We start from the raw sequence: 144179 nt of genomic DNA, 5'->3' as shown, positions 1-144179 counted from the left end.
ACAGAAGTAGTTTCTACTGATGTAAATGTCTTCACATTGGAAATTTGACAAATTGCCTCATGGAAAAAATTTAGTCAGTAAACAGATTTTTTAAAAAATTATGTTATGGGTAAGAAGTCAATATTTTCATTAACTAGCATTTTCCTCTATGGAATGGATTTACCCATTCTCCATGGATTTCTCCATGCCTTCCCATTTATAGGCTAAATCCTTAATCTACCTCTGAGTTTATATTCAGATATATGAGATAATCTGTTGACTCAAATTGATCTTCCAATACCCTTGATCATTGGCAGGCAAACTGACCCTCTCAACCTAATCTCAAAAGTACATGGCTAGTTTCTGTTGCTTGAAAAATTGTATTGAGTGGGTAGAAAACCTGAACAGGCATTTCTCCAAAGAAGATATACAGATGGTCAAAGGCATATGAAAAGATGCTCAACGTCACTAATGATTAAAGAATGCAAATCAAAACTCTAATGAGGTATCACCTCACATCGGTCAGAGTAGCTATCATCAAAGAATCTACATAAAATAAACACTGGAGAGGGCATGGAGAAAAAAGAATGCTCCTACACTGTTTGTGGGAATATAACTTGGTGCAACCACTATGGAAAGTGGAGGTTCCTTAAAAAACTAAAAATAGGGCTACCGATGATCCAGCAATTCAACTCCTGGGAATATATCTGGAAAAGATGAAAACTCTGATTCAAATAGATACATGCACTCCAATATTCATAGTACCACTATTTACAAGAGCCAAGATGTGGAAGCAACCTAAGAGTCCATCAACAAATGGATAAAGGTGTGGATAGCTATATACATTTCATTACATATGTACTCATATGCAATAAAATATGTATGTGTTTACTCAGTCATAAAAAGATGAAATAATGTCATTTGCAACAACAGGAATGGACCCAGAGATGATCATACTAAGTGAAGTAAGTCAGACAGGCAAACACTGCATGATATTACTTACATATGAAGTCTAAAAAAAATAATACAGATGAAGTTTTTACAAAACAGAAACAGACCTACAGACACAGAAAATAAACTTATGGTTACTGAAGGGAAAAGGTGAGGGAGGGACAAATTAGGAGTATGAGATTAACACATACACACTACTATATATAAAATAAACAAGGATTTACTGCACAGCACTGCTGCTGCTGCTAAGTCGCTTCAGTCGTGTCCGACTCTGTGTGACCCCATAGACGGCAGCCCACCAGGCTCCCCCGTCCCTGGGATTCTCCAGGCAAGCATACTGGAATGGGCTGCCATTTCCTTCTCCCATGCATGAAAGTGAAAAATGAAAATGAAGTCGGTCAGTCGTGTCCGACTCTTAGCGACCCCATGGACTACAGCCCACCATGCTCCTCCGTCTACGGGAGTTTCCAGGCAAGAGGACTGGAGTGGGGTGCCATTGCCTTCTCTGACTGCACAGCACAAGGAACTATATTCAGTATCTTGTAATAACCTATAAGGGAAAAGAATCTGAGAAAGACTACCTACATATATAGTATGAATATATGTGTGTGTATTAATATATTATATATATTATTTTTATTTCATATTTTATAATATATTATATAAATTATATTAAATGACATAATTATAAATGTTATTTTATGTATTTATTTATATTTATATAAATTTATATAAAATAAATTTGTATGTATATAAATTTTATATGTATAAATAAATAGTTATATGTATAAATAAATTTATATAGCCACATAATATTAAATATTATATTTATATTAAATTAAATATATTTTATATATCATATATAATATATACATATACACACACATATATATTTACACATATATACATATATATATATCCCAGGTGGATAGATATATAGATACATATATATCTCACAGGTGGCTCAGTGGTAAAGAATCTGCCTGCCAATGCAGGAGACACAGGAAATGAAGGTTTGATCCTTGGATCGGGAAGATTCCCTGCAGGAAGAAAAGGCAACCCACTCCAGCACTCATCCCTGAAAAATCCCATGGACAGAGGAGTCTGGCAGGCTACAATCCACGGAGTCGCAAAGAGTCAGGCACAGTCAAATAACTGAGCAGTATAGGTATGTTGTTTAGTCACTCAGTCATGTCCAACTCTTATGACCCATCAGGCTCCTCTCTCCAAGGGACTTCCCAGGCAAGAATACTGGAGTGGGTTGCCACTTCCTTCTCCAGAGGTCCTTACCAACCAAGGAATCAAATCCATGTCTCCTCCACTGGCAGGCAGATTCTTTACCACTGAGCCACGAGGGAAGACAACATGTGTGTGCATATACACGTATGTACATATACACATATACACCGATCAGCTTGCTGTACAGCCAAAACTAACACAATATTGTAAATCAACTATACTTCAATTTTTTTAGTTGTATTACAAAAATGACAGGATGACCGTTACCTTCAACAGTGAAACCCAAGGTTCCTATTTTTCCTCAAAGTTGCAAGCAACATCCACACATTTAAGACTGAGTAGATCATTATCATATTAGTCGAACACCATGGTAAATGGAGATTACTTCGGCAATAATGAAATTTCCACCACCATGTAAGTCCATAATGCCTTCTCTTTCACATAGAATAAAAAAGGATTAATTTGATAAAAGCTTGTCTAAGACATTAAATGGAGTAAGGCATTAAACAGGAACACCATAGAATCAAAAACCTTGGAACTGCTTTTGACTTTAGTCTAGGAAGACTTTCTCAGATAGTAACTTCTATGGTTGCTTAGCCTCTAAAGAGAGCAAACAAAGAATTCCTCTCCAAATAGAATCAACTTTCTTGGATAATTTCAATTTCATTGAGGTTAATATTAATCTGGAAATTTTTGGCTATCACTTTAATTAACATTAAAGTATTAATTTTTTAAAGTTAATTAAAATTAATTAAATATGTTAAATAATGTATTAACATATCTCAAGTGACTGGTTTTGTTTCTTTTTTTGCCAATAAAACTTTGTTAGCTCTTTGTTAATGTCATGACTCAGCATTTACTACAGGTTTTTACCTGGAAGAAGAGAACATGTTTAAAAACAGCTATAGAATTCAAACACAATAAATAAATGTCCAAGTAAAAAGGCTTTGGTCTGGCCACACATCACAGAGCATGGGGGATCTTAGTTCCCTGACCAGGGATTGAACCTCAGGCCCCCCAGTTTTACAGCATATATATTTAAAATTCTTTTTAAAGGGAGAGCACAGGTCTAAAGTTAAAATGCATACAGCTTATGGGGTTGACATCCAAAATCTTTTCCATGCATTATGAAAGTATATTCTTTGGAATTTAATCCAAGTTCATTTAATTTAGTGTTCAAAAAAGAAGAGAGTGACTGACAGCTGCATTTCCTCACTAACAAGTCAACTTTAGATCAGTCATCACAAAAACGCCATTATTTACAGCACCACTTGTGTTACGCTTTTACATGACACGCTGGTTTAGAAGGGGTGGATATTTGATGAATATTTTTCATCTTTGGACTATCGTGAATAATGCTTCTGTGAATGTTAACATACAAATATTTGTTTAACTGTTTTTACTTCTTTTAGATACATAACCAGTAGTAGAGTTGTTGGGTCATACAGTTATTTTCTGTTGAACCTTTTTAGCAACGGCCAAACTATTTCCCATGGCAGTGGAACCACGTTGCATTCTCACCAGCAAAAGTTAAGAGGGTTTCAACTTTCCCACATCCTCGCCAACACTTGTTATTTTTCATCTTGCTTTTGGTTTCCATTTTTAATTATAGCTATACAAGTGGATGCAAAGCAATATCTCGTTGTGGACTCGCCATTGTTTTGGTATAAAGCTTGTGTGTGTATTTTATTCGCTCAGTCGTGTCCAACTATTTGCAACCCTGTAGAATGTAGCCTGCCAGGCTCCTAAGTCCATGGGACTTCCCGGGCAAGAATACTGAAGTGGGCCGTCATCGCCCTCTCCAGGGAATCTTCCCAACCCAGGGATTGAAACTGCATCTCCTACATCTACAATGCAAGCAGATTCCTTACCACTGAGTCACCCCGGAAGTGACGCTGTCTGAAACATGAAGACTGAATGCTACTTTATTCTGTGTATATATCACACTTTAACACTTACCCGTTTCTTTATCTGGCTTGCTGGGTCTTCGCCGCTGCGCAAGCTTTTCTCCAGTTGCAGCAAGCGGGGCTATTCGCCAGTCGCAGTCTGCAGGCTTCTCACCGCGGTGGCTCTCCTTGTTGCGGGGCACAACTCCATGAGGTAGGTACTACTATTTGCTCCAGTTTACAGCTGAGGCAACTGGGGCACTAAGATCTCAAGTGACTTGTCCAAGCTCTATGACCAGTAAATCCTGAAGCTGTGACTCAAACCCAGCCGGTCTGACTGTAGAGTTTATTTTATTCTTATGTTGCCAGCTGTGCCCCAAAGTAGTTGAAGCCCAGAGGCCTTATAGATAGATATAAAGCTGGTGAAGGTAACTTAATGACAATATAGAATTCAAATTCAGGCACTCATGCTGTCTTTAAAATATAAATGTGTGATTAGGCTTTTAGGTCTTTGTTTTTAAAGGACTGTTGTTAAGTGAATTTATTTACAAAACAGAAAGAGACTCACAGACTTAGAAATAACTTGTGGCTACAGGGTGTGGGGAGGAAGACTGGGGGGGAGGGATAGTTCGTAAGTTTGGGATCAACATGTATACACTGATATATTTAAAATGGATTACCAACAAGGACCTACTGAATAGCACAAGGAACTCAGCTCAATGTTACATGGCAGCCTGGATGGGAGGGAGTTTGGCGGAGAATGGATACATGTGTATGCATGGCTGAGTCCCTTTGCTGTCCACTTGAAACTATCATGACACTGTTCATTGGCTCTACTCCAATATAAAATTAAAAGTTTTGTGGTTATTTTTTTTAATGACTGTCATTATATGTGACCTCAAATGCATTTCCACTTTTAGTAAGGGTCAAACACCCTTCATTCCTGCTGGGTGGGTAATGCATGCTCAGTCGTGTCCAGTTCTTTGCGACCCCATGGACTGTAGCCCACCAAACTCCTCTGTCCATAGGATTTCCCAAGCAAAGAATACTGGAGTGGGTTGCCATTTCCTTCTCCAGGAGATCTTGGCCCAGGAATCGAACCTGTGTCTCTGCATTGGCAGGCAGACTCTTTACCGCTGAGCCACCGGGGCAGCCCCAGATGGGTCATGAGAGAGCCTGATGGTCAGGCCCTAAGTAGCCCAAGTGGCCTTCTGCTACCTTAATGCTGCTACCACCTACCTGTAGGAGGCAGCATTCCACTCCACCACCCAGCAAGGACTCAGCTCTGACACTCCGAATGTCTCCACCAACCTCGCCTCCCCTGCCCCACGAACAGAGGCAAAATCTGAGCAGGGCAGTAAGAAACTATAACCTTTAGCTTTCCTAGTTAGACTTTCTCCATCTTGCCCCAGGCCTCTGAACACTGTGCAGGGGGGAAAGGAGTCCACTTCTGCTCTGTCTTTGGAACTTGACACTCTTACCTCACCGACAGTTCCCAATTCAGCTCCAAACTGAGAGAAAGAACCTCATCTCCCTGACCTCATAGCACATGCAGAATTTCAGGTAAAAAGAACATCCTTTTCAAACACCTCCTCATTCTACCCAAACCACAGCAACCAGTCTTCAATTGCTTAAGAAAAACTAGTTTAAAAAAAAAAAGTAAGAGTTACTTAGAAAAAATCATGAACTGCTGCTAAGGATGTGATCAAGAAATACCACGATATGACAAAGAGTGACTCAGAAAGTTATATAATGTTCTGGAATCCCCCAGAGGGTCCAGAGAGCTCTGCAACCTTTGCTCTCCTCATGCTTATCATTCCAGTCCACATGACCAGTGTCCGGGCGGTGTTCGTGGTGTGTGGCCATCCCACCAGACAAGAGAGAGCAGGCTTAGAGAGTAGCACTGACATGTATACACACTGCTGCGTGTGAAACAGAGAGGAGTGGGAAGCCGCCGTAGAGCACACGGAGCTCTGCTGGGTGCCCTGTGATGACCTAGAGGGCGGGATGTGGGAGGTGGGAGGGAGGCTCACGAGGGAGAGATATGTGTGTGCACACAGCCGACTCCCTACATTGTACAGCAGAAGCTAACACAGCACTGTAAAGCAATCATATTCCAATAAAATTAAAAACAAAAAGAGCAGCCTGGCCCTTCCAGCCCATCACCACGCAGAAATCAAGGACCATCCGGGGAGCATCTATGCGCCAGGTGCTTTATCAGGCATTTTACAGACACAGCAGCAGCAACTGCATTTGAGGATGGCAGGAGAGTCAGGGAGACCAAGGCATCACACTCAACTTCAACTCCCATCACCTGAGCAACTTCAGGCAAGGTACTCAACTACTCTGCATCTCACTCTGTATGCTAATCACTCAGTCATGTGGAGAAGGAAATGGCAACCCACTCCAGTGTTCTTGCTTGGAGAATCCTGTGGACAGAGGAGCCTGGAGGGCTGCTGTCCATGGGGTTGCAAAGAGTCGGACACGACAGAAGCGACTTAGCATGTATGCATGCATTGGAGAAGGAAATGACAACCCACTCCAGGACTCTTGCCTGGAGAATCCCAGGGACAGGGGAGCCTGGTGGGCTGCCGTCTATGCGGTCGCACAGAGTCAGACACGACTGAAGCGACTTAGCATCTGCAGCAGAAGCAGCACTCAGTCATGTCCAGTTCTTTGCAACCCCATGGACTGTAGCTCTCCAGGCTCCTCTGTCCCTGGGATTTTCCAGGCGAGAATACTGGAGTGGATTGCCATGTCCTCTTTCAGGGGATCTTCCCAACCCAGGAGTCAAACCCAGGCCTCCCACCTTGCAGGCAGATTCTTCACCATCTGAGCCACCAGGGAAGCTGCATCTCACTTGGCATATCTATAAAATGTAATGGCTCACGTCTCCTAAAGGCCGTGATGAGGACTGCAGTACATATCATTGTCCAGAGCTCTGCGCATAGCCTGGAACGGTGGGATGGCTCAGTGAGCACTCGCTATGAATAGCAGCACTGCCATCATTATTGTTCCATTAGTTCACATTCTCTTCCTAAGCAAAGTCCGAGAAAGCTCAGAATGGGAAGAACTCTAAGATCTAAGTTAGCGCTTCCCAGTTAGTCCCAAGAGACACCCTGGAATGTAAAGTGTTCCTCTCTCTTGGATGTCCCTGCCACTAGGAAGCATCAAAGCGGGCACCAGGACTCAGTGCATTGCTCTCAACCTTAATAACATCTGTCCCATTGCTGCCAAAAGCGTGAGTCCTTACAGTTCTTTCTAAACGGACTTATGAAGACAGGGTTCTACCCCAAATGTGAACTTATGCCCCTCACAGCCACAAAAAATGCCATTCCAATTGTAGTCACAGGTCAGGGGTAGAACTAAAATGAAAGACCAGCACCTCACTGAGAGGAAAACCGACTCCTGCCTGTTAAGGGTTTCCATTGCTGGTGAATGGATGAAAAGTCTTCTTTAAAATGTCTCATGCAAGATGGGTCTGTTGAAAACTTTTGCCCATTTTTAGAACAAAATTGGAATTGGCCTTTTATGGTGATTCAAAAGCAGGCCGATAGTATCTGCAATTATTTGCTTCTTTGCATTTATGGAATTGCTCTTCCCCCCAAAGCAGGTGGCCTGAAGCAAACTGTGCCAGGTGCTTCCAGAATAATCCATGTTTGTACATTCACTCCCCACACACACACTCGAAAAAAACCCGACAGGAACTAAACAGAAACAGGCCCATGGGAAAAACAGGTCGCTGACGCATGCACCTCCTCGGCCCACGGTCGGCCAGACTTCTGTCCTCCCTTTTCCCTCTTGGATGCTTTTTATCTCCAGTCTTACTTGACTCTTTGAATCCTTTCTGAAGCGCTTACACTGCTGTGTAGTGGAAACTTTACAGCTTTCTGGCAAGTGCCTCATCCCAGTCCTAGTGACATCCCGCTCCCCAGGCTCTCCTAGCACCTTTCTGCCCCTCTGTCTCCTCCTCTCTGGGGGCATCTTCCTGGCTGCCCCACTCATACTGTTGTGTCTCCCGAGATGCCCACCTCTGTGCCCCCTCTTCTCAGTCTGTATGAGCTGTGTTGTATGTATGTGTGCATGCACACACACTCAGTCATGTCCAGCTCTTTGCGACGCCATAGACTGTAGTCCACCAGAGTCCACCAGTCCTCCTCTGTCCAGGAGACAAGAATACTGGAGTGGGCTGCCATTTCCTGCTCCAGGGGACCTTCCCGAACCTGGGACCAAACTTATGTCTCCTGCATCTCCGGCCATGTGGATTCTTTACCACTGCGCCACCTGGGAAGCCTTGTGGTACATATAATCGCAGGGCACATATAGCCTACTACCAGGAGGAATGGCCTCTGAAATCTAAAACTATAGTCTTCCTTTTTTTAAAATAAAGTAGGAGCTCATGTATTTTTCAGAGGTACTTATATGCCTCCAACAAAGCAGCTTAAGGTAAAGCCTCTAGATCATGTGCTGTTTACAAGAAGGCTGGGACACAGGCATGCTAGACACAGCTAGCAGGAAAATTAAATTGCTATAACCATCCTGAAAGCAATTTAGCAATAAATATCAAAAAACCACTACAGGGACTTCCCTGGCGGACAAGTGGTTGGGACTTCACCTTCCAACGTGGGGAGTGCAGGCTGGATCCCTGGTCCAGGAGTTGGGATCCTATGTGGCTTGGGGCCAAAAGGCTAAAGCATAAAACAGAGGCAGTGTTGTAACACCTGTTGTAACAGGTTTAATAAAGGCTTTAAAAAAATGGTCCACTTCAAAAATAAATCTTAAAAAGAAGTGCTGTTACAATGTCTATACACTCTGATGCAACAATTCTATTTCCACATAATAATTAGGAATATATACTAATATTCATCTTAAACAAAGCTTGATTTGAAATTGCTTCAAATGTGAAAGTAATCTAAATAGTTCGATAAACTATGGCACATCCATATAATGACACTATAAAATCTCCCAAATACTGGGAATTCCCTGGCAGTCCAGTGGTTAGAATTCTGCGCTTCCATTGCAGGGCACCCGATTTAATCCCCAATGGAGGAATTAAGATCCTGAAAGCAGTGGCAAGTACAAATAAATAAATAAAATCTCCAAAATACATTCTTACACAAAAAAGTTAAAAATAACAAGTAGAGTAAGACCCCAATTCTTAATATATGTATATATATCTGAACTGACATATAGAAAACAAGAGAGGGAATATGGTAAGAGGTCACACCCAATACTGATAAAGAGTCTTTCTTGGTACAAGAAAAATGGATGACTTTTATTTTACTCTTAGGGCTTTTCTATATTTTTGAAATACACTGAAACACCATGGATTACTATTATAGTAAGAGGAAATGAACTTTTTAGGAAAAAGTTTAAAAATTTCTGAGAAAGAGAGAGGTCATATAAATAAAATGAGGAAATAAAACTTTTTACGAAAAGGTTTAAAAATTTCTGAGAAAGAGAGAGGTCATATAAATATAATGAGGAAATAAACTTCTTAGGAAAAAGTTTAAAAAACTTCTGAGAAAAGAGAGAAGTCATATAAATAAAGATAATACAGTAACTATTCTCCTAGAACTTGTAACTCCGGTAAGCTACATGTTACATGTAAGAAAATTATAAAGGAACTTCCCAAGTGGCTCGGCAGTAAAGAATCCACCCGCCAGTACAGGGTACACACGTTCAATCCCTGAGTCGGGAAGATCCCCTGGAGAAGAAGAGGGCAACCCACTCCAGGATTCCTGCCTGGAGAACTCCACGGACAGAGGAGTCTGGTGAGCTACAGTCCGTGGGGTCATAAAAGTGTCAGACACGACTCAGCGACTAGAACAACAGCAAAGAACGTTATAAGAAGTTACAGATGAGAAAAGTTCATGCACTGAGACTATTTGAAATAGAATACATATTTCAGAAGAGATGTATTTGATTTAACAGACTTTAAATCCTGCTTGAGGTTGGTCTAGGGATAAACATCTAAGGGGAGATGTCTCACCACAACTCTCAGTAGGGAAGAGAACAGCACCTGTCTGACTTCAGAATTTGTCTAGAATTAGCTCAGCTTTCTCCAGTGAAGTGAGATACAAAGCGTAAAGATGCAAACACTGCCTTTGGAATTAGAGTAACACTGTTCACTGTCTACCCACCCCACTGACTAGCTGGCTAGGTTTATAGAAATGACTCAGCAACCTTAAACCTCAGAGATTTTTTAAATTAGTGAAATAAAGATAACTCCTGCTTCACACAATCTAAATGAAGAAATCAATCGATTCTTATTGTCCACAATTCCCTATTTGTGAATTCCCTGCCAGCTAAAATTTATTTGGAACCTCAAAACAATACCCACGTGACTTTCCTGATCATTTGTGAATATGCCCTAAGCAGGAAACATTTTGAGGTACAACCCACACATTCAGGCTAAGGTGGAATAAGTAACTAAGACTGTGAACAAATGTCATTTCCATGGTCTATTAAAGGCCATGTTTTTCACATTTTTGTGCTCTTTGTTAGTAATTTCACCATTTAAACTGGCCACCTAGAATGGAAATCGAAGAACAGCCACTATGGAGAACAATACAGAGGTTCCTTCAAAGACTAAAAATACAGTTGCAAAGGATCCAGCTGCTGAGTTTATATCCCAAAAAGATGAACACACTAATTCAAAATGATACATTTGGAACATATAAGTGGAAAAATGGTGACCCAGTGTTCACAGCAACACTATTAACAATAACCAAGACATCAAAACCACCAAAGTGTCCATCAACAGATGAATGGATAAGATTCCATACACAGTGGAGCAATGCTCAGCCACAAAAAAGAACAAAATATTGCCATTTGCAGCCACAGGGATGGACCTAGAGATTATTATACTACGCACAGTCGATTGAGAAACACAAATATCATATATTATTTACCTGTGGAATCTAAAAAAAAAAAAAACAAATCAACTTATTTACAAAACAGAAACAGAGTCGCAGATACAGAAAACAAACTTATGCCTACCAAACGGGAAAAGGGGAGGAATAAATTAGGAGCACGAAAGGAACAGACACAAACTACTATTTATAATATAAATAAGCATTCACTGTACGGCACAGGAACTGTATTCAATACCTTGTAATCACCTGGAAAAGATCTAAAGCGGCACACCCAAACCTAACACAATATTGTACACCAGCTATAGTTAAATAAAAATAATGCATTAATTTAATTAAATTAAATGGCCAGCTAGTGTAGCGCTGAAGTGTCACCTAATGTCCCTAAGTGCAAGAAGGCTGTGATATTCCCTAAGGGAAAAATACATGGGTTAGATAAGTTTCATGGAGACACGCGTTACAGTGCTGCGGGCTGTGAATGCTAATACCTCAACAATATATGTTAAATGGGGTGCTTTTGAACAGAAACACACGTAAAACAAGATGGCATGTATTGATTAACTGACCAAAAATTGCATGAGCAGAGGCTTCCAGGAACCTAGCCTTGTATCTCCGCTAGAAGCAGGCTGTTGTGAATGTGTTAGTCACTCACTCCCCTTTGCAACTCCATGGGCTGTGGCCTGCCAGGCTCCTCTGTCCACTGAGTCTTCCAGGCAGGGGTAGTGGAGTGGCTTGCCATTTCCTTCTCCAGGGGATCGTCCTAACCCAGGGATCAAACCCACATCTCCTGCCTTACAGGCAGATTCTTTACTGTCTGAGCCACTCCACATGTGTCAATGAGGTTGACAAAAAATGTATGACCAGAGGTTCCTAGGAACCTAACCTTGTAGTTCCCCTTGGGAGCAACACTGTGGTGTTTGCAAATTTACTGTTCATAGCAACCTGATGAAGACCATAACTACCACAAAAAATGAGAACCAACTGAAGACAGGATTCACTCATGCTTTCTACAAATATCGTATTAAATGCATCATGAGCTAGACGTAACACAGTATCTAGGTGAAGAAAAATGGGTAATAAATATCTGTAGAATAAACTCCATGTTGCCTTAAATAGAAATAACAGATATCATAATACACCTGTTTTTAATCAAACATTTACATACACTTTCTGAAAAATCTCAAGCATAATAACTTTATAAACTTCCTTTTTCTGGGCTATCTTTGTTTGCAATGGCAATTAAACCTCCACTTCTTACAAGCCAACCCAACACTTTGATAACCAAATATTCTCACAGAAGAGAACATCCAAAACAGCTTCACAATTACATCCTGGCCTAAAGGTAACTACTGATTCTCCTTAAGGAGAGCTTTCTATTCATTTAAGTTATTTTTTCAAAGGGCATTTAGTTTTTCTTCAGCCCAATCTATTCTCCTCCTGCAGGGGGATACAATTACAACGTACTTTTCTTTCACTGATGGAGGTACAATGATTCTATATCAACATTCAATATCAGAATTTCTGGGGAAAAAAAAAGGAAAGAAGGAAAGAAACTGTTTAAAGAGAAAAGGAAATATCGATAATCTTAGTCTAACCATGAAGAAACATCGGAAAAATTCAAACTGAGACACATTCTACAAAATACCAGTACCCTTGAAAAGTTTCAAGGTGACAAAAGACGGAGGCGTTGCCACAGCCTTGAGGCAGGAAGAATTAAGGAGGAAGGACATGTAAATATAATGTATGATCCTGGGTTGGGTCTGAAAACAGAAAAAGACACCAGTGGAAAACTGAAGAAATATGAAAAAGTCCTTAGCTTAGTTAAGAATATTGTATCAACGTCATTTCTTAGCTTTGCCTGTTGTATCTCAGTTATGTTTAGTCTTAACAAAACGGGAAAGCAGGTGAAAACTAAGAAATCTCTGTAATCACTTTGCAATTCATCCCTGAGTCTAAAATTACATTTGAAGAAACGTTTTGAAAGAGAGAGAGAGGAGAGAGTAAGAGAAGAAAGAGATGGCTCATCCTATAGTCCAAGTATAAATGTTGAGTTGAAGCCAGGATGGGGAGGAGGGAGGGGCCGACTAATAGTTACTTTGATTAATTGGGCAAATTTCCTGCAGCCCATAGGGGCCCATCATTTTCTGAAAGAACTGACCAGAAGTAATTCCTTACTAATACGACATGGGAAGGCATTTTCTCCAGAGCCCTTAACTTCCTGTCCCCCAGAAGATTTCTCCAGGCACCCTGAGTGCTAAGACTCGTTCTGGACTGGAATGATCCAGACAGAGGAGAGACCTGGAAAGCTGGAACTCTGCAAATTCAGGGCACCTTTGGGAACCTGTATGTCCCCTGAAATTGTAACATACAAGGCTCCTCGTGGCCTGGCAGTGTTTCCTCTGGGCATTAACTCTATGTCAGAGGGACACGTGTCTTCAGATGTCCTGGGAAAACAGAGGCCCGAGAGGCCCAATATCATGCCATCACAGGACCTTGATGATTCTGGTTCTTATCATCACGGGCTACAATTTCCCCCAAGTTCTTTTGAAAGTCTGTTGCTGTTTAAACCCTTGCCTTGGTGTGGTTACTAAAAATCACAATGGGCATGATCCAAAGAGAGGGTAGGGAACTACACAGTCCCTTCCTGAAAATGTATCAAAGCTGGAATGTGTTCATCTGCAATACTGAGAAATTTCTTAATTTTCATGAGTTATATGAGCCCTGATGCTGAAAAAGATTTGAAGGCAGGAGGAAAAGGGGACTACAGAGGATGAGATGGTTGGATGGCATCATGGACTCAATGGAGATGAGTTTGGATAAACTCCAGGAGTTGGTGATGGACAGGGAGGCCTGGCATGCTGCAGTCCATGAGGTCGCAAAGAGTCGGACACGACTGAGCGACTGAACGGAACTGAACTAATATAAGCCAGTCTTTCCTGACAGTCAGCTGGTGACTATAAGGCACTGATCCCTGAGACTAGAGAAATGACTGTCCATGGGGCTTCTTTCCAATTTTGGAACTGTCTTCATGACCATAACCTACATCTAGCCAGGAAACAGGAGAGCTCAGAGCTATACACCAAGGTCAGTCTATCAGATGCCAGAAAGTGTCTAAGAGTGTCCATGAGATTCTCCAGGCAAGAATCCTGGAGTATGCTGCCATGCCCTCCTCGAGGGGATCTTCCCAGCCCAGGGATCAAACCCAGGCCTCCCACACTGCAGGTAGTCATCACTATCTGAGCTACCAGGGAAGACCAGGAAACAGCAGAGCTCAGAGCTACACCAAGGTCAGTCTATCAGATGCAAACAAAAAACACTCACCTAAGAGTGTCACACTTCCTTGCCTCAGAAAAATTCAAGGCCATAAACTTTGAGTCTGCTTGGAAGAAATGCTTAAATTCTGGAATATATCAAAGCATAGATGACCCCAATGTGGCAGCAATGATGACAGGGTAGAACTGTAACAGAGTAGCAGTAATAACAATGATGGGGACTTCTCTGGTTGCCCAGTGGTTAGGAACCCACCTTTCAGTGTAAAGGACACAGGTTTGATTCCTGCCCAGTGAACAATGATCCCACCTGCCACAGAGGAACTAAGCCCCTGCTCCACAACTACTCAGCACACATGCTCCAGAGCCCACGCACCACAACTAGAGTTCATGCGTCAGAACTAGAGAGTTGGTGCATGACAATAAAAGATCCTACACGATGAGACAGAAATGGTATGGACCTAACAGAAGCAGAAGATAATATTAAGAGGTGGCAAGAATACACAGAAGAACTGTACAAAAAAGATCTTCACGACCCAGATAATCGCGATGGTGTGATCACTCACCTAGAGTCAGACATCCTGGAATGTGAAGTCAAGTGGGCCTTAGGAAGCATCACTACAAACAAAGCTAGACGAGGTGATGGAATTCCAGTTGAGCTATTTCAAATCCTGAAAGATGATGCTATGAAAGTGCTGCACTCAATATGCCAGCAAATTTGGAAGACTCAGCAGTGGCCACAGGACTGGAAAAGGTTATTTTTTATTCCAATCCCTAGGAAAGGCAATCCCAAAGAATGCTCAAACTACTGCACAATTGCACTCATCTCACGTGCTAGTAAAGTAATGCTCAAAATTCTCCAAGCCAGGCTTCAGCAATACACGAACCATGAACTTCCAGTTCAGGTGGTTTTAGAAAAAGCAGAGGAACCAGAGATCAAATTGCCAACATCCGTTGGATCATCAAAAAAGCAAGAGAGCTCCAGAAAAACATCTATTTCTGCTTTATTGACTATACCAAAGCCTTTGACTGTGTAGATCACAAATAAACTGTGGAAAATTCTGAAAGAGATGGGCATACCAGACCACCTGACCTGCCTCTTGAGAAACCTGTATGCAGGTCAGGAAGCAACAGTTAGAACTGGACATGGAACAACAGAGTGGTTCCAAATAGGAAAAGAAGTACGTCAAGGCTGTATATTGTCACCCTGCTTATTTAACTTATATGCAGAGTACATCATGAGAAACGCTGGGCTGGAAGAAGCACAAGCTGGAATCAAGATTGCTGGGAGAAATATCAATAACCTCAGATATGCAGATGATACCACCCTTATGGCAGAAAGTGAAGAGGAACTAAAAAGCCTCTTGATGAAAGTAAAAGAGAGTGAAAAAGTTGGCTTAAAGCTCAACATTCAGAAAACTAAGATCATGGCATCTGGTCCCATCACTTCATGGGAAATAGATGGGGAGACAGTGGATACAGTGTCAGACTTTATTTTTGGGGGCTCCAAAATCACTGCAGATGGTGATTGCAGTCATGAAATGAAAAGACGCTTACTCCCTGGAAGGAAAGCTATGACCAACCTAGACAGCATATTAAAAAGCAGAGACATTACTTTGTCAACAAAGGTCTGTCCAGTCAAGGCTGTGTTTTTCCCAGTGGTCATGTATGGATGTGAGAGTTGGACTGTGAAGAACACTGAGCGCTGAAGAATTGATGCTTTTGAACTATGGTGTTGGAGAAGACTCTTGAGAGTCCCTTGGACTGCAAGGAGATCCAACCAGTCCATCCTAAAGGAGATCAGTCCTGGGTGTTCACTGGAAGGACGGATGCTGAAGCTGAAACTCCAATACTCTGGCCACCTCATGCGAAGAGTTGACTCACTGGAAAAGACCCTGATGCTGGGAGGGATTAGGGGCAGGAGGAGAAGGGGACAACAGAAGATGAGATGGTTGGATGGCATCACTGACTCGATGGACATGAGTTTGAGTAAACTCCGGGAGCTGGTGATGGACAGGGAGGCCTGGTGTGCTGCGATTCATGGGGTCGCAAAGAGTCAGACTCGACTGAGCAACTGGACTGAACTGAACTGAACACAATGTGATAAAGATCCCACGTGCCACTAGTACCCAAAGCAGCCAAATAAATTTTTAAAAAAGAATGATGGTAACAAAAATGCCAACATTTACTGAGCATCTACTATGTTCCAGGCACTGTATTACACACTTAATGTGTGTTATCTCATATAATCCTTTCCATAACCTTCTGAGGTCAACTTGATTATTGTCTGCCATTTGAATGGAAAGGAACTAAGGCTTTATGAGATTAGTCAATGATTGCAGAGCTAGTAAATGTAGCAAATGAACAAAACTGCCATGACCCAAAGCCTACCAGCTTAACACAGCACTGAACACTGTGTCCGTGATAAGCTCCAGGGTATCCTGTCAACCTAGCTTCTGCACCAACATGGCCTCTATGACATGCTTCTGGAAAGAGTGAAATGCTGAGAAACCAGCTCGGTCCCTTCCCACTCCCTCCTGCCTCCCTACAGACACGCCTTGCTCAGACGCGAGTCTTCCCTCCTGAAGCAGTCTGTACAGTCCCCGAGGCTTTGACTCACGAGGGAGTTTCCTACCCCGTGTTTGAACGCTCCCTGGTCCTCAGGAAAAGCTCTGCTCTAACTGACAGGGGAAAGAGCCAGGAATAAGGCCTGCTTTCTGATCCTACCTCTGTCCCTAACCACCTCCTTGGTCTTCGTTAAATCTCTATTTCTGTGGGCTTACCTCTGTGTGCATGTTCACATTTACGTCACGGAGATGTTTCAAGACCAAAGAAATTATCTGCCCAAGAGGGAGGGGATATGTGTATACATATGGCTGATTCACTTTGCCGTACTGCAGAAACTAACACAATATTGCAAAGCAATCACACTCTAATTTTAAAAAAATGTATCTGGGCACGAAAATACTTATTACTAAACCAAACTGATTTAATACTGAAAACTCCTGAGAGTTTAGAGTCACTTTTGGGGATGTAAAAGTCATCTCACTGCTATATTACTGATCTACATCACAGCCTCACATTACAGACGAGGCTCACCATCTATATTACAGATACTATCCAGTCTCTTCTTTAGCGGAATCACTGTCACAGCTGCAGACAGGCTGGCAGTGTGGCATGGTTTTCTTTTGGTAAATTTCCTCTGGCTCTCCAAGTGAGTCTGTTAAGCACATCCATCAAAAAGTTCTGCATCCCCTGCCATAAATGGTAGACGTATCACCCAAGATGACCAATCCAAAAAATGTATCTTCCTCACTCCTGAACAGCCCATGAAGAGTTCACCCAAGTCCTTTCTGACAGATTGACATGAATGTCTCTGCTGCACTTTGATCCCAAGCTGTAAGAATGCACATGGCGACTGGGGATGTGTTACCATAGAGAGAGCCTAGGAATAAAACAGACTACTGAAAAGTAATACTTTTCACTGAGAGACACGCGAGACAGACAGAGACTGACAGAAACAGCAACAGAGAGCTGATGAGTTGGTTTGAACCCCCGGATTCAGCTATGTCTAAAACCAGACCTAGCACTTGAAGTTCCCAGGTAAATGAACCAAAAATGCCCCCTTGTATATTTGGCTTGTACAGAATTGTCTCTCACTTGCAATGTATTAATTCAATCCTAACATACATTACAATGTCATTGATACCAAAGTCTCCTTTTAAGTCCTTTTCATTTGTTTTTAACTGTTGAGAAATAGAAAAGTATAAAATAGTGACTCTTCTCTTACAAAATAGAGAATCATTATTTTTCATGGACTAGCAGTTCTAAAGTGGAACAGAAAAATTACAGTAGCATGTTTGGGAAGTTAAAATAATAAGCTAAAAATGCCCAGATGTTGTTAGCTTCAGAAATAGTGAATAATATTACACATAAATTAAATGTGCATATTAAAACCACATTTAATCTAGAAAACTCTGTGTGTGTGTGTATGTGTGAACGTGCTAAGTTACTCCAGTCATATCTGATTCTTTGTAAATCTATGGACTGTAAACTGTCAGGCTCCACTCTCCATGGGATTCTCCAGGCAAGGATACTGGAGTGGGTTGCCATGCCCTCCTCCAGGGGATCTTCCCGACCCAGGGATCAAACCCAGGTCTCTTACGTCTCCTACATGGCAGGTGTGCTCTTTACCAGTAGCACCACGTGGGAAGCCCATGTACGTGTATATGTACCTATAAATGACTTCCAGCACCTCGCCCCTAAATGCAAGACTCATTTGTCCATTTGTCAACTAAACAAATATCTCCTCTATGATGTCACTAGGCATCCAATGTCAAAAAAACAATTCTGGATCCCTCTGCAAAACCCAATCCTCTTCAGAGCTTTCTTTTTCAATAAAAATCTTTAATTAACCTAAAGGCTAAGATACAATCTTCAAGTTACTCTTGATTCCATTCCTTCTTTCACCTCACATCTAGTCAACCAACAAATTCTGTTGTTTCTGCTTGAAAACATATCCTGAATCCAACTACTTCTATCTCCACCACCATGAGCCTGGCCCAACCCACACCACAGTCTCTTAACTGGGATTTCTGCCTTCACTCACAACCCCTTCAAGCTGCTTGCTCATACAGTAGCCAGAGGTATAATTTTTAAAATAGAAATCTTATCATGTCACACCTGTTTAGAACCCCCCCTCCATGGCTTCCCACTACACTCAGAAGAAAAGCCCAAGTGTTTATCATCATCTACATGATGGTTTGGCCCCGGGTAACCTATGATACATCTCTACTGCTGCTTACTCCTTCACTCTGCTCGAGCAGCCATCGCTACAACACAGCCAGCAGGCACTCACTGCAGCGCCTCTGCACTTCCTATTCCTTCTGTCTAGAATGCTCTATCCCTCAGCGATCCTCACGGCGCGCTTCCTCTCTTCATTCAGGCCTTTACTCAAATGCCACCTCAACCAAGAAAACTTCTTGGCAGCCTGAGCAAATGCACCTCTCCTTTCAGAGGTGGCATTAAAGTCCCCAACCTCCACCATAAGAGTGGGCTGAATGAGTGACTTGTTCCTGAAGAATAGAGTATGCAAAGTGAAAAAATAATAATTTCACTGCGGAAAAACCTGGTAATCTCCACCAGAACACAAAGATCAAGGTTAACATCCCAGCGCTAAGTCATGCTGACAGGCATATGCCTCCTGATAGGATGTGATGAAAAAGGCATTTGGCCTCCGTGGTATTCTTCCCAAACACCCATCTTCCCAATCGAATCATGAGAAAACATCAGACAAACCCAAAGTGGGAGATATTCCACAAAATATCTGACCAGTACTCTTGAAAATGTCATGGTCATGAAAAAAATAAGACTGAAAAACTGCTACATCTTACAGGCAACTAAAGATACATGAAGATTAAATGCAATGTGATACCCTGGACTGGATCCTAGAACAGAAAGAGGACATTTGTGGAAAAACTAGTGAAATCTAAATAAAGTCTGAAGTTTAGTTGACAGTGATGTACTAATGTTAGTTTCTTAGTTGCTACACATGGACTACAATGAGGCAAAACGTTATCTGGGAGACACAGGAACTTTCTGTACCACCTTTGCAACTTTTCTGTAAATGCAAAATTGTTCCAAAATAAACATTTATTTCCCTTTAAGTGGACAAGGAGAATGAATAGGCAAATCATTAAAGAAATACATATGATCAAAAATCTATGGGGACTTCCCTGGTAGTCCAGGGGTTAAGACTTCTTCCAGTGTAGGTAGTACTGGGTTCAATCCCTGGTCAGGGAGTTAAGAGCTTGCGTGGCTCCTAGCCAAAAAACCAAAACATGAAGCAGAAGCAATACTGTAACAAATTCAATAAAGACTTTTAAAATGGTCCACATTAAAAAAATCTTTTTTAAAAAACTATGAAAATTATGTACAAAAAAATAGCTAATCAAAGACATTTCAATGATAATAATGAGTTTTCACCCATCAGAATGATTATGATTTTCAAAAAGGATAATACCTAAAGTTCCTTAAAAGTGAGTGGATTATGAGTGACTTATATTTCCCTCTACACAGTTTTTGCATTTTCTGATTTTCTGCAATGAAAATGTGTAATTCTGATTATGGGAAGCATACAAATCTTTTTAAAGAAAACATTCAATACCAAAACTATGTAATTTGCCAATAGGACCTAACATCTTTATCAAAGAAATACCTCAATTCATTCCCCAAGGAAAAAAGCAAGTACTCAATATAATAAATAATATTTATTGAACACTTACAATGTGCCAGACACTGTGAAAAACAGTACATACGCATGGGATCGTTTGATTCTGATGATAGTTCTATAAAGTAGATACTCATGATCATCTACATGTCAAGGAAAAGGAGCCTAGCGTAACCTTGCTAGATTATTAATTACAACAATGGCTGTTCCACTAACCATGCCTCCCTGTGTCTATGCCCTGGCATGCTCCCTCCCAGAGTGACTCTGGATTTGGCCAGCTCACCTGTTTGGGCCAACAAGATATAAAGCATACACAGCAAAGAGAGGATTTCCCTCTCTCTTTCTGCTTTTGAAATCTTGCCTCAATGATAAAAAAACTCTCAGCCACTGAAGGTTCAAGGTCAGACAACAGCTACCACCAACCACCAGATATAGGAGAGAAGCCAGTCGAGACCATCCAGCTTCTGGTGAGCGCTCACGTGATTTTAGCCACACTAAGGGACCCCTGGTGAGAGAAGCCGAAGATCCACCAGGCTGAGGCCAGAACACACATGTTCATGAGCAAATGAAATGCTTGTTTCAAACTACCAAGTTTGGGGATAGTTTGTTCTGCAGAAATAGATAACTAGTCACCTTATGAGAAGGTGTTCTTTCTAGTTTATACCTGAAGAATCTAAGACTTAGTAATTTATCTAGTATGGCAGAGCCAGGCTTCACAGAGACACAGTAATTCATTTTGTTTGTTTGTTTTTGGCCACACCATGCAGCACCCAAGATCTTAGTACCTCAACCAGGTATCAAATCCACATCCCCTGCACTGGAAAGGCAGAATCTAACCACTGCACTGCCAGGGAAGTCAGGGACATAGTAATTTTAATTTTAAAAGTCAGCATTCTTTCACTCTGTACTGATCCTGTCATCACTCACTTCAGTAAAGTTTAACCCAGGGAGGATTCATGTCAATGTATGGCAAAACCAATACAATTTTGTAAAGTAAAATAAATAAATAAATAAAACTGAAAAAAATAAAAATAAAGAGGGACAGATAGCTGGGGGAAAAAAAGTAAAGCTTAAAAATGAGAAATTATAACTGAAGTACTGCAAAAGGGGGTTGTTTCAGTAATCTATGATACAGATACAGCAGATAAAACAAGAAAGTATCACTAATGATAGAATGGAAGGTAGTTATGCTCCTAGCCATATAAATCTGTTGTTGAGATGAGAAGATAATGAAAGCTCACTTTTGCTGGGTGTTACTATGTGTCAGGCATTATTCTTAGAGTTTTTTACATTCTCTATTTCATTTGCTGTTCGTGACAACTCTGTGGATAGATTGCAAATTATTCTCATTGATTATTATTCTCAATTATTTCAGGTCCCCGTTTCCTTAAAAACACGGAAATAGATTCAGAGTAATGAAACAACTTGCTGGAGGTGACAGAGCTAACAAGTGGCAAAGCTGAGATGCAAGCCCAGGGACCCCAACGTCCGAGGCCAGGTTCCGAACCACATTATGCTGTTTCTTTCCTCAGTGTATTTTTCTGTGAGAGAGATCAGATTACAAAAACAGTAGGTGCTTCCACTTTGGTAACAGAAAAGAAAGGGCGGGTGGCCGTGGCGTGGATTTACACAGGCACATAAAAGGACACGAAGGAACTCCTAAACAGCAGCGTCAACGGCAGTGACTCTTGAGTGGCAGATAATTCTTTTTAAACAAAAAATGCAATACTGCAATATTTAAAAATAAGAGATTTACAAATTCACAGAATAACTATCAAGTCCCACATGACCATGTAAAGAAATACAAACTGTTTTGTACCTATGTCTGGTGACAGATGATAACCAGATTTACTTTGTTGAACTCTTTGCAATATATGCAAATATGAAATCATTATTCTATATACTTGAAACTAATATAATGTTATATATCAACTATACTTCATTTAAAAAAAGAAAATATGGTACAAACTAAAACAATCAATTAAAGTAATTCATCATTTATAATAATTAACTAATCTTTTTTCACCAAATGAGCATCTTTTAAATGTCAATTCTAAGTGCCTGCTAGGGTTGTGGGATGCTATCTTCAGCTGCTATCACTGGGAACATTATTGACAGAACCTTTATGGAATTAAATTTAGCAATATGTACCAAGAAATAATTTGTATCACATGAAACAGTAGCAATGAAGTACTACTTATAAGGCAACAAATTGGGAAAAAAAAAACAAAAAACCTAAGTCTGAAGATAAGAATGTCTCAAAAGGTAATGAAACATCCATGTAATAGGAAAAAATATAGCCATTAAAAATCTTGTTTTCAGAAAATATTTGACAACATTCATTATCCCATATTGCTTTACTTATCATATTAAAGAGTAGAATATTGGTAAATATCAATATAATTCACATGGAAGTGAATATGTGTATACGCATGTGTGAATGCCCTCCCCAAGAGACCTTTGAAATTAAATACACAAAATTTAAAGCATTCTCTCTGATGGATAACTTCAATTTTCTGCTGCAGCGCTGCCAAGCACCCACGATAGGCCATGTTGAAGTCAGTGGACACTCAGAGGCACAGAGGTCACTCACATTCAAGGCCAGGCCCCCTGGGCCAGCTCTGGGTCTGGGCAGGCACTGCACATGTGAACCCTGGCAAGGCTGGGAGAAATGCTGTGTGCATGAGGAGAGCCACGATACAGTTAAGAGAACCTACATCACCGAAATCCTCAGGAGAGGGAACTCACAGAGCTGCAGGTGTTTCAGGGGAGTCAGATCACCCTGGATCCCCAGTCAGAGCATAGAAGGGTCTTCTCAAGCTGCTTTGGCTTGTAAGTCGTTTTGGAATTGCACCTGTTAAAGAACAGCACCCACAGCAACTGCCACTGATATGTGGACCAGATCACCCCAAATCATAACATCACACCTTGAATATAACCACAGTAATCAGAATCTTCCACTGTGAGTACTTCCAACCCGCCAAGCCAACTCGCAGGAGGGGCAGAGGAGACCTCAGATCCTTTCTGAAAGATGGAGAGCAACCTCTGAGTTAGTGTTGTCATCTCATCCATACAAATAATTGAACAAACCAGGATTCAAATTGTCAGACTGCAAAGCCCAGGATAAATTTTAAGCTGGGCTTTCGATTTTCTCCCCATCTGCTCCCTATTAAGACCATGGAAGGAAAGCACTGTGCTAATACTTGCACACAGTGTGTGCTTAACCTAATGGAGTGGATGAACTCATGGGTCTGATGGCAATTCCTAAGTTTGATCCAAATTGACTAAATCTTGACTTGTAGTCCAAACTATTATTTGTTAATTTTCAGCCCCACTTCATTACCAAAACGCAGCTTACAAAAATGCATACAGTGTAGCACAATAAAATGAATTAGAAGTAGATGAGAAAGAAAAGTGAACATGGATAGGGGCACAAAAAGGTGCCAAGATTGATGCTAAGACAAAATCACAGAACACAATGTCCTTCTATGTACTTGAGCGTTCATTCTTTTGTAAACTTACATGGCATTTTAGAGTTCTGCCAGTAAAACTCAGTCACATGATTTACCGCCTAGTACCTAGTTACGTCCTAAAAAGACAGGTCAGCTTTGGTATAAGCTGCTTTACGTGAACACTCATCACAGGTCAGAAAAGTTTAGTAGTTCAGAATTGCTTTTAGAAACTAAGACATTACCATGGATTGTGGATCAAAAGACAGTGAGGGACTCATAACACCAGTGTTCTGACTTCTCTATCATACAGGTGTGGTTACCACTGCCTACAGGGGAGAAATATTTAATTTAAAATCAGGTAAATGTTAAATTCACCACCTACAGCCTCTATTACATGCTACAATGCCCATTCCCCAAAATAATGATAGAACTGTGCTATCTAGAACAATGATAGAACAGTATACAGCCGTCATAAACATATAGCATTCAACATTTATGGTATTTAATGCTATTAAGATGTCAATAATATCTTGAAAAGTGACTCAGTTGATAGAAAACAAATGCAGATGTTTATCTGTACTTTGAAGAGTTATCAATGAACTACACGGCATATCACAGAGCACAAGTAGGTACTTACTTGGAAGCAATTTCACTTTAAGACAAAGTTCTAAGGTTCAAACACGGTACCCTCTTACTCCAAGAGAGCAAGAAAAAAGGTTTAGAGCAGAGGTGTTGCTGTTGTTGTTCAGTCGCTCAGCTGTGTCAGACTCTTTGTGAGCCCATGGACTATGTATAGCCCACCAGGCTCCTCTGTCCCTGGGCTTTCCCACACAAGAATACTGGACTGGACTGCCTTTCTCTCCTCCAGGGGATCTTCCCAACCTGGGGATCAAATGTGCACCTCCTGCATTGGCAGGTGGATCCTTTACCACTCAGCCACCTAGGAAGCCCAAAGGGATGTGTAAAGAGCTAGAAAAACATTACTCTAGGGGGTGTCTGTGAGAATTTTTTCCAGAAGAGATTATCATCTGAATCAGTAAAACTGACAATCACCTCTCACCCCTGCAGGTGGCCACTGCCCAATCTGTTGAGCACCTGGATAGAAGAGAAAGGTGGAGGAGGGACAGACTTGCTCTGCTTATGCCAAGACATTCATCTTCTCCTGCCCTCAAACATCAGTCTCCAGATTCCTCAGGCTTTGGTCTCAGACTGGATTCCAACGTTGGCTTTCCTTCATCTCCATCTTGCAGACAGCAGATCATGAGACAGCCTCTATAACTGCATGAGCCAATTCCTACAAGAATCTTCTCTTATCTGTCTCCAGCTCTATCTCTTATCTGTATTTCTCTCTCTTATTTCTATCTCAAGCTCTTAACTCCATCTCTATCTCTCTTCTCTCTCTCTCTGTTTATCTCCATCTCTTATCTCTACTTCTTCTTCTTGTTTGGTTGCTAAGTCTTGGTCAGCTCTTTGTGACCCCATGGACTGCAGCACGCCAGGCTTCCCTGTCCTTCACCATTTCCCAGAGCTTGCTCAAACTCATGTCCATTGAGTCAGTGATGTCATCTGACCATCTCATTCTTTGTTGCCCCTTTCTCCTCCTGCCCTCAATCTTTCCCAGCATCAGGGTCTTTTCCAATGAATCAGCTCTTTGCATCAGGTGACCAAAGTATTGGAGCTTCAGCATCAGTCCTTCCAATGAACACCCAGGACTGATCTTTAGGATGGACTGGTTAGATCTCCTTGTAGTCCAAGGGACTCTCAAGAGTCTTCTCCAACACAACAGTTCAAAAGCATCAATTCTTCGGCGCTCAGCTTTCTCTATAGTCCAACTCTCACATCTGTACATGACTACTGGAAAAACTAAAGCTTTGACTATCTCTACCTCTATCTCTCTCTACCTCTGTGCGTCTCTACCTCTACTTCTACCTCCGTCTGTATATCTATATCTCCTATTGGTTCTATTTCTCTGGAGAACCCTAACTAAAACACTTGAGTAAAAACAAACTGGATCTTGTATGCATAACTGGCTCACTTTTTGTACAGCAGAAACACATTATAAATCAACTATACTGCAATAAAAAATTTAAGTAAAAAAAAAACTTGATTTCACAGATTTCTCAGATGCTGTTCCCCAGTTATAAATTTGTCTCACATAAAAATTTCCAATTTCTACTCAAAAAAAAAAAAAAAAAACCATACTAGAAATTGATGTTTGGAAACAGTTGGATCTGTACTATGCAATATGGTAAATTCTAGTCTTGGGTGGCTATTTCATTTTAAGTGTAAATGACTTTAGATTAAATAAAATTTAAAATGTAGTTCCTCAGCCATGTTAGCCACATGTTTAAGTGCTTAACAGGCACCTGTGTCTACTGGCTACCATATTGGACAGCGTGGAAGGACATTTCCATTACCGCAGGAAGTTCTATGGAGCCGTGAGATGGTTCAGTTACCAAGCATGAATTCAAAGAATAAACTATCAAGTTTATTCCACTTTAAAACAAACCAAAAAGTGAAATCTTACACTGTCATCTGTAAAATTCCAGCCACCTTTGCTCACGGGAAGAAAAACAAGCATGGCTCAGGACAACATGAAACCCATTAATAAAAACAGCTTACATTCCTTCTTCCCAGCAAAGAGCGGTACAGCTCAGCCTCAAATGGAACGTGACATTAATGGGCTAAAAGGGAGAGATGGGTAACAGGGAGCAACTGAAGCTAAACAGAACATGCCCCAGACTCTGCATGCTTCATTCCAAAGTCATTCTTAACTGCTATCAGTCTATCTCGTGACCTGATGAGGGAACTAATGCCAGTGAGAAAGTGTCTAGGTAATGCGGAGCACCATTCTATGTCCGGCTCTCTCTGGAACACTCAATTCTTCTACAAGCACAACGGCCAAAAGAAGAAAAAAGAACATATTAGTCAGGGTTCTCCAGAAAAACAGAACCCATAGGAGACAGATAGGCAGGCAGATATAAAAAGACAGATGTAGATAGAATTATATGTAATTGTAATTTTATCCTATAGTTTATTGTTAGAGGGGATTTCTTTTATGGAGCAGCGGCATGGTACTGTGAGGACTGGCACATCTGATTCCACAAGGCAGGCCCACAGACTGGATCCCCGGGGAAAGCTGATACTGTACTTGTGAGTTTGCAGACAGTCTGAAGGCCAAATTCCTCCTTCTTTGTCAGGCCTCAGGCTTCTCATGTAAGACCTTCAACTTATTGGATGGGGCCTGCCCACATGGAGGAGACATCTCCCTGACTCAAAGGCTACTGATTTAAATGTCACCTCTAAAAATACCTTCACAGAAAGATCTAGACTGGTGTTTGACCCAACAGCTAGGCCTCACAGCCTAGCTAAGTTAACAAAGAAAATCAACCATTACAGGAGCACAGAGGTGATAAAATCTTTGGCTCCAGGTGCCTAGTATTTGAAGGCTACCTACCCAGAGGCCCCTGGTGGCTCAGCTGGTAAAGAATCTGCCTGCAGTGCGGGAGACCTGGGTGGGGAAGATCCCCTGGAGAAGGGAATAGCTACCCACTCCAGTTTTCTGGCCTGGAGAATTCCATGGAATGTGCATAGTCCACGGGGTTGCAAAGAGTGTGACATGACTGAGCGACTTTCACTTCACTTTCTACCCAGATCCCTTCCTTTTTTCTTTCCTCCAACGCAGCAGCCACATCAGTGGAAATGATGATACGGATGTTGTAATAAAGGCAGACTGAGCTGTGGGGACCACCTGTCACCAGTCCCACTTAAGTTTGCTGACAAAGTCACCATGAGCTTTCAGAATGGGACACCTGATGTCAACCCTGAAATTGTTCCAGGACAAGGGAAGAATGGAAAGCGTTGGCATTTTTCTTTTCCCCAAACTCTCCCTTGCCAAGGCCCACCTAAGATACTGAAAATTGAAATTGCACGTCACTTATTATACGATCACTTGGGAAATCTGGAAAATAAATGAGATGTTTGTCAACTATGCTGAGTATTTAAAAAACCAAGCATGACTCAAAGGGGAAAAGGGCTCTCATTAAAAGAGCCTTTCTAACCTGCTAAACACAACTTGAATTTTTCCCTGGATTTGGTAGGTGGAAAAGGTAATTTGCTCATCTTCTAGGAAAAGAAAAAAACAATTCTTTCAGACCATGGACTTCATGGTCTATGAAAGATTATCAGTTTATACTCCCACTAGAAAGTTCCTTCTGCCTTTCATTATTCCTAATTTTATATTCAGAACGGATGAATATATAGCCTGCAGTAGTGTTATCTGAGTGAGGAGGAATTAAGTTATAAATCTATAGAAAGCCTTCCTCCTCACAATGATATTAAATATTGAGGGAGCAGGTTTATGGATTGATTTCTTTTAGCACTTATTTCAAAGTCTAACCATAAACTTTGTCAATCACAGGTACTAATATCCAACTATCCAACTTGGAATCCAACTGCAGCTCTCTGCCATTGCCTTGGTATAATCCTTGGGGTATTTTTTTCCTAAGCATTTTGGTCAGAGACAGACCACCTTGGAATATCACAAGCCACATTATCTGCAGCTGCTTATTCCACAAAACACCACTAAAATCCATGATTACCAGTTTCGCTCAGTTGTTGGTGAGAAAAGATTAGCAAAAACACAATTATTTAAATCCATAAAAGAATCGATTTATTTCCACTCCATGCAGACTTTGAAAGATTCCATGGACCAAATGCCACCATAATTGGGTTTCATAGGAAGTATTCTATATGATTAAAGGGACTTAGTTTCCACAGTCAGTGTAAATTCAAGGAACTAGCAAATTCATTCATATGGGATGAAAAATCAGAGTGAGAATATGTCCCTTCTACAACTTGGCCTTCTACCCACCGTTCCACACTCTAGACTTAGCTCTTGCTACCCATACCTACCCTGTCTTAAATCCCACCTTCTCAAATTCATCCTTCCCTTTGAAATTAGACTCATCAAAAGTCTCATTTGAAGAACCTAGAAAAACAGCATAGATGATCTTATTTGCAAGGCAGAAAGAGAAACAAAGATGTAGAGAACAGATGAATGTATGGATACCAAGGGGAGAAGTGGGGGGAGGAACTGGGAGGTTAGGATTGACACATAAACACTACTGACACTATGTATAAAATACACAGGGGCTTCCCTAATGTCTCAGCCGTACAGAATCCACCTGCAATGCAGGAAACACAGGAGATGTAAGTTTGATCCCTGGGTTGGGAAGATCACCTAGAAGAGGAAATGGCAACCTGCTCCAGGATTCTTGCCTGAAAAACCTCATGGACAGAGGAGTCTGGCAGGTTAGAGTCCAAAGAGTTGCAAAGAGTCAGATACAACTGAGCAACTAAACACACACATAAAACAGATAACTAATGAGAACCTAAGATATAGCACAAGGAACTTGGCTGAATGCTCTGTGGTGACCTGAATGAGGAGGAGGTCCAAACGGGAGGGGATATATGTGTGGCTGGTTCATTTTGCTGTACAGTAGAATCTAACACAACATCGTAAAGCAAAGTTAGTTTTGAAAAGTTAGTTAGAACAGACTTTTGGACTCTGTGGGAGAAGGCAAGGGTGGGATGTTTCGAGAGAACAGCATGTATATTATCTATAGTAAAACAGATCACCAGCTCAGGTGGGATGCATGAGACAAGTGCTCGGGCCTGGTGCACTGGGAAGACCCAGAGGAATCGGGTGGAGAGGGAGGTGGGAGGGGGGGATCAGGATGGGGAATACATGTAACTCCATGGCTGATTCATGTCAATGTATGACAAAACCCACTGCAATGTTGTGAAGTAATTAGCCTCCAACTAGTAAAAATAAATGAAAAAAAAATCCCATCTGCTAGGTACTTACCATTCAAATCTCACATCTTTCATAAGCCTTCTAGTTCACTTCTCTAAGCACTGAGAATTTAGCCTCTCTACCTCCGTACTCTCAGAATGCACTGCCTTCACCCGAATTAAAGCCTTTAAACATTTCAGATTGGGGTTCCTCGCATATCTTTCTCATCATTTGTGAGCTCTGATTCAAAAAATTTACTGTGTATCATTTTTCTAGCATTTAACACAACCATATGCCCAAATAAATGGTGTGTTTATTTAGACAGAGTGGGAGAGAAAGGAATGGAAGCAGTTCTAAGGGATAGCTTTGCAGGACCAGGTTAAGTTGCCAAAACAGCTTTTCTGAAGGTCCAGGAATTCTGTAATGTAATACAATGTCTTTAGGCCCTGGGACCCTAAAAACAGGGGAAAAAACGTCCTTAGAGAAACTGACATAGAGAAGCAGAAAAAGACAGAATCCAGTAAAGCCCATACTTCAGCAAAAAGCAAGGTATACTCACTCTTCAGAACTCCCTTAAACTCCTTATTCTTGCAAGAAGAATCTCCCACCTCTGCCACTGAATCCTCCCCCATCAAGGTGAACTATGACTCCCTGCCACCACCCCAACACCACAGACCACAATAACAGGGTAAGAGCATTTAAAGCTCCTCCGTACACACGTCCACGTTCCATTCTCTTGTACCTTGTGCGGGCAGTTTTCCTCATTTTATAGATGAAGAAAAGAGAATCACAGAGATTCATTTTCCTGAGGTCCCACAAGCAGTTTATGGCAGAGCTGGGACTGTCAGCCAGGTCTTTTTTATCCCTGTTTGAGAGCTGAACTTGCTGTCTACCCTCCACTTTGTAGGAGTAAGATTTCCAAGCCTTGACTACAGTTGAACCTTTGGGGGTTGCAGAGGGGAGAGTAGCAAGCAGGTCCAGCTGTGGAAGCAGGGGCCTCAGGCAAGGCAAGGTGGGGAGGGAGGAAGGTGAGCCCTGAGGCTGCAGTTTATTGTATCCCAGACGTTCAGAAGCAGAATCTTTCTCTAGCAGCATAAACTTTGTTCTATTTGGTTAAGAAAAACCCTTCAAAGAGAAGCAGTAATTCAAGTCTAGTTCAAGGAAAGGACTCTATTCCTGCTGGCAGGGTAGGACAAGAGAACGCTTGTGACCCACTCAGGAGTCGTCTGTCCAGTTAGGGTGGAAAAGGGACTATCGGTTTCTCAATGAGAAAGGAAAAGTCAGGACCCTTTGAGCTCTGAAAATATGCAAACTTGAGACATCTGATCTTCAGAGACAGTGCAAATATCTCCCTGACTAAAGTCCATGACATTCAGCCACAGGCTGAAGTAGCCACTTCTCATGGACAAGAGTTGCTGACAAGGATGCCGAATTCAATGTTGTGACATTTTATGGCAATTAACCCAACACCCATGGTTATATGTTAATGATAGGCTGGATAGAAAAGACGGTCCACAATTCAGGGCAAGTTTCTTCAAGAAAACTTTTTGACTCTTTGACATTTGGTACGAAGCCAACATTAACATTAAGTCAACACTGAACTAATGCAAAAAATACATCTAGTAATAAGAGAGGAAAAAAGCAAACCAAGATGATGGAAAGAGATAACTGAAAATGGAGACAGAAAATCAGCAAATCTCTGTAAATATGAACATCTGCTCATCATAAAAAGATTTTACTGTTTAACATAGGTTGTATGAGTACTACTTTATAAATTTATTTTAAATATTATTCCATCTTGCTTCAGTGGGTTTAAGATATGCAAAAAGAATTTGAAATTATAAAAGTGTATGTGTATATACACATACACACATATATATACATACACACATATATATACCTAAACACATATATATACATACATATATACTTATATACACATACATATATACATATACATACATGTATATATACACACACATGCACATGCTACATGGCTTCCCTTGTAGCTCAGTTGGTAAAGAATCTGCCTGCAGTGCAGGAGACCCGGGTTCAATCCCTGGCTTGGGAAGATCCCCTGAAGAAGGAAATGGCAACCCACTCCAGTACCCTTGCCTGAAAAATCTCATGGACAGAGGAGCCTGGGGGGATGCAGTCTACAGGGTCACAAAGAGCTGGGCACAACTGAGCGACTAGCACGTACTTACTTACATGCATATATACTTTCCTTTAAGATACTGGCAAAGACTCATAAATCTTAAGCAGGTTGTGAACTCCAGGTTCACTAGGCTAAACAGAATAATAAATTTAGCTAAAGAAACAAATTTTAAACGTCCATTGACAAAGGAATGGATCAAGATGATGTGGTACATATATACAACAGAAGATTACTCAGCCATAAAAAGGAACGAAGCTGGGCCATTTGTAGAGATGTGGGTGGATCCAGAGCCTGTCATACAGAGTGAAGTAAGTCATAAAAAGAGAAATATTGTACATTAACTCATATATTTGGAATCTAGAAAAACAGTATAGATGATCTTACTTGCAAAGCAGAATAGAGACACATATGTAGAGAACAAACATATGGGAAAAAAAAGGGGGGTGGGTTGGGATTGGGATTGACATGTACAGACTACTTACACTATGTATAAAATAGAAACTTACACAACACTGTGCAAGCAACTATACTCCAATAAAATGACTGTGCTGATACGGGAATTTTCTCCTGGCTGGTCCAAAAAGCTATAGGGAAAGACTGAAAGTGGGAGCTGTCCTCACTCCCTCCCACACTCACAGCTCGCAGATGTCAGCCACCAGGAAGTGCAGCGGGAAAGAAAAAGACTCAGTAGAGCAGTCTCTGGAGAGCTGGAGGCCATGAGTAATCCAAAGAACCAAACAGAAAAACCACTTCCTCCTTTCCTGATCTAGAGGAAGAAATTTAAGACTTGGTTACAGCATTGCTATAGAGTGTGTGCACATGTATGTTCTAACGCAAACTTAAATCAAGTTCTAAATGACTGTCAGATAAGCAGAACTTATTTTTACTCTGAGGAAAATCCAAAAGAACTGTATTTTATCTGAAGAAGTAAATCCATTATTATTTATGTATTATGATTTCTTGCCAAATTAAAGAGGGTAGGGGGATTTGATACAGCTTTTTACTAAAGTCAGGCATAAATACTGTTTGAGTAGAAATTAAAACCAGAAAAGGAGTAAGAAACAAATATCCTAACCACAAAGGATAATACAGTTACTGTGACTGAGCCCCACGCCTGGCCCCAAGCTTCTTGGCAGTCCAGACCAAAAGGAAAACACAGTGAGTTATACAGTGCCAATGAAGGAAAGCATACAAATGCTGCAAGGGAGAAAACCTTTGTTTCTGGTAATAAATTTTCCAAAAAGCATTCATCACTAGATTAAACAATAATTGATAACAGTTGAGGTCTTGCGGAAGGAGCTTGCATTTGTATTTCTGAAAGAGAGCTATTTTTTATTGTGGCATAAATGTATAATTCATCTCTTACTTATGAGAGGTTATTATGTCTGTGACTAATGCTACAATTAATTGTATAACTATACAAAAATGTCTAATATCATGGACAATATATTAAAAGTCTCTCTCTTAAGTTTTTTTAATAAGCAAACTTAACCATTTCAGTCAAAGCCAAATGCCAGTCCATGGTGGCACCCAGTAGACTTTGTTTTAATCTTCAAATCTACTAAGACATACAAGGCACCATCTCTAGCTTCATAAGTCAGTGAGCATTCTAGTCCCAATGGGATTTTAAAATAGCTTGGATATTTTACTATAGTCCAAAGTTTTTTTGAGTACAGTGGGTTTGTTCTCAGTTTGATATCAGAAGTGACGAATGGTTTTCTGCTTCTGCTTTGGAATGATGAAGACAAGGGTCTGTCTCAAAGCATAACACTGACACATGGGAAGAGGTTATAGAAAAGATTAAGAAGTGAAAAGCAAAGTTTTAAAACAAGAGGCAAGACAGGAAGTTCAAATATCAAGGGAAAGCATGTCAGCTATGAAGGACACAAGAAACATTTGCAGGTGGATTTTCAAGGAATAGGTAAATTTTAGAAAGGATTGAAAGTCGCTGAAAATCTGCTTTAAAAGCAGAACTCATGAACTAATAGGAAGAAAAACTTACAAAGACTATAGACGTTTTGGAGATCCAAGGGGTTACTTAAGAGTTCAAGGGGCCTTATTCTAGAATACATATCAAGTGTAAGAACAGATGTAATCACGTCCACGTGGGGATTTAAAGCCTGTGACTATTGCTAGCAGAGTTGAACAAAGTGAAAAGAAGAGGGTAGACAGAATAGGAGATTCGGTACAGAAGTAAAAAGAGAGAGAGACAATCTGCAGGGCAGCAGCACAGAAGGGCTGGTAGAAGGAGGCTGGACTGGGAGCTGGACGCACGTGGACGTGACCTCTCTCTGACCGCTCACTGTCCTGTCATGTGAGTCAAGTTACAAAACTTCTCCAAGCGTCTCATTCTTCATTCAGAAAAATAAGGGTAAGAACAGAGTTATCAGGCAAGGTAAGCGGCATCATACAAAAAATACCAAGCACAGTGCCCTCCACAAAGACTGCTGAGGCATTTACAGGGACTAGGGGTGGGGGAGAGAGAAAGAGTGAGAGGTAAAAAAGGAAGGCTGGGGGAGAGAGAAGGGGAGGATGAGAGAGGGAGTAGGGAGGGAGGGAGGCGGGAAAGGAAGGAGACCCAGAGGAAGAAACGAAGGATGGCAGGGAGGGAGGGAAGGAGGAAAGAGAAAGAGGGAGGGAGAAAGAGAGAGAGGAAAAGGCAAGGGAAGAGGAAGAAGGAAGCAAAGAAAGAGAAGAATCTCTACTTCGGGAGCCTGGAAAGAAATGCAGACAGCCAAGTAAATCAGCGAAGAAAGCCCATGCTGTTGCACACTATTGGACTGAGTATGTTGGAGTAGCCATGCCTCAGCAACCGTGGTCCATGGGGTCACACAGACTCTGTGTGACCCCGTGGACTATACATGGAATTCTCCAGCCAGAATACCGGAATGGGTAACCATTCCCTTCACCAGGGAATCTTCCCAATCCAGGGATCAAACTCAGGTCTCCCACATGGCAAAAAGATTCTTTACCAGCTGAGCTACCATGAAAGCCCACAGATAGTTAAACGGATGCCCAAAGTAGTTCTATCTCAAGATCTCACTGTGAGTTTGCAATAGATCTCTTCTCCAGGGGGGAAAAATCTATTATACTCATTTTAGAAAATTAATGTCAGGCAAGGTTGGGTGATTATTTACAATCATAAACAGGGGATGAGCATAACCCTGGCTGACCTACATTTCCAAAATTTATGGCCTGAAATTTTTACTTGCTTTTGGCCTAGTCACTTGAAGACATTCTCCTAAATTTAATGAATAGTGTTTCAGATTCTATTTAAGTATAAGTCTAAAAAACCTATTGAACATTTTATTCATTATAAGACTGCCAAGACTGAGCATGTTGCTCTTTGGAGTAAATAATTATTACCTCTTTGTTACTGTAACCACTGTCTCTGAAGACAATTTAGCCCAGACATGCCAATTAATGCCAGAATCATTAGTTCTTGGCAGCCAGTGCCCCTTGATACCTTCTCCCTTATGCTAGCCAAATCCCAGCAGCTATAACAACAGAGATCCTTTTCAGTGCCCTGTACCCTTGGTTGTTATTTTTAAATTGTAGCTAGAAAGTGTATTTCTAAAAGAAAAAAAAGCCTTTTGTTTTGAAAAAAAAAATATATATTCCAGCCAATGAAGCCTATTGTTGAATACTTGTAGGGAATATACATGTATTATGTATAAATAAACACATTTCAGTTCTTTCATTGTTTCCAAGTCCAAACTAAAAAGTCACTAAAAAATACTAATTGGAACGGGGTTTTGGTTTATTTTTGACATCAGCATATGCCCCAAGATCTACTCAGGTTGAGTTCGTCTTAGGAAAATGTCAGAGGGACTTGGTTCTACCTTTTAATCAGATTTCACTTGGTGACCACTTCACTCTCCTTTCAGTGATTAGACATTAGCTACATTTTTAGACTCTTACATCTTTACAGAAAAGTATCAGATAGATCCCCTCATTTCCTGAAGAAGTTTAGCATCTAAAAGAGGAGATAACACTTAAAAAGTTTAAAAGATGACCCCACAAGATGGTAAACATATTAAAATTTTTATTGAATTCTAAAAACAAAGGTAATTACCAACACAAGGAAAGACACCGTTCTGTCAGTTACTAAACGTGTCTGTGCTTGCTCAGTCACCTCAGTCATGTCTGACTCTGTGACCCCGTGGACTGAAGCCACAAGCCCTCTCTGTCCACAGGAGTTCCCAGGCAAGAATTCTGGAACAGGTTGCCATTTCCTCCTCCAGGGGATCTTCCCAACCCAGGGATGGAACCCTGCAGCTCCTGCATTGGCAGATGGATTATTTACCATTGAGCCACTTGGGAAGCCCAATTAATACATGAGCAATTATTAAATGCATAATTTAGTCAATAAATGCTGAGTTGAGAGGGGTAAGATGCTCAAAGAAGCCCTACTTTCTCATCATGTCATTATCATCATTATCAAAATCACCATCATCACCATGTATCTAACATGAAAATTGTTTTATCATGTGCCGCTGGCTAGTTTAAGTACTTTATCCACACTACCTCATTTAATTTTTACAACAACTTATGAGATCGCTGATATTATCTTCATGTACAGATGAGGAAACTGAAGCTCAGAAAGGTTAAGTGACTTATCCAAGATCACACAATTAGTTAAGTACCAGAGCTGAGACTCGAATCCACACATTCTGGCTTCACAGTGTAAACCCAAAGGAAGTAAGGTTTGATCTTGGTCTTGAAGACCTGATAAGATTTCACTAAATGAGAAGACTGAGGGGGGAAAGTATGTGCAAAATCAAAAAGGTGAGAAAACACAGTCTGCCAAAGTGGAGAAATATGACTGGAGGGTTGTTGTTAACAACAATGAAACCTCTGAGACTTCTGAGCAAGAAACTGAAAAATCAAAATGACACTTTAGGAAGATGACTCTGACAATAATGTGCTAGATGGATTCAAACAGCTAAAGGACTAGCTGACAGACCTTCATTATAAGTCAGGTTTGCAGGCATAAAGACTTGGACAAGCAGTAATGAGAAGAAAGAAATGAATGAGGAACATTACAACAAGACGTGTCCGATCTCGGTCACTGAACGAGCCGGACGGGTCAGAGAAAATGGAGGCCCAAAGACGGCGCTGAATTCAACCTGGACAAACAGGAATACGGTGTCATACTGACAAATTGGAAAGGTGATTTTACAAAGACAAGGATGAACTAAACTGGTAATTTCCCTGAAGTCTCTGGTTTTCCCACACAACTTATTTCTTCATTGCATTACTTCTGTCTCTGACACGTCGCGTTTCTATTTCCCAAGGCTTAATCTTTGATCCTCTTGTTGTCTTCACATTCTCATGATCCTTTACCCTACATTCTCACGATCACTCTGATAGAAGTGTGAGAAAAGATCACCATTCTCATGATCACTCTGAAGGTTTGGATAGGTTTTCATAGGGACAGTTGTGATAATATGGACTGCCTAAAATATTTTGCTCCCCCTTTGTGTGCAGATGGTCTGAAAGTCTGGCATACCCTGTAGCCTGTACACTTCAGGATCGCACCCTTGCTGAGATCTCTAATTGTATCCAGCTTTGAATTCAGAGGATTTGGGCTGGCTGAATGATGCCTCTAGAATATTGTCATGTTTGCCTTAATGATATTTCCAAACAAGCTATGATCAGAATGCCTAAAAGTGGATAAAGATTTGAGATCTGTGTACCCTTCTGTGCCTGCTTGCCAGTTAATGTTGCATGTGTGTTCAGACGTGTTCTGAAACTTGCTTTCACTGTAACCTGGCAGTGAGGTGATGAAGGAACAGCAAAGCCTTCTGGCCTCTCTTGATGGCTGTACCCAAAGGAACAGAATAATCATGCATAGCCAATTAGTCTGGGCTAGTTCATATTCTGTGGATTTAAGAGAGAACAAGGGAAAATAGAAATTGGAGACAGTAAGTACAGACAATTCTTTCAAGACATTTTGTAAATGAAGCAGAGATTTAGGACCATGATGTGGTCAGGCTGGTGGAGGGGGGCGGCAGGCAGGGTGGTGAAGTCAAGAAGGATTATTGTATTCTTTCTGAATCATCAATAAAGTAATCCTCCTTTTTAACTTCCTAAAAAAATATTTTCCCAATACACTAAAAGTATCACAAAGAAAAATAACTGAGAGCTTGTGATGCTCAAAGGTGTTCTAAGTTAATTCACATCTTAATAATTATTGTCTATATTTGAATGTGCACATATGTGATCTATTTATTATCTCAAAGAGTTTGGCAAATTAAACAGTTTATTTAGACCAATAAAATCAGTTTTCAAGCTTTAAACATTTTAACCACTGAGAAAGAGGACAGTCTTGGGCTTTCCAGAAGGCATCTGTTATTCTGTTCCATTTCTGTGGAATGCCATTCCCCTTCAACCACCACAAACAAACTTTCAACAGTATTTGTTCTTTGGAGCATTTTGTTTCCATAACTTCAGGTCACAGGAAGGTTGGACAGAAGAGAGGGACTTCTTGTTAACGAATCCTTCTCTTTTTCCAAAGGCTTAACCCTGATCCATTAGAATGTTTCATCTTCTTCTACAATAAATATACCCCAAGGTTATTTTCCTTGGTGAATTAGCTGGGCACAAATGAATCCTGAGTTGTCATGGCTTGACTTCAATTTTTTTTTTTCTTTTACAATTCTCTGCCTGGCAGAATTCTCAGATTGAAGACTAACTTACACAGATGGCCAGATTCGGTGTTCTGATTAAAAGAAGGAGTCTCTTCAGCTGATGCTAGTTATTGTAAGGAACTAACCAAGGAAAGGTGAGTCCTAAATATCTGTTCTAGAGAAAAGACTTAGCCAGCCAAAATAAATTAAGTACATTTAGACAAGGCACATTCTAAACATTTCTAACCCACTATCCAGATGTTTCTATGAAAACATCTCCAAATTGGTTCCTTTTGGGAAGCATAATTTTGAAACACTGATGAAAACAAATGCCCATTTTTCAACAGATCTAATGAACTGTTCAACTTTATTAAACAGAGAACTTACTATTCTGCATTTTTCTCCCTATACAAAAGGTCTCATTTTCATAATTAAAAAATAACAAATACTTGAGTTCAAGTTGTTCTCCTCTTGAAGGAAGCCATGAATTCTATCGATCTTAAAAATCCGTCTGAAGAGATATCATTGGTAAGGTATGAGGACATTAATAGCTGACACATTCATTTAGCTTTGATTTCTTAAAGGAACTACACATTCATTCTCTCACAACCTATGCAATAGAGATAGGCAGGCATTATCATTACCATTTTGCAAATGGGTAAACTGAGGCTCAGAAATTTAAAGGGCTTACTCAAGGTCCCAAAGCCTGGAATGCTAAAGGCAAAACACAATTATATTACTTCAAACTCCAACCCACAGCTTTTCATGACATCACTCATGTCTTGTTTGAGTATCTGAGAAGACAGTGCATCTACCAGTACAGTCCCTATTTCCAACAGGTTTCATAACAACCATACCTCAGCTGATTTAGTGACTGAATTCCATATGAGCCTTTCTGAATAGATTACTATAAAGATCATAGCATCTATAATTTTAAAAAATTTCAACCACAAAACTTGTAATGCTCAAATAAGTTGATGGGTCAAACATAATAAGGAATCTAAAGATTCAGAAGTGATTAAGATAACTATTTCTAGTTAATTCTGCATTCATGCCATAATGTCAAATTATTTTTAAAAAACTCTAACATTAACTCAACAGTTAGAGAGGGGGGAGGAAAAAATATATGTTTGCTTAAAAAGAGACTGAACAAGGCCTAATAAAGTCATAAACAATTGCTAGACAGAGCTCACAAAGTTTTCAGTTCAAGGTAGCAGAAGAAACATATATGTTTACTTTTTATTCCTTCCCAAAACCCATTTGACAATAAGAAGTTTTTTTTTTTAAAGAATAAACCCCTAACAGCAATGGAAACAAGAAATAATACAATCAGTAGACCAGCAACTTTGAGGAAATAAAAAGCAGATGAGATCAGACTGATGGAAAATCCAAACCAGAGAAAACTGCAACACACAGTAGGTGTGGGAAAGACAGCCATGAAAGAGACATTCATCTCGAAGGATTTGTCTCAGAGAAACTGCAAGTTCTGAATCCACAAAGAGAGGGGCAGAGAGGATGATGAGATTATCAAGATAAGCAACTGAAGAAACACAGATAGAACAGGTGACCCAGGGGTGGCCCTGAATCTCCCTATCTGTGGAAATTTTCTGGCTGGGTAATTGCTTCCAGAGGATCTGACTGAGAAGGGCTCCTAGCATAGGGCATTAAAGGGAAGCATAGCCAAGGCTGGGTTGCCATTCCCTTCTCCAGGGGACCTTCCTGATCCAGGGGTCGAACCTGGGTCCCTGCATTGCAGGCAGATTCTTTATAGCCCAAGCCACCGGGAAAGCCCAGAGGTAACTCCAGACACCCACAATGGACACACACACACACACACACACACACACACACACACAAAAAGGAAGCAACTTCCACACCCAGAAATATCTTGCACTGGAAATCCTGGGGTCTCAGCCTGGACAGCTGCTCCTAGTATGAAGCCCAGAAGAAAGCATGTCTGCTTACACAGAAATTTTAAAATTCACAATGAAATGCTATATTCCTAGAAAACATAAATATACACAGTTCCAGAAGAAACTGTCAACCCAAACTAGATAATAATTTGGGGGCAAGTTAAGTACATATGTGTGATCCCAAAAGGGTACTGGATCCAGACCATTTGATGGGTGAATTTGTCATACACAAAAAAACCCCAATAAATTCTATTTTATTTAAATTGTCCCTTAACATTGAAAAAGAGAATAGCCTCCCAACTCATTCTGTGAGGCTGGCACAAATACATACACAAATATACTAAATGCTACTAGCTGGGTTCTCTGAGCCATACCTATCTTGCCAGTGATCATACTTAGCATTTTTCAATGCTGAAGATACATGTTATAGGAGAAGGAAACGGCAACCCACTCCAGTACTCTTGCCTAGAAAATCCCATGGACAGAGGAGCCTGGTAGGTTACAGTCCATGGCATCGCAGAGTCAGAAATGACTGAACGACTGAGCATACATATTAAGAGATCCAACATCCATTCTCCCATTACCACACTCTCCACTTCTCTTTGTGAGCCTCATCTGCTCTACTCAGAGCTTTTTAGACAAATTAGACCCTCTAGGCATCTGAGTTTATAGTTCTTACCATAAACTAATTTCACATCAGTCAGTTCAGCCAGTTCAGTCACTTAGTCGTGTCCGACTCTTTGAGACCCCACGAATCACAGCACGCCAGGCCTCCCTGTCCATCAACAACTCCCAGAGTCCACCCAAACCCATGTCCATTGAGTCAGTGATGCCATCTAGCCATCTCATCCTCTGTCGTCCCCTTCTCCTCCTGCCCCCAACCCTTCCCAGCATCAGGGTCTTTTCCAATGGGTCAACTCTTCACATGAGGTGGCCGAAGTACTAGAGCTTCAGCTTCAACATCAGTTCTTCCAGTGAACACCCAGGGCTGATCTCCTCTAGGATGGACTGGTTGGATCTCCTTGCAGTCCAAGGGACTCTCAAGAGTCTTCTCCAACACCACAATTCAAAAGCATCAATTCTTCGGCGCTCAGATTTCTTCACAGTCCAACTCTCACATCCATACATGACCACTGGAAAAACCACAGCCTTGACTAGACAGACCTTTGTAGGCAAAGTAATGTCTCTGCTTTTTAATATGCTGTCTAGGTTGGTCATCACTTTCCCTCCAAGGAGTAAATGTCTTTTACTTTCATGGCTGCAATCACCATCTGCAGTGATTTTGGAGCCCAGAAAAATAAAGTCTGATGCTGTTTCCACTGTTTCCCCATCTATTTCCCATGAGGTGATGGGACCAGATGCCATGATCTTTGTTTTCTGAATGTTGAGCTTTAAGCCAACTTTTTCACTCTCCTCTTTCATTTTCATCAAGAGGCATTTTAGTTCCTCTTCACTTTCTGCCATAAGGGTGGTATCGTCTACATATCTGAGGTTATTGATATTTCTCCCAGCAATCTTGATTTCACATGTGAATGTATAATTTTAAATTCTTTCTAAAATATTAGCAAATTAAGACTATCTTAATTCTTTTACTAGAGTAAAAAGCATAGAGCATTATAACTAAATATAGCTTTACAAGGCCTCACTTCTCATTGGAAACTTAATTCACAGAACTATGTTAACATAATAAAGAACCATTTGATGGATGGATACACACACACACAAACTTGAACACTTTATATCCATTCCTGACTCTTTCATAATTCTTAGTAAGTTAAGAATAGAAGGAAACTGTTTGAAAACCATTAAATTGATAAAAAGAATGTATCTGAAACATGGAGCAAACAACATTCTTAAGGGTAAAAGATAAGAAAGAATTAAGAAAAAGACAAATCATCACTATTACTCAAACTTACCTTGAAGTTACTAGACAAGAAAGGAAATTGATTATCTTGAACTATAACCAATTGAAAATTATTGGAACTAATAGAGAGTTTACTGAGGGATCAAGATATAAGATACATCAAATAATTACACTACCATAAAGCAACAAAGCCATTAAATGAAATTTAAAAATCATATTTATAATAATTTAAATACTCATATATTTAAGAAAAACCAAAAGGTGTAAGAAAATGTTTAAATATTTCTGAGAAACTTTTTCAAAAGTCTGAATAAATATCAAAATGCATAAATAACTATATATTATTCTTTTATACATAGGACTATCCTATTGGTAAATGTATCGATTTTTGCCAAATCAGTAACTACAAATTCCATGTGACTCTGATAAAAATCCAAACTATTTTTAATGGAACTTGAAGAGCTGATTTTAAAGTTTATTTGTAAATGTGACCAGAAAAAGAGCTTAACAGTGAAAAGAATAATTGAGACATTTTTCCCTAGCAAATAATAAAATGAACTATAAAATCATATTAATTAAAACAGAATTCGTAATAAAAATATGTGGAGATGATACAGTAGTGAAGAAGCCTGCCAATGCAGCATATGCAGGTTCGATCCCTGGGTCGGGAAGATCCCCTGGAGAAGGGAATGGCAACCCACTACAGGATTCTTGTCTGGAGAATCCCATGGACAGAGGAGCCTGGAGGGCTACATCCACAAGCTTGCAGTGTCTGATGCAACTGAGCAACTGAGCACACGCATATACAAAGATACACACACACACACACACACACACACACCACACATGAATCTCCAGAATATATCCGGTATCCACAGCAGTGAAGAAAACACACGAAACAAGGAAATAATAGAATCCTCCTAAGCTCTGCCATCTCAGTGCAGCAGGATCAGTCAGAGAAAAGTCTATGAGACTGTGCAGTTGATAAACACTTTAAATGCAGTATGGAATAGTTGTCAAGGCAAAATGCCAGTAACCTGTCAGTGATGTTACATGTAAATGTAACAGTGAAAATTTGGTTAAGGGTGAGCATTTTAGTGATTTTTAATCATGGGTCACAGGTGGCTTTTTCTTCAGAAATACACGAATTATGACCCAGTAGCAAAAGCAAACACTTGTACTTGGAAACATGTGGACCAAGGTTTCTCAGCTGACATTATGGAAATCTGTGGCATCTAATTCTCAGTTGTGGGCATGTCCCTGTGCATTTTAGGATGTTTAGCAGCATCCCAGACTTCTACCCAGGCCAGAAAAACATTTTTTATAAATAAATCAGAGCACCTTTCTCCCTTATTCAAAATTCTCCAATGACTTCCCAGTCAGTTCAGTTGCTCAGTTGTGTCTGACTCTTTGAGACCCCATGAACTGCAGCACGCCAGGCCTCCCTGTCCATCACCAGCTCCCGGACTCCACCCAAATTCATGTCCATTGAGTCGGTGATGCCATCCAACCATCTCATCCTCTGTCAGCCCCTTCTCCTCCTGCCCCCAATCCCTCCCAGCATCAGGGTATTTTCAAATGAGTCAGTTCTTCGCATCAGGTGGCCAAAGTATTGGAGTTTCAGCTTCAGCATCAGTCCTTCCAATGAACACCCAGGACTGATCTCCTTCAGGATGGACTGGTTGGATCTCCTTGCAGTCCAAGGGACTCTCAAGAGTCTTCTCTAACACCACAGTTCAAAAGCATCAATTCTTCGGCCCTCAGCTTTCTTTATACTCCAACTCTCACATCTATACATGACCACTGGAAAAACCACAGCCTTGACCAGACGGACCTTTGTTGGCAAAGTAATGTCTCTGCTTTTTAATATGCTATCTAGGTTGGTCATCACTTTCCTTCCAAGGAGTAAGTGTCTTTTAATTTCATGGCTGCAATCACCATCTGCAGTGATTTTGGAGCCCAAAAAATAAAATCAGCCACTGTTTCCACTGTTTCTCCATCTATTTGCCATGAAGTGATGGGACTGGATGCCATGATCTTAGTTTTCTGAATGTTAAGCTTTAAGCCAACTTTTTCACTCTCCTCTTTCACTTTCATCAAGAGGCTCTTTAGTTCTTCTTCACTTTCTAACATAAGGGTGGCGTCATCTGCATATCTGAGGTTATTGATATTTCTCCCAACAATCTTGATTCCAGCCTGTGCTTCCTCCAGCCCAGCGTTTCTCATGATGTACTCTGCATATAAGTCAAATAACCAGGGTGACAATATACAGCCTTGACATACTCCTTTTCATTTGGAACCAGTCTGTTGTTCCATGTCCAGTTCTAAGTTGCTTCCTGACTTGCATACAGGTTTCTCAAGAAGCAGGTCAGGTGGTCTGGTATTCCCATCTCTTTCAGAATTGTCCACAGTTTATTGTGATCCACACAGTCAAAGGCTTTGGCGTAGTCAATAAAGCAGAAATAGATGTTTTTCTGGAGCTCTCTTGCTTTTTCAATGACTTCCTATTACTTTACAGTAAATTCCAAGTTCTCCTCTGCTCCGTAGCTGCCGAAAGAATACACCACACAGGTCTCCAACCCTAGATGCCCACAGAATCCTTCTCTCCACTCACCCACCTTCACAGCTGTGAAACCAAAAAGGTCTCCAGACATCACCAAATGTCCCCTTGGGGGCAAAATTACCTCCGGTTGAGGACCACTACTGTGAACAATTGAAATCAAGTCTCTGCCTCCTCAGGGTCTGAAGAACACCCCCCCGCCCAATGGGTTTGGCCTCATTTCATGAGTATTGTTAACACTCATGAGTATTGTTAACACTCATCTCTGACCATCCCTTTGTATTGCCTGGACTTCTGACACTGCACCCTCATGGGTCACTCTCCCAGAGTCCAGGACCAGAAATAACAGTTTCATCCCTTCTCTTTTTCTCAAACCTCCATCAGTTCATTCTCCATCCTCGCATTCAACTAATGGCTTTACCTCCTATTTTACTGAGAAAATAGAGGCAATTTTAAAATACCTTTCTCATCTTTCTATTACAAATTTTACCAGCATCATGTGGCTGGACCTCTATACTCAACCTTTCCTCATATTAGAGTAGGTGACCCCTCCCTGCTCCTAGCTACACTCATGTAATGAGAGGTAGCACACACATTAATTTTATAGCTATTAATAATTCATATTTGCCACCATCCAAAGTATATGCAATACTTAAATCAAGATACTACCTTATTCCAGTTGTAGAACTATTGTAATAATGCTCCATTTTTTTATATCTGATTTTATAGCCTGGTAACATTATTTATAGATATCAATAAAGTGTGAGGAAACTTGATATCTGATAGCTATTCACAAAGTGTTTGGAGGTCCAGTGTCTTTCAAAGAATGGATGACTCCATCCATCTGGTATCATGCAACCACATTTATAACTTTGAATAAATTGAGGATGTTGAAGAGAGTAAAAGTGAAAGTCATTGGGTGTTATTTTTAAGAACAATTCAGTGAGAAAAAAATATGAAAGCATTTTGTCAGGTTTTTTATTGAGAACCTACTATACTGCTTTTAGACTAGCTCTAAGGTAAGTGGAAGTCTTTAGTAAGGTAAGTAACCTCAAAGGTTAACTTTTTCTGTTTGGGGGGAACAAGATATCCTTACAATGATTCACCTTATGATGCAGTTTCCTGAGAAACTCTGGTAAGAAAATAAGATTTCTCTATTCCTGCCCCACTTTTCTTATAGGAATGCTATGAGGCTTCAAAAATGTTGGCTATACAGGCAATTTGAAAAAGTTAAGTGAATTAAATGCAAAGTATTACCCCCTTCAAAAAATTTCACTCCCAACCCTGGAAATATTCCATCCTAAGGTAGGCAGAATGATTGTTCTACATTGCTCTATAAGCTCCTTTTAGCTTATAAAATTTGCAGAACCAGGGACTATTATATTCTTTTCCATTATAAAGCCTAAATAAGGGGGGGAAAGGAATATAATTAAATAAGCATTTAAGTAATCTAGAAGACAAAGGAAATGGACACATTCTAACTCCTGGAGTGATGAGTATAAATGAACTCAGCTAGCCACGTCTGGGAAGAGCTCACAGGTGAGGTGAGTCAGAGGTTGTGATAAAAGAATGAGTGTGTTTCTGAAAAGGACCTGGGAGGGTGCTCTGGTCATGATGGGTGGCAAGCGCCAAGCCTAGACATCAGGACAGGGCAGAACTCGAGAGCCTTGCTGGAGAGTTATCAAATATATTTGTCCAACTAAATTCAGAGAACATGTAGGCTCTAAAGTTAGTGCCTATGGATTAACGTATTAAGTGAAATAAGTCATAGACAAATATGATATCACTTATACGTGAATTTTTTAAATTATACAAATGAACTTATTTACAAAACAAACAGACTCACAGACACAGAAAACAAACTTATGGTTACCAAAGAGGAAACAGGGCAAGTGGGGGGGAAATACATCAGGACTTAGGGATTAACATATACACACCATTATATATAAAACAGATCACCAACAAAGACCTACTGTATAGCACAGGAAACTATACTCAGTATCTTGTAGTAACCTATAAGGGAAAAGAATCTGAAAAAGAATAGATATATACAGATATATTTATAACTAAATCACTTTGCTATACATCAGAAACTAATACATTATAAATCAACTATATTTCAATTCTTTTAATGGTTAAAAATAAAGCTTAAAATAAAGGTAGGGCTTGACCTATAACAAGTTATAAATACAGACTAGTAGGATTTCAGTTTGCAAGGCTGTGGAGAGATAAGACAAGAAACAAGGTGTTTAAAGTTCTACATAGTTCAAGGTAGAAAATAGTGAAATGCTGGCAGTGTCCTGGCAAGAGTGTGTACATGTGACTAAATGTGGTTCTAAGGATGTAGAGTCGGCTTTGAATAAAGACAGGAAGAGGGGATGGGGTGGTCATTTACACAACTCTTAAGTTAGTTCCTACCAGGTATCAAAACAAAAATTTTTTTTTCAATGTTTTGGGGAAATATTACCATGTCCCAAAAATGAAAAAAAGAACATCTCCAATGATAAAGTATGCAATTGCTCAACATAAAAGAGCTTAAAATGGTTTTTTTTAATGTCTAAAATGTAATATCCTGGAGGCATGATTTTTTTTAAATCTCATATGGACAGAAATTACAAAACTAGAGCATGAATAAAGTTTCCCTGTAGTGACTAACAGCAACATAGTATAGCTAAGATGGTGACTAACGACATTACCACATCCTTGAGACTCAGCTCATACCAGCATTTCCTAACATTACTGAACCACAGAACACTTTGTCAATGGTAAAATGTTGATGAAACACCAACCTAGAAGACAGTCTGCATGCTTGACTAAAAGGGGACAGCAAAAAATAAGTGCTTCAGGAAGATCTCAAAATGGAATTCATACATTTGCAAAGAAATAAACATTTAATAAAATCACAAATGAATTCAATACAAAAAGATTCTTATGGGACTTCCCTGGTGGTCTTGTGGTTGAGACTGTGCCTTCCATTGCAAGGGGGTATATCCCACATGCCTCAGGGCAAAAAAAAAAACATAAAACAGAAGCAATACTGTAACAAATTCAATTAAGATTTTAAAAATGGTCCACATCAAAAAAATCTTTAAAAGAAGAAAAAGTTCTTATAGTTGAGAAATAATCAAATATTTAGACATGAGGCTTATAAAGTCTGTAATTTACTTTAGAATAGTTCCCCAGAAGCACATACACTTGTGAAGCACATAAGCAAAGGGCAGCACACGAAGCAGCAGGCAGGAGCAGAGCCTGGAGCTTGGGGGTCCCATGCTGCCGTTTAGACCCAGAGTGCAAGCATTAGATGCAGTCATGGCACATGGCGTATAGTAGTGCATATATATGGAATCCAGAAAGACAGTGCTGGTGATCCCACGCGCAGGGCAGCAAAGGAAACACATCTTGGACACAGTGGGGGAAGGAGAAGGTGGGATGACATGAGAGCATAGCACTGACACATATACATCACCATATGTAAAGTAGGTAGCCAGTGGGAGTTTCCTGTGTAATGCAGGGAGCCCAAAGTCAGTGCTCTGTGACCACCTAGAGCGGTGGGTTGGGGGGAAGGGGAAGGGGGTTCAAGAGGGAGGGGACATGTGTACACCTGTGGCTGATTCATGTTGCTCTATGGCAAAAACCATCACAATATTGTAAAGTAATTATCCTCTAATTTAAAAAATTATATGTATATATATACACACACATATATAAAGTTGTAGTCATAGGGGAATTTTATCCCCTCTAAAATGCCTATGTTAAACTCCTAGCCCCAATAACTGCATTTGGAGACAGGGCTTTTAAAGTGCTAATTAAGGCAAAATGAGATCATATGGTGGGCCCTAAACAAATAGAATTAGTGTCCTTGTAGAACGTTAAGACTAAAAACAGACATGAACTCACATAAGCAAAGACCATGTGAAGACACAGCAAGAAGGCTGCCATCTACAAGGCAAAGAGAGAGGAAATCTCAGAGCAGACCAAACCTACTAACACCTTGATCTCAGACTTACAGCTCCCAGAACTGTGAGAAATCAATTTCTGTTGCTGAAGTCACTCAGTCTGCAGTATTTTGTTACAGCACCCCTAGCAAACAAATACAGGTGTCTGCCCAAAAATATTCAAATCTGAGAGCTGTCAACAAATGTCCTTGAGATGCTATCTAATCCACCCATCCTCCTTTAGGCAAAGCCACCTCTAAGTCTTCCAGTTGAGGGATAAAAAGTGCCTGGGAAGGAAACCTCATTCATGGAAGATGGCTGAGCTGTTGGTAATGGCACATTGAGAAAATTCAGAAATCTATATTTTAAGTTCTTTACAGCACAGAACCCATCATCAGTTTTGGACATCTAAGCTGTAGTCCTAAAGTCTTGGTTGACAAATTAATATTAAAAACATCGGAAAGCTATGTTACAGAACTCTGCATTAAACATTACTTAAAATCATCAATAAATATACATGAAAAGCCAAAGGTCTTGATTTTTTTTCTTGTATTTTGTTTCATTATTTAAATTCTTGATTCATCTGGTATTTATTTAACAAATGAAACAGATGTAAAGCCCATCCCTAATGTTTAGTCATTCCTCAGATAGTCTTTTTTCCCACTAACCAATGATCTGTAACAGTTTATTGATACCACTGAGACTTCTGGAGTCAGACTGCCTGGCTTAAACACTTACCAGTGATGGCTTTAGGTAACACTGTAAAATGAAGATAGTAATTGCACCTATCGGAGAGTTAAAAAAAATAATCTGAGAAAGGGTTCCAGTAGTTGACATGTAAGCCGTCAACAGACGTGAGCTACTATGATTATATTAAGCACTTATACATACACAGCAGTTTATTTCTGGATTCTATATTCTGTTCACTGGTAACTCTCTCACATCTATGTGATCCAGCCATTAACACTCCAAAAGCCAACTCCCTGCCCCACCTAAAAGCTCCTCTTTCCTCATTTTGAAACCAAGGAGGACATGAGGGGCTGCTGGGCACAAAGGCCTTTCTGTGACCCTCATTTCTTTTATAGATATACTGTGCGGCTTACAGGATCTTAGTTCCCCAACCAGGGATTGAACCCAGGCTCTGCTGTGAAAGCACCAAGTCCTAACCACTGGTCTGCAGAGAACTCCCTCCAACTTCTTGATTATAGGAAATAGGCGTCCTTCAGCCTCCATGACCTCCCCTGAGTTCCAGTGAGCAGGTTCAAACAGTGGCTAATCAGGGAAGGGAGGCGATGAGGAGACAAGGGAGGAACAATCAAGGAACAATGCTGCAGGACTTCCTCGGTGGCTCAGTGGTAAAGAACCCACCTGCCAGTGCAGAGGACATGGGTTCCATCCCTGCTCCAGGAAGAGTCCACATTCCTCGGAGCAACTAAGTCCCTGCATTACCACTACTCTGCCCGCACTAGAGGCCATGCTCTGCCACAAGAGGACCCACTGCAATGGAAAGCCTGAGCACCACAACTAGAGACAGCCCAAGTGTAGCAACAAAGACCCAGGGCAACCAAGAATAAAGAAAGAAACAACAGATCAGGCTTGGGGCAAGGTCCTGGTTCCCCCTCAAAGGATACACAGAACTCTACCTCGGAGCTCTTTTGCAGGTACTGAAACCCCCCACCAGGTGGGAGAAGTTAGCTGTGTGCCGCCCACAAGCACAGAGACCCCAGACCAGTTGAAATCAGAGGTTGATATGCTGACTCCCATTTACCAACCACCAACCAACCAGAAGAAGGTCCAGGAGCTGGTCTCAATCACACCTTCTTTGATCCATTACAATGAGGGGGTAGGCTCCTCACTACCCCCTCCAGGTGGGGACACACAGTCTTGACAGCATTAACCCGCTGTAGCCCATTTCGTCTGGCAAAGCAAAAAAAAAAAAAAGCTATTCTTTTCTACTTCACTCAAAACTCTGTCTCTGAGGTTTCATTCTGTGTCTGGGTGCAGAAGTCAGATTCAGCATCCATTTCATCAAAAAAATGTCTTATCTCAACTGCCTTTCTAATTGTAACTAGAGCCTGAAACCATGAAACTTGGTGAGGTCTGGGTGGAAATAAGCCCCTGCTTCATATTGCATAGGAACCTGGAATGTTAGGTCCATGAATCAAGGCAAATTGGAAGTGGTCAAACAGGAGATGGTAAGAGTGAATGCCAAGAGCAAAGGAAAAGAGGAAAGATATTCCCATTTGAATACAGAGTTCCAAAGAATAGCCAGGAGAGATATGAAAGCCTTCCTCAGTGATCAATGCAAAGAAATAGAGGAAAACAACAGAATGGGAAAGACTAGAGACCTCTTCAAGAAAATTAGAGATACCAAGGGAACATTTCATGCAAAAATGGGCTCAATAAAGGACAGAAATGGTATGGACCTAACAGAAGCAGAAGATATTAAGAAGAGGTGGCAAGAATACACAGAAGAACTGTACAAAAAAGATCTTCACGACCCAGATAATCACAATGGTGTGATCACTCACCTAGAGCCAGACATCCTGGAATGTGAAGTCAAGTGGGCCTTAGAAGGCATCACTATGAACAAAGCTAGTGGATGTGATGAATTTCCAGTTGAGCTATTTCAAATCCTGAAAGATGATGCTGTGAAAGTGCTGCACTCAATATGCCAGCAAATTTGGAAGACTCAGCAGTGGCCACAGGACTGGAAAAAGTCACTTTTCATTCCAATCCCAAAGAAAGGCAATCCCAAAGAATGCTCAAACTACCACACAATTGCACTCATCTCACACACTAGTAAGGTAATGCTCAAAATTCTCCAAGCCAGGCTTCAGCAATATATGAACTAAGAACTTCCAGATGTTCAAGCTGGTTTTAGAAAAGGCAGAGGAACCAGAGATCAAATTGCCAATATCCACTGGATCATTGAAAAAGCAAGAGAGCTCCAGAAAAACATCTATTTCTGCTTTATTGACTGCGCCAAAGCCTTCGACTGTGTGGATCACAATAAACTGTGGAAAATTCTGAAGGAGATGGGAATACCAGACCATCTGATCTGCCTCTTGAGAAACCTGTATGCAGGTCAGGAAGCAACAGTTAGAACTGGACATGGAACAACAGAGTGGTTCCAAATAGGAAAAGGAGTACGTCAAGGCTGTATACTGTCACCCTGCTTATTTAACTTATATGCAGAGTACATCATGAGAAACACTGGGCTGGAAGAAGCACAAGCTGGAATTAAGATTGCCGGGAGAAATATCAATAACCTCAAATATGCAGATGTCCCCAACCTTATGGCAGAAAGTGAAGAGGAACTGAAAAGCCTCTTGATGAAAGTGAAAGAGGAAAGTGAAAAAGTTGGCTTAAAGCTCAACATTCAGAAAACTAAGATCATGGCATCTGGTCCCATCACTTCATGGGAAATAGATGGGGAGACAGTGGAAACAGTGTCAGACTTTATTTTTTGGGCTCCAAAATCACTGCAGATGGTGACTGCAGTCATGAAATTAAAAGACACTTACTCCTTGGAAGGAAAGTGATGACCAACCTAGACAGCATATTAAAAAGCAGAGACATTACTTTGCCAACAAAGGTCCGTCTGGTCAAGGCTATGGTTTTTCCAGTGCTCATGTATGGATGTGAGAGCTGGACTGTGAAGAAAGCTGAGCGCCGAAAAATTGATGCTTTTGAAGTATGGTGTTGGAGAAGACTTGAGAGTCCCTTGGACTGCAAGGAGATCCAACCAGTCCATCCTAAAGGAGATCAGTCCTGGGTGTTCATTGGAAGGACGGATGCTGAAGCTGAAACTCCAGTACTTTGGCCACCTCATGCGAAGAGTTGACTCACTGGAAAAGACCCTGATGCTGGGAGGGATTGGGGGCAGGAGGAGAAGGGGATGACAGAGGATGGGATGGCTGGATGGCATCACCAACTCGATGGGCGTGGGTTTGAGTAAACTCCGGGAGTGATGGACAGGGAGGCCTGGCGTGCTGTGATTCATGGGGTCGCAAAGAGTTGGACACGACTGAGTGACTGAACTGAACTCACGAGATAGCAAGAATCAAAATCCAATCAAGGAATCAAATACAGGTAGGGGAAGGGGCCGGGTTGGGGGCAGGGTGCGGTGAGCAAGTTCTCCTATATCCTTTTCTGGAAGGTCTCAGCCCTCACCATATAACTGAGGTTCTCAAAAATCAGTACCTGTCTTCCTGCTCTAGTTTGCAACCAACTAGCGGCAAGTCATTCACCTTGGTACCCCGGCGGGCCCTGAACTTGAGGTCACAAGTTTGAAGATCTGGAGCCACCAGCGTGGGGAAGGATTCCTACCTGGGCCCGGGTCCTGACTGGCCGTTTCCTCCTGGCTGAGGGTGGGCAGGAGACTTCTGGGCCTCTGAAATGTGCAGGGTCCAGCACAAGCGCGGGCAAGTCAGGACCGCCAACAGAGCCCTCAGAGAAGACGGAGAAGGCGGAGAGGCGGCAGGGAGGAGACACGAGGAACTGGGAGGGGAGGAGCCAAGGGCGAGCCGCTTCCTGCTCAACTGCGCAGGCGTGACTCTGGTGCCCGGAAGCCAATGCGGTCCCTGGGCCGTGTGTCCTCTTCCAAGCTCCCCTGTTGTGTCCCAGTATCCCCATACTTCACTGCTCGCTTCTCCTGCACTAGCCTGCTCACTTCTGTGCGTGCGTGTTAAGTCGCTTCAGTCGTGTCCAACTCTTTGTAACCTTATGGACTGTAGCCCTCCGGCTCCTCTGTCCTTGAGGTTCCCCAGGCAAGAATACCGGGGTGGGTAGCCATTTCTTCTTCCGGGAGACCTTCCCGACCCAGGGATCAAACCTGGGTCTTTTACATCTCCTGCGTTGGCAGGCGGGTTCTTCACCACCAGCGCCACTTGGGAAGACCACTCGCCTCCTTCCTACCTCTTCCCATTATTGCTCCTTTCCTTTTTTTTGTTTTTAAATTTTATATTGGGGCCTCATTGTTTTATGGGCTTCCCTGGTATCTAAGTGGTAAAGAATCTACCTGAGATGCAGAAGACACGAATTTGATCCCTGGATCAGGAAGATCCCCTGGAGGAGGAAATGGCAAACCCACTCCGGTATTCTTGCCTGGAAAAATCCCATGGACAGAGCAGCCTGACAGGCTACAGTCCATGGGGTCGCAAAAGAATCCGACACAAACTTAGCAACTATCCAACAACAACATAATTGATTTACTATGTTGTATTAGTTTCAGGTGTCCAGTAAAGTGATTGTTAAACAAATACATGTATCTATTCTTTTTTAAATTCTTTTCCCACTTAGGTTATTATAGAATATTAAGCAGGGTTCCCTGTGTTACACGAGAGGGCCTTATGATGATCTATTTTATATATAGTAGTGTGGACTTGTTTATGCCAAACTCCTCATTTTTCCCTCCCCACAACCTTTCCCCTTTGATAACCATGAATTTGTTTTCTTAGGCTGTATTCTATTGTTTAGATAAGTTCATGCATATCCTTTTTTTTTTTTAGACTCCACACACATGCTGTCTTTCTCTGCCTGAATTCACTTGCTCTGATAATCTTTAGGTCCATCCACGTTGCTGCAAACGGCACTATTTCATTTGTTTTAATGGCTAATATTCCATTTTGTGTATGTGTATCATACATATATAATACATACAAATACCACATCTTCTTCATCCATTCATCTGTCGATGGACATTTAGGTTGCTTTAACTCAGCATTCAGATAAAGCCACAGAAAACATCTTCACTTTTTAAAAATGTAAATTAGAAATTAGGAAAAGGCTTTGCTTCCAGCTTTACTTTACATGCAGACTTCCTTGTCACTTGTTCCCCTCCATATAAAAATAGAAATGGAACTATTTCCCAGGAAAATTATTTTCCAAAAGTTACCAAGCAGTCTTGAAAAAAAGCCTAATGTAGCACATGCTAATTGTAGATGGTGTTGATTTTTCTTCCACCTATTACAAAAATATACTTAACGAAAAGAGTTATAGTCGCTACTTAGCAATGTTTCTGCATGTCTTTCTGCACTGTTTCTAATTACTAAGCTATTTTGAATGTGTGTAAAGTGGAAAAGTTTCCCTAAAGGCTCGACTTGGCAGCCTTAGAACAATATCCCCCTTATTGCCCATCTCCGTGACCCAGCTCCACTCTTCATTCCCTTTGACCTCTCTTGACCACTCATTCATTCCTGAAACTCTGTTCTTTCTTCGTGCCACCAACACTGCCCTTCTCTGGTTCTTTCTCGGATATTCTCTCCGTTTGACAAGCTTCTTACTGAATGCTTTGTACGAAGCTCATCCTTGTTTCTTTGCCCTTTTCTTTTACACATTCTCCAAATGAAATACATCCAACTCTTGGCTTCAGTTACTGATTACTGTAGTTTTATTTCAAGCCTGAAGCTCTCGTATGCCCTTAGATTCAAGCTGTTAAAAAACTGAATTTCTCTTCTTCCCACATAAGCTCCACTTGCCCCATCAAACCTGGTTTCGCCTTCCAGGCACCCTAATAGATGCACTGTCCATCTTTTTCACCTGGTCACTTTGCTTACATATATTCTAGGGCTCCTTTCAAGTGATCACAGCAGAGTTTAGTGGTTGTGATAGACGCTATTGGGTTCACAGAGACAAAACTATGTACTAGACATCACTTTACAGAGGTTTCCCAGCCCCTTATCTAAGGATATCTAAGACCCAGATAGGTCTATCCTAACACATACTGGGTTGTTTTTAAGCTGATAGCATAACTTTTCCCCATTAGACTCAAGGCTTCTTTAGGATAGGGTCCTATCTTATTTGCTGTTACTTTTTCAAATCTCTGTTCCTAGCTGAACCTAATACAGTTTTTGCTGAATAAATATTGATGAACAGTTTTGAAGTCCCTCCAGGAAATTTTAGGGTCATTTTTTAGACTCTTCTCACTTCATCCCATAGATCCTATCTGCACTCCCTCATTCAAAAAAAAAAAAAAAAATTTCTGCGTTGCATTAGCTGCTTTGCACAAATGACTAGCATAATTCCCTTTCTCTTTTTTCATGTCATTGTCTAGTCTTCTTCAATACTGACTCTGGGCTTGTGTCACTTGCTTTGGCCAATGGGATGGTAACAAATATGAGGTTCTTGAAAAGTAGTTGTTCATTGAGGCTTGCCCTTCCCTGCTGCCCTGGGGACCCTGATACCACTAGATGAATGGGCCAGAAAAGCCTACTGGATGATGAAAGATGCATGACCCTGATAACTAACCCCTTACTCCAGCCAAGAGCCAAATATGTGAGCAAGGCCATCTAATGCTAGCTGCCTTCAGATATGTGAGCACACTCTACTGCATGCAGGAGCCGAGGCAAGACCAACAAAAAGAACCACCTAGATGACCTAGCCCACATTTCTGATGTGCAAAATCTTGAGCTAGGAAACCATTGTTGTTTTCAGCCAAAATGTCTTTGGCGGGGGAAGGGGGGAGGATTTGTTTATGTAGCATAAGCTAGCTGCTACACCAGTCTTCATTTTAAATGTCTCCAGGACTTTTGCCTTAAACATTACCTCCAAACCACCAAAGCAGTGTCCATTACCACTTTATTCTCTACCTCCATGCTTCATACTAAGATATACCAACCTGACCTGTCTTCTTGCCCCTAGTTACTATTAAGACATGTAAAACGCTTTTGCCAAATTAATCTTCCTAAAACTTTTCTTTCACATATCCTGATCAATGATAAATAAAGACATCTTTTTCCTAAACACAAGGTCCATTTTATCTCCTGAATATCTATTTTTATATTCAGAATATCCATTTTGATCCTAAAGCCAAGGAGCTTATACGATAAGCTCCATGCAAAAGGAATTGTAGAATTATAAAGCATACAAAAGCCTAAAGTTAATATCATTTTACAACTTCCCATTACATATGAGGAAACTGTCTATCCTATGACTATCCCACCATTGTTTTTGTAAGCATATAGCTTGTCTGGTTTCACAGGTTCACAGCAGGAGAGAAATTTTGTCTCAGGGTGAATCATACCCTGAGTCTACTTGAATCTTATTTAGATAATGTTTAAATGAAACTTTTGGACCTTAGACTTTAAAATTGATGCTGGAATGAGTTAAGATTTGGGAGCTGTTGGATGAGAATGAATGTATTTTGGGAGTTTTTATTAATTTATTTGTTTATTCATTGGCCATACAGTGTGAGTTGTGGGATCTTAATTTCCCAACCAGGGACTGAACCTGGGCCCTTGGCAGTGAGAGTGCAGAGTCCTAACCACTGGACCACCAGGGAAGAACAATGAGTATATTTTGCATGTGAGAAGGACATGAATTTTGGTGTGGAGTGATATGAACTGAATGTCTGTATCCTCCCCTCCATTCATATGTTAAAGACAGCCTCCAGTGTGACGGTATTTGGAGATGGGGCTTTGGGAGGTAATTCAGATTAGATGACATCATGATAGTTGGGCCCTGAGGACGGGATTCAGTTCTGTTCAGTCACTCAGTCATGTCCAACTCTTTGCGACCCCATGGACTGCAGCATGCCAGGCTTCCCTGTTCATCACTAATTTCCTGAGCTTACTCAGACTTATGTCCATTGAGTCAGTGATGCCATCCAACCATCTTGTCCTCTGTCATCCCCTTCTCCTCCCGCCTTCAACCTTGCCCAGCATCAGGGTCCTTTCCAACAAGTCAGTTGCTCGCATCAGCTGTCCAAAGTATTGGAGTGTCAGCTTCAGCATCAGTCCTTCCAGTGAATATTCAGGACTGATTTCCTTTAGGATGGACTGGTTGGCTCTCCCTGCAGTCCAAGAAACTCTCAAGAGTTTTCTCCAACACCACAGTTCAAAAGCATCAATTCTTCGGTGCTCAGCTTTCTTTATAGTCCAACTCTCACATCCAAACATGACTATTGGCAAAACCATAGCTTTGACTAGACGGACCTTTGTTGGCAACGTAATGTCTCTGCTTTTTAATATGCTGTCTAGGATGGTCATAGATTTTCTATGAGATTAGTGCCCTCATAAGAAAATACTAGAGTACTCTATTTATCCATCATCTATCATCTCATTCTTTCTCTCTGCCATGTAAGGACAGAGCAAGAAATTATTAATCTATAAGCCAGAAAGAGAGGACTCTTACCACACCCTGAGCATTATAGTCCCTGATTTTGGAATTTCAGGCCTCCAGAACAACAAAATTTCTATTGTTTTAGCCATCCGGCTTGTGTATGTCATTGTGGTAGCCCCAGCTGACAATATCAGCCTCCACAAAGCACTAACCAGTCAGGACCCTACCAATCTTTTCTGTCAATGTCAAAGTCTACCATGTTTCCCTGATATATCTAAATAACGATTAAAACCTAATTGCCTTTCCCTCTCCTGATGTGAAGTTACTACACATGAGACCTGCTGTTGCCTTGTATGGCCAGCCCATTCAAGATGGTTATACTCTTGCTCTCTGCACACTCCCTGCTTGTCCAGAACCTACTCACGTAAGTGACCTTCTCACTCACTCAGAGAGCCCAATCAGCAAACACCTACATATTTGCCCCTGCCTTAGTTGGTGATTTTTCTAATCTTTAGATCAGAATGGCGTCCCTACAATAATTTATCAAATGGAAGACATCTGCCCCTTAAAGGTACGTAGATCAAGGGGCTAAGAAAGCTGTAACCCTCTGCTGGTTTCCTTGGTAACTGATGAGTCAATTCCCCCTATAACTGGTAGTCTTCCGTTTGCCTCAGGAGTGAAGACTGCTGCTGTGTCCTGCCGGCTGTCTGCTGTCCACAGTGGGCTATTGCCCCAGGACACTTTTGCTTCAGACATGTAAGAGCTCCCATCTAATAAAGCCCCGATGTGTCTGTCTCTGAGTCTAGGCTCTTTCTTCAGTCTTAAGGCTGGGCAATACAGGGCCTGCAGGTCCATGGGGTGCAGCCCAACACACCTCCTTTCACTAAGTCTCCTTCATTCACAATCAGGCTTTTTGTTTGTCTTCTTTGATTACAAGTGCAACTCACAATTCTCACGCCCATTTCAACCTAAGGATCATTCAAGAGCCAGAGACACAGTGATGTCTCTGTGATGAGAGGACCCATCTTGGCCTGTCCCCACTAACAAACTCTGGAACACTTAGGCCCCTCCATCTTTTTTATTTATTTTTTTAATTTCTTTGGGCCATACCACACAGCATGTGGGATATAAGTCCCCCAACCGGGGATCGAACCCATACTCTCTGCCGTGGGAGCAAAGAGGGCTAACCACTGGACCACCAGGGGAGTCCCAGGCCACTTGCATCTTGTTAAGGATTCCTGCTGCAGTGTTGACATCGGCTCTGCTGTGGATAACTATTCTCCTCCTGACCGACTCAAGGTGGCAGAGCGCCTGTCAGCTTTTACCTGTGGCTCCTCAGATGCCACTGTTCTCCCTGGCCTTAGTCCCTCTGCCGTAACATCACATGATTCTGCTTATTCTGCTCTACCAGTAACCACGTGGACAAACCAGGAAGGAACCCATGAAAGTGAAAAAAGCTATCATTTATTGCCATTACTCCTGTTATGTGCCAAGACTTCGGGTATTAATACTTTCTTCTTTTTTTTTCTTAACTCTTATTTTTTCATTTCTTCTTTGGTAGTTAAAAGTAAGTTCTATCTCCCTTAAGAGAATCTTGAAAAGATAAGACTATTCTTCTATATGACCCTCAAATAATATCACTGAATAAATTAATAATTTCTTAATAACATCTAATACCTTGGTTGTTGTTGTTGTTGTTCAGTTGCTAAGTTGTATCCGACTCTTTGCAGAACCCATGGGTTGCAGCATACCAGGCCACCCTGTCCTTCACCATCTCCGAGAGTTTGCCCAAGTTCATCTCCACTGAGTCAGTGATGCCATCCAACCATCTCATCCTCTGTCACCCTCTTCTCCTCCTGCCCTCAATCTTTCCCAGCATCAGGGTCTTTTCCCATGAGTAGGCTCTTCACATCAGATGGCCAAGTATTGGAGCTTCAGCTCTTCACTGTTAGCTCAGATAGTAAAGAATCTAATGCCTAGTCCAAATCTAAATTTTCCCAGTTCTCAAAAATTATGTCTTTTATAATTGGTTTATGAAAACCAGGATCCAGTCTAGGACAGTGTAACTCCTTTAAGTTTTTAATCTAGAAAAAAATCCCATTTTTATTGATTAATTCATTGAAGAAACAGGGTTAGTTGTCCCGTAAAATGTAATACTTTCTGAATTTATCTATCTGCTTCTCCGTGGTATTTGTTTAACTGTGTGTTCATCTTCAATCTTTCCTGGAAACAAGAATAGCTAAAGTTTTGATTCAGATTAAACATTTTGGGCCAGATGGAATATGTCATAAGAGGACACCTAATATCTGCTCAGCCAATCATGAGTGATGCTTGATTTTTCAGCCCTCCAGTGAGGCCATCAGCAGTTTATAAAACATCTGGGCTACATTCTACCTTCAGTATATTTTGATGAGATATCCTGCAGTCTTGACCACCAGGTGCAGAACATTGTTGCAGTGAGAAAACACTTTAGAGGGACTTTCCTGGCAGTCTAATGGCTAGGAATCCACCCTTCAAAGCAGGGGACAATTCCTAGTCAGGGAACTAAGATCCCACATACTGCAGGGCAACTAAGCCTGAGCATTGCAACTACTGAGCCCCGACGTGCTACAACTAGAGAGCCCACAAGCTGCAACTAAGACCCAATGCAGCCAAATTAAATAATCAATCAATTACTCATTTATTTGAAAAGCAACAGTTTCGAATACCTCCTTATATGAATTTAGATTAAAAATGGACCTTCAACTCCCAGGGCTTGCTTTTTCGCCTCCAGACCAGTGACACTCACTGGCGACAGCAAGTCTCAGCTCTGACAATGCTTAGAACTGCTGTAACAGGTTCAGGATCTGGTGTACGCATCCCCAATCTCTCAGTCTCTCTTCTCACAACCAGCTGTCCAGCCTTTATCGCCGTGGTTCTTCCCTGAACCCTTCGTGTTTTATTGCCCCCAGGGAGCCCTAAAATGAACACAACATTCCTAGCAAACACTTCGAGATTCAGATCCTTTGTTGCAGTTCAGATTTGAGGAGCTAAAGAATTAGCGATTATGAAATGGGTCTGCACATTTGAATCAAGGAACTTAAATTCAAAGAACATTTACCCCAAGGACACATGAAAAGTTGCTTTTTAAGTGCTATCTTGAGTATGTCTTAATCTTCTGCAATTATTCTTCAGGAGATCAATGATAATATGACGCTAAGAAAAACCATTGTAACTGCCACTACAGTAATTCTCCACTTAATGACAGCTTGAACTAGAAGTCAAGTGCACCTGAGAAAGACTCCCTGCAACCTATAAGATCTGCATATTGCACCTAATCCACCTTCTAGGGAAAAGAAACAACCTTTGGGAGCTGAGTTGAAAAACTTGGTCAAAAATATAAATTATATGTTTGTTAAAAGTACAAGGCAGAGAATACAGAAGTGGGGCAAGTATTTAAAGTCTTGGCTATGGGGAGAGGGTAGGTAATTTAAATAGCTGGTTTAAAATCCACTGAAGTCATTTTCCCCAAAGTAAAGCAGAGAGGATGAGAAAATAAATCTCCAAAAACTAAGGAAGGTTTGGATTGTTCTCACCTAGAATGAGGCAACTCCAGTGTCTTACAAAGGCAGATCTATGCTGGCGATCCACATAAACATATTTGTTTGTATCTGAAGATCTTTATCAGAGAGACAGAAAGCTTTTTAAGGAACTTATAGAGGAGGTCAAAAGATAATATTATAGGCAGGAAGATTTCATCTTAATGTCAGGAAGAATTTTTTTATTGTGGTAAAATATATGTAAAATCAATTTATCATTTTAACCATTTTTAAATGTATGGTTGTGGCATTAAGTGCAACCATCATCACTACCCACCTCCAGAACATTTTCATCATCTTATACTGAAACTCTGAAGCCCATTGAATAATAAATCCTCCTTCCCAGAATCCCTCTTAACCACCATTCTACTTTCTGCCTCTACGATATCACCTACCATTTCAACTACCCCATATAACTACCACTTAAATGAGGTGCAATAGCTCTCCTTTTGCATTTGGCTTGCTTCACTTAGCATAATGTCTTCAACTTTCATCTATGTTGTAGCATGTATCAGAATTTTATTCCTTTATAAGCCTGAATAATATTTCATTTACATGTATATACTACATTTCATTTGTCCATTCATCCATAGATAGACATTTGAATTGTTTCCATCTTTTGGCTATTGTAAATTATGCTGCTATGAATATGAGTTATGAATATCTGTTCAAATTCCTGCTTTCAATTATTTTGGGTATATACCCCAAAATGGAATTACAGTAATTTTATCTTTAATTTTTTGAGGAACTGCTAAACTGTTTTCCACAACTGCTGCACTATTTACATTCCCACCAGCAACACACATGGGTTCCAATTTCTCCACATTATTTCCAACACTTGTTTTCTACTTTTCGATAATACCTATCCTAATGAGTGTAAAGAAAAAACTTGGAATAAGTAGACCTGTAGCACAGCAGGATGAGCTGTCCCCACAGGCGGGGACTGACGGGTGTGCTCTACCAGAGACCGAACAGGCCGGCGTGTTCAGTTGTGCAGGTCATGCACTATCCAAGTGCATCTGGTCACAGGGTACATAAAGGCTGAAAATCAACACATTTCACATGCCAAGGTTTGAACCCTGGATTAGGACATTTTCTTCCCTGAAAATATTGTCAGCTTGCTAAGCCATGTGCCTGAAGTGGCACCTTTTTTAATGCAAACAAAGGCACTTATAAAAGCTATTAATTATTCTGACTGACTCTTCATTATGAGGAAGCTGTAGATAGAACAGATTAATGCACAGGCTAATACCCAGTCCATTGGACTAGATGACTATTAAGGTCCTTTCCAATGGTGCTATTCTGTGGATCTCTTCGATAGTATCACAAAACGAACCTTGAATCCTTTGACACGCCTTGCCTTGACCGGTGAAGTCGATAACCCCTTACCTTGAATCTGGGATTGGTGACTGCTTCACTAATAGGAGTAACTGGAATAGGAATTCTGCAGGAGTAACACTGTATCAGTTTCTAAGCCCAGATTTAAGACACTGGCAGCTACCATTTCCTGTCTCTTGGGACACGCCTTCTTGGACCCCAGACACCACTCTGTGAGGAAAGATGAACCACTTTGTAGGGAGATACACATGGAGAAAACCCAACACTTATTACCAAGAAAGCAGACTATCTTGGAAGTGGAGCCTCCAGCCCCAATAAAGAGGATGATCTGTCCCAGCCAAACCCTGCCCCAATTGCAGATTGATGAGTAAAGTATGTTGTTTTAAACCACTACCATTTTAGGGTGATTGTTCTTTAGCTGCAGCTGAAAATCAGAACAGTCTGGAATATAATGTGACCTGTGCTCCCAACTCATATTTCCACAACATGCCTCACACCAACAGTGCACTGAAGGGTTCCCAAGTGAGGTCTTCCCTAAGGAACCCTTGATTAATTTTTTTTCATAAAATGTTTTATTTTGATTATTTACTTGATATTAAACAATCAGATGATTAAATATTCTGTCATGATTTTTAACAAGGTATAGTTGATTTACAATATTATGTAAGTTACAAGTATATAACATAGTGATTCACAATTTTTACAGATTATACTCCATTTAAAGTTATTACATTACCTATATTCCCTGTGCTATGTATCTTTGTAGATTATTTTATACATAGAAACTTATACTTCTTGATCCCCAACTCCTGTCTTATCTCTCCTCTTTCTCCCCACTGGTAACCACTAATTCATTTTCTATATCTGTGTGGTTTCTTTTTGTTATATTTATTGTTGTTTAGTCATGTCTGACTCTTTGTGACACCATGGATTATAGCCCACCAGGCTCCTCTGTCCATGGAATTTTCCAGGCAAGATTACTGGAGTGGGTTGTCATTTCCTTCTTATATTTATTAGTTTGTTTTATTCTTTAGATCCCACATATAAGTAATTACATATAATACCTGTCTTTCTCTGCCTTATTTCACTAAACATAATATCCTTTGAATCCATCTATATTGCAAATGGCAAAATGTTTGAGTTTTTATGGCTCAGTAGTATTCCATAATATATATATGTACTTTAGTAAAAAACAGAGACCTTACTTAGCCAACAAAGGTCAATCTAGTCAAAGGTATGGTTTTTCCAGTAGTCATGTATGAATGTGTGAGTTGGAACATAAAGAAGGCTGAGCACCGAAGAACAGATGCTTTTGAACTGTGGTGCTGGAGAAGACTCTTGAGAGTCCCTTGGCCTGCAAGAAGATCGACCAGTCAATCCTAAAGGATATCAGTCCTGAATATTTATTAGAAGGACTGATGCTGAAGCTGAAGCTCCAATACTTTGGTCACCTGATGCGAAGAGCTGACTCATTAGAAAAGACCCTGATGCTGGGAAAGATTGAAGTCAGGAGCAGAAGGGGATGACAGAGGACAAGATGGTTGGATGGCATCACCAACTCGATGGACGTGGGTTTGAGCAAACTCTGGGAGATGGTAAAGGACAGGGGAGCCTGGCGTGCTGCAGTCCATGGGGTCATAAAGAGTCGGACACGACTGAGTGACTGAACAACACCACCTTCTTTATCCATTCATCTATTGATGCACACTTGGGTTGCTTCCAAATTTTGGTGATTGTAAATAATGCACTGGGGTGTATGTATCTTTTTGAATTAGTGTTTTCAGTTTTCTTCAGAGATATACCTAAGAGATATACCTAGGAATTGCTGTATCATGTGGTAGCTCTATTTTTAGTTTTTCAAGACATCTCCCTACTGTGTTCCACAGTGGCTGGACCAATTTACATGCCCGTCAAGAGCATATAAGGGTGTCCTTTTTAAGGAGTTTTTATTTTTTTTCCCCATCTGCCTCATCTCTTCTCTCATATTCCCATTTAAGATAAAAATGTTGAAACCCACCTCCTGCAGCATCTGCACCCTCCCTGATTGGATTTCTTGAGGAATCATAGGTTTCTCAGAGCCACACGCTGGACCCTTCCACAGTCTCTTCAGAAGCTCCCATTTTACCCTGGGCCAGTAGTATATAGCCTTCAAGGGACCACACAGACACAAAACGGCCTTGATACGGTCAGCTGATGTGCACACTGGCTCTTTGTCGCTGTTGAGTTGCGAAGTTCTGTCGGACTCTTTGCCACCCCGTGGACTGCAGCACACCAGGCTTCCCTGTCCTTCACTATCTCTTGGAGTTTGCTCAAATTCATGTCCACTGAATGGGTGATGCAACCTAACGATCTCATCCTCTGCCGCCCCCTTCTCCTTTTGCCTTCAATCTTTCCCAGCACTTTAACTTGCTATAAACTTAAGAGGGAGCATAGAAGCCCAGCAAAGGGGCCGGGAACGCAGAGCAGAAACCGCTCGTCCCGGCCCCTGACTCTGCAGTTGGTCCATCCAGATCAAATCTGCCCGCACTCACTGGGGAGGGAAAGGTTTCTCAGCAAGGCCTTCCTTAGTTCCCGGTCTCTGTCAAACTACCCTCCTCCTCGACGACCGCCCCCTCACCACCACCACTTTCATTTCAGGAAGGAAATAGTTAAAAAGACTCCTGCCCTTCAGGGCCTGGGAGGGGGCGGCCGCCTAGTGCTTCGCGTGGCTGCATCCCTGGAGGGCTGGAAGGCTGGGACATTCTCGCCGCCCTAGATGGAGTAGAAGATCTGGGAGCCTTGAGAGGAGAAGGCGAGGACTGACGCGAGGCGCGTTCCTTCGGAGTTTTCTTTTTCTTGCGAACCCTCGCTCACGCACGCAGCCAGCCCTTTGGTCTGGCGACTGCGGACAGGAGGTGGAGAAGCTCCATCCCCCAGGTGGCTGAAGCCTGGCGGCTCGGGGAGGACCTCCCCAGAGAAGCCGTGCCCAGGAAGTTTTCCGAAGCGGAGGCAACGGTGCAGCCGGGGCCGCCGCCGCGCCGGATCCCGGGACTCTCGCCATTCACCCTCGCCGGCTCGGCTTCAACTCGCCCGGGCGCCGCACGCGGACCGGGCAGCCGTCTGAGCTCGCAGAGCTCCACGGTCGGTGCAACTCTTTCCTCTCGGGGTCCCAAGTCGGGTGGAGGAGACGCTGGTGGGCCCCTGGGTGGGGAGGAGAGGCGACCTCCGTGCGTTGTCGCCCGGCGCCGGCACCTCCTGCACCAGGGCTGGCATCACCTGCCCGCGGGGGCGCGTGGCTGCGCGGGCGCCTTCCTGGGCGGGGGCGCTCCCGGGAAAGTTTGGGGTTTGCGGAGCTGATCCAAAGCCCCTCAGCCTTCCCGGGCGGGCGGCGGAGTTTTCGTCAAAAGAAACCTGGGTCTCCCTTTTCCAGGCGTGCGAGAACTTTGTGAACCATCACGCCCGTGTCGCTGGCTCCAAAGCCGGCTTGTGAAGTTTGCCCCGCAGCCCGCTGCCACCGCACGCCCGGGACGTGCCAAGGGCAGCCAAGGGCACCCGGTGTGAGGGGCAGATGTGTTTGGGAAAGATATGTTTGGAGAACCCCCAGGGCAGATACTTTGGAACCCCCCCCCCCCCCCCGCCCCCCGCCGTGGAGGTCTGGGCGTTTTGTTCTGTGCCCTCCTTTAAGGGACACTTGTTGCCCTTCACGTGCGGAAAACAAGGGCCGTTCCCAGATAATCAGCCTCTGTTTACGCCGTCCTGATGGCATTCCGGGTACTTGGCGTCAGAGGGGGGTGTGCTGGGAGGCATATTAAAGACAGGCGTCGTCAGTCAGGAGAGTTACTAATTTCTTACTCAGTGAGCAAAATCCACCAAAGTCGGGGGCGGGTGGTGGTGGTGGGGAACTTATTTAAAAGTTCCTAGTTTATCTGTGGTTTTCTTTTTTTTCCCCCTCTTGTAGATTATTTATGGCTCCCTCGCCCCCACCCTCCGTTTTGTGTTAACTAATTGAGAAATACCTTGGCAATCATTTCATGTAAATTACCTGCTCTAAACTCATGCCATGTGGGTAAGGTTGGAATTTCCAAATCGCTGATTTGGTGAACTTTGATCCTGAGAGTCCCCAGATGTGAAAAGGTTTAAGCATCAGGATAGAGTCCTCTTGCCTCATAATAGCTTTTGAACTCCAGCAAATCCTTAGACCCCAAATATGAAGAATGCTGAATCTGTAAACCAGGTCCTTCAGGTCTGAACCTGAGAGGCTTCGCTAGAGCTATGACTGATGATGAGTGATGATCTGAAGCCAGTGTGACTTAGATCCATGGAGATGAGCTAAGACTCATCCTTGGAGGAACATGCAGTTCAGAGGGTTTTTTTCCCTTTGGTTTTGTGTCTTTCATCCAATGATGATATGGCAGTCACATGCCTTTGCCAAATATACCTTAGTTCTGCAGCTCCATGTGTGTACCGACAAGGCTGAGCCAGAGGACTTCAGAAATGGTGGTGTCACTTTTGGAGGAGGGAGGCAAGTGGTTTTTATGGTAGCCAGCTCACACTTTGATAAGAACCCACAGCTTTGATAAGACTCCTCAACTCCTGCGGTAATCAGCTCACCAAGTGAACCAAAGTGCTGATGTTCAAACAGTAGTGCTACTTCTGTGAACCACCTAGCCAGGTCCGTTCAGAAAATATCCTCCCAGCAGACTGTGATGGGCAAAGAGCCATTCCATTTCTGAGAAAGGCCTTCTGTCTCTTTGAAGAAAACTCCTTATTAAGATTCATTCCCACTGGGAAACTGGAAGGCATTAGTCATTAAATAGCACAAGATATTGAAGAATTTCCTTTTTTCCATCTCTGATCTGAAGAGGAGGATGACAATATGCTTTATTCTTAGAGTGGTATGGAGTGGAGTCCTGACCACCACTGTGTAACAGAAATAGCAGCGTTTCATAGGTCTATCAATATTTTGTCAGATACTCCAAACTGTAAGAAGAAAGGGAAAAAAAAACACACAAGAAAACTGCATACTATTTGACTTGGTCAAAAAGCTCATTGGGCATTTCCATAAGCTGGTACCAAAAAACCCAAATGAACTTTTTGGCCAATCCAATACTTAACAGTTGTCTGGGCAGAGCTGTATGCCCAGTATGCCTGTAGCTTAGACAAATTGATATTTTAATCATTTAATTAGACTGAGTCAAGTCATATGATTCATTAGAGTGAAGGGTTATACCTGTCCTACCACTTCTTGGTCACAAAAATGTAACTTTTTCAAGGCTGTTTCCTCATGATATTCTCCCTGCCTACCTAGAGTTGTAAAGTTCAAGTCAGATAACAAATAGGTGTGCAATAGATTACCATAGTACGTACATTTTTTTTTTTTTTTTTTTTGGCCTCATGGCCTACTTTCCTGACCAGGGATGGGTCCCATGTTCCCTGCACTGAAAGCACGGGGTCTTAACCACTGGACTACCAGGGAAGTCCCAAATATTTTTATTAATTCAGATTCCTGGAGGAGAAAATCTCTGGGGAAGGCAGAAGTATACAGTATTGCACCTTACATTTACTTTAAACCTTCTATACACCTTGAATAAATCTTATTTCTTCATATATTGACTAAGTCCTAAGCTTTATTAACAATCAAGATAACTGTCAAACTCCTAAAAATGTAACGTTAATATCAACCATGGATAGACTCAAAAGGACACAATTCTTAAAACTTAAATTGTGACCTGGGTGTGTTCATCATATGCACACACATCATAAATCAAAGATTCACAAAAACTCACAGAAAATATCCAAAATATTAAAATGGGAAGAGCCATGTTTGTTGTGTAATCACCAACCTCCCTCATTTTCCCAGCATCTTTTCTTTAAGCACTGAAGTAGAAATATAGACTTCCTGAACAAGAAGGACCACTTTCCCTCTGTGAGTGACTAAAACAAAACAATGAAATGGTCTTTTGAAATCATATCTAAGCATCCTGCAATGTCTGTTGCTTCTTCAGAATGCTGGAAACATTGTTGAACATTTTCAGTGCTAAGTGAGTGTACAGTCTAGCAGTTAGGAGCTCAGACTCAAAGTCAGACTCACCTGCCTTGGTGTCATAGAAGGGCCACATGAGCTATGGCCTTGACGAGCTACTAGACCTTCCTGAGCCCGTTCCTGTGTTTATAATGGAAACAGATATATGGTTCTCATGGTCATTGTATGGATGAGATGACATCACATGTGTAAAGTGTTCAACGTGGTGAATGGCTGGTCAGAATCAATGTAGCTATAAAGGATGTTTCAAGAATATATAAAGGATATTTGGAAAATCAAATAGTACACCTGGTCTGGAAAAGTCCATTACTCCTAGTTCTACTCATTGACAAATATAGTAATTTCTGACAAATGGAAGAGCAAAAAAACTCCTGTTATAGGATGTAGATTGGACTTCCCTGAAGGTTAAGACCTGTGGTTAAGACTTCCTGCAGTTAGGACTCCACGCTTCCAAAGCAGGGGGCGTATATTCAATCCCTGATCAGGGAACTAAGATCCCACGTGAATGCAATGCCCACCCTCCCAAAAAAAGATGTAGATTATACATATTATTCATCCAGATTTTTAATAAAATAGATATTCTGTCTTTATAAATTATCTTATTTTTAATTGACTAAGATTATTAAATGTATTGATGGTTTAATCACATTCTGATTTTCAATGAACATCTCTTAATACTTAATAGCTTCCTGAGCTGCATTTTATTTCTATGTTCTACCACATTGAAAACAGCACACATGTTGAAATACTAGATTGTTAATTATAGAATTTGGTGATTTTATGCCTTACTATTATATGACTTTCACTCAGTATGTAATATCTTTTCCATTAGTAAATAAAATATTGTTATCTCAATTCTTGAAGATTTTCTGTAACTCAGGCTATCAACCTAAGTGTAAGGGAGAAAAGAAAGTAACTTCTTCTATACTACTTAAAGGAAAAACTGTCAAGTCCTCATTCATATTATAATCTAGATGTAGATGTGTGCATGCACGTTCAGTTGCTTCAGTCATATCTGACTCCGTGCGACCCTATGGACTGACTATAGCCCGCCAGGCTCCTCTATCCGTGGGGTTTCCCAGGCAAGAATACTGGAGTGGGTTCCCATGCCTCCTCCAGGGGATCTTCCCAATTCAGGGATTGAACCTGAGGCATCTCCTGCGTCTTCTGTATTGCAGGTGGATTCTTTACCACTGAGCCACCCAGGAAGCCCCAGATGTAGGTATAGCTATGGAGAGAGGTGAGAGAGGCAGAGGCAGAGATACAGAGATTTAACTTGCCCTAATAGAGAGCTTTGATCTTGTCTGCTTTTGTTCTGCCACGGGGTAACCTGACACAGATGTTATCTTATCTACTTACCAAATAAATCCTGCTTTTTAATTGAAGCAGTAAATTATCATTAACTGCAATCTTACTGGCAGCTGAATTTGTAACCAAAATCATTTTTTCTCTTTTCTTTTTCCAGGTGGAGAAAGGAAAAAAAAAAGAGTGTCAAATCAACAGATTAAGTGACATTTCCTGAAATTTGCATCGAGATGGAAACCTTTTGGCTCAGGGTGTCCTTCTGGGTGGCGCTGGTTGGAGGTGTCATCAGTGATAACCCTGAAAGCTACAGCACAAACCTAAGCATCCACATGGACAGTGTCACCACTTTCCGTGGGACAGAACTCGGCTTCGTGGTTACCACTCATCAACCCACGAATCTGGCCCTCCCCAGCAATGGCTCAATGCACAACTATTGCCCGCAACAGACTAAGATTACTTCAGCTTTCAAATACATTAACACTGTGATATCATGTACTATTTTCATCGTGGGAATGGTGGGGAATGCAACCCTGCTCAGGATCATTTACCAGAACAAGTGCATGAGGAATGGCCCCAACGCGCTGATAGCCAGCCTTGCCCTTGGAGACCTTATCTATGTGGTCATTGATCTCCCTATCAATGTATTTAAGGTAGGAAATCACCACACGTGCGTTTGCAGGTTGGCATGCATGCTCTGGTTCCACAGCTGAGAGAGGTGCTACAGACCTTTCTGTCCTTTGGAATTTCAGTCTGTGTTTTTACTGAGAGCCGTTTCTGCTGTCTTAAAACCGGGTGACATTTATAATTTTTATTATTTCTTCAACGGGACACTGATTTTCTGACTTATTTATTAACAAAAGAGTATCTCAGGGATGACTCTTCCAGGTTATGGTCTTCTATGAATGGGGTTCTCATGCCAGTCCTAAGCTGGCTGAGTGGATGGGCAATATGGGAAAAGATCAGTGGATTTTTTTGAGATTCCATTTCTGGGGTGAGACCTACTGAGCCCAATAAGTATTTAAAATAAATATATCTTCAGTTTTAGTTACCTTTTCAGCATGATGCTGTCTGGGAGCCAGATATCCACAGTGTGACTTGAAATGAGAGGGCTTGTTTTATTTTGACTGTCTGGATGATTGAAGTCAAAGGTCATGCTGGTTTCTGCAGTTATCTGGGTGACTTAGAGATAACAGGGTGCATGTGATGGCAAGCCAGTGGTGACCACGTTGAGCAGTGTTGCTAAAACCATTTAAAACGGGCATCGGTTTACTGCTGCCTCCATCCTTGTTTCAGCTTACATTTTTGTAGCACCCTCTGTGTGCCCGTGTGCACCCACTGTCCAGAGCTAGGCGGCAGGACCCAAGTTAGTGCCTGGGTGGGAGAGAATGATAACTCGCCCATGGTTGGTGTGATCACCTTGCTCTCAGAACTAGTTAGTACCAAAACAACTACAGCCAAAAGGAATAAGTCATTCCATATTTGGTTTAGTGGTTGTGAGGGGGAAACTGCTGCAAAAATTCAAATGAGCTAAAATTCAAATGAAATTTCATGATCTTTGCCAGATGTTTTGGAATGTCTTTATTCCTAGCCCAGGGATAGCATGTTCCTCAACCTTCTTTTTTTTTTTTTTTTGTCTTCTATGTATTATCTGTAGAAACAAAACTATTCTGAGCAAGAATATCCTGAAATATGACTGGAAGTGGAAAGTTTTGTCAGTTATAGACATGATTAGTTTTACGAAAAATAATAGCCTCTTGGTTTAAGTAGATAGACTCCAACCTTGGTGAAATGACACTAGCCTACTAGAAAAAGCAGTGGTCTGACAGCAAAGATGAAAACACTGATGAAAACTTTGAACATTACAAGGAAATAAATCATCTCACAATTATTCCAATACACTGTTTGCCAAATTGGGGGAATTAGACAACAAAAAGTTAAAAATCACATACCATCTTTTGACAGAAGGGCATGAACACATGTGTTTTCTATTTGAACTTAAAGCAGAATTTCAGAACCAAATTAGGAGGCAAAATTGTAAATAGGAGGCAAATGTGTAAATAATTTAAAATATTTAGCATATGCTACAGAACTTTTTTTTTCTTTTCAAAAGTTTTTTTATTTTCTCTTTGTGAAATATATGTACTCAATATAGCTTCCTCAAGACATCTCTTTTTTAGTAAGAGATTAAAAAATGTTGACATGACTAATTCACAATCGTGGTGTGGAATATTAAATAAACATTGATTATTCATATTTATACAGCTAGTTAACCAACCCATTATGGCTCAGGAAAACAACAGAACTGTCTCTGAATTAATAATCCCTATTTGACCATGTGCAGAAGCAGCTTTTTGGCACATCTGTATCTGCAGAGAAGGAGACTTATCTCTTAGAGGTGCTGCCTGCCCACTCACCAGACTAAACTTCATTTCTATTCCATAATAACATTTTAAGTCAGATCACATGGAATATCTCCAAATTTGGTGAAAATTCAAATAAATAAATAAAGCTTTGTTTTACATTCACACAGCAATGCGCAAAAACTAGCACTTCCTTATTTGACCTTATAAGTCTTCCATCTTGGGAATCCCATACTTTATACTGCCGTTTTCAACCACGTGGACAGTTTGATGTGTTTCTTTGTTGTGGTAGTACTTTTGTATAATTCCTGTTTTTCTAAAACTCATGTAATGAGTCATTTAACCAACAGTTATTTTAGAAAGTAAACCTTTGGGGTTAAAAAAAAAATTACTCTTTAGTCATTTCAGTCTTCTTTCAGGGGAAAAGAGAAAAGCACTGAAATGGGCATAAAAGTCTCACAATATTCAAGAGTTATTTCTGCTTCCTCCTGGCAGTCTTCTTGTCTAGGTTAGGAAACCATAAGATGCTCCTGTTTCTCTGACTTCTGCCTGAGAGTCAAGAGAATTCCTTCTAAGCAAGCTGCCTCCTGCTCTGAGAGTCTGATGCCTTGAAGTCTCACACATCAGATCTATGGATTTCTCTGACCATGTCAAGCTATCTCTGCATTTCAGGGCAAAATAGTAGCCATCCAATCTCACTGTACCATTATGTATAGGTACCAATGAAAAGTGCATAGACTTGAATAACATTCTATTAAAGGGATGCATGAAGCTTCTTTATCTCCCCTACTATTAGAATTAGGTTGAAAGAAGAATGGTTGAAAGGATGTGCCATGTTCTTCAAAGAAAGATACTTTTTCAAATCACACAGGTCATTGTGTTTAGCAATTCCATCCGTTGCTTTTTAGACTCAGTTCTAAGGTGTCTCCAGAGGGCAAACATTGCATTGAGTGGGGTTAGAATCTGAATAAGTGAAAGCAGTGTACAGGCAGCAAGCTAGACTTGCTGATTAGACTATTACAATAAAAAGGAGAGTGCGTGATAAAGTGTTCTTTCTTCTTTTTTTATTTGTTTTTATTAGTTGGAGGCTAATTAATTTACGATATTGTAGTGGGTTTTGCCATACATTGACGTGAATCAGCCATGGATTTACATGTGTTCCCCATCCCGATCCCCCCTCCCACCTCCCTCTCCATCCCATCCCTCTGTGCACCAACCCTGAGCACTTGTCTCATGCATCCAACCTGGGCTGGTGATCTGTTTCACCCTTGATAGTATATTTGTTTCATGCTGTTCTCTCTGAACATCCCACCCTTGCCTTCTCCCACAGAGTCTAAAAGTCTGTTCTGTACATCTGTGTCTCTCTTTCTGTTTTGCATATAGGATTATCATTACCATCTTTTTAAATTCCGTATATATGCATTAGTATACTGTATTGGTCTTTATCTTTCTGGCTTACTTCACTCTGTATAATGGGCTCCAGTTTCATTAAAATGGTCTCCAGAATCATTAGAACTGATTCAAATGAATTCCTTTTAATGGCTGAGTAATATTACATGGTGTATATGTACCACAGCTTCCTTATCCATTCGTCTGTTGATGGGCATCTAGGTTGCTTCCATGTCCTGGCTATTATAAACAGTGCTGTGATGAACATTGGAGTACATGTGTCTCTTTCAAATCTGGTTTCCTCGGTGCGTATGCCCAGGAGTGGGATTGCTGGGTCATATGGCAGTTCTATTTCCAGTTTTTTAAGGAATCTCCACACTGTTCTCCATAGTGGCTGTACTAGTTTGCATTCCCACCAACAGTGTAAGAGGGTTCCCTTTTCTCCACACCCTCTCCAACATTTATTGCTTGTAGACTTTTGAATAGCAGCCATTCTGACTGGTGTGTAATGTTACCTCATTGAGGTTTTGATTTGCATTTCTCTGATAATGAGTGATGTTGAGCATCTTTTCATGTGTTTGTTACCTATCTATATGTCTACTTTGGAGAAATGTCTGTTTAGATCTTTGGCCCCTTTTTTGATTGGGTCATTTATTTTTCTGGAATTGAGCTGCAGGAGTTACTTGTATATTTTTTAGATTAATCCTTTGTTCCTTCATTTGCTATTATTTTTTCCCATTCTAAAGGCTGTCTTTTCACCTTTTTTGTAGTTTCCTTTGTTGTGCAAAAGCTTTTAAGTTTTATTAGGTCCCATTTGCTTATTTTTGCTTTTATTTTCAATATTCTGGGAGGTGGGTCATAGAGGATCTTGCTGTGATTTATGTCAGAGAGTGTTTTGCCTATGTTCTCTAGGAGTTTTATAGTTTCTGGTCTTACATTTAGATCTTTAATCCATTGTGAGTTTATTTTTGTGTATGATGTTAGAAAGTGTTCTAGTTTCATTCTTTTACAAGTGGTTGACCAGTTTTCCCAGCATCACTTGTTAAAGAGGTTGTCTTTTTTCCATTGTGTATTCTTGCCTCCTTTGTTGAAGATAAGGTGTCCATAGGTGTGTGGATTTATTTCTGGGCTTTCTATTTTGTTCCATTGATCTATATTTCTGTCTTTGTGCCAGTACCATACTGTCTTGATGACTGTGGCTTTGTAGTAGAGCCTGAAGTCAGGCAGGTTGATTCCTCCAGTTCCATTCTTCTTTCTCAAGATTGCTTTGGCTATTCGAGGTTTTTTGTATTTCCATACAAATTGTGAAATTATTTGTTCTAGTTCTGTGAAGAATACTGTTGGTAGCTTGATAGGGATTGCATTGAATCTATAGATTGCTTTGGGTAGTATACTCATTTTGACAATATTGATTCTTCCAATCCTTGAACATGGTATATTTCTCCATCTGTGTCCTCTTTGATTTCTTTCATCAGTGTTTTAAAGTTTTCTATGTATAGGTCTTTTGTTTCTTTAGGTAGACATACTCCTAAGTATTTTATTCTTTTTGTTGCAATGGTGAATGGTATTGTTTCCTTAATTTCTCTTTCTATTCACATTTTGTTATCTTTATTTCACTTTGAAAGAGGTTGTACTGAAGCTGCTTCATGTATTTATGTGCTGGAAAGCACAACGGAAGAGCAGTGCAGCCAGTCTCAGACAACTAGGCTCTTTCTGGTCGGTCATCATCCCATGCAGCTAGTGTTGGGTGGATTGGAATGCTCTGTGGGCATGGAAGAGGCATGCCCTATGCATCTGAATTTCCAGGTTTCCTTGTTGATGTCTATTGTGTCAGGATTTCTTCCTTCAGTCTGCAGTGAACCTTGCTTGCACTTATCACGTGCTGCTCTGCTCAGACACCCCCAAGAGCTCCTGCTTCTTCCTAACACGCATGTGCAGCTCTCGTCCAATGCCCTCACTCCCCCTAAGTAACATTTTCTGCCCTGAGGCTGGATATAGTCACCGAATTGCCTCTGCTGAAGCATGTACAAATCCTGAATTTAAACATGAATAAGGTCTTAAGTTATATACATTGCATGGAGAAGAAATAACCCAAAAAGTGAAGAGAAATTCCTCTGGCCTTGGTTATACTTGTATGAGTACACACACACACACACACACACACACACACACACACTACCTGGTAATAAAAGTCAGACAGTCTGAGACAATAAACTATAAAGTAGAAGGAACCAAAGGACACAAATAAATGCTAATTACCCTGTTGACTTTCAAATGGCAATGTTGAAGAAATGCTATTATTTATCAAAGGATTACTCTAATTTTGAATTGTACAAATATATATATATATATATATATTGGGATTTCCCTCACAGTCAAGTGGTTAAGACTCTGCGCTTCCAATGCTGGGGGATGCAGTTTCAATCCCTGGTTGGGGAACTAAGATCCCACATGCTTTAATGCAGCCAAAAGATAAAAAAATAAATACAATTTAAAAAAAATATATATATATATATATATCATTAGCTTCATGAGAAGACTGACAAAAATAGGAGAGAGAAGAGAAAAGGAGTTAGTAGACACTTTGAAATAGTCACACTTATAATCAAACTGATGATAGATTCAATCTATCAAGAATTATACTATCTGATATGCTAAATTTTCAAGGAAGACAAAAACTTAGCAATAGATCAATCTGTATATAAAATATTTACATTCATTTCAATGACAAAACATCATTATCTGTGTTTCAAATCCAAAAATACCCCTAATGACTCAATGACAATATAGATTAGAAGTATAGAATTTAATAATTATATATATTTTTAATGACTCATTTATGTAAACTTTAGGGAGATAGGTTTTAAACTTGAATAGAGTGGCAACCCTAAAAGTGATACTGGTGCATGGGTGGACCAAAGCTTGGTATCATGTGCTTTCAGTTCAGTTCAGTTCAGTTGCTCAGTCGTATCCGACTCTTTGTGACCCCATGGACTGCAGCACACCAGGTTTCCCTATCCATCACCAACTCCTGGAGCTTGCTCAAACTCATGTCCATCGAGTCAGTGATGCCATGTGCTTTCAGGATAATAGTAACTCAGAGGTACACACAAGTATGCCCATAAGCCATTGCGCCTCAGCCTCTTAAGTAGAAACAGGCGTGTGGGGAAATATATGTAGGAAGGAAGCAGAATGGAGAGGATGAGGATGGCAGCAGTGGAAAGAGGGAAGCAGTTGAGTCCAGTGATGTGGCATGGAAATGTCATCAGAGGGGGGAGCTGGAACCAGTGACATCATAGACAATACTTTAGGTGAGTGACGTCTCCACTTAGCAGGTAGGGTAAAGCAGATCTCTGAGAACAAGCTAAGCAGCCAGTGACACATCTAGTAAATAGTTGTTGACTAACTGAGTCCACTCCAAGAAACCACCTCTTCCTGAGGACAACAATGAAAAATAAACAAATACAATTTCTGTATGAAATTATCAAGGATATTTTGCAACGAAAAGCCAAGATTCCCAATATGTTGCTCTGGCAGAGGATCTGAGCGATGTGGAAACCAGAGACATGCACACAAAGACAGTTTATCTCCATATTCACACAGACTTTGACATCTTGTGCAACTGGAATCCGTCTTGTCTGGGCAGCCATACAAAAGTTGTTTCCGGACGCATCGAATCACCAGGGCAATATCTGTGTTGGAAACAAATTGCCACAGCATGTAAATCATGAGCCTCAAACATAGAACCTGTTCAATAAGTGCTTTTTAATACGATTCAACAAAACCATATCAAAATGATGTGACTAAAATTAACTTCTTTTTGTTCCCACTGAAGTAGAGTTGATTTACAAGGTTGTGTTAATTTCTGCTATACAGCAAAGTGATTCAGTCCTGCAGATATATCCCTTTTCATAATCTTTTCCATGATGGTTTTTCACAGGATATTGAATGGAGTTCCCTCTGCTATACAGTAGGACCTTGTTGTTTATCCCTCCTATAGATAATAGTTTGCATCTCCTCATCCCAAACTCCCAATCCTTCCTCTCCAACCCTACCTCCACCTTGGCAACCGCAAGTCTGTCCTCTATGTCTGTGGGTCTCTTTCTGTTTCATAGGTAAGTAAAATATGTAGGAACACTTCACAAATTTGCATGTCATCCTTGCCCAGGGGCCATCTGTATCATTCCAGTTTTAATATATGTGCTGCTGAAATGAGCACTAAAACATACTTCTAATCTGATTTTTCTGAGACCTTCAAATTAAAATATTGATGATGGTAAGGACAATGATGTTGATCTGTCAGAGGGAGTCTTCATTTACAAACAAGGCACATACTGCTCCCCCAAGCTGATCAAATTACCCACCGCTGCGTATATAATCATGATGTTTGCCTCTTACTCATCATCAAGCAAGTAAAAACAGGCCTTTCTCATATATTCCAGTAACAGCACTATAACCATAAAATTAGGTATTCCCTAAACTTTCAGAAAGAAAACGTGTCCCTTCACTGAGCTTTCTCTCTCCTTGTTGGTACCCCATACCCCAGCTCATCACATCCTGTTAAATGTCTCTGACTCAGCCTCATCTCTTCATGCTTCTCGTCCACTCCTCTTTATCCAGCTAACCAAGAGTAGCAAGACGATCCTTCTACCTGAAATATACCCCCTCATGCCTCCTCTGGTTTATTCCACTGTACTCTTCAGATCTCAGCTGCAGCGTCTCTTTGTCTGGCAAGCATGCCTGACCTAGACTGGGTCAGGGCCTTCCTCCTGGGCTCCCATGACTCTCTGTTAACCCTGTAAGAGCATGAAACACACGCTCCGTTGTCTCTGTCAATCCCCTTGCCTGTCTGCCCCTCCTAGACTGCAGATCCCCTGAGGCCCGCTGCCATCATTCTCATTTATCACGGTTTCTCCACATCCAACACTGTGCCCACTTTCAAAACTACTTGATGAATGAGCAAAATAAGAAAAATGTACTGTATTTGTCTCTATAAGAATGTTTTTCTCCCATGCAATTCCAGATCTAAAGACAGGCTTGCTTTTTGAATTTATTGAGTCTCTACTATTCTCCTGCAAATCAGGGACAGCTCAAAGTCCATAAATCTAGGAGAGAAATATATGCAACATAACAGGATTGTTTTCCCTTTGTCTTTAGAGGTCAAGAGTTCTTTTTCTATAGTTCTGGCATTATATTGTTTAATTTCCTCTCTCTTGAGTAGTGTAACCAATTAAAGAATCTCGTTTCAAGATTTCTGTGCAATACACAGTCCTTCAGCCTAGTTGTAATTGTGGTTTCAACTGAAATATTCAACCTACAAGTGATTTGGAATATCAAAATGAACATTCATATCACCAAAAATTTTATTTGCTCTTTAGAGAACAGGAAACAGATTGATTTTCTGGCATGGTTGAGACACAGGAAGATTGTAAAAGTTCATTATGCTAACTAGCTGACCTAAGGATACATGTACATATTAAACGACAGAGTGATAAATTTATTACCCAATTTGCTGTTTATTATAAGGAAGTTGCTGTCTGAAAAAGCTTCAGAACACTCTCCAACTCTACCTCCCTTTCTGACTTTTCGTTTCCTGTGTCTGGGAATCTCACTGCTTTCTCTCATGGCCCTGTTAAGTAATTATTCTCATGTGAGGTTACTCAGCTAACCCTCAGCATTTGGCTCACAGCACAGTCATTCCCGTTTCAGTGATGGGGGGATGGAAACCATGCATAACAGCAGTATTGTTCCCAGGGCTGGGAGATGCCTTCAGTCCCCTTCTCACCGGGAAGGTGTTGGGATGTACAAAACATTGTGACTGATACTTTTCCATCAAACAGGACAGATCATGGAAGAGGTTGCTGTGTTCTAAACTGAAATAGTGATGCATAAATGCTTTACTTTTGCGAAAAATATTTTCTTATACACACTGTGTGTTACAGTAATTCCATCCTTCTGTGCAGTAAAAGCAGATGTCCTGGCTATTATATTCTGAAATATTTCTATAGTGTCTTTGTCCTATGAGTTTGCTAGCATGGGAGTGTTATTTCTTTATTATCATACAAAATTTACACAGTTTGTATATAGAGTGTATGAACTAAAATGAAGAGGATGGGGTATGAAGTTTCTGTCTCTGAAGTCGATTTGAAGGCTCGAGTGGTTAAATAAGGAATGTTCTAAGAAACTCTGTCAAAATAAATTTGATACACAGCCAGAAATTCTACAACTGCTTTCTGGATCTACCATAATCTCTTGGGAGCTAGAATTATTGCTTTCTATAGCTACCATTTTATTTTTAACTAGGTCTAGTTTTTCTTGGAAAAACTTTCCTACATTATAAAGGTAATAGTTGATATTAAACTGTAATAGAACTGAACATAAGTCTCATTCAGTGTTAATATATAATAGCCTTATTTTCAAATTTGAACATCAAAATTTTTACAAAACCACATGCTCTAAAATGTTTATTTAAATTTGGGAGGTTTGAAGTCTTCATGTTCCTGAACTCAAGAAGCAAAAATCAAGTGTCCCCTCAGATTTAGTATTATTTTTGTGAAGGTGCAAATTTAAATTTCTCTAAAATTTAGAGAATTTAGAGTTCAAACTTCTCTAAAAGTTTCATCAGCATCATTTTCCATCATGACTTACTTGGCAAATGGGATAGACAGCAGAAGCTACTCAAATCATGCTTCTTATAGCACTTAAACATAAGAGTACTATGATTTTAGATCGAGTTTTATACTAGAAAGCAATGGAGGTGGGCAACTGTTGGCCATTTGGTTAGTCAGTTACATCAGATCTCTTTTCTCTAAATATTCTTTATTTATTCATTCATAAATTTTATTGAGCTCCCCCTATATGTCAGTTATTGGGGAAATAGCAGTGAACAAAAACAACCCTTGTTCGCAAGGAGTCTACATTTTAGTGGAAGAACAAGACAATGATCGCGCTAAGTACGTGAAACAACAGCTAAGGAGAAAAGCAAAACGGGGAAGAGGAATAAAAGAAGGGGGAGGAATGGGTAAGGAAGAACTCAGTAGAAGGCAATGTTGAATAAAAACTAAAACTTCAAGGAACAAACCACGCCACTATCTAAAGAAAGAGCATCCAGCCAGTGGAAATGCAAGTGCAAAGGCCCTGGGGCAAGAATGTGCCCAGAGGGTTAATGGAGCAGCAAGGAAGCCATGGTGGTTGATTGGAAGAGAGGGAATAGTAACACATGATGTCACAGAAATACTGGGGTAGGGGAAGCAGATAACATAGAGCCTAGCAATAGATGACGATTTAATTTATTGTCCAAACCAAGATGCTTTGAGAGTAAAAGGAGACACTATCAATAATTGCATCTGGACAATACGCATAAACCAAGACTGTCCTGAGGAAAGTAGGAAGCCTCGTCACCCTACCTATACACCTTTATAAAACCTTTAGCTTCTTTCTGTGAGTGAGAGAGGAAACTTTTAGAATATTATGAACAGATGAGTGACATGATCTATTTTACATTTTAACAAAAACTTGCTAGCTACTGGGTTGAGAAGCATTTCCTAAATTGATGAAGGAAAAATATACACTGAAAATATACTCTGTGTACCAGTTTATAGGGCTCCCCTGGTGGTCCAGTCAGCAAAGAAGCTGCCTGAGATGCCAGAGAGGTGGGTTTGACCCCTGGGTCGGGGAAGATCCCCTGGAGAAGAAAATGGTAACCTGCTCTAGTATTCTTGTCTGGAAAATCCCATGGACAGAGGAGTCTGGTGGGTCACAGTCCATGGTTCGCAGAGTTGGACACGACTGAGCAACTAAATCAGCACCACCATACCAATTTATAGTGTGAGAATACAGCCCCCTAAAGCTTAATTAGTGTTTACTCTGTACCAAGCTAACTCACTGGATCCTCACAGCAAACTTACTGCACTGCTATTGCCTGAAAATGAAGAAACTGAGGCACAGTGTTTAAAGAATGTTCTCAAGGTCACACAGTCAGCAAGTTGCAGAGCCAGGATCAGGATCCAGTCTGATCCCAGAGGCCATGCTGTTAGCTAAGCCACTACGCTGCTTCTCTTCCATATGCCTCATAAGGCAAACTTGATAGTCATCCAGATGTCAGCCCTAGTACAGAAATAAATTTTCAAAGACTGTGTTCAAAAATAGTCATCCCCCTTTCTTTCCTGTATTAAATCCATTATTTCTTTAGTTGTTTATTTAGGACAGAAGTCACACACTACAAAGGAAGGATGTATACGCAACAGAGATTGCTCTCCAGAATAGCATTTGTGTTGTAAGTCTTGCAGATTGCATTGGAACATCTGGTAAACAGATTTTTGTATTCTATACTCATTGTCATGTTGGTGAGATCAACTGACAGAAGGAAGCCAGAAAATAAAAGTAAACTGTAAAAAAAAATAAAAAAGAAAAGAAAAAGTTTAAGTCCTTTGATGATCTGATTGCTTTGACATATATATCTGCTCAGAGGAACATTTTTTGCCAAACTGATGTCTCATCCAGTTATTACAGGAAAGGCTAGGCAATTTGTAGGCATGGACAGAAACATGAGTGTCTATGGCTATCCCACAGTTCCAGGTGGGATATGAACACCTGATTTTATTGATAAAACTAAATGTTGCATTTCTAGACCTTCCTCCCCAGGAGTTTACCAAATGCATATGAATTAAACGGGGAATGTGAAAGAATAATGAATGACATTTGGGGACATGTCTCAAATTGTATTTTAAAAGAAGCTAGAAATAAAATGCCTAGGAATAAACTTAACTAAGCTGGTAAAAAACCTATACTCTGAAAACTGTAAAACACTGATGAAGGAAATTGAAGATAACACAAAGAAATGTGAAGATACTTCATGCTCCTGTATTGGAAGAATTAATATTGTTAAAATGGCCATACTACACAAAACAATCTCCACATTTAGTGTAATTCTTATCAAAATACCCATGACATTTTTCACAGAACTATACAAATAATTCTAAAATTTATATGGAACCAAAAAACCCAAATTGCCAAAGCCATCTTAGCAAAACTGGAAGTATCACGCTTCCTAACTGCAGACTATACTATCAGTTCAGTTCAGTTGCTCATTTGTGTCCGACTCTTTGCCACCCATGAACTGCAGCACACCAGGCCTCCCTGTCCATCACCAACTCCTGGAGTTTACTCAAACTCGTATCCATCAAGTCAGTGATGCCATCCAACCATCTCCTCTTCTGTTGTCCCCTTCTCCTCCCACCTTCAATCTTTCCCAGCATCAGGGTCTTTCCAAATGAGTCAGTTCTTCGCATCAGGTGCCCAAAGTGTTGGAGTTTCAGCTTCAACATCAATCCTTCCAATGAATATTCAGGACTGATTTCCTTTAAGATGGACTGGTTGGATCTCCTTGCAGAGTTTTCTCCAATACCACAGTTTAAAAGTATCAATTCTTCTGCACTCAGCTTTCTTTACAGTACAACTCTCACATCCATATATGACTACTAGAAAAACCATAGCTTTGACTAGATGGACCCTTGCTGGCAAAGTAATATTTCTGCTTTTTAATATGCTGTCTAGGTTGTTCATAGCTTTTCTTCCAAGGAGCAAGCGTCTTTTAATTTCATGGCTGCAGTCACCATCTGCAGTGATTTTAGAGCCCCAAAAAATAAAGTCTCTCACTGTTTCCATTGTTTATCCATCTATTTGCCATGAAGTGATGGGAGCAGATGCCATGATCTTAGTTTCTTGAATGTTGAATTTTAAGTGAACTTTTTCAATGATCCAGTGGATGTTGGCAATTTGATCTCTGGTTCCTCTGCCTTTTCTAAATCCATCTTGAACATCTGGAAGTTCACAGTTCACGTACTGTTGAAGCCTGACTTGTAGAATTTTGAGCATTACTTGGAGAATTTTAAGCATTTGAATGCAGAGTTCCAAAGAATAGCAAGGAGAGACAAGGAAGCCTTCCTCAGTGATCAGTGCCAAAAAATAGAGGAAAACAATAGAATGGGAAAGACAAGAGATCTCTTCAAGAAAATTAGAGATACCAAGGGAATATTTCCTGCAAAGATGGGCACAATAAAGGACAGAAATGGTATGGACCTAACAGAAGCAGAAGATATTAAGAAGAGGTGGCAAGAATACACAGAAGAACTGTACAAAAAAGATCTTCATGACCCAGATAATCACGGTGTGATCACTCACCTACAGCCAGACATCCTGGAATGTAAAGTCAACTGGGCCTTAGGAAGCATCACTACAAACAAAGCTAGTGGAAGTGATGGAATTCCAGTTGAGCTATTTGAAATCCCAAAAGATGATGCTGTGAAAGTGCTGCACTCAATATGCCAGCAAATTTGGAAGACTCAGCAGTGGCCGCAGGACTGGAAAAGGTCAGTTTTCTTTCCAATCCCAAAGAAAGGCAATGCCAAAGAATGTTCACTACCACACAGACTACATATAAACCTACAGTAAACAGAACACATGGTCCTGGCACAAAAACAGCCACATCATTGATCAATGGAACAGAATAGGGATACTAGAAACAAACCCGTGCACCTATGGTCAATTAATCTGCAACAAAGAAGGCAAGAATATACAGTGGAGAAAAGACACGCTCTTCAATAAGTAGTGCTGAGAACTGGATCAATACATTTCCTTATACCATATACAAAAAAGAAAAAAACACTCAAAATGGATTAAAGACCTAAATGTAAGACCAGAAACCATAAAATTACCAGAAGAGAACATAGAACACTCTTTAACAAAAATCGTAACAATATGTTTTTGGATCTGTCTCATAAGGCAAAAGAAATAAAAGCAAATATGAATAAATAAGACCTAAATAAATTTAAAAGCTTTTACATAGCAAAGGAAACCATCAACAAACCAAAAAGACAACCTACAAAATAGGACAAAATTATTGCAAATGATATGACTAGCAGGGCTTAATATTCAAAATAAACAGTTTGTAGAATCAATATCAAAGAAAATTAATTAAACAACCCAATCAAAACATGGCCAAAGACCTGAATACACATTTTTCCAAAGACAGCATACATGTGGCTAACAGGCACATAAAACAATAACTTGACTAATTATTAGAAAACTGCAAATCAAAATAATAATGAGATATCACCCCACACCTGTCAGAATAGCTCTCATCAAAAAATTGACAAATAACATATTGGCAAGGATATGGAAGAAAGGGAATGCTTGTACACTGTTGGTGGGAATGTGAATTGGTGTAGCCACTGTGGAAAGCGGTGTGAAAGTTCCTCAAAAAACTAAAAATAGAAATATCAAATGATGCATTCTTGGGTATATAAATAGGAAAAAATGAAAATAATAATTTGAAAAGATACATGCAACCCAATTGTTCATAGCAGCATTATTTACAATAGCCAATATGTGGAAGCAGATGAATGTATGAAGAAGATGTGGTATATTCATACAATGGAATATTACTCAGCCATAAATAATGAAATTCTGCCATTTGCAGCAACATGATGGACCTAAAAAATGTTATGCTTGATGAAGTAAGTCAGACAGAGAAAGGCAAATCCTTTATGATATAATTTATTTGAGGAATCTAAAAAATAAAGCAAATGGATATGTATCGCAAAACAGAAAAAGGCTCATAGATATAGTGGTTACCATTGGTTTAGGGGAGTTAGTGTAGGAGATTAAGAGAGATACAAACTACTATATATAAAATAAACAACAAGTATATATTGTATAGCACATAGGATTATAGCCACTATTTTGTAGTAACTTTAGTGAAGTATAATCTATAAAAACACTGAATCACTATGCTGTCCACCTGAAATTAATATGATATTGTAAATCAACTATGCTTCAATATAAAATAAGGATAAGCTAGAAATTCTCAACTTTTAAAAATTTACATATGAAATTTAATGAAATGGTCTCATTAAATCTGAAGCTATTTGAATAGGAACTTTATTAATATGCCTAAATTTGTTTTTTTAATTTTTATTGAAATATAGTTGACTTACGATATTCAGGTTACAGCAAAGTGATTCAGTTCCTTTTCACATTCTCTTCCATTATAGGCTATTATAAGATATTGAGTATAGTTTCCTGTGCTATACAGTAGGTCTTTGTTGGTTATCTATTTTATGTATAGTGGTGTATATATTTTAACCCCAAACTCCTAACTTCCCCTCCCCCTGCTTCCGTATGGTAACCATAAATTTGTTGTCCATGTCTGTGAGTCTGTTTTTGTTTTGTAAATAAGTTCACTTGTATCATTTTTTTGGATTCCACATGTAAGTGATATCATATGGTATTTGTCTTTGTCTGGCTTACTTGACTTAGTATGATCATCTCTAATATCCCTAACTTTAAAAGCAACCAGTAAAGCTAACAATATTGAGCATGTCCAAAATATCCAGAATCATTCATTTCAAAATATAAAAAGTAATGGCGCATATGTCTTTGCCAAATATTGAATAATGTGCTACTATGCCCCAATCCCGCATGAGTTTTATGTCACATAAAGCAATTCCATAGGATATCTGCCTTAAAAAGAACATGTGAACTTTTAACTTAGTTTCACAAAACAGAAATGTCGAGAAGACTCCAGAATCTGCCTTTTATGTGATGTGTGTCACAAATGCTGGGGGTCTCTGCCTATTTCCTTTGTTTCCACAAATTTGATGTTCTTTTTTTTTTTTTTTTTTTTAATTTTTTATTTTTTATTAGTTGGAGGCTAATTACTTTACATCATTACAGTAGTTTTTGTTATACATTGAAATGAATCAGCCATGGATTTACATGTATTCCCCATCCCAGTCCCCCCTCCCACCTCCCTCTCCACCCGATCCCTCTGGGTCTTCCCAGTGCACCAGGCCCGAGCACTTGTCTCATGTACCCAACCTGAGCTGGTTATCCGTTTCACCCTAGATAATATACATGTTTCAACGCTGTTCTCCTGAAACATCCCACCCTCGCCTTCTCCCAGAGTCCACAAGTCTGTTCCATACATCTGAGTCTCTTTTTCTGTTTTGCATATAGGGTTATTGTTATCATCTTTCTAAAGTCCATATATATGTGTTAGTATACTGTAATGGTCTTTATCTTTCTGGCTTACTTCGCTCTGTATAATGGGCTCCAGTTTCATCCATCTCATTAGAACTGATTCAAATGAATTCTTTTTAATGGCTGAGTAATATTCCATGGTGAAATTTGATGTTCTTATAAAAGCTAAACCTATGAAAATTAAGGTAGTGTTATATCATTTAAGAGCCATAATACTTTGTAAATTTTTTGACATTTTATTGAAGTATAACATACTTCAGTACAGGAAATACATACATACGGAAAAAAATGCACGTAAATATCAGCTCTGTGAATTTTTACCAAATGAACTTGATCCTGTGTACCCAGGGTCGAGAATTAGAACACTACTGCACCCAGAAGTCCCTCGGTCAAATAACTATCCAAACTCCCAAGGCAACCACTTTCCTGACTTCTAACAGCATGAATTTGTTTTCCTACTTTTGTGTTTTATATAAATGGAACTATGCGGTAAATATTCTTTTCTGTCTGACTTCCTGTGATCAGCATAATGTTTGTGAGAGTAACCCATGCTGTTGGGTTTAGCTGTAGCTCATTCATTCTCATGATCGTATAGCACTTCACTGTCTGAATATATCACAATTTATTTATTCATTCTCCTTAAGTAGGCATTTAAATAGCTTCCGATTTTGAGCTCGTGTGAATAGTGTGTGCATGTATATTGCTGAAATATATATAGATATAAAGACAACATTTATATACAAATGTATATACTTAAACATCAACATATATATCTGTATGCTAAATATGCTTTAAATATAAATCTTGAGCATAACCCTTTTATATTTTGATCAGAATTTTAGAGCGCCACCAGGGCAGCACAGGGAATTAGGCAGAATTTCCTAGGCAGAATTCTTCTCTAAACACTTTAAAGACTTGTGTGGCTTATGTCTGAACTTTGTTCATTATAATTCTTCTTGGCATTTCAGGCAAATCCACTATCTGCCTTCATATTGGATAATCCCCAAATCAATTCACACATTTACTAAGTGTCTATAGAAAGCACAAAGAAATCTGGGACAGACATGCCTTTGAGTGGCTGGCATTCCATGTTGAGGATACAAACATATATTCCATCAAATTAGCCTGACTGCCAGGGGAATTTTATATTCCACTGTTTTGTTAAAATTTGGAGGATCACTGAACACAATTTTACTGAAAAAAAATTTACATTTTGAATGTAAAACACCTACTAACATTTTCTTTAAAAACAGAGAAACTGTCATTTCTCCTTCTCCTAAAGTAATATATACAGCTATACCAAAATTAATCAAATTACTCCCCAGAGACACAAAGATAAAATTAGGTTTCAGCCTTTTCCATTAATGCTGCAGTTAATGGTCATTTATTTTAAAACTTTATAATGCCCCATGAAACTCAGATTAAAAAGCACTGATTTCAGACAGTAAATGTTATGAGAGTTTAAGTTGGATTGATGAAATTTTCCAGACAATCTCTCTGAGGTTATTTTTGTTAAATGACATATTTGGGGTATGCCAGTTGCTTAGTAAAACTTGGAGGTTTAGTTGTAATCGGGTTACTACATTATTCTAAGACGAGATTGGTAAGAGAGGGTTGTTACAGAAATTTACCAAATTGTAGCATATGAAGACAGATCTATTAATAAAATCTTCCTAGTGTCAACACCCAAATTTGCATTGCAACATCCCTAGAGAGAAATTTTATTTATCAAAACCAATGACTAGATTTTAAATGGAACAAAGCAGTGGTCTTACATGGCACTTAATACATCCTCCCAAGAAGGTATTCAGAGCTGCGTGAACACTGGGTTTTGCAGTCTTATGATCATGCCTTTAACTTTAAAGGTAGATGATGAGTTGAGACTTTTCCTGCTTTTTGTTCTGAGGAAATAGTTAGCCCCACAGTAATATTTTTATTTGTTTTATGGAGTAATCTTCAAATTGCCTCCAGCTCCTGAATTACTATAAAGGAGGAAAGTAAATCCACAGAGAGTCTGGAAGCACTAAGGTGATATTCCAGGGCCTAATTTGCAAGCAGTGAGTGCTCACCACTTCAGCTTAATCCTGTCTGATTCTCTGACCCAGAGATGGGCAAACTACAGCCATGAACCAAATCTGGCCCAAAGCCTGTTTTTGTAAATGAAATTTTATTGGAACACAGCCATACCCATTGCTTACATAAATGGTTTCGACAGATACCAGAGGATCTGCAAAGCCTAAAATATTTACTGTCTAACCATTTACAGAAAAAGTTTATCAACCCCTGCAGCATCTCACCAACTGCCCTGGCCCTGCCTTTCATCTCTGTCTCTCATCCTCCTCCATTTTGTCACAAAGCAGGTCAGAGCTCAAGATCTGAACCTCAAAATATGAGTAAGCCTTCATAACCTTCACTGTTCTTAAGTGACTTACACCCACAACCACCAAAATAGTAGATGGCATAATCCCAAGAGATCAAAGTACTTTTCTAAAATAGTTTTGTGACTGATCGTAAATAAATCACTGATCTTTCAAATAATTATCTTTTTTCAAGATTTTTTTTCTTGATATGGACCACTTTTAAAGTCTTTATTGAATTTGTAACAGTATTGCTTCTGTTTTATGTTTTGATTTTTTGACCACGAGGCACATGGGATTTAACTCCCCGGCCAAGGATTGAACCCACACTCCTTGCATTAGAAGGTGAAATCTTAACCACTGGACAACCAGGGAAGTCCCTTCAAGTCATTATCTTTGTATGAACAAATAAAGATTGGCCATCTTATGGAATCCCATTAAGCACAGTGACACATAGTCAGCCTGTTCCTGAGGTGACTGCTGACATAAATCAGTCGAACAACCCAGGGCTATTACCTTCCTTCTGCCTTCCCCATTTATGTTAGCAAACTTCCAAACCTGGTTTCCTGGAAGGTCTTAGCAACTGGGTATCCATCAAACCTGTTGGACAAAACTGTATGCTTTCTACCAAAATTGAAGAAGTTTTCAATTCTTTGTCACACACTTAGAGACATTCATTCCATTGTCTTTCAAGCAATCAGTAGCAGCTCTGAACCAGGAGGCTTAATCTTCAAGCAGCAACTCATGCTGCAGTTAAAAAAGAAAAAGAACAAAACAAAGACGAAGTTTCCATTTATTTCAGGGAAATTTCACACAGAAGAAAAAAAGAGAGGTACTCTCCAGAGATCTTAAAGATAAAAGCTTTACATACTTGAAATTATTTGATCTGAAAAATCACTGCATTTTATATTTCTTTGATAGACAAATTAAACTTTGTGGTCATAATTAAACATAGATGAATTTTTATCTCTGGGCTATAAAATTCAAGGAATATTTATTGGTAATGGGCAGAACTATTCCAGTATAACTATTCCAAATCCTAAGAGATGATGCCATCAAGGCGTTGCATTCAATATGTCAGCAAATCTGGAAGACTCAGCAGTGGCCACAGGACTGGAAAAGATCAACATCCCAATTCCCAAGAAGAATAGTACTAACAAATGTGCTAACCATCAGACAATTGCACTCCCATGCTAGTAAGGTCACGCTTAAAGTCTTACATGCTAGGCTTCAGCATTATGAGAACCAAGAACTTCCAGATGTTCAAGCTGTGTTGAAAAAAAGAGAAACCAGAGATCAAATTGCCAACAGTCGCTGGATCATAGATAAAGCAAGGGAATTCCAGAGAAACATCTCTACGTCTGTTTCATCAACTGTGCCAAAGCCTTTGACTGTGTGGATCATAATAAACTGGGGAAGCTCTTAAAGAGATGGGAATACCAGACCATCTTATCTGTCTCCTGAGAAACCTGTATGCAGATCAAGAAGCAACAGTCAGAACCCTGTTTGGAACAACTGATTGGTTCAAGATTGAGAAAGGAGTATGACAGGGCTGTCTGCTGTCACCCTGTTTCCTTAATCTACACACCGAGCACATCATGAGAAATGCCGGGCTGGATGAGTTACAAGCTGGAATCAAGATAGGCTGGAGAAACATCAACAACCTCAGATACGCGGATGATACCACTCTATGGCAGAAAGCAAAGAGCAACTAAAGAGCTTCTTGGTGAGGGTGAAGGAGGAGAGTGAAAGAGCTGGCTTAAAACTAAATATTAAAAAAACTAAGATTATGGCATCTGGCCCCACTACTTCTTGGCAAATAGAGGGAAAAGGTGGAAGTACTGACAGATTGCCTCTTCTTGGGCTCTAAAATCACCACGGATGGTGACTGCAGCCATGAAATCAGAAGATGTTTGCTTCTTGGCAGGAAAGCTATGACAAACCTAGACAATGTGTTGAAAAGCAGAGACATTACTCCTGCCAACAATGGTCCATATAGTCAAGGTTATGGCCTTCCCAGTGATCACACATGGTTTTGAGAACTGGACCATAAAGAAGGCAGAGAGCCATAGAATCGATGCCTTCAAACTGTGGTGCTAGAGAAGACTCCTGAGAGTTTCTTGGACTGCAAGGAGATGAAACCAGTCCATCTTTAGGGAAATCAACCTTGAATACTTATTGGAAGGACTGATGCTGAAGCTGAAACTCCAGTTTTTTGGTCATCTGATGCAAATAGCTGACTCATTGGAAAAGTCCCTGATGCTGGGAAAGATTTGAGGGCAGAAGGAGAAGAGGGCATCAGAGGATGAGATGGCTGGATGGTATCACTCATGCAATGAACATGAACTTGGGCAAACTTCAGGAGATGGTGAGGGACAGGGAGGCCTGGTGTGCTGCAGTCCATGGGGTCACAGAGAGTCGGACACGACTTGGTGACTAAACAACAACAATGGACAGAAAGGCCTTGTCACAGACAAAGGGGGAGGTGGGGAAGCATATAAGACCTACTCCATGTTCCTTCTTTTTTAAAACTATGTATGTATGTGTGTGATTTTGTGGCACAGGTATTATCTGTATACAACTTTTTAAAACTATTGGGGAAGGCAGGGGGAGCTACAGTGGATGGGAGGAAGAAGACAGAGTTGGGTGATGGAGATTCATCCTTGAGACCCCACTTTTAGCCCCTGTGTAATTCAGCAGTCACACTGAAGACTTTCAGATATGTTTTTGAAAGGGGGGACGTGAAGGAAGAAAGGGAGGGAGCCTAGACTCTCAGAATGTGAGGAGTCAACGTTTGTATTTCCAACTATGTGAACCAGAACTTGGAGCTATTTATAATTTTACAGACACTAATCCAAATTGGCCCTGCTTGCAGGCGATAGAATATAGGCAGTCTCTCAGCTGATGGGCCCAAGTCTACCTCTACTGTGGTTTTAAAGTTTTTTACTTGTTTGCAGTAACTGTGATGAACTCTGATGAAGTGATAAATATTTGGTTTGTGGAAATGGCCCAGAAGAAAAAGCTGGTACTAGAATTGAACGTGTCTAATAAAGTGTTATTTCTTAGCTAGAAACTGGAGAGAAGTAGGTGCTTTAGGACTTAACATCTGTCATTTGAGGCTTCCTGGGTGGCTGAGTGGGTAAAGAATCTGCCTGCAATGCAGGAGACTCAGGAGAAATGAGAACCAAAAGGGGGAGTGGTTGGCAAGGAAGATCCCCTGCAACCCATTCCAGTATTCTCACCTGAAAAAAAATCCCATGGACAGAGGAGGTTGGTGGGCTTCAGTCCACAAGGTCACAAAGAGTCGGACACAACTCAGCGACTAAGCACACACAGCAACGAGTTCTTACACTTGACACCAAAAGCACCATCTAGAAAACAGATAAATAAGGCCCCATCAAAATTTAAAATGTTTACTCAGCAAAAGACCTTCTTAAGAGGATGGAAAAAACATCAACAGGATGAAAAAACAAAACTGCAGATTGGGAGAAAATATTTTCAATCAGCATGTCTAATCAAAGGAGTAGTTTCTAGAATTTATTAACAACTGTCTAAATTCAACAACAACCAAAAAAACCTTCAAACAGGGACTTCCCTGGTGATCCAGTGGTTAAGAATCTACCTTCCAATAGCAGGGGACGAGGCTTCAATCCCTAGTCAGGGAACTAAGATCCCACAGGCAGCAGATAAACTAAGCCCATGAGCCACAATTACTGAGCCTGTGCACCACACCTAGAGAAAACCCATGCACCACAACTAAGACCCAACATAGCAAAATACATAAACAATTTTTAAAAGATTAATATTTTTTAAAAATCCAGGCAGAAAATGGGCAAAAAAAAAAAACATGAACAGAAGTTTTACTGAAGAGGATACAAAGATGATCAGTAAAGACATGAAAAGATGTTCAACATTATTAGCCATTAGGGAAATGCAAAATTGAAACCACAGTGAGATATCACTACACACCTGATAGAATGCATAAAATGAAAACCCTTAATAGTAGCAAAGATGAGGAAAAATTGTATCATTCATACCTTGTTGGTGAGAATGAGAAATTGTAGAAGCACTCTAGAAAAGAGTTTGAAAGTTTGTTATAAAACTGCCCATGCAATTACCATAAGACTCAGCAATTGCTCTCTTGGGCATTTATCCCAAAGAAATGAAAATTATGTTCATGCAAAGACTTGTTCAGGCATGTTCATGGTAGCTTTATTTGTAATAGCCTTAACCCCAAAACAACCCAAATGTTTTTCAATGGGTAAGTGATTAAGCAAACTATGGTACATCCATTCCATAGAGTACGACTCAGGGATAAAAAAAGAACAAGCTATTGATACACACAGCAACTTGGATAAATCTCAAGGGAATCATGCTGAGTGAGTAAAAAAAGCCAACCTGAAAATATTACATACTATGATTGCATTTAACTCCGTTCATCTTGAACTAACAGAGTTATTGAGATGGAGGGCAGGTTAGTGGTTGCCAGGGATGAGGGAGTTCAAGAGAGAGGGCAAAGGAGTGTGATTTTTACATTCACACTTACGAGGTCATTATCAGGGATCCTTGTGGTCTAGAATTTGCTCCATATCTTGACTGGAGGTCAACACACAAAACTATACCTGTGATAAAATTGCATAAATACCAACACATGAGTAGCAATGGAGACATCTGAATATCACTGGATCACATCAATGTAAAAAAAGGGTTGTACCAATTTACATTCCCACTAGCATTATACGAGGGTCCCAGTTTCTCCACATCCTCACCAACATTTATCACTGTCAGCCTTTCTTGTTATAGCCATCCTAATGATGTGTAGTGGTATCTCACTGTGGCTTTCATGTATATTTAGGAATGAATGATGTTGAGCATTTTTTATTTTCATGTACCTATCTGTTTGTATTTCTACTTTGGTGAAATGTCTATTTAGGTCTTTTACTCATTTTAATTATGACTTTTTTTAATTGTAGGTGTTCTTTATCTTTTTTAACTGTAGGGGTTTTCATGTTATTGTTGTTTTGCTTCTTTTTCAATAGAGTGAAGTTGATTTATCACACACATGTCTGACGATGGACAAAATGTTGTTTATATGAAACATCATCGATTAAAAAATACATAGTATTTATATTTTAATAAATAATATTTATCCTGGACAGAAGTTCTTCATCAGATATATGATTTGCAAATATTTTCCCACTCTGTGGCTTTTCTTTTCATTTTATAAATGTAGATTTTGAAGAGCAAAATTTTTTAATTTTTATTAAATCCAATTTATCAAATGTTTCCTTTGTGGATCACATGTCTGGAGTCATATCTATGAAATCTTTGCCTCAGCCCAGATCACAAAAAAATCTTTTAATTTTTTTCTAACAATATTACAATTTTAGCCCTTAATTTAGATCCATAATCACAAATGTCTATGCCATGTATAAGGTAAGCATCTAAGTTCATTTTTTACATAGGCATATGCAGTTGTTCCAATGCCATTTGCTAACAAGACTGTCCTTTCCTTACTGAATTACCTTGACACCTCTGTTAAAATTCAATTGATAATAAATATAAGGGTTTATTTGTCTTTTCTTTCTTAGTCCAGTTACCTGTGTGTCTACTGTTGTGCCATCCTGTCTTGATTACTGTAGTTGACAGTAAGTTTTTAAACAGGTACTATAAGTTCTACTTTGTCCTTTCTTTTTCTCCAAAAATAGCCGAAAATTTTTGGCTATTCTAGGTCCTTTACATTTCTATACAGATTTTAAGATCAACTTGCTAATTTCTTTGAATTTACATAGGGATTGTACTGACTCTTTGGATGAATTTAGAGAATATTGCCATCTTAATAATGCTGATCCTTCCAATCCATAAACATTTATTTAGATCTTTGATTTGTCTAGTATTTAGCAGCATACACGTCTTATACTTCTTTAGTTAAATTTATTCCTTATATTCTAAGTATTTTATTCTTTTTTGATGAAATTTTGAATGGAATTGTCTCAATTTCATTTTTGTATTTTTCCTTTCTAGAAAAATAAATTGGTTTTATATATAAATGCAACAAATATTTGTCTATTGCTATATTGGCCTAGGACCTTGCTGGAGTCTTCACCATTGCTCTTGCAGCATCAGATTTTTCCTTGGTAGTGTGTGATGGCTAAGAATGCAACTAGTGTTAGAACAGTTTTGTGCCATTGCTTGATACATGCTAAGGCACCAACAGTTACCCACTGTCACTTTTGCACCAACAGTGCAAATTCAACCGGTGGAAAAGGCAGTCGTCTCAGTGTTTTCCTGATCTTGCAAATGCTCTGGAAGGTTCACCTGAACCTTGAAAGGGAATCTCCAGGGCTCCAAGGACAGCACTTAGAGAACCACTGATCTAGATGATCTCTAAGCACCTGTCCGATTCTAAAATGCTATTGTTTTGCAGATCTAAGATAAATATCATTTACCAAACTTGTAATAACATTTTCTTAAGTGGCTGATTTTCATGAGTCAATATCCCTAGACAATTGCTACACATAGAAAAATGTGCCAAGTCTTTTAAGAGAGATTAAAAGGAAATAGAACTTTGGCCCTAAATCTCAAGAAAATAGCACAAGCCTCTCTCAGTACTCAAGTGTCTATGAAAGGAAACCCACCATCACTGTAGGCTAATTACATTAGACCCCAAATTTGTATGTTTTCTGTTCTAGGTAGCACTAAAAATAAACAAAATGCTTATAGTGGAAATATAGAATGTGTCACATATCAAGACTGAGAAGTAGAACTAGGTTAAATTCTATTATTCTTGACTCATACAGTTTAATATTGTCTCATTTCTAAATGTCTGGAAAAAAGACAAAGTAGGATCAAACTAATTTTCAAGGTATTTTTTAAATCCTTAATTTTACACTATGATTTATAACAAGCCCTTGACTAGAAGCTTAAAATAGCCATTTATCTACTATTTTTTCCTACACTTTACAGTATGGTGCCTATTATATTCACTTGGCAAATTTTCCATGTATTTTAACTTCTCCCTAGAGAGGAATAAAATACTATTTATATAGTAAAGGTAAATAAATAGTCTCAGAGCTTCATCTATGGGATTCCATAATATCTGACATCCTTCATCCTTTGGGGTAGAAAAAGGACCAAAAAAAGCAAAAAGAACTAAAGGAAAAGGCAAAAAGGACTAAAATATTCATGGTTGGGAAGAATAAAAGAGAAATTGGGAAAACAAAATGAACCATATAAAATTAAGGGAGAAGTTAAGAATCCATGTTTCCACTGCAAGGAGCACAGGCTTGACCCCTGGTCGGGGGACTAGATCCCACATGCTGCTTGGTGAGGACATAAATAAATAAATATGTATATATAAATAAATAAAGTGAAGGGAGGGATTGAGGTTAGACTTCAGTTCAGTTCAGTTCAGTTGCTCAGTCGTGTCCGACTCTTTGTGACCCCGTGAACTGCAGGTTAGACTAGGTTAGGGATAAATGGAACTGATAATAATTTCAAAGAAACCAGTTACAGATTGGAGTTATGATTTTTTTTTAAATCATGCAATGTAAGAGTTGGCAGAGAATTTAGAGATAAGAAATATTGGGCCAGAACAAGATCATATGGCAGAGGAGGAAGCCAAAGCCAAAGATTTTCGACAGGGCTAGAGCTGGAAGCCAGAATTTATCCTTCCCTGAAGTATGGTCCGTCTTTCCCTCTTCTAATACTTTAGTGGGTGACGATGCATGTCATTCTTAAGGGAAGCATCATTACATGACTGGTAATTAAGACATCTTGAGCATGTCTTCCTAATTCACTTCATGCCTCAGCTATTGCAAATTGTGAAGTCTTATTTCCCAATGAATTTCTGTTACTAAGTATTCAAAATCACCTCAACCTTGTTTACTGTAATACATCAGCTTTAGCATCAACCATATTCTTTGTTCTCCAAAAGACACATATGGTATCATTTTCTTCACACCACATACCATATCTTAGTTGGGTCATCGTTTCCATCGACACAGGATAATTGTGAACACGTGACATACTTTACAATGAAGAACTAACCCCAGTTCTTAAGATTTTACACATTACATCATTCACTATACTGCATGCTCTAAAATATGCCATTGGTTTTTGCTTTTTCCTACTTATTACCACCTTCCTGATAAGTTTTTTGGGACTACTACCTAAATCTACGTGTAGAAATCTCTGCCGGTTATTTCATTTTGTTTTGTTCTGCTTCATTTTCACCTTCATGTTTCTTTTAAGTAAGTACTAGCATGTACTACCACAGAGAGTGCTTAAGATAAATAATAACATTTTTTCAATAAGTTTTGAGTCTTACTGTGTGTCCAGGTCAGAGCACTTATTTTCTATAATTAATTATCTTTTCTCCATTCAGGAAAAGTTGGCTTCATTGTTTCCAATGTGAAGCTTCTCTCCATTATGAATTAAATTGTAAAGTACTGACAGTAAACTGTACAATCTTGAGATTGAGTACTTCTCACTTTTCTTTTTTAGAGAAGCTTAATTCTTCTCCACCCAAAGATCCTGTGGTTTTAGATATACTGAAAAAGTGGAAGTCTGAAGTCTATTGATTCTAGATTGGCATCCTTATAGCAGAGTTATCAAAGAGAGAGATTTCTTTTCATCCCCAGCCTCTGAGAATGAAACTCTTGGATAACTGAGATTCTTGGACGTACTAAGCTCATATCTTGGGTGAACCATCTTTCCTCTAATGAAATACCCTTCCTGGGTTTGGAATTTGCTTTTAAAGGTATTTTTTCCTCTTTTTCATTCTCTCTTTCACCTGGTTATTAACATCTATGTATTTCAGATTCTAAGAAGTGAAGACCTCAGCCAGAACCAAAACACTGACTATTGAGTAGTTAAATAGATGGATAGCAGGTAGGAGCAACAGCTTCAAGTTTCTAATCTAAGTGCAGAGTAGCTGGAGCAGTTGCTCAAAATCCATGTCTCAGAGGAACTCCCATTCACGATCCTCGATGAGTCAGGCTCTGCCCGGGTCCATTTCACACCCACATCAACCATTTACGGCATAGGTTCTCTCTCATCTCTGGTTTTCACTGAGGAACACTTCTATCACATGAGTCATGTAGGTCCAAGGCCTTCATCTGCTGAGCTCCTCCAGGATGCTGCTCGCAGCTTCCTTAGGGACCATCGCATCTGTTCGTCTTCTGGGTAAACCACAGCTCCTGGTCGGTGGGGCCCTTTGTGCCCGTGGGGTCTGCCACCACCCTGCACCTGGTGACCTGGATGCCCCTCCTTCAAAATCTCACTGGACAAAGCAGACACAAAGCAGAGACTGATAAAGGTAGGCTGTGCAAATAGCTCCCATTGCCAGATACTTGCTTCTGCTAAGCACTTTCTCTGGATGGTCTCTTCTGTCACCCACAGTAAACTGGCAAGGTAGCTGCCAGCACCATTTCCGTTTTCTAGAGGAGGAAACTGTGAAGCAGTGAGGTTAACCAGTGTGCCAAGGTCACGTGATCTGGAATACAGAAGAGCTGGAATTTGGCCCAACCCAGGAAGTTAAGCTTCAGGGCCCACACTCTTTATAACCCTAAGCCGCTTGCTCTCATTCAAAGGAGTGCTTCTCCATTCCCCCTTACCCCCCACCCCCAGCCCTCATCACAGAGAGCACCCAGCACCAGATTTGGGAACATTTATGGAGTTTCTGCTCTGCATCTGTCATGCTCTCCAAATTCTAGGGCTGGCCAGGAGGTATGAGAACCCTGTCAAAGGAAAAATCGTAGGAGTAGGGCAGAAGCCATTGGTTTTGCCGTATTGATTTGATTTTATTTCATTTGACTTCTGTGAAAATTCTGCCTCAATCCTGAAGCAATTAAAGCCTCAGGGAAGAGCAAAATTCATTCTCAGTCACGCAAAGTGATTTATTTTATTACAACCAATCTGAGATTTGCAACAGCCCGAAAACATGTTCTGATGAAAGGCCTGGGCATCACAGGCTTTATTACCATGCCAGTCTGTAGTGTCAGAAAATATAGAACATCTTTACTGCTGGTTCGATGATGTACAGGCTTCTAGAATACCTCCCAGACCCACTCCCAGAAAGAAAAAAACCTCAGAACCCCACTTTTTTAAAGACTATACCTGGTTCACCATGTCCAACTTCAAGTGACCTGCGTAATCCATGTTGAGGGGAAGAAAACATTTTATTTACTTTGAGGTTTCCCGCTATTACAAACTGTACTCATAAATCCCTCATTCCTCCCTAGGATGGGTGGAGTGGGATGAAGGGAAGGAGGAGAAGCTGTCAGCCTCCCTGGATGGGCTGGAAGGGAAATTAGCACAAAGAAGAAGGCACCCCTGGTTTTACTTATCCCATTAATAAGATGTCATGACAATAACAAAGATAATATCCAAATAGTGGCATTAACATCTGGAATGGGTTTTCAAAGGGGGGATAAATTCATTTTTATTATCCTTTTCTTCATGGTCATGAATAATTGGTATGTTTCAGTTTATAATTACAAACTATAGCAGTTCAGAATAACTAACATCTGTGCGGTGTACATTCAATACGTGAAGTTCCAGCCCTCCGGATGATTCTGATGGCAGCCAAAACTTGAGAACAAGTACACTAAAGCAATGAGTCTCAACCTTGGCTCTGCATTGGAACCACCTGGAAGCTTTAAAAACTCCTGGACATGGAGGAGAGAAAGCGGCGAGTAAGATGGAAGAGGGGGAGGTCACTGAGGTTTGGGGTGAGGTTTGGGGGGACCCACCAAGGACTCAGAGTCGTAAGTCAGACAGTGCCGCTTGGCCACTTGGGGTAAAGCCATTGCCAGCAGTAACAGTTTATCATGTTCATTAATTCATTATTTTGGGATGTCAAAACACAAATGAGAACAACTGACCACCCACACTCAAGTGCATGTCTTCATCACGTAAAAGCAAGTTCCATTTGAAAAAAAAGTAAAACTGCTGGCCTTGTGTCCCAACTCAAGAGACTATGGGGCTTCCCCAGTGGCTCAGTAGTAAAGAATTCACCTGCAATGCAGGAGACGCGAGTTCAATCCCTGAGTTGGGAAGATCCCCCTGGAGAAGGGCTCAGCAACCCACTCCAGGATTCTTGCCTGGAGAATCCCATGGACAGAGGGGCCTGATGGGTAACGGCCCATGGGGTCGTGAAGAGTCGTACACGACTGAAGTGACTGAATGCGCCAGAGATTCTGATTTCATTGGCCTAGGACAGGATTTTCAACCTAAGCACTATAGACATTTTGGGCTAGATAATTGTTCATTGGAGTGCCTGGCCTGTGCATTGGATGTTTAGCGATATCCTTGGCCTCTGCCCTCCAGATGTTAATAGCCTCCCAACAAGCTGTAAAATGTCCCAAAAATGTCACAAGATGTTGCCAAATGTGCCCTGAAGGACAAGATCACCCCAGGATGAAGAGCAGTTGTCTAAGGGCATAGCCTGGACACTGGGATTTTTAAAAGCTCCTTCAGTCATTCTGATGTATAGCCAAGACTAAGAACCATTCATCAGGAGGGTTCGTATTAATAAGTAGCTTTGTATGTGCAATGATGAATAATAAAACAATAAAACTGTGTGTAAAGTAAAAGTAAAATCAACTTGTGTGGAAGACTCAGACAGTCTGCCCATAAGTAAAGGACAAGAGCTTTAGGGCATAAATTTCACAGCAAGCGTTTGATGCCTTACATTTTTGCTTACTTTCTGGTTGTCAGGTATGTTCCAGAAAACTGACATAAACAGGTATGCTGCATTTATCTAAAAGGTCACAATCACATAGAAATTGCTTTGTACTAAATATAGTAGTGGCTGGACAGCCTGCTTTGGGACCTACTCATTCTAAAAACGGGGTGCTTATCAGTGAATCATGTGGTTCAAGTAGTTAGGTAAATCTGTGTCAACAGGTTAAAAAAATGCAGCCTGTCAATTGCTTTTTTGGTGTATTTCTAATGCAGGCATTGTATTTCAAGTGGGTATACCTTATGGAAGATATTAAGTATTCATCGAGCACTTATAAAGGGAAAAAATTACTTCTCTGGAAATAGAGGAAAATAGAAAAAAAAATCTACTGCATTTATTTTTTAAACTTTTTATTTTATATTGGAATATAGCCAGTTAGCAATGTCATAATAGTTTTACGTGGACAGCAAAGGGACTCAGCCGTTGGATCCTTTACATGAATATACATGTATCCATTCTCCTCCAGACTCCCCTCCCATCCAGGCTGCCACATAATATTGAGCAGATTTCCCTGTGCTATGTGGTAGGTCCTTGCTGGTTATCCATTTTAAATATAGCAGTGTGTACATGTCGATCCCAAACTCCCTAACTATCCCTTCCCCCATCCTTCCTCTGTGATCATTTTCCAAGTCTGTGAGTCTCTTTCTGTTTCGTAAATAAATTCGTTTGTATCATTTCTTTTTAGATTTGGCACATAAGGGATGTCATATGATAGTTCTTCTCCATCTCCCTTTTTTCACTCGGTATGACAATCTCTAGTTCCATCCATGTTGTGCAGCCTGTCAATTTCATAATGTTGATTTTGACACCATCCAAGTCAGCCACACAAATACAGGACTTCCACACTCACTGGGCTGTTTAGTAGTGCTTTAATTTTCAGGTGGAGATCGGGACTTTAACTGCTTTTTGACTGAAGAAAATTCCCCTGTACTAGAACCACAGCAGGGGTCCTAAAACAAAATCCACACTCACAGATTGCCCTCTGATGCCTCAGGTGCCCTGGACTGTTCCTCTGCAGTCCACCTGAGCCCTCGATCGGACCGCGGGACAGGCTCATCTCAGGTTTGTCTGAGCCTCTCAGCCAGTTGGACAGTCTTAGCACAAAGGGAGGGGTCGCCACAGAGCCTGGCAGCTCCTCTCCCCGGTGGACTTTTCAGCAGAGCTCTAGTCTCCCACCTCCTCCAACAACGAGTTGAAACGGTGCATTGTTTGTTTCCACATAAAGATGGAAATACTACTTCCGGATACAGTTAAACAACTTTTAAATAGTAAACTATAAGATGATTGTATTTTCTGAGGAAAATTGGTACTATCAGATTTCAAAATGTAAAAGTATTTTCCTGAATTAGTGAATTGAAATTCATTCATTGGTTCAGCACCTACAGGGTACTAGGTACCGTGTGATGCTCTTGAAAGTTAGAAATATGAGGGTTACATAAAAGCACAGACTCTTTTATGGCAAAAATAAGCTGTGACTGCTCCAAGGTGCCAGATTAACCCTTGAACCAATCAGACTTGTTAGTTTGTCAGACTGGTTTGGTTTCTCTTTCATTAAATTGTTAATTACTTGTTAATGGTAATGAAATCAACTAGTTCTTTCACCATGGTCTGTTTATGCTAAACAGTTCTTTATCTCTTCCTTAGTTCAGTTCAGTTCAGCTGCTCAGTTGTGTCTGACTCTTTGCGACCCCATGAACCGCAGCACACCAGGCCTCCCTGTCCATCACCAACTCCCGGAGTCCATCCAAACCCACGTCCATTGAGTCAGTGATGCCATCCAACCATGTCATCCTCTGTTGTCCCCTTCTCCTGCCCTCAGTCTTTCCCAGCATCAGGGTCTTTTCCAATGAGTCTAAATTGTTTTCCTCAACGTGCTTTTAAAAATCAAAACCTTTTAATTAGGTAATAGAACCAGTTCTCAGAAATCTGCTCTAGGAAAAAAAAAAGATCATAAAAGACTGCTGAGAGATATTATTTCCATATGTTCTCACTTTTTAAAAAAATGGCATATGCTTTTATGTACAGAGGGAGTTTTCTGGAAGAAAACACACTTTATAATTAACTGTGACTGCCTTTGGGCAGGGAATTTAGAGTTCTTGAATAGAAGAGTGACTTCCTTTTCATTATATAAGTTTTTATACAGCTTAACTTTTGCAATTTTAAATACTGTATTTTCCATTTTATATGCTAGTAAATAACAGAAAGTGTGCATTTCCAGTAGCCTTTCTTAAGCTCCAAAATGACTCCTCTAAATAAGAGAAAAATAGGTGGGCTACACTCTATGTCTCTTTGCCTTCCTTTTGTATATGTTTTCTTGCTAAGGCAGAGTTGTCTGAAAGGAGTCTTTGAGTATAAACTTACTCCAACATTGGTTCCATGAAAGAGGTTAACAGGCAGATCCTACTTGAGATTGAGTAGGTAAGCTCATGGCAACCCACTCTAGTATTCTTGCCTGGAGAATCCCATGGACAGAGGAGCCTGGTGGACTAGAGTCCATGGGGTCACAGAAGAGCCGGACACAACTTAGCGACTAAACAATAACAGTTCCATGGTGTTGGAGAAGATTCTTGAAAATCCCTTGGACCGCAAGGAGATCCAGCCAGTCCATCCTAAAGGAGATCAGTCCTGGGTGTTCACTGGAAGGACTAATGTTGAAGCTCAAATTCCAGTACTTTGGCCACCTCATGCGAAGAGTTGACTCACTGGAAAAGACCCTGATGCTGGGAGGGATTGGGGGCAGGAGGAGAAGGGGATGACAGAGGGTGAGATGGCTGGATGGCATCAGCAACTCAATGGGCATGTGTTTGAGTAAACTCCAGGAGTTGGTGATGGACAGGGAGGCCTGGCATGCTGCGGTTCATGGGGTCTCAAAGAGTTGGACACGACTGAGCGACTGAACTGAACTGAACTGAACTGAACTGATATCTCTCTCTTGAGCTCATCCTTTACTGTCAACCCTAATTAAGAGTTTAAGTAAGCATTGTTGTCTCATGTTATTGTTGTGCTCAGTCGTGTCCGACTCTTCACAACCCTATGGACTCTTCAGCCCATAGAATTTTCCAGGCAAGAGTCTGGAGTGGGTAGCCATTCCCTTCTCCTGGGGACTCTTCCCAACCCAGGGATCAAACCCAACTCTCCTATGTCACCTGCATTGGCAAGCAGATTCTTTACCATCAGCCCCACCTGGGAAGCCCAAAATCTTTTTCAGTTGAGATTGGAAGAGCCTGAAACCATGCGCTATAGGGTTTTCCAGATCATTTTCCTTAGTGCTTGTTACTGAATACTTTCACAGGATTTCAGAGTCTCCCTTGTTAAAGCCAGAAACATCCTTTTCTCTTCTTGTTGGATGTATGAATTGGAAAATTTGTTCTCATGGATTTCAGGATCTTCTGTCTCCAGGAATAAACCAACCATCCAACCATAACAGTTCAACTGTTTCAAACCTTATCCTATAACAATTCCTACATGTTTAAATTACATCTCTCTAGTCTTTAGTGGAGAATTACTGTTGTGGAACAAAATACTAAACTCTCATCCTATAAAAAGTAATTTTCAGGTCTTCTTTTTAGGGAGTGATTCATCCCAGAAATAATGTTTTGTGTCTTTACTTGCATCAGGCATTAATAACTAGCAATCAGCAATGGTATAATTATTTTTTAGCTTCATGAGAACTGAAAGTGTTTAGGGAACTGTTTCTGTAAAGAGTTCACTGGTTGTCCCTGGACAAGAGTTTATATGGAAATTCTAAGAAGACACCAAGCAAGACCAGTAAGAATGAGAGGGAAAAGATATTTGAGACAGGACTGGATTGAAGGAAAAGGCCTTTCAGAAAACAATACAAAAAAAGCGAGGGAGGAAATATGTTTAAAAGTCATACAGAATCTTAGCCATAAAAAATATAATTATAGAGAGCCCTATGTTATTAAATTTTCAAAATGCATATGTTCTGATTTTGTATTTCTGGGGTAAAAGTTTCCCAACCTCTTTCCATGGACTCCTATTAATGACCACACCAGCCATGAAATTAATCCTCAGTGTGTTAGACATGGTAGAATAACATTGGAAGGTCAACTTAGAGTTCGTATGGCAGTGGGTACTTTGAAAAAAAAGGAAATTTTGTCAAGTTAGCATGGTATTATTTCCTATTGAGTAGAGTAAGTTTAAGTTCTGAGTCACTAAGCAAACATTAGAAAGGAAATCAATGCCATTTTTGCTCTTAAAAAGGCATCATATATTCAGTTGGGACTTCCTCCCTCCATTTACATAGCTGCACTGTTATTTAAGCCCATGCTTCTAGCCCATTCATCTAAGTAGATGAATATCAGCAACTCACAGTGGGCTTGTGTTCTTGCTACTTCTCACAGCCACTAGAGGGTCATCACCCTTTCCTTAGAATTTCAAAAATGTCAAATTGTCAACCTGGAAGAATAGACATTCCTGCAAACACTACAAACTGGTCCCAGTAACCACATTTTCCTGTGTGATAAAGAGAGAAATCTTAGCCTAAACAAAGATAGGTCACTGGTGTCATACCTGCTGAGGCAAGGCAGCCTGTTAAGCACAGAGGAAAGGGTGAGTTTCAAGTGATTTTAGGTGTTAGCCAGCTGGCAAAGCCAGTATATCCTAAACCGCTTCATTTTCCCAGTATTCTCCATAACATCTTATTCAGAGCTTTGGCTGCTTGTCAGGAGTGAATATAATCTCCCAATGCCACTGGTTGAAAATGACTCATTTAACTCATGACTTTGTAAGAACTGCTCAAAGATGACTTCCTGCTTCTTGGTTAAACTGTCATCCAAACCCCCAACTTTTGCTCCTCTGAAAAGTAGGCCGCGTGACCACTTCCTGTAAGATCAAAGATTTATCTCTTGTTATTATATTTATCATTCTCCACATCTTTCAGGGTTAAAAAAAACTTGCTGAAGCATTAAAATATGAAAAGATAATGATGATAATAATCTCCTGTTATCACTCCAACCGAAAAGCATCATAAATGATAAAATTTACAAGTCTAGAAGTGTGATTAGAAACGTGTGTCCAAATGTCCCATGCTGGCTCTGCCATTTATCTTACACGCTCTTTCCTTTTTTCAGCTGCTGGCTGGGCGCTGGCCTTTTGAACAAAATGACTTTGGCGTTTTCCTCTGCAAGCTGTTCCCCTTTTTGCAGAAGTCCTCAGTGGGGATCACCGTCCTTAATCTCTGCGCTCTAAGCGTTGACAGGTAATGTGGCTCTTGCTCCTCACTCTTTTGTTGGGATTCCTGCTGCTCCTGCTGCTAAGTCGCTTCAGTCGTGTCCGACTCTGTGCGACCCCATAGACGGCAGCCCACCAGGCTCCCCCGTCCCTGGGATTCTCCAGGCAAGAACACTGGAGCGGGTTGCCATTTCCTTAGAGAAGTATTTTTCTCGGAAAGAAGAGAACTCAAGGAGTTTTGAGAGCGGATGCCCACGACAGTGGTTCGTTGGTTCCCAGGAATTAAACTATTGCCAGTCTTGCTGTACTGTTCAAAATTACTTTCCACAGTTGCTGATTATTAGCCGTCTTTGGTTTAGGCCACCTGCACCTAGAGCATGTTGCCAGCTTTATCCATTTGACATCCTTATGGCAAAGAGAAGCCCAAGGAATATGTTAGATGGAATGAACTTTGGAAAAGGAAATTCTAGGACATCCAAACTCTGTATTTTCAGTGGTAGATTTCTCATTGGAAAAAAAAAGATATGGCTCAATTATATTTCTAAAGCTTGATTCCTTGAACAGAGTAATGAGTACTCAGAATTATATTCTAATCTATGCTTAAAAGTCTTCCTAAAAAGAAGACAATAGAAGTGCCCTTTCATCCAGCTCTGAAAAACCCATCAAGTGTCTCAAAGTCTTTCCACAGTTCTTCTCAAACATGGATGTCAAGACTTCTTTAAAGAGGTCCTTCTAAATTCCATGAATTTCTAGAAGGTATTTTATATATCTTCTCATTTTTATAACGGGAATTATAAAAAAATGAAATTAGGAACTCTGTGGTGCTCTTTTATATTGAATACAGTCCTTTGAGGGCTTCCAGGTAGCTCTAGTGGTAAAGAACCCACCTGCCAATGCAGGAGACATAAGAAATATAGGTTCAATCCCTGGAGCAGGAAGACTCCCTGGAGGAGGACATGCAACCCATTCCAATATTCTTGCATGGAGAATCCCATGGACAGAGTAGCCTGGCGAGCTATGGTCCATAGAGTCACAGAGTTGGACACGACTAAAGCAACTTAGCATGCATATATAATCCTTGGCAAATGCTGTTTAATGGCCTATTTAAGTGGTTTACCTACAATTTAGAAGAGGTCTTCATTTTTCCTTTCACATTCTAACAATCACTTTATCAGAGCACCCAAGTCCCATCAATATAGAAATAAAAGGCCCACTTTCTTAAAGAACAGTGTAAGTGTTTACAGATATTCTGTTATTTATCATTTACAATTAGTTTTCAGGACCAAAACTTTTATTGTTAAACCATAAAGATACTCATTCCATTGGTAGTAGAAAATTAAAATGATATCCTTGTTATAAATGTATGGTTATAATAATTGTGAAACACGGTATTATTAAAAATAAATTTATTGCTGAAATCAAAACAAAGAAAATTTCATTAGCATTTAAGTTGCAGAAAGGTATTGACAAAAATTATAAACACAGCAATGGTAAACACAAAGATCATAAATAAAATCATGAATAATTAGGATTTGCAGTGATTGTCAGGAAAACCTGAGGTCTATATAGGTTTCTTCTGCATCACATCAGATGTTAAAGACTGCTACATACAAATATTTACATACCATAAGTAATCACTGTATCACTTCCACTTAACGAATAATTGTTACTTGTGACCATGTCTGAAAATATGAGCAAGCAAATAATCTGGATTTTATTCACTAATGAGTTCTCACTCTGCCATTCCCACTCCTAGCACCCCAATAACATCAATTTTAGATAATACAATACTTATGATATGTAAAATAATCATGACAATTTTTTTAAAAATTGTGTTTCCTATATGCAAATTCTTCCTAAATGTTATTCTTAAGTGTTATAAAGCTACAATTGTGAAACAATGTGGTATATACCCATAAATACATTGACAAATCAGTGCAAGAAACAGAAACAGGTTTCAAAGTGTACAAGGATATAATAGGATATAATAGAGGCTGAAATCACTAAAATAAGTATACAATAATATAATAGAGGCTGGAATCACTGTGATTGTAATGGGAAAAGGAAAGATTCATCAACAAATAGTGCTATGTACCATCTGGGGAAAAAACATGCTAACAGCTTATCTTGTGCTACATATCAACAATATTAGTTACAATTATTCACTTCAGTTCAGTTCAGTCATTCAGTCGTGTCTGACTCTTTGTGACCCCAAGGACTGCAGCACACCAGGCCTCCCTGTCAGTCTCCAACTCCGAGAGTTTACTCAAACTCATGTCCGTTGAGTCGGTGATGCCATCCAACCATCTCATCCTCTGTCGTCCCTTCTCCTCCTGCTTTCAATCTTTCCCAACATCAGGGTCTTTTCCAATGAGTCAGCTCTTCGCATCAGATAGCCAAAATATTGAAGCTTCAGCTTCAACATCAGTCCTTCCAATGAACACCCAGGACTGATCTCCTTTAGGATGGACTGGTTGCATCTCCTTGCAGTTCAAGGGACTCTTAAGAGTCTTCTCCAACACCACAGTTCAAAAGCATCAATTCTTCGGCACTCAGCTTTCTTTATAGTCCAACTCTCATATTCATACATGACTACTGGAAAAACCATAGCCTTGACTAGAAAGACCTTTGTTGGCAATGTAATGTCTCTGCTTTTTAATAGGCTGTCTAGGTTGGTCATCACTTTTCTTCCAAGGAGTAAGTGTCTTTTTATTTCCTGGCTGCAGTCACCATCTGCAGTGATTTTGAAGCCCAAAAACTAAAGTCAGCCACTGTTTCCACTGTTTCTCCATCTATTTGCCATGAAGTGATGGGACCAGATGCCATGATCTTAGTTTTCTGAATGTTGAGCTGTAAGCCAACTTTTTCACTCTCCTCTTTCACTTTCATCAAGAGGCTCTTTAGTTCTTCACTTTCTGCCATAAGGGTGGTGTCATCTGCATATCTGAGGTTATTGATATTTCTCCCAGCAATCTTGATTCCAGCTTGTGCTTCATCCAGCCCAGCATTTCTCATGATGTACTCTACACATACATTAAATCAGCAGAGTGACAATATCCAGTCTTGACATACTCCTTTTCCTATTTGGAAAAAGTCTGTTGTTACAATTATTACCATTTATTAAGTATTAGTATGTACCAGGCCCTGTTAAAAATACTTCCCAGAAATTGTTTTATTTAATCCTTATAACACCTGTGATGGTGCTGTAGTTATTCCCACTTTACAGATGAGGAAGCTGAAGTTGAAAGAGCTTAACCAAAGTCACTCAGCTACATAGTTTTGGAGGCAGTGATTAAATAAAAGTAGTGTGTGTTCTTAAACACTATGCTTAATCATGCAGAAACTCAAACCATCAAGCAGTAGAAGAAAATAAACCAGTATCTTTTTGGTCTCTAGAAAAGGAAGCGTTTTTAAACCTAAAAAGGATGGTAGAAAATCTGAGTAAAATTATAAATGCATTTTAGGACATAAAGTTTTAAAAGAAGATCAAACATTCATAAAATTAAAAACCAAAGAAAGCAATAATCTGGGCAGTCTATTTACAGCAAAACTGCATGTTAATATTCTTGGTATTTAAAGAATCCATACAATTAGTAGTTAAAATCTTAATACTTTCATATTAAAAGGCATGAGTATAAAAATCGCCAAAAAAAAATTAAAATGACTAACATTAGTCATTAATATGAATAATGTTCATGTAATCAGAGAAGTTCTTATTGAAAAGCATACTTCTCTGGTAATGATAGAAACTTGAACAGCCGCTCCGGAAATTAAAGCCCAACAAATGCTTTTGCCTTCTTTTTCTAATTCACTTATTTATTGACTGTGCCAGGTCTTTGTTGCTGTGTGCAGGCTTCTCTTCTTGCTGAGCACAGGCTCTGAGGCACTCAGACTTCAGTAGTTGCAATTCCCAGGCTCTAGAGCACAGGCTCAGTAGTTGTGGCTCACAGGCTTAGTTGCTCCAAATGGATTTTCATCCATTGAGCCATTTGGGAAACCCTACTTTTGCCCTCTGACCCAATAATTACAATTTTTAGAATAAATCCTATGGAAATGATCCAAAATTTGAACAAAGGAATTAGGTACGTAAACGAGATAATTTACAGAAAATGTTGAAAGCAACATTTTAGGGAAAAGGATAGGGATGTTAAATGCAATTTAAATGTGTAGGTTTATGAATATAAAATTTCTTGAAAGTAATATGATCAATATTACTAGTAGTTATGTCAAGGGATAGAATAATGGGTTTTCATCATATTATTAGTAGTTGTCCTATTAATACAAGCAGAAAAATGTTCTGAAAGTTTATTTAGTTTTATTATCTGTGACCAGTTTTCTTTATTTATTTCATGGTATTCTTTACATTTTATTTTTCTCATTTGCCCAGCTCATTCCTATGACTTTTATTTTATATTAACACTAATTTCCTATGACTCTAGCTGTAAAACACAAACATATATAGGCCTTGTGTGGAGAAATACATGTACATACTCAGCTCAGAGTTATTTCCACGCCTACACTTGCCTTTACAAAAGCACCATCAAATTTGGGAAAATAACATTTTATTTTAAAAATTAGTTTTTATTTAGGAAATTTCCCAAAATTTAGGTAAAACCTAGGATGATAACAAGTTTTAGGAAAGAGACACTCAGTGTTCTAAGAAAACTGCACCTCTGAGGAAACATCTAACCAAATCCAGAAAAGAACAGCCTGTGACACAAGAATGAGAAGCAGGAGAAGGAAGACAAGGAAGATGCTTGGCTCCTATAAATAGTAAAACCTTTTTGAAGGCAGCTGGGTATAATCCTCTGAGAAGAGAGGGGTTGATGAAAAGAGAGACCAAGGAGAGAAAAGAATTTGCTTGGTTTGATAAGAAATATAGGCAACTTTTCATCTCTACAGTATATTTTCATGTGACAAAATTTACAATATGTGCTCTAAATAGTGTTATGTGCTATAGTTTAGTGGTCCCTTCTGCAGTTCATATGAATCTTAATATAGAAAATATAAAATTTTTTCTTGGAACTTTCTTGGTAGTTAGGTTCAATTCCTGGTCAGGGAACTAAGATCCCACATGCCATGAGTCACAGCCACAAAAAAAAAAAAAAAAAAAGTATAAAAAATTAATTTTTTTCTTGATTGAAAAATATTTTAGGGTACTTATTCCTCAGTGACATACCATATCATGAATTATCCCTAGATTGAGAAGCATAAGTCATCATTTAGTTCAACAGAACAATTGGAGAGAAGAATATGAGGTACAGACATGAAGAATCAGGCCTGGCTGCTGCTTTAGAGTTTCAGTGGTTGTGAAGATACAGACATGGGAACCAGGAAGAATGAAATGCACAAGGGAAATAGTCATGCAATGGGATTCCCCAAAGTCCTAAGTCATCAAAAACTTCCAATTCCTTCCTTATTTCATCTTGTTCTGCCCCCTCTCAGGGGACAATATTGCTTCAGTATCCCCAGTATAAACCCTCCCTGTAAAAAGGAAAATTATCCTACCTGTAGATAGGAGGAAGAAGGGAACTGGGAGGAGATGATGGAGGAGGAAATGGAAGGATTGGGTCATAGACTCCTATTTCTGGTGTAGGTTCACCTCAACCATACCCTGTCCTCCCCTAGCTCGTGCAGGGAGAAAAATTAACTCAATGGTTCAATCACAAGTTTTCAGTTATGTATCAAGTAAAATGTCCTTGGTTTGAAAAAAAGAAAGAAAAAAGAATGCCAAGCATCTCTTTCATTAAGACTTGCTCTCAGTTTTTTGTTTGTTCATTTTTTATTTTATTTTGTTTGGCTTCATCAGATCTTATTTGCAACATGAGAGATCTTTAGTTTCAGCATGGGAACACTTGGCTGTGGCATTGGGATACAACTCCCTGACCAGGGGTCCAACCGGGACCCCCTGCACTGGGGGCGTGGTGTCTCAGCCACTGGACCACCAGGAAAGTCCCTAGTCTCAGTTTCAGATCAAGGAGATGAACCGTTTTAAAATTCCACTTTCTCAAAAGTCTGCCTTAATCCAGATTTTTCCCTGGTAATCAATTCACCATCCTGTGTTCCTTCAGTCCTTTCTTTATAAATTGTTGCATTTCACTTGGTACTGACTCAACTTTGAGATCTGTATGGAAGGAATCTTTTTTGACATTTCTATTTCAAAAGCTTTCACACTGTAAAATGAATCATTCATACTTAATTCCTGAAGATTAGATACCATTTGCTTTGCATCTTGATTTGGTTGCATTATATCCTACTAAAAATAAGAAAATTTCTTCCTTAAAAAAAAAGCAAACAGTAGAAAGAGGGAAATTGGATTCTGTTATGAAACAATTTGCAATTTGAGAATCTCTGCTTTCCTTTTTTTTTTTTTTTTTAATTTTTATTAGTTGGAGGCTAATTACTTTACATCATTACAGTAGTTTTTGTCATACATTGATATGAATTAGCCATGGATTTACATGTACTCCCCATCCCAGTCCCCCCTCCCACCTCCCTCTCCACCCGATCCCTCTGGGTCTTCCCAGTGCACCAGGCCCGAGCACTTGTCTCATGTACCCAACCAGAGCTGGTTATCCGTTTCACCCTAGATAATATACATGTTTCAATGCTGTTCTCCTGAAACATCCCACCCTCGTCTTCTCCCAGAGTCCACAAGTCTATTCCATACATCTGAGTCTCTTTTTCTGTTTTGCATATAGGGTTATCGTTACCATCTTTCTAAAGTCCATATATATGTGTTAGTATACTTTAATGGTCTTTATCTTTCTGGCTTACTTCGCTCTGTATCATGGGCTCCAGTTTCATCCATCTCATTAGAACTGATTCAAATGAATTCTTTTTAATGGCTGAGTAATATTCCATGGTGTATATGTCCCACAGCTTCCTCATCCATTCGTCTGCTGATGGGCATCTAGGTTGCTTCCATGTCCTGGCTATTATAAACAGTGCTGCGATGAACACTGGGGTGCACGTGTCTCTTTCAGATCTGGTTTCCTTGGTGTGTATGCCCAGAAGTGGGATTGCTGGGTCATATGGCAGTTCTATTTCCAGCTTTTTAAGAAATCTCCACACTGTTTTCCATAGTGGCTGTACTAATTTGCATTCCCACCAACAGTGTAAGAGGGTTCCCTTTTCTCCACACCCTCTCCAGCATTTATTGCTTGTAGACTTTTGGATAGCAGCCATCCTGACTGGCGTATAATGGTACCTCATTGTGGTTTTGATTTGCATTTCTCTGATAATGAGTGATGTTGAGCATCTTTTCATGTGTTTGTTAGCCATCTGTATGTCTTCCTTGGAGAAATGTCTGTTGAGTTCTTTGGCCCATTTTTTGATTGGGTCATTTATTTTTCTGGAGTTGAGCTGGAGGAGTTGCTTGTATATTTTTGAGATTAATCCTTTGTCTGTTGCTTCATTTGCTATTATTTTCTCCCAATCTGAGGGCTGTCTTTTCACCTTGCTTATAGTTTCCTTTGTTGTGCAAAAGCTTTTAAGTTTCATTAGGTCCCATTTGTTTATTTTTGCTTTTATTTCTGAAATTCTGGGATGTGGGTCATAGAGGATCCTGCTGTGATTTATGTCGGAGAGTGTTTTGCCTATGTTCTCCTCTAGGAGTTTGATAGTTTCTGGTCTTACATTTAGATCTTTAATCCATTTTGAGTTTATTTTTGTGTATGGTGTTAGAAAGTGTTCTAGTTTCATTCTTTTACAGGTGGTTGACCAGTTTTCCCAGCACCACTTGTTAAAGAGGTTATCTTTTTTCCATTGTATATCCTTGCCTCCTTTGTCGAAGATAAGGTGACCATAGGTTCGTGGACTTATCTCTGGGCTTTCTATTTTGTTCCATTGATCTATATTTCTGTCTTTGTGCCAGTACCATACTGTCTTGATGACTGTGGCTTTGTAGTAGAGTCTGAAGTCAGGCATATTGATTCCTCCAGTTCCATTCTTCTTTCTCAGGATTACTTTGGCTATTCGAGGTTTTTTGTATTTCCATACAAATTGTGAAATTATTTGTTCTAGTTCTGTGAAGAATACTGTTGGTAGTTTGATAGGGATTGCATTGAATCTATAGATTACTTTGGGTAGTATAGCCATTTTGACAATATTGATTCTTCCAATCCATGAACACGGTGTATTTCTCCATCTGCTTGTGTCCTCTTTGATTTCTTTCATCAGTGTTTTATAGTTTTCTATGTATAGGTCTTTTGTTTCTTTAGGTAGATATACTCCTAAGTATTTTATTCTTTTTGTTGCAATGGTGAATGGTATTGTTTCCTTAATTTCTCTTTCTGTTTTCTCATTGTTAGTGTATAGGAATGCAAGAGATTTCTGTGTGTTAATTTTATATTCTGCAACTTTACTGTATTCGTTGATTAGCTCTAGTAATTTTCTGGTAGAGTCTTTAGGGTTTTCTATGTAGAGGATCATGTCATCTTCTGCTTTCCTTTTATGAGCTGAATCAAATTATGTCCTCCCAGGGAGAGTCTGTGATTTATATATATATGTGGCTTTTGAGGGAAAATAATGGGAGTGACTGGGCTCAGCAGTAAAGAATCCACCTGAAAAGGAGGAGATGCAGGTTTGATCCCTGGGTCAGGTAGATGCCCTGGAGAAGGAAATGGCAATCCACTCCAGTGTACTTGCCAGGATAATCCCACGAACAGAGGAGTCTGGTGAGCTACAGTCCATGGAGTTGCAAGGAGTTGGACACAACTTATCAACAAAACAACAATTCATCCAAGCTCTATACAATTCATTACTTCATTGATAGCTTAGTGAATACTAATACTGCAGGATCAAAAAAAAAAAAAAAAAGGCCTACCTTTCTCAGTCTATCTGTTTGGTTTGGGCGTTGTTTTTTTAATATTTATTTATTTATTTGGCTGTTCAGGTCTTAGTTGCTGCATGTGGGATGGATGAGGGATCAAAACCCAGCCCCCTGCATTGGGAGTGCAGAGTCTCAGCTACTGGAACACCAGGGAAACCCCCTCCCTAGAGGTTTTTTTTAATCTAAATAAGGTAAACAAAACAGAGAAAGCTCATCACTTATACCAGCCATTACCAATAATTTGAATAAGTAGTCTTACATGCTTTAAGTGGCAAGCATTCTATGTTACTTTGTTTCAGGGAAAAAGGAGGGGCAAGGATTGGAAAGAGGAATTCAATGCTATTCTTTGTAAGGTTAACAGTCCCATTTAAAGTGGGAAATGATGAGGGTCAGACCAGCAAAGAGGTCTGGTTACAGCTCCAAAAGGTAGTTAAAAGCTGCCTGGGAAAGGAAGCTATAAAAAGATAAAACTCCTTTAACTACTACTCCAGATGATGTGTAATTAGATACCTGGGAAAGTTGCAAGGATCCATTAATAAGGCAACTTGGATTGATTTGCGTCAGTTCCTATCCCTCTTTTCAAGTAGTTACGCAGTGGTTTCTGTGATAGTCTCAAAGACTGACCGTAACACAAGAAGCATGGAAGTGACTTTGTAAAACACTTCACTTTTGCTTAGACTTGGTCTTGGCTTCTCTTTTTTCTCCTGTGTTTTGATTTTTCTTTCACCCTGCATGTAGTGGGTTTCCCTGGTGGCTCCTAGGAAGTCGTAAAGAATCCGCCGACCAATGCAGACGTAGGTTTGATTCTTGGGTCAAGAATATTTCCTGGAGAAGGAAATGGCAACCCACTCCGGTCCTCTTGCCTGGGAAACCCCGTAGAGAGAGGAGCCTGGCGGGCTGCAGTCCATGGGGTTGCAGAGAGCTGAACACGACTTAGGGACTAAATGACTAAACAACAAAAGCCGTGTGTGCCGCAGCCCAGGATCTCATTTTGGAGTCTGCTCCCAGGATCTCATTTTGGAGTCTGCTCCCAGGATCTCATTTTGGAGTCTGCTCCCAGGATCTCATTTTGGAGTCTGCTCCCCGTTGCAGAGTTTTTCACTCTTTTAATTCTGTTGTCAAGATCAGGTGACTGGGTAGTCTTGCTGCCTCATTTTTCTTTGGTAAGAAACTATCCCCAAGCTGAGTGGTTTAGAACAACCATCATTTTCTTACAGTCTGACCGTGTTGTGGGGCAGAAATTGGGGCAGTTCTTCCACTCCTTGTTACTCTGACTGGGGTCTCCTGGTGGATTTCAGGTGGCTCCTGAGCTTGTTTCATGGTTCCAAGACTCACATGACTGGCGCTTTGATAGGAATAACTAGACACGCGAGCTCAGCGGAGCGCATCTCCCTCTCCACGAGCCCAGGGCTGCTCAACACTGCTCCAGGCGGCTCGGAGCTCCAGGGTACAACCTGCTGCTCCGTGGAGAGGACAGGTGTGAAACTCAAAAAGCATGATTCCAGCTGTGTTCAACTGGTCCGAGCAGCCACAGGCCAGCCCAGATGACTCACCCCACCAAAGAAGTGTCCAAATATCTGCAGCTAGATTCCACATGTATTCGTTAATATACAATACTTGTATTTTTCTTTCTGACTTGCTTCACTCTGTACAACAGAGATGAGCCTATTTGCAAAGCAGAAATAAGAGACACAGAAGCAGAGAACAAATATATGGACACCAAGGGGGAGGGGATGGAGGGATGGGATGAGTTGGGATATTGGGATGACATTATACACTATTGATACTATGTATAAAATAGATAACTAGTGAGAAGGTACTGTAGCACAGGGAACTCAGTTCAGTTCTCTGTGATGATCTAAATGGGAAGGAAATCCAAAACTGAGGGGATGTATGTATGCATATAGCTAATTCACTTTGCTGTACAATAGAAACTAACAAAACATTGTAAAGGACTTATACTCCAATAAAAATTGAATAATATATATGTACATATCTGCAGCTGTCTTTTTGTTTTTTAATTTTATTGATTTATTTTTTCTTTTTGTTGTTAAAGTATAGTTGATTTATAACATTGTGTTAGTTTCTGGTGTATAGCAAGGTAATTCAGTTTTACATATATAAGCATTATTCTTTTTCAGATTTTTTCCATTATATGTTATTATATGATATTGAATATGGCTCCCTGTGCTATACAGTAGTTCCCTTGTTGTGTGTCTATTTTATATATAGTAGTGTATAACTGCCAATCCCAAACTCCTAAATTATCCCTCCCCTCCTTCCCCTTTGATAACCATAAATTTGTTTTCTATGTCTGTGAATCTGTTTCTGTCTTATAAATAAGTCATTTGTATCATTATCTTTAGATTCAATATGTAAATCACATCATACAATATTTGTTTTTCTCTGACTTCACTGAGTATGATAATCTCTGGGTCCATCCATGTTGCTTCAAATGGCATTATTTCATTCTTCTGCAACTATCTTTTAATCCATCTCACCTGGCTTCTCTTTAACATTCTTTCTGCTGCTGTGTTGCCCCCAAACCTCTGCATGGCAATTAGTTTGCCAATCACATAGGAGACACAAATCATAAAAAAGTGTTACGAATGGCCATATTTGTTGCTAATTAATGATGTACATAAAGATGTAAGTGCTATTTTGCCTTATGAAAGTGGCAAAATTGAAGAAAAATAAATTCTAATGAAGGGAAGCATTGGCAGGCACTTAGTAGAAACATTTTTAAACGTACTTAAGCTATTTTTTCATTCCTTTGATTCAGTAACCTCAGTTAAGATTATTAACCCAGGAAAATCACTCAAAAAACCTGTATATGCAAACATAGTTATAGACATGTTTTTTACAAACTTGGAACACTGGAAATAATGTAATCATAGGAGGAAGATTTAGGTAAATTTTATCAATATCTTGTTATACTGTGTAGCCATGAAATTAATAAATGCCATTCCTATGTAGAAACATTAAAAAGTGAATACAAAATTGTAGCAAAATTGACAAGATTATAATATATATTCAAATCATACTTATGAGAACAGAAATGGGCAAAGGATAAGGAGAAATGAAAATAGATTTTGCTGAAGTAATCCTTTGAATTTAAATTTTCTTTTACATTGTTCATTGAATAATATTTACTTTTATTTCCCAGATCATAAAGATTCAAAAACATGTATTAAATGACTCTAGCCTTGAAAACATGTATAATAACTATTTATAGACGTACACAGTAGCACACATATTTTACATAAATATAACATGTAATTTATTCTTTTATTTTGCATGCCACATGACAGGGTTCAAGGTGGGGTCATGGGAAAAGACTGCCCTGGAACTTGGCAGACCAGAGCCCTAGGCCAGGCGCCCCACACTCACTGACGGCCAGGCAGAGGACTTGCTTACATACCCAGAACACAAAGAAAGAAAGGTCAGAACAGGTTCCCAACCAGAACACAAAGGGAGGAAGATCAGCCCAGAGTTCCCTCTTGGTTTTAAATTATTTCATTTTAGGATTCTAACAGTATTAGCTGTTTATCTGTTGCCTAATTCAAGTCTGACTTGAAAAATAAGAACACATTGGCATTGTAGATTGGCTTTGCCCAGTAAAGCCAAATGCATGGTAAGGAAACAAACAAAGATGCTTAATTCAACAGATATTTATTTGGCATCTACTGATGTAGGTCTTGTGACCAACGCACAAGATGTCTGCCCTAAGGAGATTATATTCTAAAGGAAGAGGTGGACAGAGAGAGTAAGCAAAATAAATAAGTAAAATATTGGGTTGCTGGCAAAAGTGTTTGTTTGGGTTTTTCCGTAACATCTTATAGAAAAACCTGAACAAACTTTGTGGCCAGCCCAGAATTTGATTGGTCCCCTAGTAATAAGTGCTATGGAGAAAAATCATCAGGCTGACTGGGACAGGGTGGGTCTGGAGGGGAAGCTGGCAGTTCAAATAGGGTGTTGAGGGAAAGCTTCTGTTAGAAGACACCATTGTGTGGAGACCAGAGGGAAGTGAAGAGGCAGGTCTAAGGACACCTACAGGCATTCCTGTTGCCATAGGAACCACCAGGGGATTTGAGCAGAAGGGTGACCTGATGGACTTGCATTTTAGCAGGTTCCTCTGGTTCCTGTATTCAGGGCAGACCACAGGAGGGCAAAGAGGATACAGGGAGATCAGTTAGAAAGTTATTGCAGTCATCTAAGTGATGGTAACAGGCAAAATGGTGAGAAATGGTTATAATGAATATATTTTGCAGGACAAGTTTGCAAGGTTTACTAGAGAACTAAATGTTGGGGGTGAGATGAATTGGGAGTTTGGGATTGACATTTATACACTATTGATACTATGTGTAAAATAGATAACTAATGAGATAAAATAGATAACTTTTGGCAGAAAGTGAAGAAGAACTAAAGAGCCTCTTGATGAAAGTGAAAGAAGAGAGTGCAAAAGTTGGCTTAAAGCTCAACATTCAGAAAACTAAGATCATGGCATCTGGTCCCATCACCTCATGGGAAATAGATGGGGAAACAGTGGATACAGTGTCAGACTATTTTGGGGGGCTCCAAAATCACTGCAGATGGTGACTGCAGCCAGGAAATTAAAAGACACTTACTCCTTGGCAGGAAAGTTATGACCAACCTAGACAGCATATTAAAAAGCAGAGACATTACTTTGCCAACAAAGGTCCGTCTAGTCAAGGCTATGGTTTTTCCAGTCGTCACGTATGGATGTGAAAGTTGGACTATAAAGAAAGCTGAGTGCCGAAGAATTGATGCTTTTGAATTGTGGTGTTGGAGAAGACTCTTGAGAGTCCCTTGGATTGCAAGGAGATGCAACCAATCCATCCTAAAGGAGATCAGTCCTGGGTGTTCACTGGAAGGACTGATGCTGAAGCTGAAACTCCAATACTTTGGCCACCTCATGCGAAGAGCTGACTCTTTGGAAAAGACCCTGATGCTGGGAGAGATTGAGGGCAGGAGGAGAAGGGGACGACAGAGGATGAGATGGTTGGATGGCATCACTGACTCAATGGACATGAGTTTGAGTAGACTCCAGGAGTTGGTGATGGACAGGGAGGCCTGGCATGCTGCAGTTCATGGGGTCACAAAGAGTCGGACACGACTGAGCAACTGGACTGAATGGGAACTGACCGTGTGGCACAGGGAGCTCTACTCAGTGCTCTGTGTGACTTAAATGGGGAGGAAATCTGAAAAAGAGGGGATGTATGTTTACCTACAGCTGATTTACCATGCTGTAAAGCAGAAACTGACACAGCATTGTAAAGCAACTATCAGCTCAGTCCAGTCGCTCAGGCGTGTCCGACTCTTTACGACCCCATGAACCGCAGCACGCCAGGCCTCCCTGTCCATCACCAACTCCCAGAGCTTGCTCAAACTCATGTCCATCAAGTCAGTGATGCCACCCAGCCATCTCATCCTCTGCTGTCCCCTTCTCCTCTTGCCTTCATTCTTTCTCAGCATCAGGGTCTTTTCATGAGTCAGTTCTTTGCAACAGGTGGCCAAAGTATTGGAGTTTCAGCTTCAGCATCTGTCCTTCCAATGAATATTCAGGACTGATTTCCTTCAGAATTGACTTGTTTGATCTCCTTGCAATCCAAGGGACTCTCAAGAGTCTTCTCCAACCCCACAGCTCAAAAGCATCAGTTCTTCGGCACTCAGCTTTCTTTATATAGTCCAACTCTCATCCATACATACATGACGCATCCATACATACATACATACATATAGTCATCCATACATGACAACTGGAAAAGCCATAGCTTTGACTAGATGGACCTTTGTTGGCAAAGTAGTGTCTCTGCTTTTTAATAGGCTGTCTAGGCTGGTCATAGCTTTTCTTCCAAGGAGCAGGCATCTTTTAATTTCATGGCTGCAGTCACCATCTGCAGTGCTTTTGGAGCCCAAGAAAATAAAGTCTGTCACTCTTTCCAGCAAGCAACTATACTCCAATAAAAGTTAATTTTAAAACAAAACTGGATATGCAGTGGAAGATAAAAAGAGGAGTGAAGGTTAAGTTCAAGGCTTGGGGGTCTGAGATGGTAAAAACTGGAGAGAGGGCACGGAAAGGGGCAAGGAAGAAAGCCAGGAGCCTGGTTTGGGTGAGTTTCACTGCCTATTAGATATCCAAGTGGAGATCCCAAGCAGGTAGGTGGATATACAGTTCTAGAGTTAGAGGTGCAGTTCTAAGCTAGAGTTACAAATCTGAGAATTAATTATCAGCATATAGATAGTTTAAATGATACTCAAGCCATGAGAATAGATGAGATTACTAGGAGAGTAAAGGTAGATAGAAAGGAGGTTGAAGGGCTATGGAGAAATGCAGTACTGAGTTTGAGGCATGGGCATAGTGCAGCCAAGGATATGAAATGAAGGACCAATCCCAGCAGCAGGAGGAAAACCAGCAGAAGATTGTCAGAACCAAGTGAAGAAAGCATTTCAAAGAGGAGGAATTATTTCCTGAATATTATTTGTTTGCAGTTGGCTCCACACTTGCAGATTTTCAATGACAGTGTCATATATCGTATGTATACACACCAACTAGATTGAAGACCATTTATAATCACACCTAATAAGAACATATTATGTGTTATGTGTTATGTTTTTCTCTCCAGATAGAAATCATTTTTGGAACATCCAGTATTTCTTATTCTCCACATCTTTCTCTAACTCTATCATCACAAATGATTATTTGTAATTGCTTTTGTTTTCTCAAGAAACAAGATCAGTGTGATTAAAAATGGAAAACATTCTAGTTCTCAGTCCTGCAGGTTAAGGAAGGAGCAGACTGATTATGAATCATTCGCTCAACTAAATACGAAAACTTACTTCTACTTATTTTTAAATGTTGACTTTACATTGGATTATAGATCTGTAATATTCTGGGAACTCACTGGCACGTTACAAAATGAAGCTGCTCTGTGAATATATTCATCATTAGAACATGTAGACCACATTTTCTTATTAAACCACCTTCCATCTCCAATCCTGCCTAAGAAATCTGGCTTTCTGACTCTCTTAAGAGATAAAGTGTTTTATTTACATCACCTTTCCTGATAAGAAAAAGGGAGAAGAAATAGATAAAATTTATCAGCAGCCTGGGGATATAGACATCCCGTCTCCATTCCTTTTAGCTTTTACTGGACATCAGCCTGCCAGTCTAATAAGGCAGCAAAATCAACAGAAGTAGAAAGCAAAATATATTGCAGTCTTTATTCCACTGGTAATAGCCATAAATTTTAAAATGCAATGTTGGCTATATCGTAAAAGGATCTTCTTGGTCTGTTTGCATAGCTATATTTTATTCCATTGTGGACTAGTCTGGACTTTTTCAGAGATTCTCACTGTACACCAATCTTATTTACCCTAAAAATCTTTTGCAAAACATTTCTCCAGCAAATTGAGCTATGTATATGCCACGTGGCATCATTGTGTGTACCAAAACTATAGGTTCTAGTCTACAGTGAAGAACAAGGTAGCATAATTCCTAGGAGTTATGTTTTCACACATGTACTTTTTAGATGTACTGAGACAGAACACTAACTGTAAGTGATGAAGGGCTCATTTCAGTGGCGATGGGTATTTTGTATCTTGCCTGGGTGTTGCTGACTAATCCTTCCAGTTAAGTTGCCTGGCCTGCAAACCCATGTGCACCTGTCTCCAATGCCTTGGTCTGTTTCACAGCCTTCTTTTGGCAGTATCTAATGAAAGCTATAAAAAGAAAATGTTTCCTTTCCATTACAACAGCAGCAAAAATTTCGAGAATGAAGCCACAAAAATACTGTACCACATCCCAGGTCCTTTCTTAACTGTAAATCTGAAAGCAGTTAGCACCATACCATCACATCAGGTCAAAGAGCACAGAGTTTCTCAAACCAAACTGTCTTTATACTTAACATTTAAATGTGATTATTATCATAAAATGTTAAGGTAAGAAGTAAGGCAAACACAATTTCTTAATGCCAGTTGGTGTTTTGATTTGCAAAATTGTTCAGTTACATTTATATCCTGTGCTTCTATATGAGCCATTCTTTTTATATTAAATTATAAACCCTAAAGATTAGGAACCAAGGTATATTTAGTTCAGTTTTACATAGTCTGGCACCAGGCCACATGGGAGAGCTATAGTTATTCTTTTACATTTTAAAGTATTATGATTTTGTTGTTCAGTTGCTCAACCATGTCCAACTCTTTGCAACTCCATGGACTGTAGCATGCCAGGCTTCCCTGTCCTTCATCATCTCCCAGAGTTTGCTCAAACTTATGTCCATTGAGTGAGTGATGCCATCCAACCATCTTGTCCTCTGTCATCCCCTTCTCCTCCTGCCTTCAATCTTTCCCAGCATCAGGGTCTTTTCTAATGAGTTAGTTCTTCACATCAGGTGGCCAAAGTATTGAGCTTCAGTTTCAGCATCAGTCCTTCTGATGAAAATCAGGATTGATTTCCTTTAGGATTGACTGGTTGAATCTCCCTGAAGTCCAAGGGACTCTCAAGAGTCTTCTCCAGCATCACTGTTCAAAAACATCAAATTCTTCAGTGCTCAGTCCACTTTATGGTTCAACTCTCACATGCATACATGACTACTGGAAAAACATAGCTTTCACAATATGGACCTTTGACAGCAAAGTAATGTCTCTGATTTTTAATATGCTGTGTGGGTTTGTCATAGCTTTTCTTCCTAGGAGCAAGCATCTTTTAATTTTGTGGCTGTAGTCACCATCTGCAGTGATTTTGGAGCCCCCAAAAAAAGTCTGGTTCCATTGTTTTCCCATCTATTTGCCATGAAGTGATGGGACCAGATGCCATGATCTTAGTTTTTCGAATGTTGAGTTTTAAGCCAGCTTTTTCACTCTCCTTTCACCTTCATCAAGAGGCTCTTTAGTTCTCTTCGCTTTCTGCCATAAGGGTGGTGTCATCTGCATATCTGAGGTTATTGATATTGGTCCCGGCAGTCTTGATTCCAGCTTGTATTCCATCCAGCCCAGCATTTCACATGATGTACTCTGCATAGAAGTTAAATTAGCAGTGTGACAACATACAGCATTGATGTACTCCTTTCCCAATTTTGAACCAGTTCCAAAAGTTCTAAAGAATAGCATGGAGAGATAAGAAAGCCTTCCTCAGTGATCAATGCAAAGAAATACAGGAAAACAATAGAATATGAAAGACTAGAGATCTCTTCAAGAAAATTAGAGATACCAAGGGAACATTTCATGCAAAGATGGGCACAATAAAAGACAAAAACAGTATGGACCTAACAGAAGCAGAAAATGTTAAGAAGAGGTGACAAGAATACACAGAAGAATTATACAAAAAAGATCTTAATGACCTAGATAGCCGTGACGGTGTGATCACCCACCTACAGCCAGACATCTTGGAGTGCAAAGTCAAGTGGGCCTTAGGAAGCATCACTACGAACAAAGCTAGTGTGAGGTGATGGAATTCCAGCTGAGATATTTCAAATCCTGAAAGATGATGCTGTTAAAGTGCTGCACTCAGTATGCCAGCAAATTTGGAAAACTCGGCAGTGGCCACAGGACTGGAAAAGGTCAGTTTTCATTCCAATTCCAAAGAAAGACAGTGCCAAAGAATGTTCAAACTATCACACAGTTGCACTCATTTCACATGCTAGCAAAGTAATTTCAAAATTCTCCTAGCCAGGCTTCAACAGTACATGAACTAAGAACTTCCAGATGTTCAAACTGGATTTAGAAAAGGCAGAGGAACCAGAGATCAAATTGCCAACACCTGTTGTCTCATCAAAAAAGCAAAAGAATTCCAGAAAAACATCTACTTCTGCTTCATTGACTACATTAAAGTGTAATAATTAGAAATATTTATTTACTAAAATGGCCACCCACTGTAACCATAATTTGAGGGTCGAAGAAGGGAGAAAACAATGGAATATCTATGGTCATGATTCACTTAAAGATATCTAGATCCACTTCATATATAATATTCCAAGTTTTTTAAAATATAGAAACAGAAATAAGATATTACCATAAGTACCAGCAGTTTTCACTACCCAATTTTTCCCACAGCTTAAAAAACATAGCATGCCTATCTTAGTGGCCACATGCTAAACTCTCACGAGATTTCACTAAACCCCAAGTGAAGATCTCAGACGCAGGCCTGCCAGCCAGTTGAACCCCCAAACGGGTGGAACTTTTAATGTTCCCAGCTGTTTTTCACACACAGAAAATTCCTAAAAAGGCTTGGTCAGTGGCCAATGGAAGGATTTTCCAACATTTATTAACAGAATTTTTATTGAATTGAAATAACAAAATTTCCTAACAACTTGGTTCCATCACTCTCCTCGTTCTTTTTTCCCAGGTACAGAGCGGTTGCCTCCTGGAGTCGTGTTCAGGGAATTGGGATTCCCTTGGTCACAGCCATTGAGATTGTCTCCATCTGGATCCTTTCTTTTATCTTGGCCATCCCTGAAGCCATCGGCTTCGTCATGGTACCTTTTGAATACAAGGGTGCCCAGCACAGAACCTGTATGCTCAATGCCACGTCAAAATTCATGGAGGTATGAATAGTCTAAGGGAAATTAACTGGGGAGTGGGAGAGGCCTTCGCTTACCATCACCAAGACTTGATGTCACTACACTGCCGAGTGGGACTCAGTGTGTTGTGTGCTGTTTGTGCTGAGTCGCTCAGTAGTTGCCTCTCTGCGACCCCGTGGACTATAGCCCGCCAGGCTCCTCTGTCCATGGGGTTTTCCAAGCAAGAATACTGGAGTGGGTAGCCATCCCCTTCTTATTGGAATCTTCCCAACCCAGGGATCGAACCCAGGTCTCCTGCGTTGCCGGTGGATTTTTTACTCTCTGAGCCACCAGGGAAGCCTGGTTTACTCTGTTAGTTCAGTCAAATACAGTAAGTCCCTACAAATGAGCCTTCAAGTTGTGAACTTCCAGAGATGTGAACATGGGCTTGTATGCCAGCTGTCACACTGTACTACTGCGCTTTTTCAAGATACTACACTGTAAGATTAAAAACATTTTCTTTATATTTTGTTTTTATATATCATTTGTTGTTTTTATATATTATTTGTGTGAAAAGTACAATAAACCTATTACAGTCCAGTACTATATAACTTATTGTGTTAGTTCGGTACCTAGGTTGACTTTGTTGGGCTAATGAACAAATTGGATTTATGAACGCTCTTGCAGAATGTAATTCATTCATAGGTAGGAGACTTACCGTATTATTCAATTGCATGAAAAGTAGATGTTAAACCAGGGCTTGGCTTCTTGTCTAGAACGTCCACTCTGTTTTCCCTTTTGTAACTGTAGACACAATTGTTGCTCTGTGCCAAACAACTCAGAATTCTGAAACAAACTAAGAGAGATTGATGTGTATACATGTCGTGCAATTTGTTTTGAGAATAAGGAATACAGCACAATTTCCCTCTGACAGACACGCTGATACTTATTTGATGCTGCTTTGGGAAATGCATGTTTCTCATACGTATTTTAAAAGATAGATGTACTAGTTGAAAGTAGGATGTCATTCTCATGTGTGCTTATCTTAGTACAGATTCTAAAATGATATAAATTTTCAGAACTTTTTAAAAAAGCATTTTAGAGTAACAAATTCAGTTGTTGTTTATTATACCTGACCACATTAATTTTTATGAACAGCTTAATTACATAGCCTAGCATGTAAGGAAACATTTCAAATGCATATTTCCTCTGCAAAACTAGTCCCATGTAGACCAAGGAGAAAAACCAAGAGTAACTATTTCTATTTCTCTTAAATCAGCATAATTCAGTGCTTTGATGTAAGTTTCACAAAGTCTGCTTTCACCTTTAATCATTTACAGACAACTTATGGTATGTTTTCTACCTTGGAAAATTCACAAAAATTAGTCGTCTTATGGTTGACCAGTTACCCTGCTTGGAAATTCTTGTTTTAAAATTAAAAGTGTTCCTCAACACAGCCAAATTGGCAACCTTAAAAATTAAAGTTTTCTGCTGATCTACTGACTTTTTTTCCTAAGTCAACATCCACAGTGAAAAATGAAGTGGTAGGAAGTGCTCAGAATTTCAATTCAGTTCAGTTCAGTTGCTCAGTCATGTCCGACTTTTTGCGACCCATGGACTGCAGCACGCCAGACTTCCCTGTCCATCACCAACTCCCAGAGCTTGTTCAAACTCATGTCCATCGAGTCAGTGATGCCATCCAACCTGTCATCCCTTTCTCCTCCTGCCTTCTCCTCCTCCTGATGCCTTCCAGCATCAGGGTCTTTTCCAATGAGTCAGTTCTTCACATCAGGTGCCCAAAGTATTGGAGTTTCAGTTTCAGCATCAATCTTTCCAATGAATATTCAGGCCTGATTTCCTTTAGGATGGACTGGTTGGATCTCCTTGCAGTCAAAGGGACTCTCAAGAGTCTTCTCCAACACCACAGTTCAAAAGCATCAATTCTTCGGCACTCAGCTTTCTTTATAGTCCAACTCTCACATCCGTACATGACTACTGGAAAAACCATAGCTTTGACTAGATGGACCTTTGTTGGCAAAGTAATATCCCTGCTTTTTAATATGCTGTCTAGGTTGGTCACAGCTTTTCTTCCAAGGAGCAAGCATCTTTTAATTTCCTGGCTGCAGTCACCATCTGCAGTGATTTTGGAGCCCCCCAAAATAAAGTCTGACACTATTTCCATTGTTTCCCCATCTATTTGCCATGAAGTGATGGGATCAGATGACATATCTTGCTGTTCTGAATGTTGAGTTTTAAGTCAACTTTTTCAATTTTCTCTTTCACTTTCAACAAGGGCTCTTTAGTTCTTCACTTTCTGCCAGAGGGGTGGTGTCATCTGCTATCTGAGGTTATTGATATTTCTCCTGTTAATCTTGATTCCAGCTTGTGCTTCATCCAGCCCAGCATTTCACATGGTGTACTCTACATATAAGTCAAATAAGCAGAGTCACAACATACAGCCTTGATGTACTCCTTTCCCAATTTGGAACCAGTCTATTATTCCATGTCCAGTTCTAACTGTTGCTTCTTGACCTGCATACAGATTTCCCAGGAGGCAGGTCAGATGGTCTGGTATTCCCATCTGTTGAAGAACTTTCCAGTTTGTTGTGATCCACATAGTCAAAGGCTTTGATATAGTCAATAAAGCAGAAATAGATGTTTTTATGGAACTCTCTTGCTTTCTCGATGATATGACAGATGTTGGCAATTTGATCTCTGATTCTGCTGCCTTTTCTAAATCCAGCTTGAACATCTGGAAGTTCACAGTTTGCATACTATTGAAGCCTGGCTTTTACAATGTTGAGCATTACTTTGCTAGTGTGTGAGATGAGTGCAATTGTGCAGTAGTTTGAACATTCTTTGGCATTGCCTTTCTTTGGATTGGAATGAAAACTTACCTTTTCTAGTTTTGTGGCTACTGTTGAGTTTTCCAAATTTGCTGGCATATTGAGTATAGCACTTTAACAGCATCATCTTTTAGGATTTGAAATAGCTCAACTGGAATCCTATCATCTCCACTAGCTTTATGTGTAGTGATGCTTCCTAAGGCCCACTTGACTTCACATTCCAGAATGTCTGGCTGTAGTCCAGTGATCACACCATTGTGGTTGTCTGGGTCATGAAGATCTTTTTTGTATAGTGCTTCTGTGTATTCTCAGAATTTGGGCAGTGTGAATGAGTGATCTGGATACCTCTAACTGAAACGTTAGAAAAAAGGCTCAGTGTAATAAGGAACTTATTGATGGTTCTTACTGGATAAAAGGAAATAGGTTTCTTCAGAAGAAAGATTCTCCTTGTTAGCAATGAAGCTAAGAGTGGCTGCCCTTCAGGCAGGGGCGGGGGTGCCTGGAGGGTTGCATAAAGAGTACTGAGTTTGAACTGATAGTTTTTTGGTCACACCCCTCAGCATGCAGGATTGTACATGCATGCGTACTAAGTTGCTTCCGTCACTTCCAACTCTTTGTGAGCCCATGAACTTGAAGCCTGCCAAGTTCCTTTGTCCTTGGGATTCTCCAGGCAAGAACACTGGAGCGGGTTGCCAGTTCCTCCCCCAGGGGACCTTCCCAACTAAGGGATCAAGCCCACGTCTCTTACAGCCACTGCATTGACAGGCGGGTTCTTCGTTGATGTCTCAGCCTGTAGGATCTTAGTTCCCTGATTACAGATCCAACCAGCACCTCCTGCACTGGAAGCACCAAGTCTTAACCACTGGACTGCCAGGGAAGTCCCGTGCGCTGATGACTTTGTAGGCTTCTTTTCAAGTCTAAGGTTTTAGGCTTCTCCTTCCCCCTGGTCTCTTTTTGATTCCCCTTCTTTTTCCAGTCTTTCCTTCTCAGCTTTGCTCTAAGCTAGACTGGAGGGAGGGACTTCCCAGGTGGTGTTAGTGGTGAAGAACCCATCTGCCAATGCAGGAGACATTAAGAGACTCCGGTTCGATCCCTGGGTGGGAAAGATGCCCTGGGAGTGGGCATGGCAACCCACTCCAGTATTCTTGCTTGGAGAATCCCCATGGACAGAGGAGCCTGGCAGGCTACAGTCCATGGGGTCACAAAGAGTCGTCCACGACTGAAGTGGCTGAGGACTCACAAGACTGGAGGGAGGCCCCTCTGTACCCTTGTCGATGACATCAGTTCAAAAGAAATGTGTGATCCCGTTCTGGACTGGCCTCTGCCTCGGAAGGGGCAGGGGACTCCATCCAGTCTCCTCCAGCAAGGGCCAACTCCCAGGCCCCCCACAGCTGCTTCTGGGCAGTCACAGCCCACCAGCGGTGCACCCCAGCAGGAGGGGGTACAAAGGAAGGAGCTTCTTCAAGGAGTGTGTGCGTGGTACTTAAATAAGAGTTCTGATTTTTTTGTTTGTGTTTTAAGTTCAGTACTAAGATCTTTCTACAGTATGATGTGAATAGGAAAATATTTGTATAAACAGATTTGAATAAGCCAACTCCTTTGAGATTCCGCACTTAACCTGAGGCTACAATTCAGTGGTCTGTGAACTTGAAGGAAAAGGAAATTACATGTTTATTTTCACTAATTTCTAACTGAAATTTATCATTTCCTTCTAATTAATGTGGATGTAGGCAACAAATCACAGTAGTGTTTAACAGTACCATGTTGGTTTTTTTTTTCACTAAATGGAAATAACAGACATTTTCATACTACATGACATATAATCTGGAAATGTCATTTACATTCATCATTGGTTCCACATTCTGATAGAATTCATTAGGTCTGCCATTTAATTTGTTAATAAGCCCATATATTGTGATATTAGAATTTTCTTTTGCATATTTTTATAGCTATGTTTTAATGTAATTTGTTTCCATTGTAATGGTACGTATTTTATTTCATTCATTTTAAAGCATTATTCTCAACAACCTTATGGTTGCCAGGGGGGAAGAATATGGCAAAGAGATAGTTAGGGAATTTGGGATCAACATGTACACACTGCTATATTTAAAATGGATAACCAACAAGGACCTACTATATAGCACAGGGAACTCTGTTCAGTGTTATGTGGCAGCCTGGATGGGAGGGGAATTTGAGGGAGAATGGATACATGTATATGTATGGCTGAGTCCCTTCATTGTTCACCTGAAACCATCACAAAATTGTTAATTGGCTGTACTCTAATATAAAATAAATTTTTTTAAAGTATTATTCTCAGAATTATAGTCTTCACCAGAAATCCAAAGGGGTCCCTGGCATAAAAATAGTTATGAACCCCTGCCCAGAACTTTTTTTCCTCAGGAACCATTTATAGCATATTTTAATAGACATGTTATAAATGCAGCCTACTGGGCCTCTTTCTATATTCAGAAACTCTCCAGTTTTTCACAGAGCAGTGTGATTATTTTTTACTGTGGGAACTGAGATATTGCAGGAGGCTGCATTATCCTTAGTAAATAAACTATCTGGAGAAACAGCATTAGGAAAGGAAAAGCGTTCTTCCCAAGTTGGTGATTAATTTAGTGAGAGGAAGAATTTAGCTATAATTTTCTAATTTCCATTTTTATTGGGTATTACATTTTCTCCTTTAAAAAGACATAAAACTGAGTAATCCTGGTATTTACAAATCCTGTCCACAGGGAGATCAGGTTCAACATGCCTTCAGATAAGCTGCTCTGCCTCAATAGTTTCCAGGTGGTAAGTATTAAGAGAGAGAGGAAGGACATGGTTATTGATGGCTCACACTGGCTGGCTGAGGTCGCATAGCAGACATACCAGACAAAGGGTTAACTCCCAGTAACGGGAGCTCCACAGATAAGCCATTCATAACCTTCGCTCTTTGCGAACAGGACAGGCACATTAAGGACACTTTCACCACAGCAGTCAGAAGTAAACCAGGCGCTAGCAAAACGTTGAGAATCACCAATAAAGATACAGATTCTGTATGTCTCAAAAGCATGTTTTATGAGCTTTGAAAGGGAATTCCTTTTATTGATGAGGGTTCTCCCACTGTGTAATTCAAACCAACTTCAGTTTATTAAAAATATTAATAACTGTTAATTATTAAAATTATTTAATAATTTGGATAATTGTAAACTTATTTTATTGTAGCTGATGTACAATGTTGTGTTAATTTCTGCTATATAGCAAAGTTACTCTGTTATGTATTTTCTTTTTCGCATTCTTTTCCATTATGACTTATGAAAGGATATTGAATATAGTTCCCTGTGCTATGCAGCAGGACCTTATTGTTTATCCATTCTATATATAATAGTTTGCAGTTGTTAATCCAAAACTTCCAATCCATCCCTCTCCCACCCTGCCGCCCACTTGGTAACCACAAGCCTGTTCACTATGTCTGTGCATCTGTTTCTGTTTCATAGATAAGTTCATTTGTGCCATATTTTAGATTCCACATATAAGTGATATCATATGTTATTTGTCTTTCTCTGTCTAAATTACTTCACTTGGTATGATAATCTCTAGGTCCATCCTGTTGCTGCAAATGGCATTATTTCATTCTTTTTATGGCTGAGTAATATTCCATTATATATGTATATATACATACATGGTGTGTGTGTATATATATGGTGTATATTGTCTCTGTATATGGTGTGTGTGTATATATATATATGTACACCACATTCATCTGTCAATAGACATTTAGGTTGCTGTTGTCTTGGCTATTGTGAATAGTATTGTCAGAATAATACTAATGCAGTTTCTTCGTGTGCTGTTATAAAAAGCAACCCACAGCACACAACACACAGCTAAACCAGAAACTACACGTTCGGGGTTCCCAGTTTAGTTGAGTTTTGAGCACGACCTCCAAGCCCATTACCGCAAGCATCGAGCATGAATGTACAAACGTAGCTGTAAGCGTGAAGCCCCCCAGAGGCACAGTGCAGAGAACTTTCCTTCTAACGCTCTTCCTCCTCTCTCCCTCCTCTCCTCTTTCCAGTTCTATCAGGATGTCAAGGACTGGTGGCTGTTCGGGTTCTACTTCTGCATGCCTCTGGTGTGCACGGCAATCTTCTACACCCTCATGACTTGTGAGATGTTAAACCGAAGGAACGGCAGCCTGAGAATTGCCCTCAGTGAGCATCTCAAACAGGTAAGCCTCACAAGGTCATGATGATCTGGCCAAGACTGGTTCGTCCTTGACAACGAAAGGACTATGGATACTGTGTTTTGCAGATTTAGCCTGATTTCCTAAAAATCAAAATACTGTCTTACTTGTCTGTATGCCTTGTTTTCTCTAGAATATTGAGCATTTCTCCAGTGAAGTCAGGAACCGACCTGTGAAACAGGTGGCCCTGGGGGCAGGGCCCAAATAGAGAGGAACTATTCATTAACTTTGCCAAGAGTATCTATCAAACGTGTGTTTCTGATTAGTAGTACATTGAACTGGGCTTGGAATTGTGCCAGGACTATTAAAAAAAAAAAAAAGAAGCACATGACTTTCTCCCCAGCAGGCTTTACAGTCTTGTTGTGGAAATAAAACACAAACATGAGATAATTGAAAAACAGAATCACAAGGTGTGGTAAAAGTAGCCTGTGCTATAGAAAGCCAAGGAAGATATGAGATAAAGTCATGAAGAAACTGTTCACGCATGAGGAGGGTTGAACTGTTCCTGATGGGTATCTAGCTAGAACTCACATGAATACCATGCCTTTGAGGAGTAGGAAAAGGAGACAGACCTCATTAAAGCAGCGTCTAAGGTATGACTCACAGAAAGAAATGGGATTGGGTACATAAGAAGTCCCATTTTGGAAAGCCTCAAGTCCCAGAAGAAATCTGAACCTGTCAGTAGGAGGCTATCTGTCTCTCCCAGGCAGCAAACAGAACAGATAAAGCTGTGAAGCTTCTATTTGCTGACTCTGTGACACTGGACAATTGCTCTCTCTCTCTGAACTTCTCGTTTTTTTGAAAAATGTATAAAATAATGTCTGCCCTTTTAAATATTTATTTATTTGACTGTGAGATCTAGTTTCCTGACCAGGGATCAAACCCAGGCCCCCTGTATTAGGAGTGCGGAGTCTGAGCCACTGGGTCACCAGGGAGATCCCACCTGCACTTTTCTGTGCAAAAACTAGCTCAATTTTGAGTCTTAAAAATTTTTAATGCAATGTATATAGTAGTACATCAAAGGGATTATGTAATGCATATACGGTGGCTAATAGAACCCAGCTGATACTAAGTAGTCGGATACTGTTGATATATATTAATTCAAAGAGTAAAACTAGGACTGTAGTTAAGTGTTCAGTTTCAACAGACAAGTATGTAAATGTGAGTTGTTGATGGAGCCTGGATAACTGCCCTGTGTGATTACCATACATGAGCATCAGTCTTCATCGGCAACTCTTTTTGACCAGGGTACTGATTTCTTTGAACTTCAATTCATTATCTTAAACTGGACATAATAATATATGAATCAGTATTATTATGAGAATCAAAGGAATTAACATGCATTCACATACTTCATAAAAATCTAACATGTTATATAAATGGAAGCTATTATCCTTTATTAAAATTTAACAGGAAAATTATCTTGAGAAACTTTAGCATGACATCATCCAGGCATGAAAGTTCAGAGTACTCCAGATGTGAAACATATTAAGCTGCATGACCTTTCATTCCTGCAATAGAGGTAACTAATTAGAATAGATTAGTGAAAAACAGTGTTTTTAAATGTCAATTTTGCATTAGCACCACAATTGAGCCTATTCAAGCTATGAGTGACACCTGCTCTGAAAATAATTAAATAGGGTTTGGGAGCAATAAGATGCTGCTGCTTCACATTTTCATAGCATTTTTTAAGTTCCCAAAGAGCATTTCCACGTCATTTTGGTATTTGATTCCTCCAGACACTCTGTGAGATAAGCTGGACAGGCATGTGCCCTTATTATACAAGTGTTTAAGAGACTGGCACAACAAAATGGACATTAGAATCCAAAACTTGGTCCCCATGCAGTAGACATTGCCTTGCGTCCCACTCAGAGATTGAGCAGGTTCTGACTGCAGGAGGGCAAGCCTAATTGGGACGACTTTGGAGGTGAGGGTCGCAGGGGAGCTAGCTTAGAGTGAAAACCCTACCTCCCCATCCAAGTCCAACATGGCTCTTGATCTTGCTTTTGGTATGTTTTTCTAGAATTTCTCTTCACTATACCGACAACACCTTTATCAGTTAGGGGTTGTGTTTGGATAATGGTAGCAGAAAATCTTCCCAGGTGGCTCAGTGGTAAAGAATCTGCCTGCCAACGCAGGAGACGTGGGTTCGATCCCTAGGTCAGGAGGATCCTCTGGAGGAGGAAATGGCAACTGTCTCCAGTATTCTTGCTTGGAGAATCCCATGGACAAAGGAGCCTGGCAGGCTACAGTTTATGGGGTGGCAAAGAGTCAGACACAACTGAGCGAGTGAGCACAAATGTGAACAGAAAACCCCAAATAACGGGGAGTAGGCCAAGTCGGGGCTCCTCTGTCTCCCACAGCGGAAAACTCAGATGTCATCGGCTCAGTGGTCAAGGCACTCAGGAGCCAGGGTTCTGCTGCTGTGCTTACCTTTCCTTTATTACTGGGAGACAGCAGCGACATTTCTGCCCTTAGACCTCCTTTCTAGGCAGCCAGAAGGGGGAGGATGCAGATCACATTAGCTTGTGTGCCCCAAAGGAGTAGCCCCCACGTTTAAGTGGCTTTTCCAGAAACCCCACGTCTATGGCCATACCACTCTGAACATGCCTGGCCGTGTCAGAAACCCCACACAACGGCTTCTACCTGGTGTGATCGGTAAGATCCGCGCGGGTGAGGAAGCCAGGCTCCTCTGTAGCTGTGACAAAATCCAGGATCTGACTGATAGTAAGGAAAACTCTGAAGGATGGATATTGATTAACCAAATAGCTGTCACGTGGCAAAGTATTAATGTTACCTTTTAAAAAGTTATCCTCTTGCAGACTTCCTTGGAGGTCGTGTGGTTAAGACGCCACACTTCCATGGCATGGGGCACAGGTTCAATCCCTGCTGAGGGAACTAAGATCCCACATGCCATGTGGCATAGCCTAAATAAATAAGTAAGTTTACCCACTTTGAGGATGTGCTCCAAAGAGACAGCCTCTCTCCCAACACACTCCTTTCTACACTGTCTTTCCGTGGACACAAAATGGCCCATTAAAATGATCCCCCATTCCTGTAGATTAATAAATAAAGGAATCCTTTATTGTTCTCAATCATCATTCAGTTTATACATTCTCTGAAGCCATAGCCAGCTAGCTAGCTAACTCAAAGATTAAAGAACTCCCAGTTCTTGGGGCTAAAGCCACAATTTGTGACGACTGCCCTGAGATCTTTTTAAATAGCTCTATCAATCACATGGGTTTATTGCAGGTTTCCCCTACTTAATGCTGTATGCTTCAGATTGAACCAGCCTTACCCTTCGAAACCCTGTTTTCAATCAGTTTTATTCTGACATTAAGTGATCCCGGTTACAGACAAGATGTATTTTATGTTCCCAGTTGGGCTTCCTAATGCCTTGCCCCGGAATACTCAAATACAGGGCACGCAAATGGCTGGCTGCAGATAATTCCTAACCTGAGGTTTTACTGATCCTGTGCAGACCCCAAAGCATGTAAACCTGCCATTGGAGTCAGGCCAGAGTCCACATGTCCCCGTTTTTCCAATTGTCTGTGCTGATAATCCTTCACCTTCAGGTGGCGCTAAGTGGTAAAGAACCCGCCTGCAAATGTAGGAGACAAGATGCTCGAGAGACGCAGGTTCGATCCCTGGGTCAGGAAGATCCCCTGGAGAAGGAAATGACAACCCACTCCAGTATTCTTGCCTGGAGAATCCCATGGACAGAGGAGCCTGGAGGGCTATAGTCCATAAGGTCGCAGAGTCGGCCAGGACCGAAGTGACTTAGCACGCCCGCACTCTTTATTTGCAGTGTATCTTTGGAAACTACCTGTCATTAATGAAAGAATTTTAAAAGCCAAAAAAATCCGAATGCCAGCTTTCTCCAAGATCAAGAAATGGAGAAAACATGTTGTTCTTCCTTTTCTCTTTCTTTTTCCTACTCCTATTTTGTTTTCCAAACACCTTTGGAGACTTATTCATTGTTTTTGGGGGGTGAAATACCACACAGCTTACAGCATCTTAGTTCCCCAACCAGGGGAACTGGTTTCAGGCTAGACTGAACCCAGACCCTCAGCAATGAAAGCCAAGAATCCTAACCACTGGATCACCAGGGAATTTCCTAGATTTGTCCCATTTTATTATTATGCTAGGGTCAGTCACCTTGACTACCATGCTATCATCAATGCGGGTGAATTACCTGCTATGGAGACTTTAACGTTCTCCCCATATGTTCGACAGACATACAGACCCAGTCACAGTGTTGGCTCAATCCCAGCCAGTCCCCCGCTCTGCCCACCATCGAACCTTTGACCTGGCCCTAGTAACCAGCCTGAGGCTACCATGCTTCCTGGCAGCTGCCCCAGAAGAATCACTAACAGCTCCTTGCTTAAGACAACTGAACTCCAAACCTTATTTATTTTTTATCTGGCTGCACTGTGCTGCATGTGGGATCTTAGTTCCCCGACCAGGGATCAAACTCATGCTTCCTGGAGCAGAAGCTCAGAGTCCTGACCACTGGACAAAGGGAGTTTCCGGGACTCGAAATCTTGAAGAGGTAGAGGGTGGTGAGGTGGGTTGCTCTGCCTCTTCCAGTATTCTGTCCCAATCTACTGCTTTTTTTAAAAAATTGCAGTATAATTGCTTTACAATGTCATGTTGAAACTAACCCGACATTGTCCTACTTCCTTTTGTGTATCGATTTTCTCTGGTAGAAAAACACTAAACTTGTATTTTTTTCTCTCACTTTTCTTTAGCGTCGAGAAGTGGCAAAAACAGTTTTCTGCTTGGTTGTAATTTTTGCCCTGTGCTGGTTCCCTCTTCATTTAAGCCGCATTTTGAAGAAAACTGTGTATGATGAAATGGACACGAACCGATGTGAATTACTTAGGTAGGATCCTATGTACTCAGAAGGAAATTGGAATTTCTCTGATTTCACATTTCTAAGACTTTTACAAAACCACCTGCTCTACACTCACGTTCGCCTTGAAAATAAAATCTTCCAAGTTGATTGTTTTTCTTTAGCTGCTGCAGCCCATAACCAACCTCAAAATTTTGTGCAAGCCCTATCAATAACTTTGCTGCTCCCCTCCTGGGTTAACCAAGTGGTGGGTGTATCTGCACATGTCCTGCAGAACTGAAACTGCCATTTAAACAAGGGCTTTAAAAATAATTTTGACTGCCACCTCTGAGAAATGTCTCCTGGCCAAGAAAAATGCTTCTTCTAGAGATAAATGCTAGTTAGGTTTTAAAATATGATGTTCTAATTTATCTCTTCTATTTCCTTTTGCTCAAGTTTCTTGCTGCTCATGGATTACATCGGTATTAACTTGGCAACCATGAATTCGTGTATCAACCCAATAGCTCTATATTTTGTGAGCAAGAAATTTAAAAATTGTTTCCAGGTAAGTATTTCTTTTAGCAGGAAGATCTTTTTCATAGTAATTATTGGCATTAATGATTGATTATATGTGATGGTTGTTGCTGTTATTGTGAAGTCACTCCGTCGTGTCCAGTTCTTTTGGGACTCCATGGACTTATAGCCTGCCAGGCTCCTCTGTCTGTGGGATTTTTCCAGGCAAGAATGCTGGAATGGGTTACCATTTCCTACTGCAGGGGATCTTCCCAACCTAGGGATCCAAACTGCATCTCCTAAATTGGCAGGTGGATTCTTTTTTTTTTTTAATTGGAGGATCATTGCTTTACGATATTGTGTTGGTTTCCGTCATACACCTGCCACAGGTATCCATATGCCCCCCTCCTGAGCCCCCCACCTCCCTCCCCACCCCATCCCTCTAGGCTGCCACAGGGCACCGGGCTGAGCGCCCTGTGTCACGCAGCGGATTCCTACCTGGCAGGCACAGGGCACCGGGCTGAGCGCCCTGCGTCACGCAGCAGATTCCTACCTGGCAGGCACAGGGCACCAGGCTGAGCGCCCTGCGTCACGCAGCAGATTCCTACCTGGCAGGCACAGGGCACCGGGCTGAGCGCTCTGCATCACGCAGCAGATTCCTACCTGGCAGGCACAGGGCACCAGGCTGAGCGCCCTGCGTCACGCAGCAGATTCCTACCTGGCAGGCACACTCTTTACCGCTGAGCCGCCCGTTTGCAATAGTAAATAATAGCAAATTCAGTTGTTTCCACTTAATTAGAATTCTTTTTCCTCTTCTGTCTTGTCTTTATTTTTATTTCTAATAGAGTATAATTGCTTCAGAATGCTTTATTAGTTTCTACCATACAGCAACGTGAATCAGCTATATATATACCTATATCCCCTTTCATATATATATATATCCTTCCCATTTAGGCCACCACAGAGTACTGAGTACAGTTCCCTGTAGATTCTCATTAGTTATCCATTCTATACAAAGTTCCGGGAGTGTGGATATGCCAACCCCAGTCTCCCAGTTCATCCTGCCACCTCCCTATCCCCCTTGGTATCATACATTTGTTCTCTACTTCTGTCTCTATTTCTGCTTTGTAAGCAAGTATTTTTTAAGAATAGCCAACATGTGTATCTTAGATATCCAACAGGCATATCTCATTCCAGTTGTAAATAGCACTTTCATCAGCTGAACTTTTCAAAAGAGAAGTGAAAATCACAATAGTACTTTCAGCAGCTGAACTTTTCAGAAGAGAAGTGAAAATTACATTTTGTTACCCAGAAAGAGCATCAAATTGTCAGCATAACAGAAAAGGAATATCTATTCAAACAACATACTCAAAAGTTAAAATAAAAAGAACTAATTTAGTAACATGCCAATTTAGTATCATGCTTTGAAAAGAAATATTCCCAAGTTGTGCTCCAAAGCCAACAGAATAAACTTATTCATACCTTACATGGCCTTAGACTTTTAACCATAGTCTCAACAAAACATAAACTCATTGTTAAGAAAGCTCTTGCTAAATGCTACTTAATAGTATACTTCATAATAGTCTTTTCAAGAAACGTAAATGTTTATGGCTCTGGAAATCTGAACAATGTAATTTAATTCAAAATCAGTTTCCTTCCATTCTTCAAACCTCCTTGTAGCTAAGCCAACACGTGTTCTCCTGAAGTTCCAAGCACTTCTCGCTGAGGTATTATTTTTCCAGTTCCTAGAATGATTTTAGCATAGAATTAGTCCTAACTGGAATCCGTTAACTTTGGCCAGGATGTTTAACTTCATTTTATGGTACATATTAGGAAGAGTAGCATAGAGTTCAAGGGTGCAGGATCTGGAAGTGAACAGTCTTGATTTACATCCCAGCTCTGCACTAGCTGACTATCTAAAACCAGGTCCAAGTGGGGCCGCTCCTGCTTCCGCAGTTTGCCTGTCAGTAAATCAGATGCTGTGTCTGTATCTGTATCAGACACTGTATCCATCTCATCAGGTGGAATAAGTGGTTCAGTGCTTGAGACAGCAGAAAGTGCTCGGTGTGAGTTTATCAGTATTAAGGATAGAAGAGAGGAAAAACACAAGTGACTACCTTTGTGACTCCTGCCGTCTAAAAGGAGACAGATATTAACCAGAGAGTCATAGGAATCAATAAAACTTGGTATGGAACTTCTTACTGCCACACTTTGGGGTTATGTTTACAAGTCATGAGATGCCCTCAGAAAGATTCTGCCCTAGTTACTTGAGGTGGCAGGCAGGATGACTATGTTCTGATGTGCTTGGGTGAGTAGCTGAGCCAGCCAAGGAGAGGTTGGATGATTGAGAAACAAAGGATTCTTGGTTAATCTGAAGACTTCATTTGGGAACCAAAAATCTTTTAACAAATAATCTCTTGAACCTTGAGCCACATATCTCCCCTGAAAAATGCATTTTTTCCAACGAAATTTTGTTGGGGATTATGTTATTGAGGAACAGAGATGAATATATGGAAAAGTTATTTAATGGCATAGAAATCTAAAGACCTGCAAGGGGACTTAAAAATCCCAACCCTTGTTACAACTTTTTAAAAGATTGTGGAATTATCAAAGTGCACATGAATCAAGTTTTAATATGCTGTATGATGGGTGGATGAGGCTGTCCATTGTACCATTTCTTTCTTTGAATTCTCAGGCATGGTTTGGCAGTGCAAAAACTATGTGTCATTAACAAATTCAATAAAAGTAAATATATGAAAACAAAAAAAGAAAGATTCTGCCCTAAGAAAGAGTGACGAAAATGCAGGTCATAACAAATACATTTATGTAATCTGGAGTAAAATCAGTTGCTAATTAGTTTACATATTAACCAGAGGGTAAGGGGGAAAAAAAATCCAGGTGTACACTCAGAAATTAAACACAGTTTTGACTGATATTCATAAAAAGGCAGCACACCCAGGGGAAGGAGTCCAACAGAAAGAGTGCTGGGTTCTGAGTTCAGTTCTGCCTCTTCTCTAAGCCCCCCTATTCTCATTCAGGAGGGAAATAGCATCTACCCCCTGGGGCTGTTCAAGAGCCTCAGATGAGGTGCCCAATGAAGAGAGGCACGCAGGTGGTACCGTGAAGACACGCCAGGCCCTTCCCGGTCCTTCCCACCCACGCCCACCCCAAGTCATAGAACAGTCTCCCCCCACCAACACTGCCTTCCTTTCCTCTTTAACTTGGTGAATCAAAACAAGGAACACGGGATCTGTCACTCTGCACTAGAATAAACCATTTAACGTCTCCCTAGAGGTTACAAACGCCCTACTCCAGATTTCTGGCAAGGCCCACACTCTGTCCTCAAATGCCTGTGGACATTCACCCTTGTTGGTGAGCCTATGTGTTCTGCTGGGAACAAGCTGGTGGCCTCCTCTCAATCTGGGTCTGTTCCTTCTCCCAGTCTTGCCTGTGCTGCTGCTGTTACCAGTCCAAGAGTCTGATGACCTCGGTGCCCATGAATGGCACAAGCATCCAGTGGAAGAACCAGGAGCAAAACAACCATAACACAGAGAGGAGCAGCCACAAGGACAGTATCAACTAACCTGGAGGGACATTTATCGGCGTACTTCAAGCCCTACTGGAGGAAAAAGTCAGCACAGCGACTGCGTCCCCAGGAATCTGTCCATCCTTCTCTCGTGACTCAGTCCCACCCCCTGGAAAAACATTTCCCGAAACACTGAAGGGCTGACCGGTTTATACCCACAAATTCAGCGAATCTTACTTCTTTGATTTATCTGATCTACATATTCTGCATGTTATATTCAGCCCTAAAAAATGTTGGGAGTTGGCAGGGGGAAAGGAGATTGTTCAGTTAAACCAGAAGGATATTTACTACCTTTGCATGAAAATAGATTTTTCGAGTACATGGCAAACTTTCATGGTGGTTCTGTAGAATGTTCAATGAGAGCAGTCACCATGAAAAAGTTATAGAGATTGTAACAAGATTTTCTATCTTTTTTGTAAGTAATTTTGGTTTTTTGGCCAAACACAGTATGGGTTTAAGTCTCCTTTGTTTGAAATGTTATTCAGTGCCAGTATTTTTTAACTGCATAGTAGCCTACAGTTGATGATCTGAGCTCATTGACACATATTTTTGTCCCTAAAAACACATAAAACGGAATTCAGGTGAGACATTAGGTTAGTGTTTCTCATGTCACCGGCTTATGTTTTAAAACATAAATTCTCAAGCTGCAGGAGCTTACAGGACCTTAAAGCACAGACTGATATCCATATATGGCAGTTTAATAGCTGCTATGCAAACTTTTTAAGAACCTATATTTTCTTTTTTAATGGGGTTTCATTATAGGAGACCTTGTGCCTATTTTTCTGTTAGATTGAAAAATAATGCTTGAATCAAACAGTTCTATTTTTCACAAGCCTAGTTTTTTAATGGAAGCATTTTATGTAAAATCAAAATACCATTTACTAAAATTTAAATGTATGTATCGTTTAACTATGCCCAAGACTTTCAGTGAAATGCATAGAAGTCCAGAACGAAGCAAGAAAAAAAGGATTCTGTATTTTTAGAAGATTTGGAAATTCTCATTGAGGTTTATTTTTGGTAATAGTAACATGTATATGTGTGTGTGCAAATATACACATATGTATCATGTATATATATACATGCATATACATATATACATGTATGTATATATTCCTTTGCTTGCTTTTAAAAATGTTAACTGGCAGTGAGACTTTTTTTGGTCATTCCTTTTCCATATAGGAATATGGAAAACATAATTTCAAAGTGGCCAGCTGAGTTTATCGTGTCAATGAAATATAATTACTTCCAGATGCTGCCATGAACTTAAGGTTCTTCATGTCCCTGGGTTTTCAGTATGAATCTAAATGCTTTCCCTACCCACACTCTTCACATGGTCACCATTTCAAAAGGCCCACAGTGACTTCTGCTGGGCATTTTCCACGATGTTTACAGACTGTGAGTACAGCAGCAAATCTTTTACTGTGTGTATATAAATATATATGTATATAAACAACCGTAAATTCCTTTTAGCCAGTTTTTCTGTGATTGTCTCTGTGGAATGTATCCGTGTGTGTGGTATATGCATGAGGTCAGATGGTATGTATGGATTTCATGTAATCTAATATTAATGCCTTGCATTTGTGCCAAAGCACACACTCCAAATGGAATCTAGGTGGCTGTTCCTCAAAACAACCAACCTGTCAGTTTTAATCTATCCGTATTCATAAATCTCATGACCATGTTACCATTACAAGTGGAATGTGAGAGGCCTCATGAAAAAGGATGAGCCACGGGTTGACAATGGATTTTGGTTTTTTGGTTGGTGGTTAGTTGAAAAAAGCAGTATTTGGGGTTTATTTTTTCCTGTGCCAGAGCAAAATTCATTAAAGCCTGAAGTATTATATTGTCCCAGTCCTCAACATGGTAATGAGACCGACAAGTGGGCAAATGCTTCTATCAGATTTCGCCAGAAAAATGTCTGATGATAAATTAGCTCAGTTGATTCCTTGGGCTGTATTTTAGAACAGTCATGTATAAAATGATAGCAGGTGCCAGCCATCCAATTGCAGGGCTCATTTGTGTGTTAGCAGTCAATTCCATTAGTCCATGGGTGCATCACAGGCAGTGATATAGCCCTATAATATAAGCCATAGGTTCACACCATTTTGTTTAGACAGTGGTCTTTTTCTTTAAGATGCTTTGTCTCTTGCATATAAAAAATGCATTTTACAAGTTCAGAATGTCATAGATTTCTGAATAACCACACAGGCTTCCATGTGCATTTTGTTTATGGACCAGTAAGTGACTGTGGTTGATAAGTAGGAATATTCCCAATTTCTACGTTTATCACATCTTTCCAAGTAAATCTGTAGAAATGAGCCAGAAGCCAGGGGCCTGCATTGGCAGTAGCCCACAAGTACAAAATAAATGTTTACAGAAGCCTTGTGAGTGTCCCTTCATTTGGATTAATACATAGTTCTACCTAGGAAATGTTTGATACGCAGTGCCTGTTGCAAACCTCTCCTGAGTAATAACCAGGTGAGTGGTTTTCAAACAGATAATTCCTAACTGTACTGTATTCTCAACCAGCTTTGTTGTATTGAATACTTAACACTCCCATTCAATCCTTCATTCACCATTCCTGTAAATTTTAATGAGCATCTACTATGCACCAGGAGTTCTTCTAGTGACTGGAGGTATAGCAGGGAACAAAACAGGCGAAGTGCCTGCTCTCATGGAGCTTGCATC

At 40.3% G+C, this 144179-nt stretch overlaps 1 protein-coding gene and 1 pseudogene across 1 annotated transcript; one reads left to right on the top strand and one right to left on the bottom strand.

The window, feature by feature from the left end:
• Positions 1-65129: 65129 nt before the first annotated feature.
• EDNRA (endothelin receptor type A) lies at positions 65130-143332 on the top strand. The gene is made up of 8 exons (XM_020890902.2): positions 65130-65838; positions 70206-70695; positions 106032-106159; positions 125331-125529; positions 132391-132543; positions 137310-137443; positions 137849-137957; positions 141348-143332. Exons 2-8 carry the CDS (start codon positions 70276-70278, stop codon positions 141486-141488), a joined length of 1284 nt encoding a protein of 427 aa, XP_020746561.1. The 5' UTR covers positions 65130-65838; positions 70206-70275; the 3' UTR covers positions 141489-143332.
• Positions 77918-78013, bottom strand: LOC139037887 (U6 spliceosomal RNA; annotated as a pseudogene).
• Positions 143333-144179: the final 847 nt, after the last annotated feature.

This window comes from Odocoileus virginianus, chromosome 12 (assembly GCF_023699985.2).
Source record: "Odocoileus virginianus isolate 20LAN1187 ecotype Illinois chromosome 12, Ovbor_1.2, whole genome shotgun sequence".
Lineage (NCBI taxonomy): Eukaryota > Metazoa > Chordata > Mammalia > Artiodactyla > Cervidae > Odocoileus > Odocoileus virginianus.
This window is presented reverse-complemented; position numbering and strand designations above follow the sequence as displayed.

Bases quoted from the DNA above. Each gene is read 5' to 3' on its own strand.
- EDNRA (XM_020890902.2), top strand. From the start codon at position 70,276: ATGGAAACCTTTTGGCTCAGGGTGTCCTTCTGGGTGGCGCTGGTTGGA. The intron at 132,544-137,309 runs GTAAGCCTCACA...ACTTTTCTTTAG, and splicing joins TCAGTGAGCATCTCAAACAG to CGTCGAGAAGTGGCAAAAAC. The intron at 137,958-141,347 runs GTAAGTATTTCT...TCCTTCTCCCAG, and splicing joins AATTTAAAAATTGTTTCCAG to TCTTGCCTGTGCTGCTGCTG.